The sequence below is a fragment of the Desmodus rotundus genome, chromosome 4 (genome assembly GCF_022682495.2).
Source record: "Desmodus rotundus isolate HL8 chromosome 4, HLdesRot8A.1, whole genome shotgun sequence".
NCBI classification, from domain to species: domain Eukaryota; kingdom Metazoa; phylum Chordata; class Mammalia; order Chiroptera; family Phyllostomidae; genus Desmodus; species Desmodus rotundus.
This window is the reverse complement of record NC_071390.1, coordinates 84,783,438-84,927,616: the sequence shown is the minus strand read 5'-3', so window position 1 is coordinate 84,927,616 and position 144,179 is coordinate 84,783,438. Positions and strand designations below refer to the sequence as shown.

The 144,179-nt window shown below is 39.7% G+C and overlaps 1 protein-coding gene across 2 annotated transcripts; it reads left to right on the top strand.

The window, feature by feature from the left end:
- Window positions 1-71,092: 71,092 nt before the first annotated feature.
- On the top strand, window positions 71,093-143,753 carry GPRIN3 (GPRIN family member 3). Of its 2 annotated transcripts, none has more exons than XM_045183740.3 (2): window positions 71,093-71,489; window positions 132,982-143,753. In XM_045183740.3, the coding sequence occupies exon 2, from the start codon at window positions 133,099-133,101 to the stop codon at window positions 135,430-135,432; it is 2,334 nt and encodes a 777-aa protein (XP_045039675.2). In that variant the 5' UTR covers window positions 71,093-71,489; window positions 132,982-133,098; the 3' UTR covers window positions 135,433-143,753. The 2 variants fall into 2 exon arrangements, with proteins under 2 accessions (XP_045039675.2, XP_053779032.1); XM_053923057.1 differs by lacking the exon at window positions 71,093-71,489 and adding an exon at window positions 122,874-122,957.
- Window positions 143,754-144,179: the final 426 nt, after the last annotated feature.

Below are 144,179 nucleotides of genomic sequence, written 5' to 3'. Positions count from 1 at the left end.
TATCTAATTGGCTCTGTTTCTCTGAAGAGCCCTGACTAATACAGTCATGCCCATAACTGAGATTAGAGAAGCTGTGTTCCTCACAGAAAAACTTGCACTCATTTACTTCTCTATTGAACACATATTTATTGAAATGCCTACTATGTGCTAGTCACTGTTCTGGAGCTGAGCATGAAGTAATTTATACATCTAACAAAGCTCTTCACATTCTGGAACTCTATTTCTAGTTGGGAAAGACAGATATTGAATAAAACTATATGTAAATAATATAATTTCAGACAATTCAAAAGCAGGGTAAAGAGTTGGAGCCAGAAGGGGAAGGCTTGGGTGCAGCCCAGACTGGCTAATATCATTTTGTGTTCCCTAGAAGCCTTGAGGTCTCCCACTTTGCTGTAGCACGGAATAGGCCCCACCTGATCTAACTGGTACATGAATTCTTGAATGTCTCCGAGAAACCTAATAAAATGCTGACACAAAGTAGCAGTAAGATTCAGGGCAAAACTGATTTTTGACAACATTGCAGGGAGAGGAAACTGCATGGTAAGGGACCAGAGAGTGAAAGTGGTGGTTGTATTCTAAGTAGGGGGTCAAGGAAGTCTTCTGAAACATCAGTACTTGTACAGAAGCCTCGTGGTGCAAAAATCTAGAGGAAAACTATTAGGAGCAGAGGGCAGAATCTGAAACCAGATAGCACTTTGGGTATTCAAGGAACCATAAGAAAGTCAGTGTGGCTAGAATATGGTAACAAGAGCAAACAGCCATCAGGGATGAAGACATAAGGGTGGCAGGAGTGGATCACATAGGACATTGTAGACCTAGGCAAAAGTTTGGAGGTTATTCTAAATGCAGTGGCATGCCATTAGAGGGCATTAAACTGGGAATAAGTGGATGCAATTTGAAATTGTTAAACTCTTCAGAGGAAGACAGCACAAAAGGAGGATGTAATCAGCAATCAGTCTGTTTCAGATTGACACAAGCCATAGAAGGCGAGAAAATTTAAACCGAGAGCAGGAGGGTTGTACAAAAACAATAGAAAAACTTCAAAGACTCTCTGAACCAGGTTAGGACAACATTGCGGAACAGACATGCTTATGTAAAACTGTGTCGTGCTCAGGGGAGATAACAGACCACCAACACGACAGAGCCTACTAAGTCTTGTGAAACCCTCTAACCATTACTCACTGTGGCTGCTTTATGTGAGAAGAAACAACACCTCCAGAAGAGACTAGAAAAACACCTTAGTAACTACGAGACCTTGGAGTCAGCAACTGAAATGTTTAAAGGAAAAGTGTTGATTCTCTTATTATCCTTTGTGGCAGCTGTGATGGTATTTCCTTGGATCTTCCTTCAACAGAGTCTGCTGCCAGTCTCTCTACTGACACTATGCCTTCAGGGTCCACGGCAGAGGCCACAGACTCCCAGGCAACTGCCAGCCAATGACACACACTGCAGGGTCACTGGGGCTTGGCAAATTCTACCCATGCGGAAGTCCTCCGGCAAGCAGTAGCCATTGGGATGGCCGAGTGTGCTTAGATGGGCCCCTCAGTCTGAACCTCTTTCTCCCCAATTCTCCTCCCTTCACCTCTCCTTTTACAGGCTGCAGTGGCAATCCAAAGTAACTGATCCTGCTCCCTGTCCTCTCTACCTTCTTCAAGGCATTGTCTCAAATAAATCTCTTGTATTTCTAACTGCATCTCGGCATCTACTTCCCAAAGGACCTGAACTGCCACATAAACTGACAGGCTTTTACTAACAGTTGGAAATGGAAAAGAGAAAAAACATGTTTTCTGTGAGCAGAAATGTTGCCTCGTGATGAAGAGTCCACAGGCCCTGTATTCAGCACCAGTATTTTGGTCTCTTTGACACAATTACGAACATGAGCAGGACGAAGGCACAAAATTACGTACTATGAGACATAGTGGCTTTCAGAAAACATGTGTGACACATTCAGGGGCTCTCGTGGAAAGAAGAAGGAATCTGTAGGGAGAGAAAGACTTAAAATTAAGACAATGATGAAAAAACTGGATAAAATGAGAGAATAATACAAAAATCTTCAAATAAAACAGAAAATCTTAAATCTGTGTTGGTAACAATCAGAAAACAATGTTAAATGAGGATAACAGAATAAACAATGCCAAGGACCAACCTAACAGAGAAAGTAAGAAGAGGAAAAATAGAGATATGAAAAGCCAACCTACAAATTCTGGGTGTTACGGGAGCACAGATATGAACAAATGGAAATAAAATAATAAATAAAGGACAATTTTGCTAAACTGAATTATGAAAGGTTTCATTGTGTTTCATGAAAGTTAATTTTCAAATGGATATATTATGTCAATTTTAATCATAAGGATACAGAAAAAAAGGTTAACAATCATCCGAACAAGGAGGAAAAGTGTTTATCTACTGAGGCACAAAAACCAGGCTTGCTTCAACCTGCTTATTTACAACACTGACTAGGACAAAGAAATGCCCATATTTGTCTTTATCATCCCACATTGTCCTTCTCAATCGCTTTCCTCAGCTGGTAGCTTGCTGGCCACATTGCACTGAGTATAATGCTCTAATCTACTACGGTCAGACCACTAACCAAGATCACCTGGATCCTCCCTTAATCTGCAGTGCTCCCTGGGATTCTCACTATGAAAACTACAGGACCACTCGGCCTTCCCAGGCCATCACATGACCCTGCAGCCCTGAGCAGGCACATTTCCACCCAAGGTCACTATTAGGTCGCCAACTGCTTTTTTTACCCCAAACATACCAGAATTAAAACAACAACAAGAAGAGAGTCTTCTTCTTCCTGTACAAGAAAAATAGTATTAATGTATTTAACAGACCCCCCAATTTAAAAGAATGACAAAGAAGGAAATACAGTAACTAAAATAATAAAATAAAGTCCATGCAGTGGCTAATTGTGATGTAAAATATAATTACTCCTACTAGTAATTATATAAACAAATAAAATTACATCAAGTGGAAATTGCATTTCTGTCATTTTTGATGATAAGAAGGAATATGTTATATATTCTGAAAGCTGCTCTTGAAAGTGGATTTTATGGCAAAATTTTTGGAATTAATTTGGTTTCACTCATCAACAACATTTCACTTAATATTTCTACTTCTAGCAATCTTATCTATTGAAATAATGTGAGATCAAGCCGATATTTAGACATAAATATGTTCACTGATGGGTTGTCACAGTAAAAATATAGAAGCAATGTCAACATCCAAAATAAAGAAAACTTTAAGTAAATGATCATCCATATCACAATGGAATAGAGTGCAGCCTTTAAAATACTATTCATATTAACTTAAATAATAAGTAAAATATTTTGATTTTAATCTGACGTTAAGAGAAACAGCAGGACACGCAGCTACCTAGCTACCCTGTATACGTAAGTGTGTGCTTTTGCACGTACACGCACACGCACATTTGTCAGTGATCACTGTTGGTCTTAACTCTGGAAGAAATACAGCAGAATGTCATCTAGTGTAGAAACACAGCAGGCTTTCTTGTTTCCAATTTTTATTTTCTGTACTCTCAAATTATTTTAAAAGAACAGTGTGCTCATTCCATAACTGAAATGCTATATTTCCATTTATTATTTCATAAGGTTATTGGCTATATCGAAAATGATAATACTGAGAGTGTATCTATAGACTGGAGTTTGCAGACTGGTTACCTATGGGTTCAATTTGGACTAGATCTATTTCTGTTTGGTCCATGGTATGTTTTTGTAGATTGATTTGTTGCCAGTATTGAAATGTATTGAATTTCACATAAAAATCCAAGTATCTGGCCTACTAGAAGTGTAGAAGATCTCGTAATGCAGAGTCCAAGTCTGCAGGGGCAGCAATGGTGAGGGGTGAGCAGCAAGTGGTCCTTTGAAGTGGGTAATGGACTTTCCTCACCCAGCCTGCTTCGCCCATTCATAATACTTGCGCTGATGCTTCATAAGCATTTGCCTTTGCCAGGAATACTTCGGACATGTAAAGTTTTATTAATACTAGAATACTCTATGTAGTCAATGCCACCTCCTGGCGCCAGAGCAGGGAGCTCATTTATTTGGCAGCCTGGGGTGGGAAACAATGCCCAGAGGTACTCTGCAGTGGAGCAGGCACGCTCTTCCCACTTCAAGACTTCCAAGCGGCACGGCTGTAGGGCTGTCCTTTCCTGAATCAATGTTTCTTTTGTATATATATATTTATTGATTATGCTATTACAGTTGTCCCATTTCCCCCCTTCACTCCACTCCATCCTGCCCACCCCTCCCTCCCACATTCCCCCCCTATAGTTCATGTCCATGGGTCATACTTATAAGTTCTTTGGCTTCTACATTTCCTATACTATTCTTACCCTCCCCCTGTCTACTTTCTACCTATCATTTATGCTACTTATTCTCTGCACCTTTCCCCCCTTTCTCCCCCTCCCACTCCCCTGTTGATAACCCTCCATGTGATCTCCATTTCTGTGGTTCTGTTCCTGTTCTAGTTGTTTGCTTACACATCATCAACATCGTGGGTTCTAAACTGTGCCTGAGTCACTGCCATCGCAGCAGGATTCCGTCACTCTGGGCTTCTGCCTCTTTACATTCTCTGAAATTTTTCATTTCATGAGCTTCTTTCTGAAATGCTTTTCGATTTTTATGTAGACTTTTATGTGTTTATATTTTACATATTTATATACATATTTATATTTTTATGTAAGCAAACTTTTACTATAGATCTCCCCAACCCATTAAAGCATTTTTTTCTTTTATTTTAGACTGTCCAACTATAGTTGATTTACTCATTCATTCTACAAATAACAACATTATAGTGTTAGGAAATACCCATGAACAGAGAAGCCCCTACCGCCCCCACCTCTGGTGCAGTCCTGTTTTAGTGAGAGAGATAACTAAGAGAGTGAACAAATAAGATCATTTCAGAGAGTGATACACACTATAAAAACAAATAAAACAATATGATAAGAACTAAAGCAATACATTGACTAGATAAGGATGATCTCTCTGAGACAGTGACCTTTGAGCTGAATGGTAAGAAGCAGTAAGTCAGAAGAACTGGGAGGAGGCTGCTATTGCAGGTGAGAGAAGAGCCCTTATGAAAGCAATAAACGGGAAGAAGTCTACGGGGCGGAGCAGAAGAAAGGCAAAGTGGGCAAGGCCAGTTCAGTGCAAGAAGATGGAGCCTACAAGCACTGATAAAGGATTTAGATTTTCTTCTAAAAGCAACAAGAAGATGTGGAGAGTTTGCAGAGAGACCATTAAGGGAGACCATTCGGGAGGTTGTTTGCAATCCTCCCGTGGAAGATGATGGTAGTTTGGACCAGGGTACTAGTAATAGGATTCATAAAGTTAGCTTTAGATTTTTCTCAACTATGGTCATTATTCCCTGGGTCCTCTGATGTTGTTTATTTGCTACCAAAGAGTGTATAATTAGCCTAGAAGTCAAGAAGTTATACAAGACTGGGTTTTTGAATGGAGTATGTTTCACTGTACTTGAGGGAATAAATTACTGCATTTCCCTGACTCTAACATGCCATATATTGAAGATGCACCATTATTTTATATGCTACTAAAAAACAAAGGTGCCCAATTGAAAAATTACACAAGGCTTCCTCATTACTTAGGAACTTTGTTTCACACTTATTGAAAGAAAGAGTCCTTTCAGTGTTATTTGGACATGAATATTTTTAAGAGTTTTTTAATTTTCTCTATATGCAATAGTATTTCATGTAGTTAAATTTTCATAAGCTAAAGCATATTTTATTCTATTTGAAGACATTTTAAACAGCAGTTAAGATCAATGAGTGTGATATCAATAATGCACATAACTGAAGCACATGACATTATATAAAGCTATTCCTCTATCCTGTATTTAAAGCCAATGACAACCTTGTCCTAACTGTCCCTGAGCCAACAGCAATCGGAAGACACTTTCATTTGTAAAACACACCCTAATTTTAGAGATGTTAAAATATAGCTAAATGTGCACTTTAAAACTGGCAATGTAAAATAGTAATAGGAAATTTTCTTAGTAGGCAAAAATGCAAATAGGTCTAGAGTTGAGTCTCTTTTATTACTGCTCTACTCTGCAATTTGTCTTTCCAGTAACAAGAAAGCTCAGAAAATTTTCATCTACCACAAATTTCACACACATATATACACACACAGGTTTATATGTATGTATGCCCATGTACACATATATTCATATTATAATTTAAAGGGTTCTGAAATTGTAAAGTTAGATTGAAAAGTCAATTTTCATTCTTCATCACTTGGTCCAGTATCCAGCTGAGCCCCTAACTCAGTGTTTCATCACTCTTTGCATACATCCTGTTTTAAAACAGTTCAGGCTCCTCAGCTAAGTCCCCCACTCTGCTATAGACTTCAGCATGGAGGACAGATGGCTCCAGGGCCGAGTTGTGATGTTGCTCGTCCTTCAGATACTCCCAAGTCTTGTTACAAATTATTTTAACTGGGCCAGAACTGACACGACTCTTCTCAGATCTCCATTTACTTTTGGAAAGCAAGCCTCCTTAACTGCTAAAGATTTCAGACTTCCCATGGGATTCAGGAGACCTGTGTCATAAAAGCACAACTCTATCCACCGCTAGAGAACAGACAGGACAGTAAGTCTGGTCTGTGAGTTCATGGAGAAGAAAGGTAGTACAGGAGAAACACAGGTGCTACTAAAAGAGAAAGCATCAAAAGTACAATGAAACATTAATGTTGTAGGATGGAAATTAAGAGGAAAAAACAATTTTGGGTGCTCAGGAAGCTTCATCACTCTCAACCTCTGCCTCCTGGGGTGTTTTCTCCCTGGGAAGAAAAGAATTATGGTTTAAAAAGTTATCACTAGTGGCCTAGGCAAGACTTCCTTTTTTTTGTTTGTTTGTTTGTCTTTTTATTTTGGGAGGGAGTTCCTCTAAAAGAGCTAGAGATAAAATAAGGGGGAACTTTGCCCTGCTTGTGAAGGAGAAGTTAGCTGAACAAAGGAGACCCATAGATGGTCAGCAAGAAGCTCTACAAGAGCTGACTCGGGGCGTCAGGGAACATTGGTGTGGGCCGTGCATCCAATTGGGTCCTCCCGGAATGTATGTTTAAGTCCTTACCCTCCACCAATGATTGTGACCTTATTTGGAAATAGTCTTTGAAATGTAATCAAGTTGAGATTATACTGGATTAGGGTGGGCTCTAATTTAATAACTGGTGTCCTTCTAAGAAAAGAACAATTTTGACACAGAAACAGGGAAAAACCATGTGACTAAAGAGGCCGAGATAAGAGTGATGCCTCTAGGAGCAGAAGAGGTCAACAATTTCCAGCAACACCCAGAAGCTAGTGCCTTCGAGAGAGCGTGGCTCCACTGACACACTGATTTTTAACTTCTAGCCTCCGGAACAGTGACACAATACATTTCTATTGTTTTAAGCCATCCAAGTTCCTGGTAATCTGTTATGGCAACCCTGGGTAACTGGTACAGAATGTAAGGAGAGCACTTTGCTCCAGAGTAGGAAGTCCAGTAGGAGCTGGGGCAGCACCGGCAAGCCTCACACCACACAAGATCAATCGCCTGAGCAAGGCAGCAGCCCTTCCAGCATGGGCCAGAGTTAGGGGGCAGCCGGTGTGGAGAGCCACCCTAAAGGGGCAAACCTACAGCAAACATGGAGCAGCAGAGTTGCAAAGTGACGGGGGAAGATTTAAATACATGATTAATGACTTTTAACTTCTTGCCTCCCCAGCGAGGCCTTTGTGGACCACCTAATTTAACTTACATTCCTCCCTTTACCACATTGTGTCTATTTTAGCACCTGACTTTTTACTTAGTAAGTCCCAAATTGTAATATTTTTTCTCTCTTTCTGCTTCTAGACTATAAATTATGTAGAGCAAATATCAGCTTTGTGTTGTACATTATTGTTCTCCAACATATAGGAAAATGCCTGAAAATTGGTGTGTATATGTGCTCAAAAGCTATTTCTTTACTTCTGTTATTTTTTAAAGAATTGGAGATGTATTTATTATGCCCTCCCAGCAGAATTGATGCCTGCTTGCCCAGGACCAGAATGTATTATGGACAGGCATTTTTGCAGCTGGCCGTGATGCAGTTATTTGGGTTCCAAATTAGTTGTAGACAAATTGGTCACATGGAGCTGTGCAAGCTGGGGACTGAGGGAGGGCACAGGCTGTGGGGACCAGGTCAAGTGGCACCCTGTCCTCCTTGGATCAGGACCCTGCACTCAGCAAGGGGAGCTTTCACCCTCTCCATGGTCCTTCCCGCTGGGATCCTGCCCTCCTGAATTCCTGAAGGGACACTGTCACAGGGAGCTTACTGTAACCTGCTTCCGGTGCATTACTGTTCAGAGATTGCTTCTTAGGATCTGTATCTTTCTTTCTCCCCTGCTCATTTTTCAAAAGATATTTCTTGAGTGAATGAGTAAATGAATGAAGACATCCATCCTCTTGGGAGATCTGAGAGAGACATATGAAAGGATAGCACTTCCATCCTATGTTATGGCAGAAAGATAGAATGATGCCATCAGATGGCATCACAATATAATGAAGCCTGGAGGACATAGGCTAATTCTGCTTAAGATCAGACTGATCCAACCATTCCTGGAGTCCGAGTTAATCTGACACCAGGCTTTCAGAAAAGGCATACAAAATGGGTCATGGTGAGCAATGACTACTAAGACAGAATGATGCCATCGGATGCCATAAAGAAAAGGGAAAATCTTTTGGGATATAAAGCATATAGGACTATGATAATTATCTTTAAACATTTGAAAAACACTAATGTAGAAGACAGAGTTGGTTTATTTTAGCTTGTATTTTTCCTGTTTCTTTAGTGTGCAAACCAGGTATCAAAGAGTAGAATGTATAAGGAAGCCAACTATGGAAGTATTTTCAAGCAGCTAAATGAGTTAGTGAAGTGTTTTTATTCTTAAAGGTATTTCGATTGAAACTGAATAATGTCTTGTCAAAGGAAACATGCAAAGGATTCAAGTACCCAATAAAAGTGAGATGGATATTGGTTTAAATAATTTCAGAAGTCCCTTCAAAACTTATGAATGTATGCTTCTGTGAAACTAGATGGATAAAGTCTCTGAGTATACCTAGATTATTTTATTGAAAACTACAAATAGAACCCAGAGTGTCTTTTTCTTTACATTTATCATATTTGTTTTCAAACAATTAGAGTTTCATATCAGCCAATAGCAATTTTTAGTACTTTTTTACCCCCACGCTTATAAAAATTTGATTATTTGCTTCTAGTAATGCAATTTTAATGGAGTTTTTTACACCGTGCTGTTTTATTGCCAAACATGTTATGAGGTACTTACAAAGCACAAAGTACTTCAGGTTTATTTTAGAGAGGACACATTGAGGTCAGGAAGTAACTCATTTAATAAATGAAGCTACACTGTAGTTTAATGGCTTAGCAAGTATTGAAGTGGGGCTGGGATTAGAATTTGTGTCTGCAGATCTACCACACAGCACAAGGATTCTCTGCTTGGAGAGGAGGGAGTTTGGCTTACTGATTTGCCAGTTTCAAGGGCTCACCAAAATGATAAAGTCTCAGGAAAGAATGGCAATACATTTTCATTTACCGATTTTAAGAGAGCTCATCTGGGGGATCCTGAAAGTAAACCTGTCTCTTGGTAAAAAGTGAAATCAAGATTTTCTGAGAAATGATGAAATTTCATCTAACGCAAACTAGAATAACAGAATAAAAATGATGAATGTCCTAATTATCTTGAAATAAGAAAAAACTAGTGCATTGTAGGAGTATAATAAATTTAAGATACATTCTTAGTTGATATCAGCATTTGATTATATGGGTGAAGTGTAGCTTATATAACCACACATTGCTTGGTGGAGAGACAATTATAAAAATAAGTGTAATGTTTCTTGGAAGTTTAGACATTTTAGGCAGGCTATAAATGTAAATCATTGTTGGGCTTTCTCTGCATGTTTCAGTTCCCATTTAATAGGGAATGGATTCAAATCCTCGCCACCAAGCCACGCTCGCAGTTGGTATATGCACAACTGTACGGCCCACAGCACTGCAGAGTGCCTCAGCGACCCAGGGGGAGGCAGGCACAGGTGGCAGGCAAAGGAGGCTGAGGGAAATAAAATATGTAAAAGCCATCCACAAAGTTCACACTTATCAAAAGTGTTAATTTATGAATCCCATCCTGGAGATCTTTTCTCTTTAAACAAAAGTCCCCCTGATTATTTACTGATTCTAATTTTTTTAAGTGTTGTCAATAGAGAGTCATTTCCCTAATACAGAAATCCCCTCAATGCTGCTTTTAACAGCCACCACAAAACAACTGTGATGTCACTCCTCCCTGTCAGTGAAGCTTCAGCATCCCTTACCTGATTAGTGCATTTCAAACAAGAAAAAACCTTAGTAATTCAGTCAAAATGAGGTATCTCGTAGAAACAATGCTGAACGTAAGTGAAGGGCCTGCCGCAGTTACTACTGGTAACTTTCTGGTTAAACTTTCTCGTAGTAACCAAGTAAAGCTCACGGCACTGGGACACAAAAGGTTATTGTGTTGTCGTCATTTCCTAAGTGAGTCCCTTAGCTACTTCTGATCCTCACAGGGCCACACAGTAAATCTTTGGGGTTGGAACGATAACTGATAAGACTGCTGAGTCATGTTTGTGTTTATTTCAAGAGCAATTATACTGATTTATGGTTAGGAAGGAAATGTAATAAAGGGAGAGTCTCCCAGCTCTCCATCCCTCACAACCATAAATTTTAATTGCTTGTTATTATTTTGATCAAAATTCAATGAAAGTAATTATGTATTTTCTCAAAGCTCAGTGTACATATCAAAATCTAGAATAACATGTTAAAATATTCTCTGAGCAAATCTTTGTTCTGAATACACAATTCAATAATGCAATTAGGTCAAGTTCATTAGTTAACCACCAGCTCAGAAACAAGACTTTTAGTTGTCAATAGTAGACATTATTCTTATGTGAATATTAACTGTTAAATCTTTTCAAAAATAAAAAGAAATAAAAAACAAAATCTATTTAAATTTTTGTTTGGACTCAAAATATTTTTTTTAAAACCCTCCCCTTCTCTTGAGCCATTATACTTGATGTAGCAGCAAAATATGTTTTTAAGAATATGATTTGTTCATTTAGAGAATATTATTGAGTAACTACTATTTCTCAGAAATTGCTCTACTTAGAGTATTAAGGATGAAATTAAGCAGCCTTGAGAGACTCAGAAATCTAAATAAAAGAGAAATGAGAAATTCTAGAAAACATGAATATATGTTGTCCTATAAGAGCACAAAACTGTAAGTAAAATAAGAGAATGTACTGAATATAGATGAAAATGGAACTGATTACCCCAAGTCCCCATTACATCTGAGGAGCTGCTATGGTCATATTATACCAGGAACTCTATATTCATTCACGTCTTGGTCAGCTTGGGCTGCCATAACAAAATACCATAGATTGGATGGCTTACACAACAGAAATTTATTTCTCACTGTTCTGGAGGCTTGGAAGTCTAACTTCAAGGTGCTGCAAAAGTTGGTTTTATTCTGAGGCCTCTTCTCAGCTTGTAGACAGCTGCCTTCTTGCTGTATCCTTTTATAGAGAGGAGAGGAAGTTCTGGTATCTTTTCCACATCCCATAATGTCATTAATCCCATTCTGGGGCATCTACACTCCTGACCTCATCTATACCTAATTACCTCCCAAAAACCCTATCCCCTAATGGCATCACATTGGGGATTAGGGCTTCCTTATATGAATTTGGAGGGGATATAAACACTCCATAACAATTGGTCTAACATATGGGTGTTAGAAGTTAAAAGATGATAACAAAAATATTACATTAATCCTGCCTGGTATGGCTTGGTGGATTGAGTGCCAGCCTGCGAACCAAAGGGTCTCAGGTTCAATTCCCAGTCAGGGCACATGCCTGGGTTGTGGGCCAGGACCCCAGTAGGGGATGCTCAAGAGGCAACCACACATAGATGTTTCTCTTCCTCTCTTTCTCCCTCCCTTCCCCTCTGTCTAAAAATAAATAAACAAAAAAAAATTTAAATACAAAAACTAAATTAAAAACATTACATTAAAATTAAAAGGCTGAAAATATTTTTTCAGTTTTTGGGAAATGGAAAGATAATATCTGGAGAATTTTTGGCAAAAAAAAAAGCACTATATCAGTAAATTTAAAAGAATAAGTGGAAATTTTGGGAGGATTTACCCAGATACTTTGGAGGGATAAATTTGATTTTGAGAAAAAGTAGACTTAATCATTCAACAGTAAAAATACTTATTGTTCTAAGTCCTATGCAAAATACAGTCAAACACAGGATACGGACAAACACAGGATACAGATTTTCAGTGCGGAGAACTTGCCTCATTTGCTTCTCATCCTAGCATACAAGACAACATAAATAATGGATCACTCAGTTCTAAATTGTTGCCTCAACATTTCTGCTTCAGGATGTCTGTCTTTATCTTTCCTCTTTCAAAAAAATTATATTGAAATGACATTTTTAAAAAATCCTCAGCAATTCTGTCAATCCAGGGACTGTGTCACCATTACAATAGAACAGAAAGGTGCTTCTAATGAGAATGAACTGATAAAAAAAAAAAAGGTAAAACAGCTGAATCATGAAATAACAGTAAGTTCAAATAATGAATCCTAGAAAAAGTGACTTATGGTTCTCCTTGTTGCTTATGCCAGTCTCCTTCCAGAAGCTGACTCTGAGCAACTGCTTTTCACAACAGAGCCCTTTAAAAATGGCAGTCTGGGGCTGGAGGAGCAGGACTCTGCTCCAGGTGACCTAACACAGCCCTAAAGGACGCACAGCCCCTGAACACTGAGGCTGGGCAGCAAGCACTCCGTAAAAGAAAGCTGACCTGGCCATGTTTTTGCTGCATGCACACACACACACACACACACAGTCAGGTCTCAATGTCTGCATCTGTATTCACTGCCACGACCACACAAACTTTCCTATGAATACTAAACTATTTTCCTCTTGCCAATGGCAATATAAAATACCAACCATAGATATAACAGACAGTGAATATTCAGCAACCATCTGAGGAAAATCAACAACATGAATGAAAGCTAGTAAAATCTATAAATAAAAGAACCAATGCCTCAAGTAACCAAGGAGGATTTGAAAATAAGAACAACTAGAAACTTCTAGAAGATATAAAATAATAAATCATCCATTAACAATGAGGCTGCTAAGAGAAAAATTGCTAACACAATCAATAAGTGGGAAAAACAGAAAATAAAATGCAGCTGAAAAGCAATCCTAGATATTACCTTCAAACACAGTGAAATTAGGTAAAGAAATAAAAGCTAAATGATCAAAAGTAGGAGAGAAGAGTTAAGAGACAGGCATAGTTATAGATCTAAGAATTCCAACAGCCATTGACCAAGTGCTTCGGTGCAGAAGCACAGAAAGCAGGGTTGGGGAGGAGGCAGAGAATAGAGAGAAATAAACAGAAAGAATCACACTAAAATGCCCTATTGTTCAAAAAATACTTCAGTTTATAGCCTCAACAATTCTTGTCAATAAAGCAAATCAAATGTATCCCAAAACTGGTATGAAAGAGTAAGGGACTAAGACAGTTTGACAGATGAACAAAATAAGAGGGCTTGCTATCTCAGATAGCAAGATATAATGAGCTGGAATAATTAAGGCAGTGTGGTGTTGGACAGGGAAAGAACAGTCGCGCAGTGGAACCTAGCAGAGAGCCCAGAAACAGAGCGATGCCCTTGGGAAAACTTGGTATATAACTAAAGTGGTAACAATCAGTGAAGAAGGAATGGACTGCTCAATAAATGGTGCTGGGACTACTGATTAGCCATGTGGGAATAGGATCCCTATCTTGTTTCCTAGATAACATAAAGATAAAATAATTACCTAGAATAAAGATAAAATCATTCCCACGGGGATGAAAAACTTAACTGTGAATATCAAAACTTTAAACTTGTACAAGTATATTCAAACTGTCTGGTAATGAGGATATGAAAAATGGAAGGTCATGGTGTGAGTGGAATTGGTTCCACCAATTTGGAGAACAATCTGGCCATATCTATCTAAGATGTATTAATTACAATTTATGTTGAAGGTACGCATATCCTAAATGCCAGCAATTCTATGTCTAGATATTTACCTTAGAAAAACCAACACATATTCTCAAAAAGACATCACGGGGTTATTTAAATAGCAAAAAGTAGAAAAAAATTAAAAATGGAATTTGACAACTTAAACATTAATCAATAGCATAATAAGTTATGATGTATTCATAAATTATGGAATAATAAATGAAATACTATTTAGTAAATATAAAAACAAACCAGAGCTACTTGTATCAACATAAACAAATCTCAGAAAAGCAAGTTGCAAAATTGTATATATAATATAATATAATATTATCTGCTTAAAGTATAAAAAGATACAGAACACTTACCTGTGTGTATATTCCAGATATGTAAAGTTGTGTGGGAGTACCGCGTAGCCCTTTGTGGTCGTGGTGACCATGAGGGAGGTGAGGGGTTAAGGTCAGGATGGGGCACACAGAAGGTGTCACCTGTGTCTGCAATTTTCTTTTTATATATGTAGAAAATAAGGCAAAATGTTAAGATTTGATAAAACTGGTATATGGTTAACCAAGTTTGTTTTTTATTTTTCTACATATTTTTCTGTATGTTTAAAATGTTTCATAATAGTGAAGCATTTTACAATTAATTCAACAAATATTAAGCATATTTTTTAAAAAAAAATGAACAATGAGGCTGCTAAATCAGTAAAATCAGCAAAATTTGTAATTAAGACTAAATAAGGATTAATGCGAGATATTGTAAAATTATTAGTAATCTGAAGAGGTCAAGTGCCTTTCCCAAGGCCTCACAGCTAACAAATGGCAGAGTGAACATTTAAACCGAGCCCTTCACTGAGCACCTCATTCCTCTGCTTAAAATATGAGAATAAAACATAGAAGCTAATTTTAAATATTGGGGTGGATAGGCCTTCTTAAGTAAGTTATAATATCCAAAAGTAATACAGGTGAACAATACTACAAATACAACCGAAACACAAATAAGTACTAGCAGAAAAGATTTGCAACATATGTTTTTTAAAAATAACTAATATTCAGAAGATAAAGAGCTTCAACTCTGAAAGAGGAAGATGACATAATAAAAAAAAAGTATATGAAGAGAGGCAATGCATGAAAAAACAAATACAGAGAGCCAAAAAATATATGAGAAAATGCTCCAAGATAAAATATTGGATAAAAAGAATTTAAACTGCTCGTCACATGCACTACTGGCCAGAGTCTGGAACAACCCTTTCCTATATCATTGTTGGGATTGAAAACTGCAATTTGGTAGGGTCTTTCACAGCTACAACTGTACATATCCTAAATAGTTCAAGAACAGTTTTCCCTCATAAATGCAAAGCTGTGTCTACACTGTTGTTTGAAATAATGAAAATTGGAAAATTGGGAAATTGTATCCAAAATAGGGAAATGATGAGACAGAGTATCTACACTACATAATATAGTGCAAATATATTATATATTGTGGATATTGGATAAATAACATAAATATGATATAGTATAGAAAAATAATGAGTTATGTACTTGTATACTAAAATGAAAAGGTCATCAAGAAAAAAGCAAGTAAAGTGAAAAAATGCACAGCAAAGAACAATTTCTTTAAGCTAATCTTATTAGCTTTCAAAAGAAAAATAACAAAATTCAATTATATTATATATTTATGTGTATATTTTATATATCGTATATGAGGTCTATCCAGAAAAAGTCCAGCTATTGTTAATATAATGAGAAAGGTTTGCACAACATCGATGTAACCTGGCAGCCAAGGAGATGGACTGGAATGAGCATGGGTGAACAATGATGACTTCACTGTACTAGTCAGTGGGGGAGGTAGATGCTGTTGAGTGAGCATGTGTACTGTGTAGCCATCACATTCAAAATGACTGAGCAAGTAGAGCAAGGAATCTGCATCAAATTTTGCATTAAGCTTGAACATTCCTCCAGGGAAACTATGTGCATGTTTCAGAAAGCCGTAGCTATGGGTAACTGGTGATTGGCAGCTTTGTCACAACACACTTGCTCATGCATCACATCTAGTGCAGAGTTTTTGGTGAAACATCGAATCACCCAGGTGACTTAGCCCCACTACAGCCCAGATTTGGTGCCCTGCAACTTCTGGCTTTTTCCCAAAACTAAAGTCACCTTTGAAAGGGAATAAATTTCAGACTGTCAATGAGATTGAGGAAAATATGATGGGGCAGCTGATGGTGATTGGGAGAACTGTGTGAGGTCCCACAGTGCCTACTTCGAAGGGGACTGAGGCGTCATTGTTCTACACACAACGTTGTTTTTTTAATTTTTAAGATTTTATTTATTTAGTTTTAGAGATGGGAAGGGAGGGAGAAAAAGAGGGAGAGAAACATCAATGTGTGGTTGCTTCTCATGCATCTCCCACTGGGGACCTGGCCCACAACCCAGGCACGTGTCCTGACTGGGAATCAAACCAGCGACCCTTCAGTTCTCTGTCTGGCATTCAATCCACTGAGCCAAACCAGCCAGGGCTGTACAATGTTTCTTGTATCTTGTATCTTCCTCAGTAAATGTCTCTATTTTTCATGGTGCATGGCTGGATACTTTATGGACAATACTTATATATTATATGTGTATATATTACACATGTAATACATAATAATAACATATTACATATCCATGTGGATATCTATAAAAGTTTTCTGGGGAAACATACCAAAGTATCACCACCAGAGATGTCCTGATTTAGAGGGGTGAAAGGGCAAATAGTAAGAGGAACTTTAACTTTTTACTCTGTGTGCTTCTATTTTTTTACAATGTGAATGAATGACTTTGAATTACTTTATAAAACAAAATTATGAAATATTCAAAATATAAACTTTATTTTTATCATTTGTAATATACAAATACATACTGTTATGGACTATATTTTGTTCTTCAAAATTAATATTTTGAAGTTCCAGCCCTCAGTATCTCAGAACATACTGTATTCAGAGATAAGGTATTTAAAGAGGTGATCAAGTTAAACCAAGGCCCTATCCAATATGACTAGTGTTCTTGTAAGAAAAGGGAGAGCAGGGAGAGCCCAGATGAAAGACCATATGAGCTCACAGCAGGAAGGCAGCCAACTACAACCCAGGGAGAGAGGCCTTAGAAGACATTAAACCTACTGACCCCTTGATCTTGAGCTTCTAGCCTCCAGAGCTAGGAGAAAAAAAATTTCTGTTGTTCAAGCCACCCTATCTGGGGAATTTTATTATGCCCTAGTATACTAATATACATGCTTAGGACTGCATTTGGCTTTGCCTCTGCAGACGTGAGCTTAGCAGAAGATTTGGTGGGAGGATAGTATGTGGGTTGCTCTGTGACTTATAAAATTCAGTTTTTATTTTCCTTTCCTTGGATATAGTTATGTAGGCAAATAAATGCCTTCCATGGCAATATTGATAATCTCTAAGCATTATTAAACACTTGAAATATACTATTTAAATGTATTCCATGAATTACGTCATTTATTACTCACAATAACCTTTTGTAATAGATGCTAATTTTATTCCCATTTTATAAACACAGATACTAAGCTTAGGGAGATACATGAAGCTGAACAGACTGATAGCTGTCAGGGGAGGGGAGTTGCTGCTGAGTGGGGAGGGTAAAGGGATTAAGCAAAGAAAAGAAAAGACTCATGGACACAAACAGTATGGTGATTATCAGAGGGAAAGGGAGGTAGGGGGAGTAGAAAAAGATAAAGGGGGGACAAGTGGTGACAGAAGGAGACTTGACTTGGAATGGCAAACACACAATACAATGTACAGATGATGTAAAAAAAAATGAAATTGGGATTCAAACCCAGACATCCTGGTTCTAGGGTTTGCTTTTGTAACCACTGCCCATTGAAGTTCCCAGACTCCAAAGTCACATCTATTTCTTCTCATCTCTTCTCTATTGTGTCTGCTGCCTCTGGAACAACGGGATATATTCAAGATTAAATCAGTGTGTTATCAAGTCACTTAAACCCTCAAGTTTAATAGACTCTAACAAAGTTCAAAATGAACAGGCCATGTGTGATATTACTAATTTACTCACTGTACCCGTAATAATTGTTCCTTCCAATAGACTACATGTTATGAGTTAAAGTACCCTGCCAATGTTATTTTGGCAATCCTTTCTTCTATTGACTACTCCTTTAGCCATGTGTCATTCAGAGCAACAGTAAATACTACCTTACTTATCTCTTTTGTTACAGAGCACGAATAGTGTTCCTTTTCCTAGCTCAACATTGTTAATGTGATTGAATACTTACTGCTAGCTTTGACTGAAAGCATAATAAATAAGATATAAAATTCTAGAAAGTCACAAATTTTGGAAAAGACAAAACATTTATTAGATTTAAAAGATATTATTTTGAGGGGTTTTTCTTTTCCTCCTTGGAACTATGATCCAAGCATCAGTTTTCTCTCTCTTCCATTGTTATTCTCTTCTACTTTAATTGGAGAAAAAAGAGGTTTATCCAGCAATTGTTCCTGAACTATTTTAAGGCCAGCTAGCTATTTATATATATCACATGCTCTGGTCACTTCTTTTATTTCTCTGGGGCAATAGTTCATTGATGGGCTTACATCAAAACCCAGACTACAATAGGCTTTTCTGCCTGGACATCAGTGGAGAGGTAAACATGAGATGTGCCTCATGTTCAATTACTGACACATCCCTTTATTGTCCACATATCATCAGATTTAATGGTATGTCAGAATTTACTGAAGGATTAAGACAAATAATTAACTATATATGTAAATTTTTTTAATAGTCCAAGAAATAAGTGGCAAAAAAACTAGGCCTTTTACATTTGGTCTTTACATTACCTAGTCGTGCTCCCCTAACCTCAGGTTCACAGCATTAGAAAGAATGTCAGTAACATCCAAGTTTCCAAACCATTGTGAGGAAACTCATGCCCTACCCCAAGGTGGTCTTGTTTTAAAACATGGCCCTATCATCTGAAAATTTATGGAAAATGGATATTCCCCAACAGCACATTTCCCAGCACCATGATTATTTAGTCCAGTTTAACCTCTGGGGTGGGGAGAGAAGGTTCTAAACCATCTAGAGGGCTTTGGTGCACTTTATGAAAAGTGAGTACTCAAAGATTGTCCTGCTCTTTTGGAAACATGAACTTAATCAGATACACAAAACTCTTCCAAAGATAAGCATTCACTCTTAAACAGAGTAGAGTCTAGATCCATGTTCAGGAAGAAAAGCAATTTGCCAAATATAACGTAATTTGCAAGGCCCCACACACAACAGAACTCTGCCTTTATGCTATTGAAAAAAATGTCAGTCCTGTCCACCCTCTCTTCCCAGCTTTTGGGCTGTTTATAAAGAGAGCACAACTCCAAACCATCCAGTCATTGGTTCCTGGAAAGAAAAGCATTGACACTTTCCACTTTTCTGTACCTTAGGCCTGCTCACACTGACTTGCTCCTCTTTGTAACAGAATGAGGGTTAAAGATTTATGTCTCCTGAGAACACCCAGGATGGAATAAAGCACATGGTCCTTTCTTCTAAATAGAGAAATAAAGATGGTGTATTGTGTCTTGCTGGTGTGTAAATGACATGTGTTTTTTTTTGGTTGTTTTAAAAACTGGTTTTATATGTTCTTGGATATATTGATAAAATTATTTAATAGTTTTTAAATCTTGAGATCCAAGATGTCAGAAGAGTAAGTAGAAGCTATGCTAATCACCTCCCAGGACCAATCTGGAATCACAACTAAATTGTAGAGAAATCATCTGGAATAAACAACTGAACAATAGTGGGAGAGAAGCCTTATAACCATGGACAGACAGAAGAAACTGCTTCACCACTATGTGACTGGTACTGAATGCAGAAGAGATGTGAGAGGGCTTCTTGGGCTCCCATGGGTGGCAGCTGAAGTTCCAAAGAAATATTTCAGTGACCAGAAAATTCCCCCCTGAGAAGTGTAAGGTCTAAACCCTAAGCTGGGCTCCCCAGCCTAGAGCACCAGAGCCCCCCCCAAATTCAAGTAACATCCAGCTGTGAAAAGTGGCAAGGTTTCTCTCTGCCAGAGACAGATGGCTGGAGGTACAGAGAGCTTTTTAAAGGGCAAACCCATAAAATTTCATTTGCAGCCAGTGACCCTCAGCTCCAGCAACGGGGTGGGGGGGTACATAGAGTGGACTAGAGATGCTTGAGGAGAGTCTGGTGATGGTGGCTTTGGGAAGAGAACTCAGGGAGCAGCCTCCAGATCCTGGTGCTGGGTCATCCCCCATACTGCAGGAGCCATCTTGATCAGACAAACCACTCCCTTCTCTGGGTGGCAGCAGCCTGAGGGGCCCCACATACAGGAATTACTCTGCCCTACCCTGTGGTGCTTACTGGACTGCTGATCACAGAATGACTACATTAACAACTGAGGGAGACAGCCACAGACTGTAGATCCTTGGAAGTCTTGAATAGACTGCCTAAGGCCAGAGTGGAGCACCATCTGATGTCATCAGAGGTGGTTCCAGAAAGAAAAAACAGGGGTAAATACTAGATGCTACCAAGACGAATTCCACCACAGACTTTGCCTTATTTGCGATATTTTCTCACCTGCATAGCTTTTTAACATTTATTTCTTGTCCTTCGAGTGTGTGCATATTAAACCACAAGATTTTATATTATAGTTTATTTCAAACCTCACATTTTGCTCCTCCCTTCTTTTACCCTTTTACCTTCTTCTTTCCTCTTCTTTTCATTTTAAATTTTGTTTTCTCTCTTGCTATGATTTGTTTTCATTCTGCACTATTATTTCTCACCCCTCCAGCCACTCAAAACCATTTTTCTTGTCATTGGTCATCTCACATTCTTTTTCCTGCTCTTAAAATACCCTTGTTCTCCTCCACCTTTACCAATCTTTGCTTGTTGGTTGTGGATAGGGCGGTTGTTGTTGCATTTCTTCAATTTTATCTCTAGATCTTCACTATTTTGGTATGTCAAATCTCTAATTTTACTGTTTCCCTCTCCTACTCTATTTTTCCTCCCTCCTCCTCTTTCTTTTTTTCATTTCAAATTAAAATAAAAATTTTCCCTGTCTTAGCCTTGTTTTTGTTCCTCTGTCTTAGTATTCCTTCTCCCTCTATCATCTCAAAATCACTTCCCTTTCCTCTAACCATCTCTTAAGCTTCTTTTTTCCCCTCTTATTCCATCCCCACCTATATAAATCTTAGCTCATTTGTTGTCGATAGTGCTGTGGTGGATCACTTTCTCCAGTTTGGTTCCTTTTTTATTTACTTATTTTTTTCTATTTCTTTCTCTCTCTCTCACTATATATTTTTTAAAATTTCTCTTTAAATCTAATACTATACACTTCTCTTCTCTGGCTCCATTCCACTCTCTTCATTCCCTTTTTTATTTATGATGTAAATTTTACTTTCTTTCTCTCTTTACCTTGCCCTGATTCCCTACTCTTATTATTGCTCCTCCTTCTATCCTCTCAAAATCATTTTTCCTTCCATTAGTCATCCCATATTTGTCTCTCCTTTCTTATAATAGTCTTATTAATACTGGCTCATTTGCTCTGATAGTGTGATTGAGGGTGGGGGTTAATTTTGCAGGTGTGGGTTTGTTTCTTGGGCTGGGTGGTTTTGTACTGGCACCACCTGAACAACAGCATTCAAGACATGGTGGGCAAAATGACTTCCAGTTAGCCAGCTGGAGGGAATGACCCACCAAAGAATGACCCACCAAAGAATGACCCAACAACAATTGAAACTCAGTTACAACCAGAGAGCCAACATAAATGGCATAAAGGACATCCCAAGAGCACCAAGTTCAAGAGATCAAGGAGATTGCACCACTGAATCCCACAGTTCTCTTACCATAGAAGGTCACACCGTGAAAACAAGGAGTCTAAGCAGAACAATCTAAGAAGCAGAAACAAAAAAGAAGAGTACTTAAATGGGGAGACAAACAACCCCCAATCGAAAGGAAAGGAGGATTCCCCAGAAAGAGTGTTAAAAGAAACAGAGATAAGTAAACTATCAGACACTGAGTTCAAAATAATGGTTACAAGGAAGCTCACTGAGCTCAGTGAGAACTACAAAGAACTACAGGGAAGCTACAAGGAACTTACTGTGAACTACATCAGCATGAAAAAGGACATAGAAACTATGAATAAGAGCCAGGAGGAAATGAAGAATACAACTTCTGAATTGAAGAACACAGTAGAAGGAATTACAAGCAGGCTAAATGAAGCAGAGGATTGAATCAGCAAGCTGGAGGACAAGATAAAAAATAAAATTCCAGTCAGAGCAACAAAATGAAAAAAGACTCAAAAGGAATGAAGAGGGTTTAAGAGAGCTGCAGGACAACATGAAAAGTAATAATATCCATATCATAGGAATAGAAGAAGAAGAAGAGGAGGAGGAGGAGGAGGAAGAACAAGCCATAGAAAACCTTTTTGAAAAGGTAATGACAGAAAACTTCCCTAACTTGATGAAAGAAAAAGTCATGCAAGATCAGAAAGCACAGAAGGTCCTAATCATGATGAATCAAAAGAGTCCCACTCCAAGACACATCAAAATAAAAATGGCAAAATTTGAGGACAAACAAAGAATATTAAAGGCAGCAAGGGAGAAACAGCCAGTAACATAAAAGAGAGTGCTAAAAGGGAAATCAGCTGATTGCTGAACAGAAACACTACTAGTCAGAAGAGAATGTCAAGAAATATTCCAAGTAATGAAAAGCAAAGGTTTATCACCAAGACTACTCTACCCAGCAAGACTCTCATTTAAATTGGAAGGCAAAATAAGGGGCTTCCCAGACCAAAAAAAAGATTAAAAGAACACATCTCCACCAAGCCCGCATTGGAAGAGATGCTATAGGGACTACTTTAAGAAAATGAAGAAAAAGAGCGAGAGAGAGGAGCATAAGTACAAAAGAAAAAATGTCAATGAATAAGTACCTATAAATAATAACCTTAAATATAAAAAGATTAAATCCTCAATCAAAAGACAGGGTAGTTGAATGGATAAGAAAGTGGAACCCACCTGTATGGTGTCTACAAGAGACCCACCTCAGACCAAAGATCTACACAGACTAAAAATGAAGGGATGGAAAAATATATTTCAAGCAAATGGACATGAAAAAAAGCTGGGGTAACAATACTTATATCAAAGTAGATTTCATAACAAAGGCCATAAAATGAGACAAAGGAGGACACTCACTATATAATACTTAAGGGAGTATTCCATCAAGAAGATATAACCCTTGTAAGCATATATTCATCAAACATAGGAGCACCAAAATATTTAAGGAATATCCTGGAGGACCTTAAGAAAGATATCGACAGCAATACACTCATAATAGGGGATTTTAACACCATTGTCTACAATGGATAGCTCTTCCAAGCAAAGAGTCAACAAGGATGTTATGGCATTGATCAACACTCTAGGTCAAATGGACTTAATTAATATATATACAAAAACATTCACCCCAAAGAAGAAAAATGCACATTCTTTTTAAATGTACATGGAACATTTCCAGAGACCACATAGTAGGCCACAAATGAAGCCTCAACAAACTCAAGAAAATTGAAATCATATCAAGAATCTTCTCAGATCACACTGGCTTGACTCTAGAAACCAACCACAAGGAAAAAACTCAAAAACATTCAAGTTCATAGAGGCTGAATAACATGCTATTAAATAATGAATGGGTTAGCAATGAGGTCAAGGAACAAATCGAAAAGTTTCTTGTAAAAAATGAAAATGAACACAAAACATCCCCAAACCTTTGGGACACAGCAAAGGCAGTCCCAAGAGGGAAGCTCATAGCCATACAGATCTACCTAAAAAAGATAGAAAAATTTCAAAAAAACAACCTAACCCTACATCTACAAGAACTGGAAGAACAAGAACAAAGACAGCTCAGAGCGAGTAGAAGGAATGAAATAATCAAAATCAGAGCAGACATAATTGACACAGAGACTAAAAGAACAATTCTAAGGATCAATAAATCCAGAAGCTGGTTCTTTGAAAAGATAAACAAAATTGACAAACCTTTAGGCAGACTCATCAAGAAAAAGAAGAAGGAGGACCAAATAAATAAAATCAGGAACAAAAGAGGAGAAAATACAACCAACATCATAGAAATATAAAGGCTTATAAGAAATTACTTTGAACACCTATATGCCAAGAAATTTGAAACCTGGGAAAAATGGACAAATTTCTAGAAACATATAATCTTCCATAACTGAATCAAAAAGAAACAAACAGCCTGAATAGACCAATAACAAGTAGTGAAATTGAAGCAGTAATCAGAAAACTCCTGGTACACAAAAGCCCTGGACTAATGGCTTCACAGGTGAATTTTACCAAACATTTAGGGAAGAGCTAACTCGTAGCCTTCTCAAACTATTCCAAAAAATTGAAAAAGAAGGAATACCTCCAAACTACTTTTTTAAACATTTTATTTATCTTATTTTTAGCCAGAGGGGAAGGGAGGGAGAAAGAGAGGGAGAGAAACATCAATGCATGGTTGCCTCTCACATGCCCCCCTCCCACAGGCATGTGCCCTGTCTGGCAATTGAACCAGCACCCCTGTGGTTCTCAGGCCAGCACTCAATCCACTCAGCCATACCAGCCAGCACAGACTTCTAAACTCTTTTAATGAGGCCAGTATTATACTAATCCAAAAAAACAGGTAAAGACACAACAAAGAAAGAAAACTACAGGCCAATTTCGCTGATGAACATTGTTGCTAAAATCCTCAACAAAATATTGGCAAACCAGATCCAGCAATACATTAAAAGATCATACACCATGATCAAGTGGGATTCATCCCAGGGATGCAAGGATGGTACAATATTTGCAAATCAATAAACATAATACACCACATAAACAAAACAAAAGACAAAAATCACATGATCATATAAATAGATGTGGAAAAAGCATTTGATAAGGTAGGGCACCCATTTATAATAAAAAAATGCTCGGCAAAGTGGGAATAGAGGGAATTCCTCAACATAATAAAGGCCATATATGAGACCTACAACCAACATCATACTCAATGCACAAAAACTAAAAGCTTTTCCCCTAAGATCAGGAACAGACAAGGATGCCTGCTTTCACCACTTCTATTCAACATAGTATTGAAAGTTCTAGCCCCAACTATCAGACAAGGGAAAAAAAAAGGCACACAAATTGGAAAGGATGAAGCAAAACTGTCATTGTTTGCAAACATGATAATGTACATAAAAACACTACAGGCTCCTCCAGAAAGCTACTCGAATTAGGCAAGATAAGTGAATTAGGCAAAATAGTGAGATACAAAATCAATATTCAGAAATCAAAGGCATTTTTGTACACCAACAATGAACTATCAGAAAGCGTAATTAGGAAAATATACCATTTACTACAGCAACAAGAAAAATAAAGTACCTAGGAATAAACTTAACCAAGGAGGTAAAAGGCCTGTACACAGAAAACTACAGAACACTAAAGAAACAAATTAAGGAAGATACAAACAAATGGAAGCATATACCATGTTCATGGATTGGAAGAATCAACTCCATTAAATGTCCGTATTACCCAAAGGAATCTATAGATTCAATGCAATCCCTATTCAAATACCAATGACATATTTCATAAATTCAGAACAAATATTTTAAAAATTTATGTGGAACCAAAAATGACCCCACACAGCCTCATCAATCTTGAGACAGAAGAACAAAGTTGGACAAATCACAATACCTGATATCAAACTGTATTACAAGGCCACTGTAATCAAAATAACTAGTATGGCATAAAAACAGATACATAAATCAAAGGCAAAGAATGGAGAAATAATTGATCTATTGTCAATATTTGACAAAGGGGGAATAGAAGCATAAAATGGAGTAAAAGTAGCTTCTTCAACAAATGTGCTGGGAAATCTGGAATGGTACATGCAAAAAAAAAAATGGAACTAGACCACCAAGTTACACCATACACCAGAATAAATTCAAAATGCTAAAAATGACTTAAACATAAGCCGTGACATCATAAAAGTCCAAGAGGAAAACATAGGCAGTAAAATTTTAGATATCCCATGCTGCAATACTTTCACCAATACATCCTCTAGCAAGTGCAACCAAACTTTTGCATCTCTGGGCCACACTGGAAGAAGACCAGTTCTCTGGGGCCACACAGTAAATACATTGCAACACATAATCACAAAAAAACCTCCTAATGTGAAATGATATCTCATTGTGATTTTAATTTGCATCTCTCTGATCCCTAGTGATGCTGAGCATCCTTTCATATGCCTATGGGCCCTCTGTATGTCCTCCTTGGAGAAGTGTCTGTTCAGCTCCTTTGCCCATTTTTTTTAATTGAGTTGTTTATCTTCTTGGATTGGAGTCCTCTGAGTTCTTTATATATTTTGGAGATCAAACCCTTGTCCGAAGTATCATTTTCCCACATGGCTGGTTCCCCTTTCATTTTGCTGATGTTTTCTTTAGCCATGCAGAAGCTTTTTATTTTGATGAAGTCCCATTTGTTTATTCCTTCCTTTATGTCCCTTGCTGTAGGGGGCATATCAGTGAAAATATTGCTGTGTGGAATATCTGAAATTTTCCTGCCTATGTTCTCCTCTAGGACTTCTATGGTGTTGCGAGGAGGGGAGGGGTAGTAAAGGACACATGGACAAAGCCAAAGGGGAGTTGGATCAAGGGTGGGAGGGTGGGATGGGTGGGGATGGGGGGAGTGGTGGGGAGAAAATGGAGACAACTATACTTTAACAACAATAAAAAAATAAAAATAAATCTTGTAATGTTTTAAGTAAATTTGCAATTTTGTGTTGGGTTGCATTCACAGCCATCCTGGAATGCAGCTGTAGTTTAGACACCCCTTCCTAGGGCAAGAGAAATAAAGGAAAGAATAAACAAATGGGACTACATCAAATTAGAAAGCTTCTGCACAGCTAAAGAAAACATCAGCAAAATGAAAAGACAACCAACCACATGGGAAAACATATTGGCCAACAATACTTCAGACAAGGATTTAATCTCCAAAATATATGAAGAACTCAAACAACTCAATGCCAGGAAGACAAACAATCCAATGTAAACATGGGCAAAGGAGATGAACAAACATTTTTCCAAGGAGGATGTGCAGAAGGTCCATAGGCATATGAAAGGATGCTCAACATCACTGGCCATCAGAGAGATGTAAACTGAAACCACTAGGAGATACCACCTCACACTGGTCAGAATGGCCATCAATTAACAAATCAATAAACAAGTGCTGGCAAGGTTGTGGAGAAAAGGGGAACCCCTAGTGCTCTGTTGGTGGGAATACAGAGTGGTGCAGCCACTGTAGAAAACAGTATGAAATATCCTCAGAAAACTAAAAATGGAACTGCTTTTTAACCCAGCAATTCCACTGCTGGGATTTTACCCTAAGAATCCTGAAACATCAATTCGAAAGAATCTATGCACCCCGATGTTCATAGCAACACAATTTACAATAGCCAAGTACTAGAAACAGCCTAAGTGTCCATCAGTAAATGAGTGGATCAAAAAAATGTGGCACATTTACCCAGTGGAATACCACACTGCAGAAAGAAAGAAGGAACTCCAACCCTTTGCGACAGCATGGATTGAACTACAGAGTATTACGTTAAGTGAATAAGCCAGGCAGCAAAAGACAAATATCATATGATCTCACCTGTAATAGGAACCTAATGAACAAAACAAACAAATGAGCAAAACAGAACTATGGAAAAATAGGAGGGATGGAAATAAGGAACATACTGACAGGGACCAGAGGAGAGATGGGAGGGAAAAAGGGAGGAGAGAAGAGGAAGGGTCTAGTTAAAGAACAAGTATATATGACCCATGGACATGGACAACAGGGTGGGGATTGAGTGTGTGAGCAGGGGGGTGGGAGGACCAGGGGAGAACAATGCGGTAGAACTGAGACAACTGTAATAGAACAATAAAAAATAATAATAATCTTTAAATCTAGAATGACCTCGAGATTTTTTTAATTAATTCCTCAGATTTACAAACATTTTAGAATTAAGATAAATTTTTAAAAGATAATTTTATATATGCAAATATCTCTCTATGGAATGTAAGTTAATTTATGAGTCTTGCTCAAGCAATGTTTTTTCTTACATTAATGTTGAGCAAGTTGATACTGTCAAAGAAAAATACAATAATGATCTCATAACTGAATTGTATCTCTTTCTAGAGAAAAAGATGTTTGTAGTTTTCTAACTGAATAATCTATCATCCACTCTTCCTTCTGATTCATCTACTCTCTTAGCTTTATTATTACACAGATTTCCTTGGAAATGGCATTGAAAGTTATTCAATTTATAATGTATAATAGTTTGGGAGATAATTAGAAATGTGTATTTCAGAAAAACTTGCATTTTTAAGAGAATTGAGGTTTCTAAGAATGTCACTATTATTTTACAAATAAAGAATAAGAAAATTCAGGATGGAGAAGTTCTCCACAATTCTCCTGATGGAACCAAATGACCTAGTTAGCAAATAAGTATGTGAGTAAGCTCCATAAGGGCAGGAATCACTCTTTTCCTCACTGATGTATTCCAAGTACCTAAGACAGGCCTGTGTTAGTTAACAATAAATACTTGTTGAATGATTTAATTAATTAATTAAAGGTCAATATTTTTCACTCATATGTAGAGAATGAAACTAAAATTATTTGCTCTTTAGTTTCCATACTAAGGAGTAAGGTTCCATTTGTAGAAGAATTCAAGTATATTATCTAGCCCCCCAGCCTTCCTCTGCCCTCATATGCAATTAGAGACAGATATCACAGTGCTAGAGGTAGTTACTTGGGTAGAAGAAGAAGCAATTAGAAGAATTGGGGTCATTGTGGGTTGAAGGATTGATTTGGGGGCTTTAAAATCCTTTACGTCTTGTACTTTTTATGTTCTTAACTCAATATTCACTAAATAATTATTGAGTACTGTGTACCAAGCACAGTTTTAGTCACTAAAAATAAAATAATGATTAACAAGGATGAAGATTCTTCTTCTATTCAATTGGGGTGGAAGGGACAGAGACAGAGAAGTAAAACTGAAGCAGAATATAAAGATTGATTCATTTATTGGTGATTTCAAATGGTGATAAATGTCAGAAACTAAGTTTTAAATGGAATAGACTGTTGTTCTAGAGAGTGGCAGGTGGGGTGTGCACATATATTAGAAAGGAAAGTCCAGGAGAGCTTCTTGGTACAGCAAGAACTGAGATCTGAATGATGAGGTGGAGTCAGGAGTGGGAAGATATGAAAAATGTTTTCCATGCCGAGAGAGAGAGTGACTACAAAATCTCCCGGACAGAAATAATCTTGGCCGGTTTGTAGATCAGATCTTATGCCAGCATAAGCAGAGGGGAGCAAGCCAAGAGGAATGAAGTGGTGGGGGATGAGATCAGAGAGGAAGAGCATGCAGACATGGAAATATTGCTTTTCTGGTTCACTATGAAGCCACTGAACATTGTAAAGCAGGAAAATAAAGCAGACTGACATTTCTAAGATCATATTAGTTGCTTTGTATTATTTTTCCTGTTGGTTCTTTATCTTTTGCCTAGAAAGTATCTTTAGCTCTAGAGACATAAAGAGATGAAGCCAAGGCCCAGGAGAAAAGAAGAGCTAAGAAAGGACACTTAGGAGAGTTCCTTACAAGTTTAGAAGATTGCCAGGAACACTTGTTTAAAATACAGATCCCTGTAACCTGCTTTTAGGAGGTGCTGATTCAAGGGTTCTTGAGTGAAACCAGGAGTTTGAAATTTGAACAATTACCTCAGATGATTCAGATCTAAGTAGCCTATGAATTACTTTGGTATAGTGATCCTTTCAAGTTAAAAAGAAAAGGGTTCAAAGTTTTTTTTTAGGTTGACCAACCCAGTTCACCTTTATAGGAACATAGCAGGATTTGGTCACGGTACTCTGTCCAGAGAACAACTCGATGAGAATTGGATCCCTGATGGCAGGGATCCTTTAAAACAGCAATTTTCAATCAGTGTGCCACAAGAATTTTTAAAACATGCACTACCTGACTGTTTAGTCAAGGACACTGACCTCTTTTCCCTTAGATTGTCAAATAAAAAAATCACAACAGCCAACACAACAATAGCTGTCTGGTGTGAATGAATCAAAATTATACCTATTTTTGTCAGATCAGCAAAAAATATAATATATTTTTGTGTGCTGCAGAACGTTAGTAATTGGTTTATGTGTAATTGGTTTGGCCATGAGATGAAAATCACTGCCTTAAAAGAAAGAGACAGACACAGAGAGACAGAGTATGTAATACACTCGATAGTAGTTGGGTTCAGCTGGCCTGATGCTTCAAGCAGTGTGTTACATTAAAGCAATGCATTTATTCAACGACTCAGTTTCCTAACCTGCCCCATGACTTTCATACTTCATCCTCGCCCCAGTTCTCTCCACAACTGTAGTGCAGTCATCACGGCTCACCGAGCCCTGGCTTCTCTTCCTTGAGTCACTGCGAGGCTTGCCTCTCAGGGTTACAGCTCTTTGATTCTGGCTTTTGTATCTCTCAGCAACACACACAAAAAGCTACAGTGGATAAAAAGCATTGAGACTCTCCTTAGTTATTCCTTCCCAGGAAATACACAAACTGACTTTTCTGATCTTTTCTATAATTGAGGAGAGACACACCAAAAGCCATTTTGCACATGTAATTAAGGGCCACTTTCCTTTATAACTCAGACCCATTTTATTCTGCAACAGTGGCGGCAGAAATTCAAACCCAGTTTTGTGTCCCTGAGAAAACAGAGAGAGCTGAGCACAGATTCACTGTGGAATTCCACACACTTTCACTAGATGTGGTCTAAAAACACGTTGCCTTGAACATATGGCTTTGAGAAGGGTTGGCAAGTTTCCTGTGTGACAACTAGACCTGGATGCCACAGGCAGACAGCCAGACCAAACTGTGGCATATTGTCTACACCTGTAGGACAGGCTGGGCAACAGTATATCTTAATAGCCTGGCCTGTAGGGTCAAGGGTCCAAGCTGCCCACCATCAAATTTAAAATGGAGCCAATGAAAACAGAGACAATCTGTTGCCCACAGACAGGAAAGTATGGCCTGAGAGGCAGGGTGGGATGGGGCAAGAGAAGCTATCATCCCCCTGTATCTACTGGGGGCCTGGACATATGCCAGGAGGCATCCTGCCTGCCTGGAAGAAAGGAATTGTTCACACCCATCACTTTCCTTCTTCACCCTTGAACTTGATTCTTTCATCCAAGAATGGGAGCTGGATGGCAGTCTGGAAATCCTGTCCTTGAAGAATAAACTCAGGCTACTGGTTCAACAGTGGGGCTGAAACATGTATCTACACATACTTTCCAACCTGACTGTTTCCACTCTTCTAGGTATAAATAGAAAGTTTCCTTTTTGTTCATGGGTCACCTAAGCTCTTTGCCCTAAGAGGACAAAGGAGAAATGACATAGAACTGGGTCATCCATAACTATTTAACAACTTAATATTTTTTGTTATGATTACCAAAGTCATATATGTTTTAATAGGGATTTTAACAGAATTATCTGTATGTTTACCATCTGAAAACTGGTTTCTCTTTTTCAAAAACATGCACCTAAGCCTGCTGCAGCATTTATTGACTGAAATCACAGACATTTTGTCTGAAACTACCTGCAGACAGGTCTGAGGGTGGCCCACCTATATGAGTGTTCCACACAATGCCTCACAGAGGAAGTTCTCAAATAGTTACTGAAGCCAAGTATTGGAAGCAACCTAAGTGCTCATCAGCAAATGAGTGGATCAAAAAACTATGGTACATATATACAATGGAATTCTACGCAGCAGAGAGAAAGAAGGAGCTTATACCCTTTGCAACAGCATGGATGGAACTGGAGAGCATTAGGCCAAGTGAAATAAGCCAGGCGGTGAGGGACAAATACCACATGATCTCACCTTTAACTGCAACATAATCAACAAAAGGAAAAAGCAAAAAAAAATATAACCAGAGACAATGAAATTAAGAACAATGTAACAATAGCCAGAGGGGAGTGGGGAGGGGATAGTGGGGAGAGGGGTCTACAGGAGCTACTATAAAGGACACAAGGACAAAATCAAGAGGGAGGGCAGAGGTGGAGGAGGAAGGTGGGATTGGCTGGGGAGAAAATGCAGACAATTGTAACTGAATAAAAATAAAAAATAAATTTTAAAAAAGTTAAAAAAATAGTTATTGAATAAATTTGAAGAAAAAACATTTCTTTACAATTTTGGAGAGAAAGATTTTCATTCTGAACAGGTTTTTAGAAAATATCCAAGAATACCCATCGTCTCACCTTCTTTCCCCCTCACTGTGACTAGCAGTGCTCCTAACTTAGACTGTGATTCTTTCCTCCAGTCCATGCTCCAGACTGTAAACAGGATGTTATTTCTAAAATGTAAATTTATTCATATAATTATGCTGCTTAAAATAGGTTCATCCTTATCAGGAATAAGGTTCAAATTCCTCTGTCTGTGCACAGGTTCTTGGGATCCTTCACTGACACTATTTTCTAGCCACACCAACCTACAGGCATTTTCAATTTCAAAGCCTCTTACCTTGGCACATGCTATTTGTTTTACACGGGACACCTCTTCTCTTGTGCTTGGACAACACCTACTCTTCCATTAAGCCTGCTCAGGCATCATCTGTCCCCAGAAGCTGCATATGAATTTCTCCACCCAGAAAAATTTATCCACTGAAAGCATGGTCTTTGGCTGATTCTTTTGATGTATTACACTGTGAATAGTAGTTCAGAAACCAGTTGGGAAGCCAAACTGGCTGCAGTGGAATTCCTAGTTACCACTTAATTTGTAAGCTCAGTGTCCCAATTTCCTTACTTATAGTGATAACACAATGCCTGCTATAGGAAATAGTTTGGGGAGGTGAAATAAACCAATACATGTAAAGTGTCTGAAAACTAATATGTTCAGCACATAATGGCTTTTATTATTACTAAGTAAACTTTATATTGAAGCATAACATACATAAGCTATGTAAGTCATAGCTGTACCACTTGGTGAAACATAGTGAAACACACCTGCATACCCACCCAGATCAAAAGTAAGAAACAGGGCACTCACCAGCACTCTATAAACCTTCTTCGTGGTCCTTCCCAGTACCCATCCCCCCAAAGTAACCCCAATTCAGACTTCTGTCAGCATAGGTTAGTTGTGTTCAATTTTAACTCCATACAAATAGTATGATACAATATGTAATTTTGTGTCTGGTTTCATCCACTCAGCACTGTGCTTGTGTAATTCATTTATCTTGAAGAATACCATGTAACAATCATGTATTTTTTCATTACTGTAGAGCAAAGTATAATATTCTGTTATCTGAACACACCCAATTTAATCATTTGCTCTACTGGGGGTGTTATTGTGGTTAAAAAATACAAACCGTGAGATCTGTCTCTCACTGTAAGCACAATGCTATAGAGCAGATCTCTAGAACTTTCTCATTTTGCACAACTGAAGTGTCACACACATTGAAAAGAAACTCCCCACTTCCTCCCAACCCCAGTCCCTGGCAACAATTCACTTTCTGTTTCTATGAGTTTGACTACTTTAGATAACTTACATAAGTGGAATAATGCAGAATTTGTCCTTCTGTGACTGACTTAGCATAACATCCTCAAGATTCATTCATGATATGAATGAACCTCATTCTCATTGCATGTGGCAGGATTTCCTTCTTTTATATGGTTGAACATTATTCTGTTGCATGTGTACACCACATTTTCTTTATCCATTCATCCGGTAATGAACATTTACCTTGCTTTCTCATCTTTGCTACTGCAAATAATACTGCAATAAACATGGGAGTATAAATATCTCTTCAAGATCCTGACTTCAGTTCCTTTCTATAAAGACACAAAAGTGGGATTGCTGAGTCATATGGTAGCTCTATTTTTAATTTTTTGAAAAACCTCCATACTATTTTCCATGGTAGCTGCACCATTTGACATTCTCACAAACTATGCACAAGGGTTCCACTTCCTCCACATCCTCTCCCACATTTGTAATTTTTTGTTTGTTTGATTGATTTTGGTGATGGTCATATAACAGGTGTGAGGTGATATGATGGTTTTGATTTACATTTCCTGATATTAGTGATTTTGAGCACCTTTTTATATGCCTATTGGCCATTTGAATGCCTTCTGTGGAAAATATCTATTTGTGTATTTTTAATTGGGGTATTTGTTCTTTGCTATTGAGTTATAGTAGTGCATTATGTATTGTAGATATTAACTCCATATCATATACGTAGTTTGCAAATATTTTCTCTGGTTCTGTGGGTTGCCTTTTTATTTTGTTGGTTGTTTCCTTTGTTATGCAGATTTTTAATTTGATGTAGTCCCAATGATCTATTTTTGTTTTTCTTGCCTGTGCTTTTGAAGTCATGTCCAAAAAGTCATTATTAAAACCAATGTTTTGAAGATTCACCATTATGTTTTCTTCCAATAGTTGGACAGTTTCAGGTCTTACATTTAATTCACTTTGAGTTGATTTTTGTGATGGCGTAAGATAAGGATCCAGTTTCATACTTCTGCATGTGAATGTCCAGTTTTCCCAGCAGCATTTATTCAGGAGACTTCTTGGACCACCGGTCAAGATGGTGGTATAAGTAAACACAGCTCACCTTCTCACACAACTGCATCAAAATTGCAATGAAACTACAAAACAACCACCACTCAGAATCATCAGAACTTGAACTCAGTAAATGTCTGACAACTATGTAACGAAAGAAACCACAACCATCCAGAAGGTAGGAAAGGCCAAGACATGGAACAGGCTGATCCCACATCCACAAGTGGTGGACAAAAATTTGGGAGGGATATCTGAGGAGTGAGGCATTGCAGCCCCACACCAAGCCCCCCAGCCCAGGGTTCCAGTGCTAGGCAAATAAGTCCACATAACTTCTGGCTGCAAAATTCAGTGGAGATTGAATTGATGGAAGAAATTTCTGGAGTCCCAAGTAGTTCCTCTTAAAGAACCCACACACAGACTTACTCAGACTCACTTCCTCTGAGCCCCAGCACCAGGGTAGCAGCTTGAAAGACACCAGTGGCATAAAGGGAGGAACTGAAGTGTTTGACATCAAGGCAAGAGCTGGGGGATAGCTTGGCCCCAGACTAGAGGTCACCTAACACTCCATCCCACCCAAATTATGGACCCACCCACCCAAGCTGTTAACAGAGACTTTTCCATGTGAATGGCAGGTCTTGACTCATGCTTCACAACTTCTTAAATCCTCTCAAACAGGCAACAGACAGCCTCAGTGAGCCCCAAGACCCTGTACCTCTTGCTAAGTGGCCCCAGGCTCGGAACTATAGCATCTAGGCTGGATTCACAGCTTGTTTTTGCCTGGAAATCTCCTAGCCCAGCACAAATAGCAGCCATCTCAGATTGCTGTATACCTCATGCAGCATGGCCCTGGAGCTGAACTTGGTGCACCACCCAGGAAACCCCAGAGCCTGCACACCCAGTGGACACCTACAGACTACAGTGGAGCACCACCATCCTGCTCCTGCACAGCTAGCTGATCCTCCACAGAGGGCAGAGGTGGTCAGTGGTCACAGCCAGTCCTTGCAGCTGACTGGCCTGGGTAAATCCCTCCTATTGACCTGCCAACAGAAATCAAAGCTCAACTATAAGAGGGTGTACTCAGCCCACAAGAAGGGCACATGATGAGTACTGAGCTTGGGTGAAAGGGGATGCTGTGTCATCGGAGCCTACAAGAGCCTACATGGCCTATATTAGGCCATGATATCACATCAGGGAGTCTTAGCAGCACTACATGATGCACAGAAACAAACACAGGGAGACAGCCAAAACAAGGAGACAAAGAAACATGACCCAAATGAAAGAAGAGATCAAAACTCCAGAAAAAGAACTAAACGAAATGGGGAATAGTAATCTATCAGATGCAGAGTTCAAAACACTGGTTGTGAGGATGCTCAAGGAACTTAGTGAGGACCTCAACAGCATAAAAAGAATCCAGTCAGAAATGAAGGATACACTAATCAAAGTAAAGAATAATTTACAGGGAATCAATAGTAGAGTGGATGAAGCTGAGGATCACATCAATGATTTGGAACATAAGAAACCAAAACACAATCCATCATAAAAACAAGAAGAAAAAAGAATACAAAAAAATCAAAGATAGTGTAAGCAGCCTCTGGGACAACTTCAACAGGTTCAACATGTGCAACATAGGGGTGCCAGAAGGAGAAGAGAAAGAGCAAGAAATCAGAAATCTATTTGAAAAAACAATGAAAGAAAACTTCCCTAATTTGGTGAAGGAAATAGATATGCAATCCAGGAAACATAGAGTCCCAAACAAGATGAACCCAAAGAGACCCACTCCAAGACATATCATAATTAAAATGCCAAAGGTTAAAGATAAAGAGGGAATCTTAAAAGGGCAAGAGAAAAGCAGTTATGTACAGGGCAGTTCCCATAAGATTGTCAGCTGTTTCTCAAAAGAAATTTTTTGGGCTAGAAAAGATTAGCAAAAAATATTCAGTCATGAAAATCAGGAACCTACATCCAAGATTGCTCTACCCAGCAAAGATATCATTTAGAATCAAAGGGCAGATGAAGAGCTTCCCCAGATAAGAAAAAATTAAAGGAATTCATCATCACCAAATCATTATTATATGGAATGTTAAAGGAACTTGTTTAAGAAAAAGAAGATCAAAACTATAAATAATAAAATGGCAGTACGTACATACCTATCAACAATTGAATCTAAAAAAACAAACTAAGCAAATAAGAAGTACTGAAACAGAATCATGGATATGGAGAGCATTTTAATGGTTTACAGATAGGAGGGGTGTGTGGGCAAATGGGTGAAAAGGTGAGGGGATTAAGAAGTACAAATAGGTAGTTATAGAGTAGCCATGGGGATGTAAAGTATAGTACAGGAAATGGAGTAACGAAGGAACTTATATACATGGCCGATGGACATGATCAATGGTGTGGGGATTGCCTGAGGGAGTGGGGGGGGGGTCCTGGGTGTAGGGGAGCAATGGGGGGAAATTGGGACAACTGTAATAGTATAATCAATAAAATATAATTTCTAAAAAAGAGACTACTCTTTTCCCATGGTGTATTCTTATTCTATTGTTGATAGACAATTGGCTCATTTCCAGTTGTTTTCGGGGTTATTTCTGTAGTTGTTATTGCTGGTTTGTGCTATTATAAAGAGTGCTTCTATTAACATACCTGCTCAAGTCTTTTGGTAAATGTACACATTTTTCTTGTCTAGGAGTAGAACTATAGTATTTGAGTATTGTGTCTTCAGCTTTAGTACTGCCAGTTTTCCAAACTGGTGGTGTTATATCTTCACCAACACTTGCTATTGCCAGTTTTTTGTTTTTACTTTCTTTGTATTGGTGTCTTATGGTTATTTTAATTTGCATTTCCATGATGACTAATAATGTTGATCACCTATACAAATGTGCACTGTTCATTTGGATTTCTTCTAATGTAAGTGCTTATCTAAATGTTTTGCCCACTTCTAAATATATTTCCTAGAGTATTTTCTTAAATATGTGTGACTAGAATATAGTTCTTTACTAGATATACCTATTACACATATTTCTCCTACTCAGTGATTTGCTCCCTTACTAGTATCTTTTAGTGAATAAAAGTTCTTTCTTTTATTAAAGTATAATTTTCAATTTTTTTCCTTTAGGTTAATGCTTTTTTGTCTATGAAAGATTTTCCTACCCAATGTAATGAATATATTTTCTGTGGTATTTTCTAAAAGTTATTGTTTTAATTTTTGCACTTAAATCTATAATCCATCTGGAAATGATGTTTTAATATGGTGCACAACCAGAAGTGACAGAAAATCGAATGGCAAGGAAGTCCCACACCAAGTAGATAAAAAAGAAACATTCATCCACACCGGTAGGAGGGGTGGAGACAGCCCGGTCGGAGAGGACTCAAACAGCAGTGGCGGGACCGAGACTGGCAGAGTGTGGGACAAACGGGGTAGGCAGTGTGACCACCAGCAGACCCCGTGGCCCCACATCCGCACACAGATAAACCAGGATGAATGGCGGGAGAGCAAAGCAGACTGCGTAATCCAGGGCTCCAGCACAGGGAAATAAAGCCTTAAACCTCTGATTGAAAACACCCGTGGGGGTTGGGGCGGCAGCAGGAGAAACTCCCAGCCTCACAGGCGAGGGCATTGGAGAGACCCACAGGGGCCTAGAGCATGCACAAGCCCACCCACTCGGGAACCAGCACCAGAGGGGCCCAATTTGACTATGGGTAGCAGAGGGAGTGACTGAAATCTGGTGGAGAGTGCAGCAAGCGCCATTGCTCCCTCTTGGCCCCTCCTCCACGTACAGGGTCACAGCGCAGAGAACAGCATTACCCCACCCCGGGGAACACCTAAAGCTCTGCCCCTTTAAGTAACAGAAGCACCAAGACCAAAAAAAAATGGCCCAAATGACAGAACACTTCAAAGCTCCAGAAATAATTCAACTAAGCAGCGAACAGATAGCCAACCTATCAGATGCACAGTTCAAAACACTGGTAATCAAAAGCTCACAGAATTGGTTGAATTTGGTCGAAAACTAGATGAAAAAATGAAGGCTATGCTAAGAAAGACAAAGGAAAATGTACAGGGAACCAATAGTGATGCGAAGGAAACTGGGACTCAAATCAATGGTGTGGACCAGAAGGAAGAAAGAAACATCCAACCAGAAAAGAATGAAGAAACAAGAATTTGGAAAAATGAGGAGAGGCTTAGGAACCTCCAGGACATCTTGAAACGTTCCAACATCCGAATTATAGGGGTGCCAGAAGGAGAAGAGGAAGAACAAAAATTTGAAAACTTCTTTGAACAAATAATGAAGGAGAACTTCCCCAGTCTGGCAAAGGAAATAGACTTCCAGGAAGTCCAGGAAGCTCAGAGAGTCCCAAAGAAGCTGGACCCAAGGAGGAACACACCAAGGCACATCATAATTACATTAGCCAAGATTAAAGATAAGGAGACAATCTTAGAAGCAGCAAGAGAAAAGGACACAGTTACCTACAAAGGAGTTCCCATAAGACTGTCAGATGATTTCTCAAAAGAGACCTTACAGGCAAGAAGGGACTGGCAAGAAGTATTCAAAGTCATGAAAGGCAAGGACCTACATCCAAGATTACTGTATCCAGCAAAGCTATCATTTAGAATGGAAGGGCAGAGAAAGTGCTTCCCAGATAAGGTCAAGTTAAAGGAGTTCATCATCGCCAAGCCCTTATTCTATGAAATGTTAAAGGGACTTATCTAAGAAAAAGAAGATAAAAAATATGAATAGTAAAAATGACAGCAAACTCACAGTTATTAACGACCACACATAAAACAAAAACAAGAGCAAACTAGGCAAACAACTAGAACAGGAACAGAACCGCAGAAATGGAGATCACATGGAGGGCTATCAATAAGGAAGTAGGAGGGGGAGAGAAGGGGAGAAGGTACAGAGAATAAATAGCATAAATGATAGGTGGAAAATAGACAGGGGGAGGGTAAGAATAGTGTAGGAAATGTGGAAGCCAAAGAACTTATAAGTATGACCCATGGACATGAACTATAGGGGCGGAATGTGGGAGGGAGGGGGTGAGCAGGATGGAGTTTAGTGAAGGGGGGAAATGGGACAACTGTAATAGCATAATCAATAAATATATTTAAAAAAGAGTTTATCTTCAATAAATGTTTATTTAATAATTATGCCCTGTTGTTTGATAATATGAGTAGAGATATTGTTTGAAGTCACAGGATTATGTTCACAGGTCAGACATCCTATCTTAGTATATTATGTGGAAAGGTTTTAACAGAATGTTGAGGGCAGCGAATAACTATGTCAGACCTGCAGAAAACAAGAGAACTGCTAAATACTGGTGAAAACCTAATGTTGTTTTTGTTTTTGCACTGCATTCCAGTGAGTTTGGATGTGGATTGTCAGAGATACTATTCAATGGATTTTAAGGACATGAAAAAATGGAGAAAAGAGTTAGTTCTAAGAGAGAACATCAGTTAATTAAGAACAAGTCATAATTAAATTTAATTGCTCTTCTGTAGCATATTCAGCTTGATACAGTATGGACATGTTTATATATTTTAGAAACACTTTTGGTAAGCCCTTTTATGATATCCTAGTAAGTAAGAGCCCTAGACAATAAGTTTCTTTGAGAATTTTTAAGAACGTACTATGACTTTTTACAATGTACTATGCCTAGAACAGAGTGATGTAATAAGTCACTGTTAATAAGTGATGTGTAACAGAGTTAGGAGGGTTTTGATACAGTACAGCAGAGTGCCCTTGCTGAGCGTGAACTTGCACTCAGAATCCGACTGTTTGGTGACCTGGTAGCCTAGTGTGTTTGTGTAATTTGACAGTGCACAGGATTTGTCTTGGGCTAAGAAGAAAGATGAGGAGGACAAGGTTGACTAAGATAGGGATGGCTTGGATTTCTCTCTGTCATGAGGTACTAGGTTTTAGTTCTGATGATGAGAGTGATAAAGGTCCCAAGGTTTAGAGAATGTGCTCATAAAGGAGGGAGGCTGTGGACACAAACGTCACCACTCTGGGTCTAGGTGAACATTCCCCCAACTTTGTCACAGACTACAGCAGGCCTTCGGCAGCCAGCCTGTGGGCTCTAAAGGGCCACCTTGGGTGATTCTCATCGAGGACACTGGCAGCAGGGGTCGTGGTGATGTGACTCATGAAGAACAGGAGCCAGCTTGTTTCTGGGTACAAGTGGCACACTCTGACACCCAGAAATAAATAAGGGAGGCTCTGACTCAGGACCAAAGAAGTCCTTCAGTATTAAAGACAGAGGCTAAGTCACTATAACTTGGAAATTAATGTTAATGAGACTTCATTTTAGTAGGCTGGTGACACATGGGGAAATTTTAGAACACATAAGTAAGTTCTAACTATGCATAAAACTGCAATTTATTGAAATTTTAATCAATCCCTAAATCATTGCATACAATATTTTATTTTAACTTTTTTATAATCCTACTAAATAAGCTTTATTAGCAATAATTCAGTTATTCTTGCCTACTTATTTTTTCCAGATAAACCTTGGAAACATTTGTAAAATTATTTATTTTAATACTGTTTAAATTTTAATTAGAATTTCTTGCATATGTATATATGTAAAAAGTATTATTGCAATTTTAGTTTTTTCATAATTAGAACAGAGCTACATTGTCAAATATTCTATTTATTTTTAAAACTTTTTTACTTTATATAATACCTGCAATTTTTAAATTTAATCTTTATTATATTTTTTCCATTATCATTTATTTTTTGATAAATCATTTCTACCTTGTTTTGTGTATTTGGCTAATACAAGTTTCCCTCACTATTGAAAAGCAGAGGATTCCCATGAGAACTTTCATAAGCCGGAGTGGCAGGAAGCAAAGGGTATCCCCTGCTTTCCAAAAGTTCACTTAGGCCACTTCACTTTAAAAAAGACCTACATTAGTATCAGTTTTCACTAAACAAATGAAATCCAATGAGCATTTTCACTTTTATGTAAAACAAAAACAAAAAAAACTCTTTATCACTAATGTAAGTCTTTTGGAAAAGTGAAGAGGCCTACCACCAGCCAGCTCCTGGAAAGCAGGGGATTCCTGTAGCATGAGTGAGCCCTCCTCTCATTACGTTTTCCAAATGGGAATTGCTGGAATTAGCACAGTTACTGTTAAACATTTTTCACATATGTCATTTTACCAAATTTTATTTATGACCTATATATTTTCCAGGTATATCTTCACATCTGCAAGTAATAACGTTGCCTTCACTTTTCCAAAACGTGTGTATAACTTATTTGTTTTAGTCTTATTACATTAACCAGAACTTGAAGAACACTGTCAAATGATGTCATTGTCAGCAGAAATATCTATTTTTAAACCCGTCCATGTGACAAAATGGAAAGAATGTAAATGCTTCCTAGCTCACTTACAATTAAATTGAAACTCAGAGGAGACGCCGTCCTCGGGGAAAGGTGGGCGTGGGAGGGAGACAAGCACAAGCCCGCACGCGGAAAACGGGGAAGGAGCTCACCGGCGGCAAACCCGGGTCTGATCGGATGTGGCCCCTGTGTGGATTATTGGCTCCAGTCTGTGCTCGTGACTACTGTGCAGACCCTTCCCTGAAACCAGATCTTGAGAGAGAGAAGCAAAGAATGAATAAGAATCTTAACCACAGTATTGTGGGTGAAATATAAAGGCAAGGTGGCAGGTGCTAAAGAAAAGAGAGAGTGGATCATAAAAAATAATTTTTGTATTCCTCGTGATTTCACTTGGGATCCATCTTGAAAATGCATATGACATATTGTATGGCGCTAATTTTCAATATTAGATTAATGAGTTCACACACTTGATCTCTGTGTTCCTATTTTGAAGTAAAAGCAAGATTTTGTTGCCACTCTCTTAGGCATGATCAGTTTAATTCATTATGGGAATTTCAGAGGAATTTGTGATAAGAATAAACATGAGGTTTAGAGTCAAAGCCACAAACAATCAAGAGAGATGGAATGAAGCATTTCCACAAGGACAGCTCGAATTTTTTAAACGGATTCAATGTATTGGCAGAGTTTCCTGGAAGAGGAGAGGTAATTAGAATCGACTACACAGTCTCACCGAGATACACCTTCGTAACATATGACAACCTTGCAGATAGAACCTATACCCCTAGATTTTTTAACTTGAAGTTATTCTTCTGGCAGAGGAAAAACTCCAAAGATTCAGGAGGATGCTCCCTATAATCAACAATTGTGAGCCTCTTCTTTATAGAAAATTGCTCTTTTCCAGTCTGCTGCTTTTCTTTCTGAGAATTTCATCTTAGGGAGCAGGCTTAGGGCAGCAAGAGTGATGAATGGAGAGAACTTGCCTTTTGGAAACACAATGTCGGCTTGAATCACGGTCAGCCCGTATCTCACTTAATTGATTGGTTGGGCAAGTAACTTGAAACTCTGCAAAGCTGTTTATTCATCAGGAAAGTAGACATAAAACTATTCACACAATAGGATAGTGTAAAGATTAAGCAAAATATATAAATTTTATGACCTGATGATACCTGGCACAGTTAAAGTAAATTGAAAGTGTAGGTTCTCCTTTACTGTTTTTTACATAGCATTTTGAAATATGTTACTACTTAAATATTTGTACTTTTTAAATCTTTGCTCAAGGTCTTCTCCTTAGCAGCCAGAAGTGTCGATTGCCTCAAAGACATTTAGTGTCTTTATTGCTGGGATGCAAGCACACGGAAGACCCAAAAAACCTTGAATTTATTTGTTAAAAAGTGTGAATTTATTCTTACATGTTTAAACTTCAGTCACCTTAAAAGTGCTCTCCCTTTGATGTAACATACATCCACTGAAACATTTTTTCCTCTGTTCAAACCAGTTTTTGGACTTATCAATTTTGATACCTTTTAGTGCTTCTGCCGTTTTTTGTTTCACCTCTTCCACATCAGCAAAATGTTTCCCTTTGAGGACATTTTTCACCTGGGGAAACAAAAAAAAAAGATTGCTTAGGGTGAGATCAGGTGAATGTGGAGGGTGGGGCATGGAGGGCAAGCCGGTTTTGGTCAAAACCTTCTGAACACTCAATGCTGTGGGTAGATGTGCTCATAAATCTCTCATTACGAAATGGGCAATTGCATTGAGTCTTTATAACGAATTCACTGAAGCCGAGCATAGCCCCTCACAACAACTCCAGCTGGTACACTGATACAGATGGGTTCTTAGAGCACTAACCTAGTGGGGGAAGCCTATATTACAAGGGGCCCACCTTCCAGAAGATAATTTCAGTTTCTGGAGGGGTCATCACTCATAAACAAAAAATTTATGTTTATTTCTAGACTTTCAAAATAGATATTTGAAGTCCACTTTTAAAAGCAATAGTCCTGAAATCTTGGCTTTTGATTTTAACTTCTGAGCACTTGTGATTTAAAAAAAAGAAAGAAAAAAAGTGTTCTGAATCCCAAAAGCTTCTCTTTAAACATCAGGGAACAAAGCCTGGAGGTCAGAACATAGTGAGTTTACTACAAGCCATGCAACAGGAGAGTGCAGGATGTGGCACAAGCGCATGCCCTATAGCCAGGGGATTGTAAACGCTGGAACATACGCATTTTGTATTCCAAATACTTTAGATACGTTAAGTCATTCATCTTCGTGGCAACCTTTTTTATAGATAAGGAAACTGATGCTCAGTGACGTTAAGAAACTTATCCAAATGTACACAGCTTATAATTGATGTTTCTGGTATTTGATCCCATGTGAACTGGCTTCAGTCTGTGCTCTTAACTATTACACCATGGTGCTCTGAAAGCTGGCCCTGGGCTTGGGAGGGGGTGCTTGGAGAGTACTGGCAGGAGCAATCTAAAATCCAAGCACTTGGAGGGGGTGGATTTAAAAAAATCTCCAGTCATGTAAAGAAATTCTAAAGCAGAGGAGGCTATGTAACGATGGCCCATCCCCCACCTCCGCCTCACCCATGCCAACACAGAAGCAGTAGACGTGGTGACACAGGACACTTGTTCAGAAGGAGGACTTGCAGCAGCATGCTCTGTGATTCCCATGTCCTACATGACCCTGATGTCACTGGGGTCACAGGTGCTCCTGCAATTCAGAAGTAGGGGAAGTATGCGGGAATGTGCCTGCTCGGGAACACTGGTCTGGAAGGTGGGTGGGATCTGGACAAGGAGAATTCGGAGGTGCAGCCTTGGGGCTGGAGCCCACACCCCCACCACATCGGCCCACAGTGCTCACCAGTCACATGGCATAAGGAGGGTAGGATAGGGTTCAGGTGCTTGTAGGGCTCGGTGCTTGTAGGATTGGGGGAGCCCACTGAGGAAAGGGAACATAACATGATAAATACAGTGCTATGAATGCAAGTAGCCCTGGCTGGTGTAGCTCAGTGGATTGAGCAGGGGCCTGCGAACCAAAGGGTCATGGTTTGATTCCCAGGCAGGGCATATGCCTGGGTCGTGGGCCAGTTCCCAGCAGGGGGCGCACAAGAAGCAACCACACATTGATGTTTCTCTCACTCTCTCCTTCCCTTTCTCTCTCTCTCTTCTTCCCTTCCCTTCCCCTCTAAAGATAAGTAAATAAAATCTTTAAAAAGAGAGAAACTTTAAAAAAAAGAATGCAAGTATATGTTTCTTTAAATAGAGGAAAGAAAACAAATATATAAAAGCTAATAAATACAACTATCATTAAATCTAGATAATACCTACAGTTTTATAAATTAATTATTTGTTTATATAGCAATAACACATTTTTCCTACATTTTTGGCTGCAGACTCTTTGATCACCTCTTGGTAGGGTAATTATTTTGTAGAATATTCTATAAAGAAAATAAAAAGGTAGATAATTTTCTCAAGGACAGTTGATTGACATTTACTTTTTATAACTGATAGCTGGAAAACACAAATTGTGTGGCCTCACACAGATGTGCCAGCGTTTTTGCCTGTGCCTTACAAACACAAGAATTCCAAGTTCTACTTTGTATAATTTCCATCAGAAAGAAAATATGTGTAACATTTATAATTGTGTATGCTGCATTACTGAGTACTCCTGGCCTGAAAAGTCTCTGTATCAAGTTGTCAATGAGAACTAAATCCTCTGCTTACAACGTTACCCTCTGGTAACAGGCTCTTTCCCAAGGCTTTTTCTCCTATACTCCCACACACTCTAGGGCCAGGCACTATAGGCACTGTGTCCTAACACCACGCCAGCCCTGCCCGTTGCTGAGGTGATACAGCAGGTGACAGGTGTGTTTCTAGAAGCCATTTCTACCCAAGGTTGACCAGCAAATAACTTCACTATTCACAAAAGTGACTATAAAGTAAATACCTCACTAAATATAAATTGAATGTATCCTCCTGTCAATTTCCCCTAAATCAGAGCCCCAAAATTACTACAGCTGCTCCAAAGCCACCACACAAGGGACAGTTCTGATGGAGTAAAAATCAAGTGGCAAGCCACAGTGTTCTTAACTAATTGCTGTTAAAATCTTTTACTTGGGGAATATTATGAAATTTGATCATATGAATCCATCACTGCAGCCCCTTCCAAGGGCTCGGAAGAAGCACGGCAAATGAGCAGCTCTGAAGTTTAAGCTTGATTAACTGTAAATTCAGCTCTGGGTATGAGACAGCTCAGGAAGACCAAGGAGAAGACAGACAAGGGCCAGTGGCATTTTCCTAGGCATCTACTTCTCATTCTGGGGCCAGGAAAGGGAGCGGAAACACTGACTTACCCTGGAGAAAATGAAGATTCATTGAAAGTGACTAAGAAAACTTGAATCAGCAGCTTCAAGTTCGTTCCCATTCCTGACCATGGGAGCTCACGGGCAAGTCGAGTTCAGTTACAGAAAATAGAATTACATTTCTGCATTTCTAAGCAATGGCTTTAAATATAAACCCCACTACCTAGGAAAAGGAAATGAGGGAAACAGAGAAAAGCCAAGGAATCTAACCCTCTGTCCCAAAAGGACTGTGAGTTAATATAAAATGCTAAAAAAAAAAAAAAAAAAAGGAGGAGATAATAGCTTGGATATCTATCTTTAAATAACTCTCCATGGTATCGTCTAAATTCCCAGGGTTCTAGGTCATTCTGACAGAGACATGGGCCCAGAATGGGTTTAGTTCATCTTAGTTTGGACGTGACACTAGCTGCTGATGGTGCCATGTTGGGGAGCACCACCTGGTGACGGGCAGGGGCGCGTACCCCCATTTTTACCCTCCTCTCACCAGAAAGAGTGATGGACACAGCTGTAACAAAGCAAGCCAACAAAAGACGATGTAAAAAAATGAATTTCACTGGTCCTTCTATGGGCCGATTGGCATCTCCCCCACCCCTAAATTCATATGTTGAAGCCCTAACCACCAGTACCACACAAGGTGAGTATTTAGAGACAGGGCCTTTGAAGAAGTAATTAAGTTAAAATGAAGGAATATGGATGGGTCCTAAACCAAAATGACCTGTGTCCTTATTAAAAGAGGAAATTCAGATACAGACGACATAGACAGAGGGAAGGCTGTGTGAGGACACAGTGAGAAGACAGCTGTCTTTGAGCCAGGAAGGGAATCCTCAGAAGAAACCAACCCTGCCAATACTGTGAAATTGATCTAGCTTCCAGAGCTGAGAGGATATCAATTTCTGCTGGGTAAGCCACCTGACCTGGGGTACTTTGTTGTAGCAGCGCTGCCAAACTAATACAATCCCTCACTGGCCCTGGGTAGAATGGAAGTTTCCCTTTGTGTTCGTAACTGACCATGATACTCATGAAAAATTTTTAAATACTTTCACACCTTTATCTATCATCTTTACCAATTTTCTCCCCCATATCTACTAATTCCCTCTTGGCACTGCTAGACCATTTTAAGGGGAAATGTCCTAAAAATTGATGTTGCGGTAGGACCTACACCCCTGCTGTTGGGTGTCTAGGGCACACAATGTGTGAATCCCGGGGAATAGTGACAATTTCCATGTAAAAATCATTCTTTCTCTGTGATTTCTCTTGCTTTCTCTGGCAATTTAACATTTCTCTGGGAATTTAATATTTTTACCTTTGAGGTAAATTGCTGAACCTGTATCTGAGATGGGTTTTTCCTTCTATCGTTTTTGTAAAATATACGTGTGCGTGCATGTTTGTTTGTTTTGCACACAAAATACCAACACTTCATTTTAGCTCCAAAAAGATTGTCAGCATTTGAGGATGGACATCTGTTTTATATATGAAATAATGGGAACAGTGTTAATTCATGTTCTGTTTTACCAGCTTATGTGTAAAGTGAAGTCTCCTTTTCCGGTAGAGAGGCCACTGCGGCTCCCTGTTGAGGGTCTGCGAGTGCCAGGGCAATGAGGAAGATTCTCCCTGGAAAACACCTAGAAGGCCAATGTGTCTGGCCTCTTGTGTTTCCCCTGCTTGAGCTTCTGTTCCACATAGCAGGGTGTTGTAGGCTGAAGAACAGCCTCCCAAAGAAGTCCACATCCTAACCCCCAGAACCTGGGAATATGTCGCTAAAATGGTAAAAAGGACCTTGCAGATGTGATTACGGATCTTGAGATGGGGAAATTATCCTGATCACCAGGAGGTATGATGTGATCACAAGGGTTCTTATAAGTAAAAGAGGAGGCAGGAGACTCTGAGTAGGTGTGGCCATGGGAGCCAAGGTCAAAGAGAGAGAGCATTAGAGAGATTTGAAAATGCTACACTTTGGAGATGAAGGAAAGGACCACAAGCCAAAACTACAGCTGCAAAAGGCAAGAAAATGGATTTTCCCCTAGAGCTTCCAGAAAGAACACAGCCTTGCCAACCCATTTTAGACTTGTGACCTCCTGAACTGCAAAAGAAAGAAAAATTATGTTGTTTTAAGCTACTAAATTCATGGCGATTTGATACATCAGTTATAAGAAACATACTCAGTGTTGACTGCTGTGCGTTCCTGAAAACCCAGGCCCTTTCCTGGTCCTGAAAACACAATGAGAGACCCTCGGTTCCATTCACTATTAGAGCATAAATGACTTCGTGCCATCAGTAGCTCAATAAATAGCTCACTGGAGAGAAATGTGGTGATTTTGTAGCCCTTGATTTCACAGCACTTCCCCTCTACTCCTCCTTCCCCGATCTCTGTGGGCCTCTTCCAGACACTGAGCTCCTATCTTGACCAAGACCCCTGGCTTTCAGAACCATGGCCAAATAATTCATATAAATCCATCCACAGAGCACATTGGGAAGGAGGATCCCCTACTGACATAGAGCAGGGTCTTCACAAAGCAGAGCAGTGAAGGTGAACTCCTTTAGGGAAGAACCAACATCCTAAGCCACAAGGCTGAGAACACCTTTTTAAGGTCTAGTGCAGCTGAAGGACATAGATTATAGCTAACATTTCTCGGTGTGCCAGGAAGTTTACTCTGTATATACATTGTTTTTTTAATCCTCATGGCAATGCCAGTGAGGGTGTATTTTATTTTATTATCCCTGTCCCCCCCACCCCACCCCCCACCCCCACCATTTTACAAAAGAGGAAACTGCGGATTCAGGAAGAAAATGAGTTTGCCTAAAGTTGCACAGCTGGGATTTGAGCCTGGGTTGTCCAACTCGAATATCTGCAGAGACCTCTAGGCAGCCCTGCCTTGAGGTCATGGGCGGATGTATTTCAAGACTACCCAGTAGAGAACCAAGATGGTGGCGTAGGTAGACACACTGCGCCTCCTCGCACAACCAGAACTGACCGATAATCGAACAGCAAGGGGGACCAACACCAAGGAAATAGAAAATAAACATTCATCCAGACTGGTAGGAGGGGCGGAGATGGGCACCGGGGTGGAGAGGACTCACGTGGCTGTGGCGGGACCGGGACTGGCGGAGTGTGGGACAAATGGCGCAGGCAGTCCGAGCACTAGCAGACCCTGCGGCCCCACATTTGCACAGATAAACCCAGAGGGCTGGACTCAGAGTGGCGGAGAGCGGGGCAGGCAGAGTGGCGGGTAGCACCCTGCAGCACCACATTCGCCCACAGATAAACCTGACGAACGGCGGGCAGCGAAGCAGACCGCAACCCAGGGCTCCAGCTCGGGGAAATAAAGCCTCAAACCTCTGATTGAGAGTGCCCCTGGGGGTTGGGGCGGCAGCAGGAGAGACTCCCAGCCTCACAGGAGAGGTTGTTGGAGAGACCCACAGGGGCCTAGAGTGTGCACAGGCCCACTTACTCGGGAGCCAGCACCGGAGTGGCCCAGTTTGATTGTGGGTATTGGAGTGAAGGATTGAAATCCGGAGGAGAGTGAGGTGGGTGCCATTGCTCCCACTCGGCCCCTCCCCCACATACAGCCCCACAGCACCGCTACCAGCGTTACCCCGCCCCTGTGAACACCTAAGGCTCCGCCCCTTAAAGTAACAGAAGCGCCAAGACCAAAAAAAAAAAAAAAAAAAAATGGCCCAAATGACAGAACACTTCAAAGCTCCAGAAAAAATACAACTAAGCGACGAAGAGATAGCCAACCTATCGGATGCACAGTTCAAAGCACTGGTTATCAATATGCTCACAGAATTGGTTGAATCTGTTCGAAAAGTAGATGAAAAAATGAAGCCTATGCAAATAGAAACAAAGGAAAATGTACAGGGAACCAATAGTGATGCGAAGGAAACTGGGACTCAAATCAACGGTATGGACCAGAAGGAAGAAACAAACATCCAACCAGAAAAGAATGAAGAAGCAAGAACTCGGAAAAATGAGGAGAGGCATAGGAACCTCCAGGACATCTTGAAACGTTCCAACATCCAAATTATAGGGGTGCCAGAAGGAGAAGAGGAAGAACAAAAAATTGAAAACTTATTTGAACAAATAGTGAAGGAGAACTTCCCTAATATGGCAAAGGAAATAGACTTCCAGGAAGTCCAGGAAGCTCAGAGAGTCCCAAAGAAGCTGGACCCAAGGAGGAACACACCAAGGCACATCATAATTATATTACCCAAGATTAAACGCAAGGACCTACATTCAAGATTACTGTATCCAGCAAAGCTATCATTTAGAATGGAAGGGAAGATAAAGTGCTTCTCAGATAAGGTCAAGTTAAAGAAGCTCATCATCACCAAGCCTTTATTATATGAAATGTTAAAGGGAGTTACCTAAGAAAAAGAAGATCAAAAATAGGAACAGTAAAAATGACAGCAAACTCACAGTTATTAACGACCACACATAAAACAAAAACGAAAGCAAACTAGGCAAACAATTAGAACATGAGGATTGTCAATACGGGAGTGGGAGGGGGAGAGGGGGGTAAAGGTACAGAGAATAAGTAGCATAGATGATAGGTGGAAAATAGACAGGGGGAGGGTAAAAATAGTGTAGGAAATGTAGAAGCCAAAGAACTTATAAGTATGACCCATGGACATGAACTATGGGGGGGGGAATGTGGGAGGGAGTGGGGTGGGCAGGATGGAGTGGAGTGGGGGGGAAATGGGACAACTGTAATAGCATAATCAAATATATTAAAAAAAAAAAAAGACTACCCAGTAATACTGTCAGCACTTATCACCTCCTAGGTGAAGGAAGCATTAAAAAGCTAAGTGAGAATTCTAGGGCCCCAGATAACGGGGATGGAGTTCAGGACAGGTCCCCAGTCCCAGAGAAGGGAAGAACAAAGGCAGAAGAGGAAACAGCAGAAAGGTCATCCACAGTAGGACCTGGAGCACAGTGAAGCTGCCGCCATCCGCGGGCCAAGGTAACCAGGTAAACTGAGAGCGTTGCAGGGGCAGGAAGAGCAGCGAACTTTTTCAGACTTCGCTGGCAACAAAGAAGGAATTTCCACTATATTTTCAGTGCTGGTTTTCATTGACTTGGGACACACAAGGGGCTGCAGCTTTGGGTGTATGGCCACTTTTACTGGCCACAGGCAAGGGCTGGAGTAGCGCGAGGTGGATAAGGAGGTATGTGGTAGGGTGGTGGTGGGGATGGGCAATGGAGCCCTTCTGCCTGGGCTCCCATCTGACCCCCATGCTTAGTAGTTGTAAAACCTTGAGCAAGTTACTTAATCTCTCTGGCCTCGGTTTCCTGAACCTCAAAATAGGGATAATAATAGGATCTACCTGATAATGCTTTGGGAGACTTAAATGAGAAAATACATGTACTGTAAAATGTTCACAACTGTGTATGTCATAATAAACTTTCATTAAATATTAGCTATCATTTTTACATGCCCTTTGGAACATTTCTTCTTCCCTGCCCACCCCTCATTTACATGCGGAATTTCCCTTACAAACAATGTCGTCCTACCAACATATAGGATCAGGTTCATTTTCTCCCTCTTACCCAGCCTCAGGTTCTCGCTCAGCTTGGCCAGGCCCAGTTCCCTCCTATTCCAAACGCCTATGTTCACTGCCTACAGGCTGCTCACGCATCTTATTTAGGGAGCACTCTTCTCCTGGCTCCTCATTAACCAAGGCTGGTGGATAACAGAACCAATCTGAGCTCTCAGATTTGGGGAACTTGAGCCAAGGATTTTTTTTTTTTTTTTTTTAGCCTCACCAGAGAACACGCTTATTGATTTTAGAGAGTGGGTGCAAGGGAGGAAGGGAGGGAGACAAACACCCATATGAGAGAAAAACAACAATCAGTTACCTTGTATTTACCCAAACCAGGGACGGAACCCGCAACCCAGGCATGTGCCCTGACTGGGAATCGAACCCTCAACCTTTAGTTTTTCGGGACAATGCTCCAACAAACTAAGCCACATGGGCCAGTTTTTGAGCCAAGGATTGACCATAAAAGTGCAGAACTTTGACTGCCTCACATGTCACGATTGTAGCATGTGCTACGACATCCCAACAAGCCTCGGGGAACCAGGGTTTACCTCTGAGCTCAGGAATCCTTGGGGGAGGGCAGTTCACATGCAGAAGAATTTTCCCTGTTTTTCGGCCTTAAAAAAAAATTCCGAATGACAATACAAATTATCTCAAGTGTGCTTGCTAAAATGATTGTGGGACATACAATCCCTGCGCTCCGCCCAGTAACACTGGAAAAATAAAACTTCCCCAGCAGCTTAGGTGCTCATGAATATCTCTCCCAGAAAACATACACACAGGCATGTGCTTGAAATTTTGCCCAGAACCTCAGAAAGTTCACAGCACCCCAGAAGCTTGTTGTGGAACCCAAGTTAATTCCTAATTGTCAGTTATAAAGCATTTTCCTTTTTATTATTATTCTCTAATTTTTCCTTTATTTTTCTTATACCCCGACTCATTCACACTTAACCCCCAGTTTTAACAACCAAACCACATACAAACAGATACATGTGCATTCTGCATCTGGATTTCTAAACAAACATCAATCAAGAAATTCGTAGAGAGCAGCTAATTATAGGCTCAGCACAGGATTACTGCACGTATAGAACAGTAGGAAGTATTCCCTGCCATTAAGAAGCTTACAGACAAGCCTCTTTATCAGTAGAAGACATCCCTCTATAAAAAGGGATTTAGAAGAGAGATACAGGTTCAGAATCACATCGATCATAGCTGATAAAATAAAACTGGACTTAATGGGGAGCGTAAGGGAAAGAACATCTCGGAAGGGCACAGATTTCATGTTGGCAACATTGCCAGTCTGACCTCACTTTGCTGTTGGTTTACGTTAAATTAAAATTAATTTCAACCGGCATCAATATACTTAAAGCTGTTGGGGTCTTCCTTAGAGGTAAATCGATGAAAAAGCCTAATGGATTCAGAACAAATTGATCAAAATTTCATTTCAAGTCTGACATTTAAAGCAGAGAGTTACAAGTAGCTTACTGGCCCTTAAGGAAAACTTTGATATAGAAGCTCTGTAACTTAACAGTGGGAAATGCTGAGATTTATTAAAATGACGATGATGTTGATAATGATGTCTGCCATTCATTGAGCATAAACTATATCCTAGGTGCTGGTAGGTTTTTCACATGCATTGTTTCTAGTCCTTTCAACAACTCTGAAAAATAGGAGTGTTTATTTAACATAGGAGAAACTTGAGTAATTAGCTTAAAATCGCACAGATAGTGTATGGAATGGCGCATATATAGGTGCAACATTTACATGAAACACAAAAGTCAATTTGCTTTAGCCCTGGCCAGGTGGTTCAGTTGGTTGGAGCCTCTTTCTGTACACCAAAATGCTGCAGGTTCGATTCTCGGTCAGGGCACACACCTAGGGTGTGGGTTTGATCCAGTCAGGGTGCACCCAGGAGGCAATCTGTTCATGTCTCTATCTCTCCCTCTCTCCCTCCCTCCCTCCCTCCCTTTCTTCCTCTCCCTCCCTTCTTCTCTCCCTAAAATCAATAAACATATCTTTGAGTGAAGATTTTAAAAAGTCACTTTGCTTTATTTACATGAATATTTTATAACGTGAATTATTTAAAGAACACCTACTTTGTTTTCTCCTATTCCTGCAATTTATCTGTCTTTAGGTAGTGTCTTCCCCAAGTACTGAGAAACAACAGTAGACATGTTCCGTTTTTGCCTGCCAACCATTCACACCCATTATGAGTAATACCACCCCTATTCACTCTCAGTGCCTGTGATTGAGGTGGGCCTGACCCCATCTCCTGGCTTCAGAGCTGGGCCTTTGAGTTACGCCTGGCCAATGAAAGAACTGCCTTACCCTAACTACTGAGTAACTAGTTCCAAGCTGGACATATAGCCAAACAGGGCAAATGAGAATTCTCCCTTCAAATTTTTGTTGGAACTCTTAAGAAAGAAAACCTTCCTTTCACTGCAGTTGCCAGCATGATAAGGCACAAGCCTAGAGACAAAGAAATGACCTCCTATTGGAGGTGGGGAGGACTTCGGGCCTAACCTGCAGGCCCATGATGTTAACTGACCCACACAGAAAGGGTGGGTAGGGGGAGGGGCCTCACACTACAACAGAAGGAAAAGATCAGATCTTAGGCTGCTAAAACATGTGTCTCATTTTGTGTCACTGAGCAATCCTTGATGAGGCATATATTTGCTGTGTTACCCTTGGGTTTTGGCGATCATGTTCAGAATTCCTAATATAGCATCAGTAAGGAAAAGTAGCAAGGCTAAGCCCTGGAGAAACCTCTCTCCCTCACTGTTATTACAAATGGCAGAGGTTTTGACGGCAAGAAAAAAGCGACATGAAGAGAGCAACAAGTGTACTGAATGAGAGCAACAGCAGGAGCAACACTTAGGCCTGGACTGAGTGAACTAGGCTTCTGTAGCAGCTGAGTTACAGCAGCCACTGAGAAAGAACATGAAGTCCTAGAACCCTCCAACTGAGGCAGGAAAGAGAGTGCCAAGGTCTTCGTGAGAATTCTGGGGAGGGGGTAGAGGAATCAGAAAAATACTATTGCAGCCATGGTGGCTGCAGCCATGATACAGGTCCTGCGTGCCCGCCGTCTGGCAACGTAAGGGTCACCCCACACACTGCTTTACATTTACAGCAGCTCCTCAGAACATTCTAAATGAGCTCGTGTCCATTTTTCCAAGAATGTTGCTGCCTTCAAGAGAGCACCTTGGAGGCCTTCTCAAGGTCCATTATTCAAGGCTGACGAGTGTATTCATAACTGTTTTGTGCTGAGATGGCTCGACACCAAGGTTGCAAACTTATGACTCACTTGTGCTGATTTAGCTCAAGGAAGAGGTCTCGGTGCTTGTCGTGGGTTGTTCCTTCCATCCTCAGTTTACCTGGCTTCAGCTGTCTTCTGAGAAGAATGAATCAGGGAGTTATTTATCCATAAATTCCTCAAGATAGTGCTTGAGAGAAAGAAATGAAGCTTATAAAGTAGAAATCTTAAGAAATATTTTCTTCATTCAAGGAAAGTGGCATTTATTACTAAAACAGCCAAGCCCCCTTTCTCTCTTGAGTAAATTGCTATTTTCTTTTTTTTTGTCCTTTTGTAACATGCTAGGATTATACTCTTAGAATGAAAGATTATCCTATATTTGAAAAATCCTAAGAATATTTGAATTATTCGTTTAACTATTTAAAAACACCAGGGCCCTATCCAAAGACACTTCTACTATTTGGACTTTGATATTACATGGGTGAAAAAGGAAATCACAATAACAATAAAAGCCAGAGTTCATTAAGGGCCATGCTCACTGTGTGCTGAGGAATCACAAGGAATTTATAAGGGATAAACACCATATTTTTAAAAGTCATATAGCTTCTAAATCTTTCCATGTATGCTTTCACTATTTATTCATACATAGCTACAATGTCTTTTGACTCAGTTGACCTGATCCCAGATAAGCTGTAAAATGGGGGTAGTGGCCTCTCAATATTCACTACTTGGAGGAGTCTTCTAGTTCACATTTCTTACAGTAGTCTGAGCTTGGGAAATTTAAGGGAAGACAACTGGAAATAGTTTTTTTTTCTGTAGAGCTATATTTAGTTTAATTTGTTTATCTTCCTTGCTGCTTAATTGAAAGGTAAACATAAAATAATATGATTTCTGGTTCTACCCATCTACATCTGCTAACCAGAAAACAATGAGATGTCCTTTCTAACCTCCAGGGTTCTCCGTGCTGGGAAGAGAAGGTCACCGCACTGCGGTGACCCTGTGGTGAGGGCACCGACGCTGTCCTTTGATCACTAAGATCAATTGCTTTTTGTGATTCCCAGAAACAGTGGTCTGTAAGGTTAACAATATAGGTGATACAACGTGGGCTTTTCTGCCCTTTGCTTTTCTTAACAAATAAGGGCAAGAGTTTAAAGACATAGGAAGCAAGTGTTGCTTGTTAAACTCATATACTCGACACACTCAGAAAAGAAAATGTGTGGTTATGTGCAGTTTTGCCGTGAACTGTTTTGATTCCTGGGTTCAGAAGGAGTCCTTCTATATATCAGGAGACTGGGTGCTTAAAATATTTTTAGAAACTGTGTTCTTCTCCTTACTCGTCAGTCATTCTCTCTACTTGCCCAAAATAAAAAATAAAAAAATGAAAACCTAACAGAACAAAAAATAAAAGGAATTTAGATTCCATGAAATCCTCTCACTTTATCTTTGCTTGAGTAATGGTAGACAAAGTATCCAAGGTGACTCAGAGAACTGAGAGGAGGAAAGAACCTTGATAGTATCTGCTCCATGCTTTCTCCCCCACACCCCACAGCCCTGCTCTCTGGCCCAGGAATTGCCTGGTTTCCTCTCCACTGAACCCTATTCAGGACAGAAAGTCGAAGCCCAGAGAACAGTGACCATTATCACTCCATTAGGGCTCCTAACTTCCCGTCCAATTCTTATTTCCTGCATCCACGATCCCTGGAGGATGTGAAAGGTCAAAACGATAATTCAAATAATGATGTTGATGTGATGTTAAGACTAGAAGGAATGTAGTCATCTCATCAAACTCCAGCATTTTCAAGGTGAAAAATATGAGACCCCGGTAGATTTTGATGTGTGTGAAGTCATTTGTATTGCATGAGGAATAGTTGAACTCGGTGCTGCTGCTCCTCCCCACTCCCCACCCCCACCACAATCAGAAGTCAACGAGCTGCCTGTAGTGGCCCCTGGAGAACTGAAGCCAAATACTGGGACCTAACTAGCTCTTTCATCTCTGTCTCTCATGGAGGAGTTCTGTGTGGGTGACTTTCTCCAAAAGGAGTGAGTTAAACTAGTTCAAAGGCCCAAATAATGAAGTTGCTCAAAACATTCCTAAATCCCTTGCGTTAATGATGCCAGACAATTGGCCTTGGAAAGGAACACATTCATCTGCCTCTCACTTCTTCCTCCTTGTTATACATCAAGGAGAGAACCATCTTTTGTCCTAACTTAGGACTGAACATGATCATTACAATACACTCTGGATACTCCAATAAACAATTGAGATTATCAGGTGCCATCGGTGCTCCAATGTGTCATTTTATAGCTAAACAAGAAAACAAGTCCTGGAGGAGAAGTAATGCTTAATGGATCAAAAGAAGACTTGCTTTTAATTGTATTTTTTACTGAACTTACTGCGATGGACTGAATATTTGTTTCCTCCCAAAATTCATGTACTGAAATCCTAATCACCAATTGGTGGTATAAAGAAATGGCCATGAGGGTGGATCCCTCACAAATGGGACTAGTTCCCTCATACAAGGGACCCCAGAGGGCTCTCTCGCCCTCTCTCCTCCTGTGAGACTGCAGCAAGAAGGTAGCTGTCTATGACTGAGGGAGTGGGCCTTCACCAGACATTGAATCTCCCAGAGTCTTGATCTTGGTTGGACTCCCCAGCTTGAAGAACTGTGAGAAGTAAATATTTATTGTTTAAGCCACCTAGTCTATGGTATTTCTGTTATACCTGTCCAAACAAACTAAGACATTTGTAGTCTGCATTTTCAGTAGGAAGAACAACACAGTTCACATTACTAGACTCTCAAATTGTGCAGGACATTTGGGGACCCTGGTGAGATAAGCATTTGAGTGGGTTAAAGATGTTTGAGCAAAGGAAAACTTGGAGATGGAAGCTTGACAATTCTTAATCAGAATAATACTCAAACCCAAAAAGTGGAGCACAAATAAGTACTAACTATGGGATTGAGTGGGAGAAGGAAACAATAAGATTAAAAACGTTTTAGAAGTACTAAGTAAGATAGAAGGAATGTAGGAGGTGATGAGGGTGATAGTGTGGTTGGCAGGGGTGGAGTTTTGGCATAATTTTGAGTGTATAAGATCTAATAAGATTTAAACACGAGCTGTCAGAGGAGTAGTTTCTAGGTTAGAGCAAGGTATATGCAGACACTCTATAGGATCAGAAATTCATTGCTGTCTCTTCTTGTAAAGAATTTCATAATTGTGTTGACTCCCCCAGAAGTAAAACTTGACCTACCCTTCACATTAACATGGAAGTTAAATCTTGTCCAGGGTTATTCAACAATCTTGTAACACTGAGATATTAACCAAGAAGACTTAGGCTTTGTGTTTTTAGTGAGATTAATGGTTGAGTTGGTTTATATATTCAATATGTGTGAAAATAGTGCTTCTGAATCCAGTGTCTTTCTCCCATTCTAATGACAAATTTAATTCTCTCCTAATCCTAGTAGAAGTGGTATATTTTTTCTAAAAGACAATAATGGACTAGAATGGACTAAAGATAAAGAATACATACATTGTAAGCCATAAGTAAAAATTGTGTTATATCTGTTTCCTAGGACTCAGCTGTAAAGCAATAAATAAAAAGGGAAACCTTATTACTATTCACCCTAAACTTTATAGGCCTCATTACTATTGCAATTATATTGGTAACAACTGCTCTGAAAATTCCCATTTGCCATAGATGGATAGGTAGGTAGATGATGGATGGATGGATAGATAGATAGATTGATAAGCAGGTGAACGTATGCATTTGTCCATGTCTGTGTGATGTTTGTATACTTTATTATTTTGATCAAGTTTTTGTTAATTGAAGTATTTCTAGACTTGAGAATTTTATTTTTTACTTTATTTCTTAAGATTTTATTTATTTATTTTTAGACAGAGGGGAAGGGAGGGAGAAAGAGAGGGAAAGAAACATCAATGTGTGGTTGCCTCTCTTGCATCCCCCACCAGGGACTTGGCCCATAACCCAGGCACGTGCCCTGACTGGGAATCAAACCAGTGACCCTTTGGTTCACAGGCCCGTGTTCAATCCACTGAGCCACACCAGCCAGGGCTAGACTTGAGAATTTTAAAATACCCATCACCAGGCTCATATATATGACTATTTGTAGTCTTTGAGTTTTTTGGTATTAAAATATCTTGAAATTACAAAATTATTCTATGTTGCTAGGATCGGAGGAAAAATACAAAAAGAAAGAGAGAGAGAGAGAAGAAAACAAATACACTTGCCCCATCTCCCTTTATTCCCACGGACTATTCCTACCCTGAGGTAACCTTCATTGTCTTTTCACCTTTGTGTGGTATTCAAATTGGGTCTAGGATGAGGGGCTTTTCTTTTTTTAATCTTGATGCACCCAATAGTTTTTTATGCTATTTTGTAACCACTGGGTGATAGAGATGTATGCCACATGCCCCAAGCCTTATGTTCAGAAATTTACCATCAAAGAAGTGTCTTTATATTTCCAGAAGCCCTGTGAAAGCTTAGATTTCTCTGGCATCGATCAGTAGAATATTTGAAGAAAAAAGTTCACAAGTTTTAAGTTTTGCTTTAAGGACAAGATAGAGGATGAGGAGACTGAACCCTTCCCATGACTTGAACTTAGGGAGGGTCCTAAAAGAGAAATGTTTTTAAAACATTTGATCTCATCTACCTTAACCTTTGTGGTTAGTAATGTTACTCAACCAGCCCAGAATAATACGTGTCTCTCTTATCATTACTAAGTACAGTTGTTCTGTGCTCATTTTTATATTAACAGTTTTTATCTATTTTTATTTTTTAGATAAAACATGAAACAAATTATCACTCCATGCTGCATAATTTTCCTTTTCTTATTATTATTGATTATTTTGTTGCTAAATAATACATTCTAAAGTCATTAAAAGTGCTATAGGAAATCAATGAGTGTTTTATTTTCCCTTGCATAATTTTCTGTGTTTTACATAATGCTTTTCTGGGCTTTTTGCCCCCTACGGAAACGCTCCCTTAATGAGCCTGGAAGCATTTATCTACTTGTGAAGAAGCTGCAGTAAGATGCGGGTACCATTTTTTTGCCATGTATAATGCACACTTTTTTGCCCAAATTTTTTAGGGGAAAATAAGGATGTGCATTATACATGCGTATGATGATTACAAACCATGGGCATAATAATCCCCATGTATAATGTGCACAAAAATGTGGGTGCACATTATACACAGCAAAATATGGTAAGTGACTTTTAAAGAACGTTATGCTGTACATGAAATACCTATAGAGAGGAACACAAACAGTAAGCTATTTGATCAGGTATTTGGAGAAGAACATATGTCACACAAGCAAGTCACTGAGTTCAGTTGAAGATGCAAGATAAATATGATACAATTCCTGCCCTCCGTGGGTCAGGTTTATTATTCTTAACTTATGAAGAGTTCAACAATAAGATGGTACTTGGTATAAGTAGAGATTAAGGATGAATTGGGGAAGAATCAGTGAGAAGAGTCTTATTTAAAGAAGCAATATGGCCCTGATTGGCGTGGCTCAGTTGGTTGGGCATTGTCCTGCAAAGTGGAGGGTCTCCAGTTCGAATACTGGTCATGGCACATGCCTGGGTTGCAGCTTTAGTTCTCAGCCACGACCCCAGTTGGGGTCCCTGGTTAGGATGCACATGAGAGGCAACCGGTGGATGTTTCTGTCTTACATCGATGTTTCTCTCCCTCTCTTTCTCCCTCCCTTCCCTTCTCTCTAAAATTAAATAAATTTTAAAAAAGCAATATGGACAAGTCTTCTCTATCCCACAAGATAACTTTGCTGGGTCTCACCACATAAGTCAGCAGTAGGCAAGCATTTTCTGTAAAGAGCAGCATAGCAGATATTTCAGGCTTTCCATCCACACAATCTCTGTCACAACTGTTCACCTCTGCCATGTTCCAATTAAACTTAATGCACAGAAACATGTGGCAGCCAGATTTAGCTCAAGGGCCAAAGTTTGCTGACCCCTGATATAAATTATTATGGTTTCAAACTGATACCATTAATAGAGAAGGAACTGGGGGGGAGGTAGATTTTATTAGAAAAATTAAAAGTTTGGTATTAATAAATATTTCATTAACATGACAAATATTTTCTAAGCATGTACTATGTGGCATTAGGTGTGAGGGATAAGGAAATGTACAATGTATGAGCTCTGCTCTCAAGGAACTCACAGTCTATCACACAACATGATATTATCACACCGTGGAGTCACAGCTTTAGGGAAATGTTATGTCCTGGAATAAGCAAGCCGTGCTCATGGGCTCCATAAAGTGCCTCCATTCAAGTCACTTTAGTCTATAAAACACACTCATGGTTCAGTGAGCTAGGCTGAGATGGCAAGCTGAAAAATTGCCAGTGAGTGTCGGCAAAGTGAAGATAGCAGCGCTTGATGAGTTTTGAATCGTGTGGATGGAAATGTAATTTAAAAGCCCAGACAGATCAAGGCTAAATTGTTACTGGCAGCTGAAAGCACACTTATTCCTCTAAGAGGAACAATGGAGGTTGGACTGGGACATGAAACTTTAAATGCAGAAATATCATAAGGATATGGACATCTTAGGTAGCATATCACCTACTTTAAACAGGACGTGTTCTGTGTACCCAAAACCACCATTATAGAAAAAGAAAAAGATGTGCCACTGATGTTACCTGGGGGTTTGCCTACATGTCACATTGGTTTTAATTATGGAAGAGGTGTACCAATCCCATTCCTGATAAAGTTGAAAGAGAAATATCACTGTGATTTATCTAATTAAATTATTTTTTAGTATTGAACAAGTTTATAAACTTTTAGAAAACATAATGAAAAATAGAGATAATATTCCTCCCAAAATGAGTATTTATACAGACAACAAAGATTTGTATGCAAATATTAGAGGGTCAGCGATTCACTGTCTCCTATATATGGATTCCCTGGAAGACTGCGCACCAAAAGTGGAGAAATCCTGCCTATAATAAGCCAAATTCTTTTCAGAGTTATCTCAGTTGGTCCTCAGACAACTGAGTACAACAGTTGACTAAGGTCCTATTTCCATTTTAGAGAAATGAAGAAACTAAGGATCAGGGAGGCTGAGGAATTGCTCCAGATCACAGGCCAGAAAGTGGCGGAGGAGAGTCCCTGAACACACATGTGCCTTCATGTTGCAGCAGCTCACCTGCAAAGTTTGATAAAGAAAATGAAATTGTTCTTTTATAAACAACTTCTATGACACCCCAACTAAAGCTTTCCCAAAAAGATGTTAATTTCTTTAATTCTAAATGTTGAAAAAGTGTGGAAGGCTGAAAAATGGGCCCTTCTCCCCAAAGATGTCTACAGCCGACTCTTCCGAACCTATGCATATGTTACTTTACATAGTCAAAGGGACTTTGCAGATGTGACTAAGTTAATAATCTTGTAATGGTGATGTCATCCTGGATTATCCTGGTGGGCCCAATCAAATCACAAGGGTCTTTAAAAGAGGGACAGGGAGGTCAGGCAAAGGAGAGGGAACTACAATGATAAAAGCAGTGATCAGAGTGATTTGGCCATAAGCCAAGGAGTGCTGGCGATCTCTAGGAGCTGGAAGAAACGAAGGAGAGATTCTCCTCCTCCAAAGCCTCCAGAAGGAACTAACCTGCCTGTGCCTTGATTTTAGTCCCATAGACTTCTGACCTCAAGAACTCTAAGAGAATAAATTTGTGTGGTTTTAAGTCACTAAATTTGTGGTAATTTCTTATCATGGCAACAACAAACACACATAAAGTAAAACCAAGCTAAGTAATATTTTTTTTTAAATTCTTTTTTATCTTTCTGAGCTCCATGAGAGCCAGGAGTTTTATATTCCCAGAATCTAGAACAGTGCAAGAAACAGAGCATATGCCCAAAAATAATAATAATAAGCAATGAAGTAATGAATGTTCATTTAATACCATGACAGTTGAGAAAGATAGGAGAATTAAAAACGAAGTTAGAGGACCATTCCTGTGAGGAGAAAATAATGTTTAAAAATGCTGTTGGAAACTATAAAAATAACTGTATTTTGGCCATGTGCTTACACTCAAAAATGCAGATGTGGGAGATATATATATATATATATATATATATATATATATGTATATATATATATATATATATATACATATATATATATAAAGGTGATTTATTAATTATTCAACCAAATTCTTCAATAATCAAGTCTTTTTCTCATATGATCTTTTGTTATTTATGAGGTAGTCAACACTTCAGTTCTACTTAATAAATAACTACATTTTTTTCCTTCCACACTTCATATCACTCCTGCTATTCCTCTTGGAACTGGACAGGGAAAGAGGGAATCAGGGGCTTGTTGTGGGGAAAAGCTGAAGCTTATCATTTCTACAAGCCACTTTCTACTTCAAGTTCATGTCCACACCACTCAGTGTCACTAAGACAAAGCAGGATGACTATCCTCCTTCTCTATAAAACAAGAGCCTTCAGACAGATAACCTATGGCCACTTTGCTTCTTTAAGGTTTTCCTAATTTGGGGGCATAGGAAGGCAGATATAGGATAAGTAATTTTAAAAATGAATTTAAATATGATATTCAATAGACGGCTCTTTTCAAACTTTACCTACTATAAAGCTTTATTAATCAGAGTCACTGGCTGCTGTAACACACCCCGAAATCTTGGTGGCTTAGCCTAGTTTACTGCATTTTGTGTCTTTACAATGTCCAAAGTTAACGTTCCTAGTCAACAATCAGTCTTCTATATGCTTGGTTGGTCAGAGAATAGGCTTTGGAGTCTCCATGAGATAGAAAAGCAGAGAGGCAAAAGATTCCTACAGAAGACTTATGTGAATGAGTCTGGAAGTCATCTGCAGCATTTTCACCACATTCTAGTTGGCAGAAGTCTTTCATGTGGTCACATATCCCTATCTGCAAGGAATTTTGGGAAATACATGATAGCTATGGAAATAGGAACAGAAGAAACAGGTTTTGTAAATAAAAAGCTTTATGTAGGCTAGCCTCTGCCTACTTCTACCAACCCATTCCCTGTTATTCTTCCTCTCATTTTAGGGTGCTCTAGCCATTTTGGCCTCCTTGCTGCACTTTAAACATACCAAGCCAAGGTCCTGCCTCAGGGCCTTTGCACAAGCTGTTCTTAGTATCTGAAATGCTGTTCCCCACTTCATATTCATATGGCCTTTCACCTAACTTTTTTCTATTCAAAACTGCCTCTTGAGAGAGAATTTCCCTGACTACTGCCCCACCCCCACATCTAAAATAGCGCCCTGTCACTCTCTAGACCCTTAACTTTTTCTTCCTTTACGACATTCATCATATCTGACATTGTAGCATATATATATTTTTGTTCATTCAATTTTTATCTGTTTCCCCCATTAGAATAGAAAGATCAGGGACTTTTGTGTCTGTTAATCATTGTATTTGTAGCACCTAGGACATTGCCCAATACATAATAAAACACTCAGTAAGCATTTATTGAATGAACTATGTTTCTTAATAAGTACTTCCAGTATGTAAATACTGCAAAAGCTCTATTTTCAAATGACCCAATCTTAAGCACAGCCCAGGTTAGCCTCTCTAAAATGTCTCCTGTTCCTTTTACTTCTTCATCCCACTAACTCCTATACATCTTTAAGATTCATTTCCAGGTTTTTCGTTTTTCCCACACTCCAGCTCCCCTGTGCTCTATGGTGCCTCACGCGCTGCTCATGCCTATGTGGAAATCTGCTGCGTATGCATCTGTCTCCCCCACAGGACTGTGAGCTCCTCCTGGGCAGGGCTATGTATATTCAACTTTGTGTCCTCATTGCCTGGTATGGTGTCTGGCATATGGTAGAATCATAACAAAAGTCTGCTAGTCAAAGCTGTTCATGATTTTGAAGATGACTTCTTGCAGCAGGAAAATTTACCAAGAAAAAAATGTGTAATCCATTCAAACTTACTAAGAAGCTGTAGTAAGAATTCGGCAAAACATTATTTCTCCCAACTCCTTCTGCGTCATAAGAATGCAAACAAAATTATTCCTTCAGCCATGTATAATTAATGCAATGGTTATTAGAGCTGGATTATTTGTTTGAAATAAGTCATTATGAAACAGTACAGTTATAATGTTAAGTGTTATGTATACATCTGTTGTGCTGCACTGAGCTTCCTCAAGTAACTGATATACACATTGATATCACTTTGTAGACTTGACTCATTGTATGGAATTTAGAACAAGATCTTATTTTAAAGGACTGTGGAGATTTTAGTATTTGTTAGTTTTGAATTCTGAATCATTTTTCCATTGAATTCATGATCTGGGAAGCCAGGCCTGTGGTAACATTATTGCCATAGGGAAAAGACCCACTTCACACTGATATGCTTCATTATGTAACTTCTAGGAATGTCTTACAGAGATTCCTTATTGTAAATGTACAGTTTGGAAGACAAGTTACTCCTGGAAATAAAAACACCAACTTGATTAAGAAATGAAGTATTTTTTTTTAACTACAGAAGTCTTTTCTTGCATTCATCCTTCATGTGTATAAAAGGTTTCCATAAAATCAACATCTAGACAGATATAATCTTGTCAGTGACACCTTCAATCTACAAAAAATAAAATATATTATCCATGTGTCTATATTTTAGGGATCCCCTATGTACATGACATGCTTTCTTTGATATATATATGCATAACACATTATATATAAAATAAACATATATGCATATAAATTTTTCTGATATATATATTATGTATGAAAATATGATAATCTATGTATGTAAAATAGTAATGTCTAGCACACTTAAAACCATGTCTCCCAGGGCAGGGAATCATGTCTTTAAGAAGTTCTGTTCCACCATGGGTCTTGCACTTTACGGTCTGATGGTTGGTTCTGCCTTCACCCACGTCAAGAAAGGAGGCTTAATACATGGCAGACAAACTAGGTGTGAGTCCACATAATGTATTTGGCCAATTTCTATTCAGATTCCAACATGAAAATCTGTAATGTCTCAGCTACCACATCATAGTGAATACCAGCCATAGAAAAACTGAGCCAAGTGGATAGCATAATCTTAATATGGTCATTAATGAATATGAGTCTATTAGTCAAAGAAAAGAAAGAAAAAGAAAGAAAGGGAGAAAGAAAGAAGAAAGAAAAGCAAGGGAGGGAGGGAAGGAAGAGAAAGGAAGAGGAAGGAAGGAAGTGAGAAGGGGAAGGGAGGAGAAAAATACTTACAAATCTGACTTATATGGCTTGCCATGTGCCTCCAGGAATCTAAATGCAGTCAGGTAACATCAAAATGGACTTCAATGTGAGTCTTCACTGTTTCTATACTGATTCTCCATGAAAAATGATGATCCTAGAGCCTACCTTTCTTCTCTCTTACTAATAGAATCCCAGTTTTTTACTGGGGCACCAAGATGTCTGGCCTACAAAAATCAAGGCAAGCCCATTTCTTCTTGCAAGGCAAGCTCACTTTCATATCCTGCCTTAATGATTTGGTGACCAGATTCTGGTCAATGACTTGGAAGTAAGCAAGTAGATTCTGGGAAATGCTGGGGTTTTTTTCATGAAAAAAATAATAGAGGTTCCCTTTTCCACCAGAATTTTTTTCTTCCTGTTATAAAGGAGAAACAAACAAACAAAGACCTTTTTCTTCTACCCTCCTAGGTTACTGGTCATGGCCTGACAAATGAGACAAAACACAGAATAACAAGAGAAAAAGAAACAGAGTTTATTAACATGTGCAGAAGAAACTCAGTGATGAGTAACTCAAAGGGATGGTCAGAACTTGGGCTTATAGAGCATCTTAACAAAGAAAAATAAATTTGTAGAGAAAGTGATAAAATGAAGGAAATGAGGTATAGACTTTAAAGGGTGGCAAATTGTGGGAAGAGGAACCTAACGGAAGACATGGGCTATTTTAATAAGATTTATTTCCAGATCCCTTTTGGTGCTTACTTTCTGTCTTCTTCATGGCCATAAAACTTCCCCTGAAGAGAGGACGTACGGCCATCCTCATTTCTCGGAAGTTTCTGCTTTTAGTCAGATAAGGGAAGCTCCAGGAAGGCTTCAGTTTGTATCTGTTGATTCCCATTTGCCTCCAGCTCAAAACGATCCTTACGCCAAGGTGGCATATTTTGTGGTGGCATGTTCAGATTCCCTACACTGTCTTGAATGCACTTCATAAGGGTATGAAATTTGGAGAGATGGCCTCCGTCTTGTAACCATGCCGTGGTAAGTCTATCTAGAGCCCAGTATTGGGCAGAATACAGGGATATAAAAGAAATAGAAGTTGTGGTTTCTGAGTCCCAAAATCCCATAACACAGAGAGTCAAGACAGGCAGACGTGAATTAACTGGAGGACGATTACGAAACACGTAGAGTAGTCCTCAGTGCCGACTACCGTGGGACTGAGGTCAGCCCTCCAAATCTACTATCTCCTCCACCCTGCCAGTGCTTCTGGCCAATCCAGCTAAATGGATGGAGTTTTCAGAAAAGATGTGACATTTCGAGAAGATTCTAGTCTCAAATTCTTATCTTTTAAAAAATACATTCCTGCCCGTATTTAAACACCACTAACAAGCTTTCACTCAGAGAGAGAACATGGTATCAAAAAGCACTGGGCTGGACGTTGGGCTTCAGTCTTGGTAAAGGCATTTAACAGCTGCGGGACAGAGTGGTAGTCATTTAGACACCTGGCATTTGGGTTCCTGATTTGTAAATTGGGGATAATGATTCATTCAACAAGTACTGAGTACTTAATAAGTGTTGGGCACTGCTTCAGACAATAGGGATAGAAAAGTGAACAAAAGAGACAAAGTCCCTGCTCTCGTGGACAGCAGACATATAATAAACGTTCTCTATCGAGAGGTCGTAGTAAGGCTAGTGGAAAAACACAAAGCAGGGTAAGGAAGATAGAGGAACAGCAGGTAGGTGGAAAGGAGAGCTGCTATTCTACACAGACTGGTCAAGAAAATCTCTTTGAGAGGTGGCTTGCACTTCCTTCCCCATGTGGTGTATACTGTGTGTGTGCACTTGCCTGCTTCTCTGAGGGGCAGAAGGAAGTCAAATGACTGAAAATATGCAGAAAGCACTTGTTAAATTACTTGGCACTGAGTGAACATAAGGTATCATCACTATTATTATTGAGGATTAAGTCTAAATTCCTTAGTTCGACATTAAGTTCCTTCACAACACAACTATCCAACCTACTTTTCTAGTTTTTTCCCCATTCCCTTGTATAAATCTAACTTCCCAATAAGATTTTCACTTTCTATAATACACTTGGCAATTAATCGTGTGCCATCCCATGTTGCTTCTTTTACTGTTTCTTCTATTTCAGCCCTTTATTATTTCATTTTTCACAAATTCTGTGTCCCCAATGAAATTTTTTAAAAAATTGAAACGTCTATATGTCAGAGTCTGTAAGTGCCTTGAGCATAAAAGATGTTTAATAATATTTATTGATTTTGTTGGCATACTGGTTTAGCTTCATCATCACTTTGAAAACTCTCACTCTGTTTGGAATTTGGTGTTATACTCAATTTTGCAAGAATTTTGGATCATCTTATTTATCATGGAACAGAGTAACTTTGAGAAGCAGAATTTTGAAAATTATGTATTGCTAACAAATGCCTTTAACTGTGTTTAGGGCTTCCCCTAGGATGACCTCGGTGTCACTCAGACGAACCAGCAGCTCCCAACACTACATGCAGGTTTCGTGACCACAGTCCTGTGCGTCCTGGTGGCTTTTTCACGACGTTGAGGGTATTTCTTGTCCGTGTACATTTATTATTGTCTCTTGAATGACTTTCAAGTAAATTTTTTCATTGAAATAACTTCCCAGCAGTCTGAGAAATCAAGAAACGAATGAAAAGGCATAGTAGGAACTACAGGACAAGTACTAAGTGAGGTTTGGGGAAGCATAATAATGACCCTGAAAAACATCCGCATCCTCCTCACTAGGACTTATATGAATGCCACCTTACTTACAAGGCAAAAGGACCTTAGCTGGTGTAATTATGGTAAGGACCTTGACATGGAGATATTATTCTAGATGAATCCAGATTGACCCAAGGTAATCACAAGAGTCTTTATACGGGGAATGCAGGAGGGTTGGAGTCAGAGGAGATGAGACAATAGAAACAAAGGCCAGAGACATGCAATCAGAAGCCAAAGAAGGCAGGCTGCCTAAAGAAGCTGGAAAAAAAAACAAGGAAGGAAAAGATTCTCCCCACAGGGCCTCCAGAAAGGAATGCATGGCCTTGCTGACTCTCAGATTTTAGTCCTATAAGACCTATTTTCAGGCTTTGAGCCTCCAGAACTGTAAGATAATAAATCTGTGTTGTAGTAAGCCACTGAACTTGTGGTAACTTGTTACAGCATCAGTAGGAAACTAATACAGTGGTACAGTAAAAACAGCCCTCAGCTAGAGAGCTGTCACAATCTGGCCTCCACGACAAACATCCTAACTGGGCCACCTCAGGAAAATCTCTCTACTTCAGTTTCCTTTCCTATAACATGAAATTATACCTGCCTTGTGGTGTTGTTACGATGATAGACACACTTATTCGTGTGAGCACTTTGTAAAGTGTTCTGTGTTCTACAAATGTTAGGTGTAAAACTTTGATTTAAGGTTTCTTACTGAGGGCGAGAACTGGAATGGAGACTTCTTTCCTCCTGCGCCAGTACCTGAACAGGTACACTGTGACGCTCCTGTATCAAACATGCTGTTCTAGACATGGCCGCCTGCGGGGATGGCCATCCAGCACACTTGTCACCACCTTCCCTCCATCAACCAGATTGAAAGGGAATAATCTGTTGCAGAATCCTTTGTTCAAGAGCCAAAACACAGCCTTTGAATCCTTCTTAACCTACCTTCAGGAGGTTGCTATCAATCAACTACAGCTGGCAGGAAAGGAGAAACTTAGACAGTTTGGTCCCTTTGCCAGCAGCATGGGCATCATCTGTGAGCTGATGGGAAATGCAGATCCTCGGGTCCACCTGAGATCGACTGAATTAGAACCTGCATTTGACAAGATCCTTGGGTGCATGCTGTGCACTAAATGAGAGAATCCATTTGGAGTAGTTTGAATTCCGGCTGTGCAAGTTACTATTTTGTGACCTCAAGCAGTGTCTAAATCATCAATGCCTGTTGTCTCATCAATAAATTGGAGAATACCCGCCACATTGGTTTGTTACAAAAATCAGAGAGACTGAACATACAAGGCATTTTGCACAGTGCCTGCCAACAAATACTCAGTTAATAATTCTTTTCGTTGTATCATTTTGCACCATCTACAGTTGCTAGACAGACTACACCCTCATTCAGTATTGCTGGAGCCTCTCAACAGGGCAATTCCCCAAGCCATACACACCCATGGAGGTGGGAGAGGTGTGAGGAAGGGCACTGGGAAGGGGACAGGAACACTGTCAGCAACGCTCTCTCCAAATACCCAGGATACTGTACATTCTGCAACACGCATTAAACGTCATGTGGTCGCCTAGCTTTCAGACCTTTGCTGCACATGGCTTTATAAGAAACCGTCTGCCAAAGTCTAGACACAGCCATGGAGAGGTGACCTGTGGCAGCGAGCAAGGGCCAAAATTCCTGCTGAGTCGCTCTCAGCTCCAGCTCTCTAACTAAATTCCTTTCCTAACCTCCCACCTGCCTCTGGTTTCCGTGCAGCAGAACCATAACCTGCCTGCCCCTGCCCAGCTACCCGCTGGCACGCAGTAGCCGCCACCGCTGCAACCCCTTTCCCCCAACGGAGAAGGCTGGGCGGGGGTACAGCGGGGGCGGAGCTCGGCGTCCTGCAGCTGCTGCTCTTGCCTCCCTGGCTACCACCGCCTGCAAAGCCGCCACCCCTAGCTCCGATACTCAGGCCTCGCTGCGCTGCCCTGCGAGAACAGACGGGTGCACCCCGGGCCTAACGGATGAGCAGCCCGGCACCTGAACGCCCACCTCCAATTTGGTTTGTTCCCCGAGGCCGCGACCGCAGCCCAGTGGTGGGGGCGGCCCCAGCGGTCTCCGCCCGGCTTTTGCGCGCCGCCTCTGTTCTTTGCACGGTAATTTCAGTTCCTGCAAGCACCCAGCTCGCTCCCGGAACAGGTCTGAAGAGAACCGCAGCTCCCAAGCACACCGGAGCCATCAGTTTGGCGCCGAGAGCCGCTGGCTGGGATATGCGACGGGAAGCCCCTGCCACAGTGAAAGCGGTGGCCCCGTCGCACCGGGGAGAGCCTGGCAAGAGCAGGTAGGAGACGCCCCCTGTACCACCTCTACCCAGCGTCCAACCCCGGGGACCGAGCAAAGGTGTGCTTGGTGCTTGATGGGGGGTGAATTGGGTCCCACATCTTGCCTGGTGATCCTTTGCCTGTTGCTCTTGCTCCCATCCCAACCTGCGCTCCAGGAGGGTCTGTCTTTCTCGCAGGTGATGAATTTCTCTGCAAGGTCATTGCTCCCTTAGGCTCTGGCGTTGAAGGTAAATGGGAGAAGACGGTGCTGTTCTTGTTCTTGGGCAGGGGGATTTATAATCAATGCGGTCTGCACACTGGATATCCCAGTAGGGGTGTGCGTGTGCGTGTGTTTGGCAATACTACACCGGAATGTTTCTTATTCCTAAGCTTATTCCCTTTAAGGTCAAAACACTATAGTTATATATAAAATGTGTGCGTGTGTGTGTGTATAACACACACACACACACACAAAACCAAGTACACATATATAGTCTTTCTTGAGATAGTCTGAGAGAGAAGAAGGGCAGGCAGAGGTGGATAAAAGGAAATCACTGTAGAGACCTGTTCAGTATCTAGAGGTGAACTTTGGAACCAGATTAAATCAGGGTAGAGACTAGAAGCTATAAATGGCTCTTTGGAGATGAATTTTCGAAAGAGCTAAAGAACACTGTCAACCAATACACACAACATCTTCATGCTATCCAGGCAGATCTAAATGATACGGGCAACGTTTCAGATGCAACGATGGACAGTGGAAAGGGAAGGGAAAGAGGAGTATTTAGATACTGGAAAGTGAATTTTGGGTGTTGGGAAGGCAGCAAGTCCCTGTCCAGGTTAAAGGCCTTCTAGAGGATCATTGGGAGAAGTCTCTGCTTGGAGTATAGGCAGGTCAAGGTTAAGATGCTGTGAGTGTCCAGAAAGCAGGAGAGGTAGTGGAGAAAAGGCAAGGGGTTGGAGGAGGAGGGGAGAACCAAAACCCTGAGAGTCACCAAGAAGCAACCACCTCTCATTAAGGTGTCTTTTCCTTCCTATTAAATCAATACCTTGGATATTCTCCATCTAAAATTTTTTCACAACACACTTGTTAAAGATCCACTGGTCCATGTTTGCATTTTGTTTTTGCAAGGAATCTGGGTCATGGTGGAACTGGAAGAGACTGAAGTGTTTACAGCACCAGCAAGATTTGGAGAGAGAGTTGATTAAGGCTTAGCTTCATGAAATATTTACACATCTCTTGCGTGGGCTTTTGTTTGCTCTTGTGGGTGCTACTGCATATTTTACTTTGATAATGATTTGAATGTACTTCTCCCAAATGTGCTGATTTTCCATTTAGAAACTATTGTTTCTTTTCCATTGTTTTCCCCATTGGCCTGCCCTGAGTAACAACTGTGGGCATAAAGATATATGAGTCACAGTATAAAATCTTTTCTGTTGCTCTCTGCAAACGGCAGAGGTTTGAATTATAGAATGTTTTTTTAAACTAGAATCACGAAGAACATTTTTTAAGTCTTTGTGTATGTTTAGCAGAGGAAATAGGTTGTTAATTCATAAACATAAAAGTAAGTAGCAATTGCCATTGCAAGTCTAGGTGTTACACCATGGGAGTTCGTTTTGGAAACAGTGCCGAGGAAGTCACAGAGAGCCGTGTAAAGTGTCGTGGTGTGATGAGGCTTTACCCGATCTCTAACTGGACTTTCCTGAAAATGACAAGGGCAAAAATCTTAAGTGCATAGCTTTGGGTCAGTCTTAATTAGAGGGTGGGGTGAGTTCCAACAAGCTGTTTTTGAAATTTGAATTTTTTAAAATGGCCTCAATACACTTGCCCATTGTACTTAATTATTTGTCTCTGCAACACCTCTTTGTGCCTCAAATATACTTTAAAGGATATATTAGATACATCTATCCTTCACTGTATGAATTTTTCAGCCACAAAACCTGCATCTTACAGGGAATATTGGTTATGGAATCACAAAACCATAAAAACAATTGGGTTCAGAGAGTCAAGATATACAATTCCAGTCCCACCTTACACTTGAGCTCTGTCAGTGGCAACTGTTTCTACCCTTTATACACTCATTCATTGATTCATTCATGCATTCAAAATATATTTACCCTGAACTAAACATGGTCCTAGACTGTGGAATTGAAAAGTGAACAAGACACAGTCTCAGCATGCAAGCCGTGGGAGAGAGGGGGCAGCAGCCGGTTAAGTGCTGTGGCACAGCGAGCACAGGGTGCTGTGGAAGCCAGGCTGTGGAGGTGGAGAGGGCGAGGGGGCAAGGACAGTTCCCAGGCACATAGGAAGAAGAGGAATTAGTCTGATAAAGAGGAGAGAAAAGGGCAGTCCTGGTACAGTGACCAAACCTGCAGAGCCCCAGGAAGAACAAGTAGCTCTAGGTGGTCGAAAATCTGTGAGCAGGTAAAGATGGGAAGATGGAGATAGAGAAGGAGGCAGATCCATCCTCAGGCTGAAGTTCAGAAGAGCCACTAACTCATCTGCTTAGTCAACCATTTGATCCAAAGACGTTAGGTAAATGTATTCATATCAAGCCTCTGTGTTGTTCACATTACCCAAACCTATGTGCTTCAAATACGTATCTAGAAACTGTAGCTACCTTTATTTACAATAGACTGGTTAAAAGGGAGAAGTGTCCTTGAGAAAATCTTAATTCTCTGTGCCTCGATTTCTTCATCCACAGAATGTCTACCACCTACTTTGCATATTGTGAAAATAAAAAAGAATGAGGGAATGGAGATTTGATTTTTATAGAAATGCAGGGAATCTTATTTTTGTGACAACAGTGTTCAGGGAGAAAGGATGAAACACACTGTATATTCCAAGCATGTCATTGTCCCAGGTGACTCCGAAAGAGAAACTGAATGAACAAAAGCATGACTGAGGAACAGAAAGCCCAAAAGCCACATACAATTTATAATTACGTTTTTAAGTGAGGGGAACATATACAGCAATCCCACAGTAATTGATAAGTGCCCTTCTAGAACTAGGCACAGCCCATTGTGAACTTAGTTTATTGGCTATGATAGCATTTTATTTTCAAAAAATAAAATAAAGTAAAATAGAAAGATAAGTTTTGTTCATTGAACTTTTAAATTAAATATTTGTTTATATGTATGTACACACTAGACTATGATATAAAAATATGTATTTTAGTATGCATCATGTTCCAAAAAATCTGAAAGTGACTGCTTTCAGTGAATCAAAAAACAGATGCTTCCAGTTTGCAAGACCCCCAAGGGCCGACTAGGAGATTGGGTATGTAAGCACTTGTGTAAAATTCTGAATAGCAGAACTGCCTGGAGAAAGGTAAGACATTATGACGTACCAGTAAATTCATGGCAGTAAAGTTAGAGGAGACAGAGGTCCTTGGGGACTAAATCAGTCTAGGAAGCTTCAGGAAGGAAGTGGAACTTCAGCTAGTTTATGAAAGACGGGCAGATCTGTGTGGGCAGTGAAAAAGAGCCGATGATATGTAAGAAGGATGTAATGAATGAGGTGGCATAATGTGAAGTTTATTAAGAATCATTCAGAAAAGAAAAAATGAGCATCAAGTTGTGGGGAGAGAATTGTAGCAGAATTTCTGTTTGGGCTAAAATATTACTCAAGAGTTGCTATTTATTTTATATCTAAGAGACCTTTTCCTAATAGAGCTACTTTAAGAAGACTGGAGCGAATAGCCATAACATCATAAATCTGTCATTTCCTGCCATCTTTTTATTTCTTTTGCAATAATTTCCAGGCTAGGCCTTGTTTCAATTGAATTTCATGATTGAACTATCGAAATTACGTGATACACCACATTGTAGCATGATTATGTCATTTCTCAGAGCACAAGTACAACCTTTAGCACAGGGGGCAAGGGTGATCAAATCATACATTGTACAAATCCTTCTATTCTCTTCAACAAGTCTCCTTTTTTGAGTGCCTCAGAGGTGCAAGGCCCAGCGCTCGGCACTGACTGCCCTGGGAAGATGAACTGGACCGTTTGGAACCCATTACCCAAGGATGGGCAGAATCTGTTGGATTTCGTTTTTCAGGTTCTCTGTGACTTATCCATCATTTTAGTTAAATACAAGGTCCCCAACTTACAACAATTTGACTTAACAATTTTTCTACTTTAAAATGGTGCAAAAGCCAGACACATTCAGTAGAAACCATACTTCAAATTTGGTCATTTCTTAGACTCCTGGTACGCAGTGTGATACTCTCTCATGATGCTGGGCAGTGGCAGCAAGCTCAGCTCCATCAGCCACACAATCATGAGTGTAAATGATGGATACTCATTGGACAGTCTCCAGTGTATTCATTGTATCAGAGGATTTTGCCTAACTGTAGGCTAATGTAAGTGTTCTGAGCACACTTAGGGCAGGCTGGGCTAAGCTGTGATGTTTTGCTGGTTAGGTGTATTAAATCCATTTTCAATCTGTGATATTTTCAACTTACTATGGGTTTATCTGGACGTATCACCATCTTAAATCGTGCAACATGTGTACTTAGTATGCGTTTTTAGAAATTAACATCAGTGTTTTGCGGTAGCCTAATAGTTATTTTAAGAAGATGAAATCAGAGAAAAAAGGCTTTACTTGTATTTCTGAAAAACTTTGTTGAGATTCTTCAACTCTTCTTTCTGCCTTTCCTATGAAATAAAATAATGTTATGATTCTGATACCCTTTTGACTAAAGCTATACCTTTAACCAGAGGAACAATGCCAGTTAACATAGAGACTCATGAGCTTAACTTAGTTGGAGTGCCATCAAAGAGGGAAATTGACTTTCTTATGAAGATGTCTTCGACTCCTCTTTCATCCCCCTTCTCCACATCCAAATGTTTGGGTTAGTGATAATCTAAACGTTTTACAGAAGAATCAAGACTGAAATAATAAAACATCTAGAGGCTGCATTTTAATTGAAAAGACCCTTAATAAATTTCATGGGGAGTATGTATATGCTTTACAATTTAGGTTACTTACTGTCTTGTTTGCCAGTAAGAAAATTTTTCACCATTTTAGTTGGGCACATCAGAGATGGCAACACGGTAACAGATTTCTAATATTTTTTCTGTCTGTAACTAGATTTTCAGCTTTATTTTGAAACTAGAAGCATAATTTGGGGCCTGAATTATTATCCCCAAGCAATCATAACTGATCTTTCCTGGAAAGTTAAATGCTATGACCTATTGAGTCTGAGTCCAAAGCCATAAAGTGGGGTTCCTAATATCCAGGTGTGGATATCACAACTTAGCCCTACCTTTATGAACAAGGAAAGGAAAAGGTTACAGAAGAGTCCCAGACAAGTTAACTAACTTGTCCTGAATCACCATTAGAGCTGGGACTAAAATCTAAATCACTTAGCTGCTTGTGGCTGAGAGGAGGGAGAGCAGGACTGAAAAGAAAGAGGTCTGAGCATCTCCTGAGTGACAGGGGAAAGGAAATCAAAATGCTCTCGCAGCCCTTCCCAAACGGAGAGTAAGTGCAGTGAGACTTTCTAAATGACAATGCCGTGACCTCTGACCCCAGGGTCTGGTGCAGCAGAAACCGTGGGGATCAGCTGTGTGATCGGAGGTGAGGCACTTGCTTGGCCTCAGAAGCCAATTTCAATTTTAAAATGGTGATTCTTGGACCTGAAACCCAGTGGATACCCAGGCCACCCCCGGGAAGTTTGCTTTAGTAAGTGCTCGCAGCCCGCAACACTTGCAGAACTGAACCAACCCCGAGAAAACTCGAGGTTATAGAGTAAAAATCTACAGTCACAGGTACCTCCAGGGGCCTGAGCATCCTGATTCAGTGGACAGCTGGACAGAGCGCTCCAGAGCTCCTTGAAAAATCACATTTGCATCTACTAATTTCTGGAGGGAAAGGAATTGCAGAGAATTTTTTATAAGCCTGAATTACGAATGATTCCGCAAAGTGGGAAATCAGGTTTAGGGGAAATCATCAACATGTTTTATGTGGATAGATTCTTCATCATTTTTTTCAGGATATTGATTTCTAAATAGCCTAAAATTAAAATAACCATTATTGTGCCTATGAGACACAGTTCTCTGACTTTACAACGTGCAGCTTTGCATAAATGAAATGCTTGAGGGAGTCCTGTGTGTGTGTTTGCTATATTTTCTGAGTAATCAGAACATCTCTTTTGTTTCCATTGCAGCCAACAATTTTTCTAAAATGTCATAGCCTGTGCCTATGCGTCTGCCTTCCGAAGTACGATACGGCACATGTCATCAGGCTCAGAATTTTTCATTACCTCTGAGTTTCTCTTCTGAATTATGACTGTGTGGGACATATAATGTCCTACGGAATATAATATAGGAATTTTTAAATATTTTTCTTTTTTACTGTGATATGGATATGCTTTATTATGATGCACTTTTTAAGAAATATGTTTTTCAAAATGCAAAAGATATTTGATTCCCTGTGGGTTCCACTTTGTTGACTTTGGTCACTGCCTTTGCCACCACGTCATTTCGGAATGCTCGTGTCTTCCTCCTACTTTTCAAGCCCCTCTGAACATGGTTTAAAGCTCAATTACTTTAGTAAAGCTTCATTACTTTAGTAATGATTACAAGCTGTTTCTAACTGCTATTTTATACATAGCATGAATTTTTAATTTATATTTAGTTATATTGTTCTCTAACCATGCCTTTCTTCAAATCCTATAAATTATTTCTCCTTGAAAAATGCAGGTAAAAATGAAGCAACTAGAATTTTGATGCTAATAAGAATTTTAATCAGAGCTGAGGTTAATAAATGTATGTGCATTTTCCCTGCATCATTGAATGAGTAAAAATTACGCATGACAAACAGGTATGGAAAGTTGGTCTTGTTTTCATGTTGAACGTGTTCTGAAAGCAGTCGGAGGGCAGAGATCTGTCAGTGTCAGGTCTGGGGCTAAGCCCTGAGTGAGTGAAAGATGCCTGGGCAACCTCCTTGCACATTGGGGATGATTTCTTGTCTACCATACAGATTCTCGGAGCAGAAGAATGCTTTGCCATGAGCATCTTGGAGACCTGGTGCACTTCACTTAACCTGCCAGCACTTCAAGTTTGAGGGTGTAGGTGTAAGATCAGAAATTGGAAACTGGCAGTACGTGAGCCCAGCAGGAAGATTGTGTTTTATTTGGCCTGCAGATATTTATTTTTAATTAAGTTAATAGTTAAAAATCAGAATATGTATTATAAAAAAAACCACCCCACATTCTGTAGGCTGGAGCCGAATAGTGGGGTGTGCTACCTCTTCATTACACTACAGTCTCCACTACTCCCTACTGTTTCTCTGACACCGAGGCTTCATAGAAGTCATTTGTTCTCAACAGCTTCGCTTACTTGTGCTAGCTACCTAGAAACCATAGGTATTGTGTTCGTGAAGTCTGGACTAGGTATTTTCTCAGTTCCATTGAGCTCTACGTTCTTCTGCCTGTACTCATGAAATCGATGCAACTGTACAAAGTAGAGAGATCATTGTACTGAATGCAGTCAACTCCCATAAACTATGGTGAGAGTCTGCACATCTCCACCATCAAAATATGTAGATTCTGTGAAAGGTTAATGAATACAAACTGAGTTGACCTGGTCTATTAGTAGGAGAACAGTGGAATTTTTTTGTTGGTTTGCGTGCTTGGTTTTTACTGTACCATGTGTGGCGCAAACACAGACACACACACATGCACACAGCAGCAGCAGCAACAGAAGAAAAACAGTTTGTGCAATAATTTATTTATTCTTCAATTTGACCAATTACTATGATTTTACATTGCATTGCTTTATGAATTTTTAAATGCACCAGGTCTGTATTTCATGTACAACTGTTTAGGCATACACCAAACTTACAGTAGCCTCCTGAGAGCCCAAAGCGTACCTCAGCCTTCGGAGTAATGACGCCTTCTATTCGATAGGCCTGGCCATTGAGAGGAAACTGTCAGAAGTAGTATTGATTCATATTCCAGCTTGTGGCTGGGTCTGAACAGCTGAGAAACGCGCATTAATGATGGCAGTTGGCTGTGCCTTCAACCCATTGCTGGAGCAGGTCAGATCACTACACAGCACAGTCTGGTCACTTCATTGTGTGGAAGCATTTAAATGGCTCAAAATGAGGTGATTGGGCCAGGGCTCATTTATTCATGTTGTCAATCAAGGCAAACGCCCCTTCAAGATAACGTGATGAAAAACAGGCATATCTCTAAAGTAGAGAAAAGTCTTAGTTAATAGCTCCGTGAACCCTCTCATTCTTTCTCAACTTCTGCTGCCACTTTCCTTTCCATAAACCCTTCACTGCATGCCACCCCCACATCGTACCGCCTACTGCACTTCTAAAAACATCCTCACATCTAATGATTAATCCCAAGGTGTCGGTGCTTCAGCAGCTTCACTCCAAGAAGTCAGTACTGAGAACAGTGTCAGCGGAGGCCAACAGAGGACACAGTGCTCCATCACAAACTGTGCTCTTTTGAGAGAGAGCACATTTCCTTGTAGCAAGATATCCAAGTCTTTAAATCCTTAGATGTCCTGTCACCTAAAGTGTATTGATAATATATAAAATGCCATTGGTGTTTAACAATTATTTAGGGATAAAGTAAGTTTTGCTTTAGTGGTTTTAAATAGCATAAATTTAGTTACACTGAAACTTTTATGCTCCCTTATGGAGAAACTGTTTTCCTATTCCCCCGGTGGTTATTTTGATGTTTAAAAATGTAATCATGAGCTTTTAAAAGACCATCCCTCTGGGATTTGTGGATTTTGAGTGGTGAGTCTAAGTCTCGGGAAGGGATAATAACTGTTTAATAACCTGAGGTAGATTGAGACTACTTCTGCTTTGCAAATCAAGGAAGAGCATTTCTCAAAATAGAAATAGAAATTTATGTAGGAGATGAAGTACAGAATGTGAAAGGTGCTTGGCAGAAGGCTCTGGTTTAGGGAAGATGGGTGCTTGGATCATTTAATAAATGCATACTTAAATATTTGTTATTTATGTTAGACACTGTGTTATGTGGCAGGGATTTAAAGTTGCAAAAAATTATTTGAGAGTCTGAACTCTCACATAATCCCGAGACACTGGACTAGATACACATATTAATAAATATGGCTCAGCAAAGTTAGAGTGGGCTATTTAACTGGTCAGGATCTTTGGGAAATTCCCCTAGCTGCCTAATGAACGAGGCTCCCTTCTCTGTCCCAGCCAGGCACCCCCTGTACCTCTCTCTTCCTTCCTGTAGTCTTTACCAATTGAACTTAATTTCTGTTTCTCTTTGCAGCTTAACCATCTGCTCACCACACCTGAGTTCCTCTCTTCCCAGCCAGGCCAACTTGAAAATGGGAGGAGTCTTTCCCACACTACACTTCCTTGCTGTCACTGAAAATAAAAACATGGACACATGTATTTTCTACTTTATTCTGATAAAAACAACTAAGAACCAGAGGGTAACAAAAATGACCAAGATGAGGCGATTTAAGATTAAGAAATCTTCTAAATTTCTGCTGGTGGCTAGTGCATATACCCTAGGAAATTTCCTCCCCAGGCGTGTACCAGAGCCGTAGTGTAACTTAACTTCTCCCTCCTTTTCTTTATTCAAGAAAATATCTACAAATGCAAGTGAAATGAATGAGGGTAACATTATTATAAAAATTACTTTATTATCATGATTAACATGACTGACAGAGAAAACTGCTCTAAATTATTCTTTTAATAAATCATTTGTCACTTGATCATTGCTCATAAATGGTTTGCGATACACTAGTGTGCTTTAAGATGGTTTAAAGGCTACTTTTAGATTATTGCTTAGATTCTCAGGGATCACCTCTACCCTTGAGAGATAATCTTGAATCAGATCATTATTGAGTAATGTGCCCATTTCGAAGTACCGAAAATACCCAGCTGTTTTCATAGCTGCTCTGTGAAATACCCAATGCCCTCATGCTATCTTTTCTAAGGTGGTTCTCATCACTCTTTCCTGGTCTTCGCCTCCAGGGTTAGGACCCTGGAAGTTCAGGTGGTAGTTCATGTCTCTGGAATGCCTGGTGAATGATTGTATCTCTGTGTATTTGTTCCAGCTGAGAGGTGAACTTCCTTGCCTTGCTGCCCGGAAGGTGGTGGCACAGGGGAAATAAGAGAAGACAAAGGTGCCTAGGTTAGGGAACTAATGGTGATGAGTAGAAAAGAACAAATGACCAACCAAACACATGGGGGAAGAGGAGGTAAAATGGGGTAAAAGGAGGGAAAAGTGACTAAAGGAGCCAATCAGCGCATTTCGCCATCTTGGTTCTAGAGCATAAAAGAGCTCAAATGCATTTTTCTTCACCCATCTCCTTTCCACAGTAAGGACATGGGTAATGGATCTGTAGAGTTAATGAGCTCCTCTTTCAAAACTTCATTCTTTAGGCTTCCCTATTAATGGCATCCTATTAAAACCATGTCCCTGTAAACAAATCTATGCAGTTTGTGCTACTACATTTCCCGTATTAGAGATCAGGAAACATATTAAATAACTTGCCCCAGGTCCCAAAGATAGTAATTGTCTGAGCTATGTGAAATTCGGAGTCGGCCAACTTCAAAGGCCACGTGCTTCACCGTTGTGCTGTACCACGATGTAATTAATATGCATATTAACACTATGAACACTGGGTCAAAATATGAGGAATAGGCAGTATTTTATAAACTGATTTTTCTTATCTTGGATTTTATATTGTGTTGCTTAAAAACCAAATGTGAAACCTTCTAATTTAGTGGGAAGTCATTTTTTAAACAAGCAGATTGAGCTCAAGGACAATTTAGGTTAAAACTGTATAAATCATTGTACAGGCAGTACCATGGGATAACAGAAGTTTTTATCAAAATTTCCAGATGACACACATATTCAGCAAAAAAATTTTTCTTTCTCAAAAGAAAAACCAAATGCATATCACAAGGTTAAGTGTACATACACACCCACGTACACACATACAACAAGAAAAACCAGGCATGTGTCTGTGTTTAGCCCTCCCTGTGGACTTTGGACTTAGAAACTATTTATAGAACTAGTGTTTCCATGATTGATGTTTTAATCATTGACATTCATTTACTTATGAAAGTTGAGCAATTCCTTATTATAGATTGTAGCTCCGTGTCTTAGTTACAAATTGAAGGCTGAAAAAAAAAAAAGGTAATCTGTGAATAGGAGGCCCATTTGAACCACGTTCCTTCTAAAATTATATTTCTAATAAACTAATAGTACTTGACAGGAGGATGAATATGCATATCTCTGTCCATTTGGAAAATGAAAATCCACTTTAAACTGTTTTTAAAGCCATGACTTCTGCCTTGATTTCTTTTTTAGTTCCTTAATAAGCAATGGATTTTATTCTAGTCAAAAAAATTGACAGATGTCACCTATGGGCATTATAGTCGTATTACTGGACTCTTGTCATCAACCTAGTCTGTGCCTCTTTGTCTTATTTGAAAATGCGAATTCTGTGTGCCGGGGGCAGCACAGTAGAATGCACTGCTTTTCAAAACTGCAGAAGACTTTCCTCAGTGACGTGTGAGATGATCTTAATATAAAGATTTATTTTTATTGTAATACTTATGACTTCACTTTATTAAAACATTACAAATACATTTCAAAATATATTTTTAAAACATTCTTTATGGAAAATATATTACTGGTCATCAAACCTGATTTTACAAATACCATTTCTTAAGACTAGGCTAATATTTCAACTAGTGCACCAGTTACAATCAATTGAATGAAAAACATTCAGTAAAAAGAGTTGAGATAAGAAGCACATAAGGCAAAAATCATGAAAGAGGTACACCAATGTCACAATCTGTGCAAGTGGCACATGAAATTATGTCATTGCCCCAAGCACCTCAGGTTCTCTAGAAATGAGAAGGTTAGTCCAAAAATCCCTGAGATCAATTCTAGCTCTAATGCTCAATTTTTTTTAAACAGTCTTGCATTTTTCCTTCTGTCTTAAGCTTGTTTTCTGAATTGTAGGTCTCTTCAGCATTTTCTGGAACTCAGAGGTACCCTTCTTATCTGCCCCTCTTCAACACTGCCAGGCATTTCTGTGTTCATTCATTTACGCATGTACTCATGAAATAAACATCCTGTGGTGAACTTATATATGTACGAGGTCATGTGGGCATGCAGGACAGAGTTGCGTTCTGTACCTCTGACTTCTGTGTTAAGTGACTACATGTCTCTGATTCCCATTGAAGTTCAAGCCTTTGAAAGCCCTGGACTTCTGCCATAATCTTTTCTTTGTACTTCCTGAATGACTAAGAGATCTTCAATGGAAAGTCCCTTCATTGATAAAAACACACTCAAGGCTCATATTACAAATTTAAAACATGTGTCGTGCGAACCCTGAATGGGGATTATACATGAGAATGGACAAAGGAGTTTCTATGTTTCATAGCTAGAAATGTCTCGTTCTTGGGCCTTTTTGAATACAAAAGGGAAAAAATAGTACTTTCATGATTTTTGAGTAGAAGGCAATGCACCTGTAGTCATTTACAAATTTTAGCAGTTCTGAGTCAAATGGAGACTTTTGACACGTCAGGTTTTTAAAACGAATTACATTGAGGGAGGAATTACATTTCAGTGGCATTTATTGTTTTTCTGTATAATATACCTCCAAGTGGTTAAGGTATAACTATTATTATGACTAATTTTCCTTGGGAATTTGTCCTTGAAGAACATTGCTAACATTCTGTAGAACACCTGACTGCAGTGAGTGTAAATTGTCATAAGCATCTATATAAGGTCAATAGTGTGTTCTGTTCTTGCCGGCAATTTGTAAGCTTTTCTATGCTGATAAAAAGGAGATAGCTGTGGTTTCCTGCTGGAGTTTCCATATAATAGTGAGAAAAGCATCAGAGGATGTGATTGGCTGTGGTTGTTTGCTCATACACTACTGCTCTTTCCTTTGTTGTAAAAAACAGGAAGCAGAAATTTGTTCTTTACTTAGTTCAACTGATGTTTAATAAGGACTTAGCTGTGTGCCACTATGGGAGGATGTAGAGATGAAAAGACATATCCTTCCCTTTAAAGACCATAAAATCTTAATATTAAAAAACATTAAAGAGCTTTAAGCACTTGTGGCGGTATTTACCTACTTTCAATACACAGACATTGTGGTAAAAGTTGATTAACTGAAATTGTTTTCAAATTATTCATGTCTATGTTTTTCCATGAACAGATATAACTTTCACAACTGTCACATTAAAACATATTTTGAAAAAACAGCTAGTTAGCTCAGTTTATAACCCTAGTAATTGTACCAAAGTTCAAATTAGTTTGTTAGTTTTTCTCTGTTCTTTTATTGTAGACCAAACTTCCAATTCCACAGCCCAGTAGTTTTGAGGAGAACTGGGCAAAAGAGCATATTCCAAGTCCCTTTCTGAACAACAAGGTAAAATAAAGTGATATAGGCTTAATAAATCACTACTATCACATTTGATGCTATCATAATTTTTTTAAAAAGGAAGCCATGCACGAAAAGAATATTTGTAACCAAGTACATATTCTGAATACAGAAAAGTTAATGTGAGCCATATCGGTTTGAAAAATAAAACCACTGTCATGATTTATTATAAGTTTTAAACCTCTCAGAATTGTGGGAGCTCATAAAGAAGTCTGTGGGAAGCAGTTGCTTTTGCATCTGATGTTGGGCCTGAAATCATCGTAGGTTAGCAGAGCTGTGAATTGGGAAGAAAAGCTGGATGTGAACTGGAGCTAAGCAGGGTCAGACTGGAAACTGCAAGACAAACCAGAACCTGTGTTGAACTCCTACCTCCTCCAACCCCAGTGAGCTGGGAGAACTGTATCAGGAGCAGGCACTCGTAACTGGAAAGCTACTCATGCACCGGCCCTGAAGCTGGCGATGGGGATCTGGTGGGAGAGGAAGGCCTGACTGCCATCTGACATCACCAAGGTGAGCTGGGAGGTCAGCACACAGCACCTGTTGCACTGCACTGCCCCTGTGAGTCTAATACCACTGTTGCTCCTTCCGCCTTCCAAACCTCACATAATGTTCCCTTGTAGCCAACTATAGTAAAGAACTATCCAGGGAAGGAAATTCTGGGAATGGACTTCCGCCTGCGCTAAGTTGGCACCTGGCACAAAACCACCACAGAAACTAACCAATAGAAAGAGAAATGTCTAAGGTCAGAAAGTCTCTGGTTTCAGAATACGCAAGATTCCTTTCTGCTGCAGGACTCAGAATCCAGTCTGCCTGTTAATCATGTTTAAGGCATTTTCTTCTATCGATTTATACAGATTTTTTTTCCTGTGCACAACTTTAAGTTGTTGGTTTACTTCAATTCAAAAACTAAAGTTTCAGAAGGAACATCTATTTTAAAACATTCCAAGATTCATGTCGTTTAAACCACCCAGTTCATCTCTTCAAAATATATATCATCTTGCAATATAAAAGTTAATGAGATTAACTAGGCACATAGCTGGGTGATGTAACGATGAATATATTTTTTGCCACAATAGATTCCAAATTCCACTTTTAGATTTCCGTAGGTGCTACAGGAGGTTCGTATAACATAATGTTAGAGAAAAGCAAAAGCTCAGTTAGAAAGAAGCTGCCTTCCCAGTGTTTCATTTATTTATTTATTCACTCATTCATTCATTCATTCTTTTGTTTTGAGACTCCTTTGTTTATAAGGATGATGCAGTGGTACTGTATGAATCAGTGAGCTTCCACTGGTGGAAGTATTCCACCAGCTGTTATAAGCAGAAGTTCTGCAGTGACTGGGAGATTGACTGGCAAAATTTCCAGGACCCATTCCGTTTTCAAGATTCTTTGACTCCTTATCAGTGACTCTCAACCTCTTTTTTGGCCGCAGCTCACCTGGTAAATGATGTTTACAGGAGGGTCTCCCTCATAATTCCAACTTTTTCTCTCTCACCTAAAAAAGCATATTGAAATGCCAGTAAGGGGCAAACAAACAAACCGATTACAAAATGGTCAGAAGTACTGAATAGACATTTTTACAATAAGGACACACAGGTGGCCAATAGTACATGAAAAAAGTGCTCAATGTCACTAGTCATAAGGGAAATGCTAATCAAAACCACAATGAGCTATCACCCACCTCACAGCTGTTAGAATGGCTATTATCAAAAAATGGAAGAACAAGTATTGGCAGGGATGTGAAGAAAAGGGACCCCTGGTGCACTGTTGGTGGAAATATAAACCACTCATCTACTATTGAAACAGTATGGAGGTTCCTCAAAAACCTTCAAATAGAAATACTGTATGATTGAGTAATTCCACTTCTGGAGACAAAAATACTCACTCAAAAATGTACCTGCACTCCCATGTTCACTACAGCATTATTTACAAGCATCCTAATTGTCCATCGATGTATGAATGAATAAAGAAAATACAGAATATTATTCAGCCACAAAAAAGGAAGTCTTATCATTTGTAAAAACAGGGATGGACCGTGAGGACATTGTGCCAAGTGAAATAAGTCAATAAAGAAAGACAAATATTTCACAACCTCACTCATGTGTGAAATCTTAAAAAAAAAAAAAAAAAGAGTGCATAGAGACAGAGAACCAGCTTGGTGGTTACCAGAGGGTCAGGGCGCAAAATGGGTGAAGGGATCTAAAGGAAGGTACACACTTCCAGATATAAAATAAATAAGTCCTGGAAATGTAATGTGCAGCATGGTGACTATAGTTAATAATACTGTATTGCGGGAGAACCAAGATGGTGGCGTAGGTAGACACACTGCGCCTCCTCACACAACCAGAACTGACAGAGAATCGAACAGCAAGGGGGTCCTACACCAAGGAAATAAAAAATAAACATTCATCCAGACCGGTAGGAGGGGCGGAAATGGGCACCGGGGTGGAGAGAACTCGCGTGGCTGTGGCGGGACCGAGACTGGCAGAGTGTGGGATGAATGGCGCAGGCAGTCCAGGCACTAGCAGACCCCGCGCGCCAGTCCGAGCACTAGCAGACCCCGCGGCCCCACATTCGTGCACAGATAAACCAGACAAACGGCGGTGATCAAAGCAGACCTCTCAACCCAGGGCTCCAGCCTGGGTGGGAGGCGGGGGGGAGGGGAGGGGAATAAAGCCTCAAACCTTTGATTGAAAACGCCCGTGGGGGTTGGGGCAGCAGCAGGAGAGATTCCCAGCCTCACAGGAGAGGTTGTTGGAGAGACCCACAGGGGCCCAGAGTGTGCACAGGCCCACCCACTCAGGAACCAGCATCAGAGGGGCCCAGTTTGATTGTGGGTAGCAGAGTGAAAGATTGAGGTCCAGTGGAGAGTGAAGCGGGCGCCATTGCTCCCTCTCAGCCCCTCCCCCACGTACAGCGTCACAGCGCAGCGACCAGCATTATCCTGCCCCAGTGAACACCTAAGGCTCCTCCCCGTAAAGTAACAGACGCCCCAAGACCAAAAAAAAAAAAATGGCCCAAATGACAGAACACTTCAAAGCTCCAGAAAAAATACAACTAAGCGAGGAAGAGATAGCCAACCTATCGGAAGCACAGTTATCAAGATGCTCACAGAATTGGTTGAATCTGTTCGAAAAACAGATGAAAAAATGAAGCCTATGCTAAGAGAAACAAAGGAAAATGTACAGGGAACCAATAGTGATGCGAAGGAAACTGGGACTCAAATCAACACTGTGGACCAGAAGGAAGAAAGAAACATCCAACCAGAAAAGAATGAAGAAACAAGAATTCAGAAAAATGAGGAGAGGCTTAGGAACCTCCAGGACATCTTGAAATGTTCCAACATCCAAATTATAGGGGTGCCAGAAGGAGAAGAGGAAGAACAAAAAATTGAAAACTTCTTTGAACAAATAATGAAGGAGAACTTCCCTAATCTGGCAAAGGAAATAGACTTCCAGGAAGTCCAGGAAGCTCAGAGAGTCCCAAAGAAGCTGGACCCAAGGAGGAACACACCAAGGCACACCATCATTACATTACCCAAGATTAAACGCAAGGACCTACATCCAAGATTACTGTATCCAGCAAAGCTATCATTTAGAATGGAAGGGCAGATAAAGTGCTTCACAGATAAGGTCAAGTTAAAGAAGTTCATCATCACCAAGCCCTTATTATATGAAATGTTAAAGGGACTTACCTAAGAAAAAGAAGATCAAAAATAGGAGCAGTAAAAATGACAGCAAACTCACAGTTATTAATGACCACACCTAAAACAAAAACAAGAGCAAACTAGGCAAACAACTAGAACAGGAACAGAACCATAGAGATGGAGATCACATGGATGGTTGTCAATAGGGGAGTGGGGGGGGGGGAGGGGGGAAGGTACAGAGAATAAGTAGCATAGATGATAGGTGGAAAATAGACAGGGGAAGGGTAAGAGTAGTGTAGGAAATGTAGAAGCCAAAGAACTTATAAGTATGACCCATGGACATGAACTATAGGGGGGGAATGTGGGAGGGAGGGAGTGGGCAGGATGGAGTGGAGCGAGGGGGGGAAATGGGACAACTGTAATAGCATAATCAATAAATATATTTTTAAAAAGTTGCATAATAAAAAAATAATAATACTTTATTGCATATTTGAAATCTGCTAAAAATGTTGATCTTAAAAGTTCTCATCATACACAGAAAATTTTCTAACTATGTGTTGTGACAGGTGTCAACTGGACTTACTGCTGTGATCACTTTGCAGTATATTATAACTGCCAAGTCATTATGTTGTACACCCGAAACTAATATAATTTTATATGTCAATTATGGCTTAATAAAAAATATGTTAGTAACTTAATTTATAAAATAAGTATATGTTATAATCTCTTAAGTATTTATAAGAAAAATCTTACTTTTCATATAAGCACAAGAAACCTGTTACTCAAATATTTCACCATCCAAACCGTATTTTATAATTCACTTCTTGGTAAAGCAAGACACCAAAATCTACAATTCAGATAAATAGCCACAAAAGCATACAAAAATGGAAATGTCCCTGAAAAGGAGGAAAGGACATAATTTTATTAAAATTCCTTTGGTATACAACAAGTGATAAAATTAGGCAATACTGTATTACATTTTGGGTGCGTTAGTGTCACTGTGTGTTGATCTAATGTTATTATGCAGAAGTATTTATTTACATAGCATGTACTATTTGCCTGCTGTTGCAAATTTCTGCATCATCACAGATGCAAAGATGGCCAAGGTTTTTTCCTTATCATGGATGACTGCACAAACTACTGGGAGAGATAATAAAAAGATCCAAGTGAAAAAATGGGAGGAGGAAGTGTCAAGTGTGGGCTTAATATGGAAATGGAAATATTATGGTTTAAAAAGATGAAGTTTCAAAATCCTGCCCCACACTACACATCTAGAATGTCAAAGACAAAATAAATAAGAAGTTCTTAAAATCCTTGACAATACCAAGTGTTGACAAGGGTGTGGTGCAACTGGAGCTCTCCGATGTTATTAGTGAGGATACAAAATGGAACGGCCATTGTGGAAAATATTTTGGTCATATCTTATAAAGTTAAAAATTCACTTACCATATGTCCTGGAAATTCCACTCCTATTTGCCTAAGTAAAATAGAAACCTATGGCAACACAAAAAACGTATGTGTAGCAGCTTTATTCATAATTGCCCAAAACAGGAAATACTCCAGATGTTCCTCAACAAGGGAATGGATAAACAATGGCACATTTGTGCTTGGAACACTACCCAGCAATAAAAAGGAATAGACTGTTGATACATACAACATGGATGAATCTCAAATACATTATACTAAATAAAGAAGCCAGACTGAAACGACTGTGTACTTTTACATTTATATGTAATTCTGGAAAAAGCAAAACTAGGGGTGAAAAATGGATGGCTGGTTAAGAGTGGGGGAGGGTATGACTGCAAACAGGTGGTCAAAGGGAATTTGTTTCAGGGGTGATGGGATTGTTCTGTATCTTGACTGTAGTTATACAACTGTGCATTTGTCAAAACTCATACAACTACATATCAAAAAGAGTAAATATAACTGTAGATAAATTTTCTTAATTTTAAATAAAGAATTCAGCCTAGCCTAGACTCATAGTCCCGAGTTCAGCGTTCTCCTGGTTCTAGGGTCAGAAAAGCAGGCCGTGTGGAGAAGATGATAAGTCTATTCCCTGTTTGTTGACACAGAAAAAAATGTGCAGACTGAACAGATCTGTGCTCTGATGTCCAGAGATCTTGGGTTAGTTTTAATTTCAAAACTTTCTTTAGATGGGTGGAGGCAAGTATCAGGGGACCCTGGATATCAGCTGACAATTCTGTTGCCTAGAATAACGTTATGTTAACCATCTGGCAGGTGTGTGTGAGAGTAGCTCGTGCCCTGTGTCCTCCACCGTCTGTGTGTGAATGGGCCATGTCTCTCTCTCCAGCCTCATATTCACAGACTCTAAGAGAAATTGTTTATTTCAATATTATTTACTGAGGTTTCATTATATGAGAAGTACAGTACTATGCACCATGAGGGCTAAATATTGAGATAGAGTGTCTATCAGAAATGGAGCTCACAACCTAGGGTGAGAGAGAAGGCATGACTCAATAACTGTAATCCAATCAGGTTGTGATAAAACCTACAATAATGGTTTTCTCACTATACCGTGACTGTTGAGAGAAAGAAGTCATCACTTTCTACGAGGAGTGCCAGGAAAGGCTTATTTCGCAGAGTGTGGCATTTGTACTGACCTTTAAGAATCCAGTAGATCCTAAGCTCTTTGAGAGGTGGCTCTTCTCTATCTTACTAATTTTCCCCAGATCTAGCACAGTTCCCGTCACACTGTTGATACATTAATGTTTTGGAATTAATGAAAGAAAGATAAGACAGATGGCATTTTAAAGACAGAAAACACATTCCAGGGCCCGTGGCCTGAGCAGAGGAACGCAGGCAAGTGTTCGAGAAACACCCGCGGACACCGCACTTTGGCGGGAGTATGGGGGTGTTGTGGGAAGCAAAGATCCAACGTTGCTGAAATTCAACTGTAAGGGGTCTTCAGTGCCCGGTTAAGTAATATGAATGTTTTCATTATAGGAAGGGAGCCACCGAAGGATTTTGAGCTGATAGTGACGGGATCAGATCTGTGTTTTAAAACATGCCAATTTGACAGTGATTATGAGGCAGTGACTGTCAGCGACGTTTTAAGTAGTATCGGGGCAAAGTCCACAGACCGTGCCTGAAGCTCTGCGCCGGTTCGCACATGGCTTGGAGAAGGCGGTTGTTGGAATACTGCTCCTGGAAAACAGGAGTCAGAAGCCCTAGGATCGAGTCCTAATTCTGCTTCTAAACTGTGGGATATATCACTAAGTTTCCAAAGCTTCGGTCTTTGTATCTATGAGGTTAATGTGGAAATTATAGGAATTAATATTTGTGGGAGCTTTGTATGTTTGGAGAGCTATATAAGTGTAAGAGATAGTATTATTTGAGTCCCAGCTATTGGAAAGAAAGTTGCAAATATTTCCAGCAGAGATGTGGCAGGAACTGGTGACCACTTGATTATAAGGGTAAGGGAGCCGAAGGTGTCAAAATGACTCCAGCATTTTCAGTCAGATCTGACTGGAAGAACGTAGGTGCCGTGAACAGAAATGGAGATTTCACGAGAGAAAGTTCCTTTTGGCAGAATGATGTCGAATCCTGGGTTGGACGGTGAGTTTGACAGGGCCTGCAGTTACGAGGTGGAGGAGGACAGGCACGGGACGGGGTGGGGTGGGGGGAGGTGAGGCCGGACTTGCAGCTGTTAGATCAGCAGCATTCCGCAGACCAAGCGTGAGAAAGACCGGCAAACACGGGAAAGGAGAGGACCGAGGAGGAGAATTCCTGGTAAAAGCAATATGTAGGGGTCAGAAAAGAAATAAGCTTGATCTAAGGCTACAAAAGGACCGTCCAAAAGCAGAAAGAAAAATCAACAGGAGAGGAGAGAGGATTAATGGGGAAAACAATGCCAAGTGTTCAAGCTGAGTGAGGAATAAAATTCAATTTCCTCATTTTAAAATTGAGAAAATTATACGTCCTTGCTGGCTTGTTGTGGAGAGTAAATAAGAGACAGCACTTAGTGCACTGCTTTGTACATAGGAGGTTAAAAATGAGAGCCATTATTAATATTGTTATTGGAAATTAATTCTCATTTTAAGTATCTATCCCAGAGGAATTTTTATAAATGTAACCCAGACCTTGTAAGTTTTGTATGCATGTGATGTTGCCTTTTTAAAAGATAAATCATGGCTAAATTTGCTGCATAACATCTCCTGACCTTTAAAGGGTAAAATGTATTTCCACCCCAGTTTTAGAAGATCTCCATACTGTTCTGACAGGAGCTATTATTTTTCAGTAACTCTCATGAGGGTTCCCTGCACAGGAAAACAAATTTCTCCCATCTAGGCCAAAGTTGGATCATAGCAGGGTATACAGGGTAAGAACTTGTCATCTGCTTCCCTCTGCCCTGATGTGGCATGTATCATTTACGTGGAATTTCAGTCCTGATGGTGGCAATGAAGGCTTAGTTGACCCAGATAATCATTAGTTAAGAGAAAAAAATTAAAAGAATTTTAATTTCTTTTATGCACACTTTTGTATGCACACTTTTTCAATATCTTATGACTAAGTGACCAAGACAGCACAGAACAATCATCAAATCTATTTGTCATGTTGATTATTTAAAACTTTTTTGTCTAAGAGGCTGAGAGCATCTCTGCTTTGATTCGTATAACAGCCAGTTTGCTTTTCAAAGAGGAAAAAATAAAAAATAAAAAACTCCCTTCCAGGATCATATCTCATGTATCATCTCAAATCAGCCACCTTGAAAATGTTTGCAACTAAGGGAGCAGTGAGAAAGCGGAAGAAGCTCACAGACACCTGCAGGCGCTCTGGGAACCCTCCAAAGCGAGGAGCGGTTTCCGAGGTCTTTCAGAACCCTTGCAGCTCTGCCAGTTCATGGCACGTTATTCCATGTGTGTAAATGGTCGACCAAAAATTGTGGGAACTCCCAAAGAAATTGGTAAATTATTTTTTGATAAAACGTTTTGTCATCATTTGATATAAGCTTACTGACTCAACATTGAAATCAGAGCAAATTTTTATCTATATTCGTAATAGTCAACAAAAATCAAAATTATCATGGAAGCAGCCCAGTAATCTTTCTTAAGTTTAGAATTTGTTATGAGTTTCTTAATATTCAAAACCACTTCAAAACATACATTTGTTCTCTTTCATCCCACATTTCAATTATAGAGTCATTCATTTGTCACTTCAGGGTATAAAACTGAAATAATTCCTGCAAAAAACCCAATTTCTCCACGTGACACTGAAATGTATTCATAATATATGGGGCCGTGTTTCCCAATGAGTATCCCAACCCATGCCCTATTCACACCCACTCCCAGCTCTCTTCCTTTAAATAATTCCCTGTCTTTGAGTCTTCGCTTGGGCTCTCCCCTCTGCCCCAAAGGCTCGTCTTTTAAAACCCAACTCAAATCTTTACCCTGTGCTAGGAAATAGCACACCGCCTAATTTGGTCACATTGGATGTATTAACCACAGTATACTAACCTCTAATAATCTATAACTCCAAAATGTCAATGCTTATAGTAATAAAATGATATGTATATATTTTTAAAACCTTTACCAATACCCCTAAAAAGCCATTTAAGGTCACCCTAGTATTAATTGAATAGTTGCCCTCTTGTACTCCCATAGCATGTTCCTCTATATGTCTGGCACAAGAGTAGTTTTTAGCGGTGTATCTTCCCTAAAGTGTTCAGTTTTGGAGTGCATCAACCAGCTTTTATTTATCTGTCTATGCCTTTGAATAGCCCTTACAAAACCTAGCACAATGCCCAATACATAGGAATCCTTAATAAATCTTTTTTGATTTAGTTCAATTTTCCATTAAGAAATTGAAACTAGAAAATTTTTTAAAATTTGTTTTGTAAGTATTTTTGTGGTATGACCTTCCAAATCTTTGGGAGATGAACAGTTGTGTGTGCGTGTGTCTGTATTGTACCTAAGCTACTTACTGCCTTTAACATGAGAGAAACCGCATTATCTTCCCTCACATACTTGGCGATTCTTCTTCTTTGAGAGTTTTGTTTTCTAATCACTCCAAAAGTTGAGAAGTTTCTGTAACTAATGGCAAGGAATAAAAGAAAAATATGAAGTTAATGTTTAAAAGGAGATGTACATAGGAAATACATTGAAAATGGAGTCTCACTTTAAAACATGAAAAAAGAAAAGAAAAGAACTATAGTATTTTTAGTAAGCTTTTTGAATAGAGGGTTGCTCCTAGGATAAGAAGAAAGTGTATCTGGTGTGGTGAGGACAGAAGATAGGAAAGCACCTCTGAAAGGGGAATTGGGCTGAAAGGGAAGCATCGGAGCTGTCCTGATGCAAGGCCCAGGCAGACAGTAAGGAAATCAAAGAGTTGAGGTCAAGATTTGGGGGATCATCATTGCACGGTGGTCACAGTGAGCGTCACCCGCCTGACGCTCCCATCTGTGCAGCTTTAACAAGGTGACCAGCAAAATCATAGTTCTGTGGAAGCAAGTTGTGCTTTTGAAATGAACATTTTCATATTTTGTAAATGAGTGCTCCTTCTGACTTCTACTTCCTCTCAGTGCTCTTGTTAAAACATTCAGAGAATATGACAACTACTTAAGTATCATGCCCTCTTAATTTTTACATGCACCAGGTCTGTCCAGAATGTATCCAGCCATCTAATATGAAAAAGAGGCATTTATTGAAGAAGATATAAGAAACATTGTGCATAGGACAATGATGCCTTAGTCCCCTTCAAAGTAGGCACCTAGGGACCTCACATAGTTCTCCCAATCGCCATCAGCTGGTCTCATCAACGGTCTGAAATCTCTTCCCTTTCAAAAGTGATTTTAGTTTTGGGAAAGGCCAAAAGTCGCAGAGCACCAAATCTGGCTTGTAGGGGCGGTGAGTCACCTGAGTGATTTGATATTTTGCTAAAAACTCTGCAGGTGCGTTGCATGATGAAGCTGCCAATCACCAGTTACCCATGGCTGCAGCCTTCTGAATCATCTGAATAGTTTCCACAGAGGAATGTTCAAGCTTAACACAAAATTTGATGCAGATTTGCTGATCTACTCACTCAGTCATTTTTAATGCTACAGCCACACAATACACATGCTCACTCAATGGTGTCTACTACCCCCACTGACAAGGAGAGTGAAGTTGTCATTGTTCACACATGCGCAGTCCAGCCCACTCTCCTTGGCTGCCAGGTTACATCATGGTCATGCAAACAGTTCTTGTTATTTTAACAATGGTTGTACTTTTTCTCAACAGACCTCACACATACATAAGGAAAACATACTCCTTCTATTGAAAAAAAAGGTGTGATTGAACAACCTCTACAGAAAAGAAAATGTCAAAAAGTTAAGGAAAAAGATGTGTTCTGCAAAAGAAAAAGGGAGATAGCTGAGGTTCTAAGCAATTGATGAAGTCAAGATAGAAAGCGATTAAGTGAAAAATTAGTGTTACTTCTTTTTCCACTGAGGATAAATTAAACAATGGGAGCAGCAGACTACAGATTTAGGCAAAGACTGGACATTCTGACAAGCTGCTTGTTCATGGCGATTCACTCCCAAACACCAGTTCATCCACCATTCTTCTTGGATCCACTAATTTACTTTTTTTAATTTTTTTATTTTTCAATTACAGTTGACATTCAATATTGCATCAGTTTCAGCTGTACATCATAGCGCTTAGACTTTTATGTAATCTACACAGTGACCCCCTGTGAGTCTAGCACCCACCTGGCACTGCACACAGTCATCACAATGCTACTGACTCTGCTCCCTGTGCTGTACTTTACAGATTGTGACCATTCTGTAACCAACCCCTTAATCTTCTTCTTAATCCCTTCATGTTTTTCACCCGATTCCCCACACCTCTCCCCTCTGGCAACCATCAGTGTGTTCTCTGTGTCTATGAATTTGTTTCTGTTTTGTTTTATTTCTTTTTTTACATTCCACATATAAGTAAAGTCATATGGCATTTGTCTTTCTCTGTCTGACTTATTTCTCTTAGCCTAATTATACTGACTTACCTTATATGCCTTTTCCCTATCAGTGCCAATTTCAGTTTACATACAGGTGAATCATTAGCAATTTCTTTTAGGAATAATTATGAAGAAAAGACATAGTAAGAAACATAAGACAATTGTGAAAAGTAAAAAGAAGTGATGGATGACAGTAGAAAACTGAGATAATTTTTTTGCAATACAGCTGAGATTTCCAACACATTTTCAGAATTTAAATGTCAAGTTATAGACCAGGATCCTCTGTTTGTTCTGTAATTAGGGAGTGGATGGGTGAAGACAAGGAGCTAGGGAAGGGGCAGTATACTTGAGTAGAAGATACATCAAGTGGTGAGTTTGTATCAGTAAGAAAGCCCAAGTAATTCTACTACCACTATCACTAATAGTGCTGCTGCTGCTCACTCTGTGTGCCAAGCTGCCTTCCAAGAGCTCACGGCAACCGTTGGAGATAGACACTATGTTCACCTGTGTTATGAGTGTTATATTGAGAAATTAAGTAATTTACCCAAGGCCACACAGCTCTAAGTGACAAGCTGACTTGAGTCCAAATCTCATCCCAGAATGCACACTCCTACCACCATGCTAATACAGCATGTCACACAAAGAAATGTTTCCAGAAGGTAAGGCACATAGTCCTTCCGAATGGCTAGTAGTTCTCGAATGTGTTGTTTTCAGCATACTGCCTCTGCTCACTGTTTCCCTTGTCTTGAATGGTCTCATCCTCCACGGCTAACTCTTCGTCCTTCAGGTCTCAGCTCAGGAGTCATCCTGCTCTGCAAAGCTTTCCAGAACCCTCCTCAAGGAGCAGGGTCTCTTGCCTCACGGACTTAGGTGGTACTCTATGAATACATCCATCAAAGGCAGCTTTGCTGTTACTTCCCCTCGGAGGCCCTGGGTGGACCCCTTAGATGCACCAAGAATGTGCTCTCATAATGCTTTGCACCTCACTCTCTCAGACAACTCACTACCTTGTATTCTAATAATTCCTTTATGATTCTCCTTCACTCCCTAGATAGGAATTTCCTGAAGCTGAGGGCTGGTATATTCACCATGATATTTTCAGTGTCTCAGACATAGCAACTATTCAATAAGTGTTTGATGAATGAATTAATGAATTAATATACAAGTTAGAATGTCACACATATAGATACATATCAATAACATTATTTCTACCTTCCAGGCTTGATGCTTTACTGTCTCTCCTATCCCATCACTCCTCGTTAAACGTGGAGCTGTTCCCAAAGAGCACCGCGTACGCACCGTGACCTGCGTGATTACTCACACTTTCTGATGCGTTTTCCTTCCTGCTGTTGCACCGGATCTCCACTGGTTCGGCAGGAAGGCTTCCCAGGCTGCACAGACCGGGATGAGTCATCTCCTGTGTTACTCTTGAAATCTCTGGCACTGAAATTGTCTTTCTCCCCAAAAGAGGCCGGTGGCAGGAATTGAGACGTGCTCACCTTTATGGCTCTCTAGAAACTACCATAGGCTTGGCACTAGTATATGTTCAACAACTTGGGATAGCCAAAAATAAGTAATATGTTTCATGTTTGGTATGTCAGGTCCTTTGTTTAGCTGTCTAAGGGTTGAGTGAATAAGAAAAATAATTACTGTGAAGGCCCTGCTTTAATCTCATCTCACAGCCTTCATTTAAGCACAAGGTTTTATAAACAAAACACTGAAGTCCTTGGCGAGCTTTGTTGATTTAATAACAAGTGGTCTTCTTAGGCCTGAACATATGCAGATGATGTTCTTATCATTATTAGAAAAAAAATCCTCCATTATCATCTGAGGGTCATATAATTATAGCTGTGGCAAATAATCAGATTAATTAATTCTTAAAAGTAAACAAGTCCAGCTTGTTATATCTTTATTAGGTGAACTGCCAAAGGTTTGTGAGGTCTTCAGTGTAAACTCGGAGGCTGATCTGTAATTCCCTCGATAACAACGTGGCAATAGCCCAGTAAGCCACTTCAGGCCATGAGGAGATCATGTTTAGTGAGTGAAGTGCCGATACTTGTGACAAGTGACTTCTCAGGCTACCATTCCACACTTAGGATTGATCCTTTTGTAATGAACCCTTATGTTCCTGTGGGCGTACCCCAATAAAGGACGCAGGCCACCAAAGCAAGCGAGAAGTCACAATGGTCAGGCTAACGAGACCTGATGTAAACTTCCCTGACTTCCATTTATCTTGTTGTTTATGAAATATATTTTATTACTTAGAGTTTCATATAATATTTACTTTTGTTATAAAATGCTAGTCAAAGCAGTAAAAAGATGCAAAGCAAACAAGTCATGATTTGAAAGAGCACGAACACAATTCTCATCATTGCTAGTGAATAAATGAACTTCAGTAATAAAAACCGCTCTTCTTTCATATTAAAGTAATTTTGTTGGCAATGCATTGCACATTATTGGTCTAATGTGAGAGCTTATTTTTCCTATTAACTTATAGCCACTCTACTTGATGATTTGCAATATTCCATTTGAAGGAAATAAAAATCACACTTTTGTTGAGTCATGTTAACATTCACCAAATGTTAACTATACACCCTCTTTTTTTTTCCTTGCTGTTTTCGTGCAGGACATTGGGGCTGCTGGGTAGGCACCCTGTCTACTCTCTTGGAGCTTACCATCTAAGAGAAAAAAATCCAATGGCGACAGCACAGCGATGCACTATAATAGAGACAGGCGTACATACAGTGGCATCTGAAACAAGGGCTGGGGAAGGTGTGGGGTGGGAAAGCACATGGAAAATCCCGGGAGAGGAGATGCTGAACTAAACTAAGGTTAGCAAGGAAATAAAGAAAGGAAGGGTATATTAGTTTCCTAGATCTGCCATAAGAAAATAACCACAAACTGGGTGGATTGATACAACAGTAATTTATTTTCTCATTAGGCTGGAAGTCCAAGATCAAGTTGTTGGCAGGGCTGGTTCCTTCCAGTGGCTCTGGGGAGAATCTGGTTCATGTCCTTCTCCTAGCTTTGGATGGTTGCCTACAACCTGGTGCTGCTTGGTTTGTAAATGCACCACTTCAGTCCCTGCTTCTAACCAAACAGGGCCTTTCCCCCTGTGTCTGTATCTATGTCCAAGTTTCCCTCTTCTTATAACACCAGCCGTAGTAAATTTAGGGCCCACCCTAACCCAGTGTGACCTCATCTTCATGTGATTATGTCTACAAAGACCCTATTTGCAGGTAAGGTCACACACTCACAGGGTCTGGATGGGCCTGAATTTGAAGGAACAGTGTGTAACCCAGTACAGAAGGCATTCAAGAAACAGAAAATATCATGGATGAAGGGAGAGAGGTTTTGACATGTTTGATCAACTATGGATCCTTCTCAATGGTTGAACTGAAAAGCTCTGGGCATCCAAACAAGTTAGGAGGCTTAAGAGGTAAGAGGATCACAAAGAGCCTGTGTGCCAAGCTCAGGAATTTGAGCTTCCTCAGGAAATCTGTGGGTGTTACTGAAGGATTTTAATTCTGGGAGTTACATGATCATATTTGCATTTTAGAAAACTCTCCAACAGCAGTGTGGAGAATTGAAGATGGTACAGACTGGAAGCAAAGAGATTATATAGAAGTTTTTGAAATAATTCTGGCAAGAGATAAATGCCCGTATTACATCAGCAATGGGGAAACTAGAGAGGAGGTGGTAGATAGAGAAGGTATTGAAAAGAAAAGATCGGTGAGACCTGGTGGTTAGTTAGACATTAGGGATTAGACAAGAGAGGAAAGATTGGCTTTGTAGTTTCTGAGTTATGTGAGGACATGGAGGTGACATTCCCTGAGATAACTAAGGAAGAACATGTTTAGCGGTAAAGTGCATGAGTTTTGGGACATATCTAATTGGAGGTATTAATAACACATAAGTGGAAAGAACTCTTTTGGAGATTGATAGACAGCTCTGACTGCAGATGGATTTGAAATTCGTGACAGAAGAAATCGTGTTCCCCAGGGGAGCGTATAAAGTGAGAAGAGCAGAAGGTCTCTCACTTTAATGTCGGAAGTGATGAAAAGGGAACCAAAGTATGGTGTTAAGCAGGAGACTTCTGTCGAGAAAAGAGGAAAACCAGGTGAGAGCATATCAGAGATAAAGTAACTTCCACAAGGACAGAGTGCTTAGAATGTCAAGTGCTGTAGAAAAGTCAACAAACGCAAGAAAAGCAAAGTGTTTACAGCAGTCATGTATCACTTAACGATGGGGACGTGTTCTGAGAAATGCATCGCTAGGTGATCTCATTGTTATATGAACATTACAGAGCGCACTTACACAAATCTCTGGTACAGCCTACCACACACCGGGGCTACGTGGTGTAGCCTGTTGTTCCTAGGCTGCAGCATGCTACTGTCCTGAATTCTGTAGATAACTATAACACAATAGTAAGTATTTGTTTACCTACGCATATCTAAACATAGAAAACATACAGTAACAATAGAACATAAAAGATAGGGCACTTACTATGAATAGAGCTCCCAGCACTCGAAGTTGCCCTGGGTGAGTCAGTGAATGAGTGGTGAGTAAATGTGAAGGCCTACGACATTACTGTACACAAATGTAGACTTTATTAACATTGTACACTAAATTTATAAATATTTTTTCTTTTTTAATGAGAAATCAACCTAAACTTACTGTAAGTTTTTACTTTATAAACTTTTTATAATTTTTATAAACTTTTTATAATTTTTTAAACTTTTTAACTCATAATAAACTTAAAACACAAGCACACTTTACAGCTATACAAAACTATTTTCTTCTTTATATCCTTATGCTATAACCTTTTTTCTATATAATTTCCTTTTTACTTTTTAAACATTTTTGTTAAAAACTAAGATGCACACATACACATTAGCCCACACAGGGTCAGAATGATCAGTATCTCTGTCTTCCGCCTCCACGTCTTGTCCCACGGGGGGTCCTGCAGGGCAACGACCTGCGTGGAGCTGTGTTCTCCCGCAGCACCAGTGCCTCCTTCGGAAACACCTCCTGTCGGACCTGCCTGAGCTCTTGAGGAGGTGTCACCCTTCAGAAATGTGTCCCTGGTAGCTTGCTTGGTTTGTTTCTGTTTTCATTATATATTTGTTTCTAAGCAGATAATAAACTATGAACATTCTTTTCTATCAATGAGAACCTTTTAGTGTCAGAGTTTATATTTTCAAACTTTTCAAGGAGTGGTTGAGGTCTGCGAAAGCTTCTGCTAATCCTTCACTGTGAATTTTCTTGGGGATTCTTCTTCATCTTCTCCTGCAGTTTTCTTTTCTCTTGCCTCTTCTGCACTTATGCCTTCTTATTCCAGTTCCAACAACTTCTCATCAGTCACTTCCGCAGGAATCACCTCTTGGAGCTCATCACCATCATCCTCATCCACATGCAGGTTAAAGTTGTTTGCCAACTTAAACACAGCCTGTTAATTTTTGCAACTTCCTCATTCTTGGCACATCCTTTGAAATTATGGACAGACCTTCTTTCAGTTGCTATTTTTACACTCTTTGGTGACATCACCCCAAGCCCAAGCAAGATTCTTTTTTTAATTTTTTTTCTTTTATTGATTCCAGAGAGAGGGGAGGGGAGGTAGAAAGGGAGAGAAACATCAATCAGCGGCCTCCTGCACACACCCCGACTGGGGACTGAACCCACAACCCAGGCATGTGCCCTGACCAGGAATCGAACTTGCAACATTTTGGTTTGCAGGATGATGCCCAACCAAATAAGCCACACCAGCCAGGGCCCAAACAAGATTCTTATTGCAGTCATAGATGTCGTAATCCTTTCCAAATTGCATCAGTGTCTTCCCGGATGCAGCCATAGCCTTGGTAAAGGTCCTCCTCAGGTACTAGGCCGTTTAAAGTTTTTATATAACTGCTGACCCATTGGTTGGATCCAAAAGGTGGTGTTTGGAGGTAGAAATGCCACTTTGATATTGGGATAAAGATCACCAATAAAAGGAGGATGTCCAGGAGTATTATCAACAATAAGCAAAATCTTGAAAGATGTTATTCTGTAAACAATACTTCTCCATTTTGCTGGCATAGCGATTCCAGGGGGCATCTTGGAGGAGGAGCTGCGTCGTCCATGACTTGGCACCGTGTGCTTATTAAAATGTTTGAAGGCCCTGGGGTTCTCACTGTGCCAGATCATGGGGCTTTCAATTTGTAGCTTACAACAACATCCTGCTCTTAAAAGCCTTGATATCTAGCATTGACTTGGCCTCATTATGGGTAAAAGTCCTTACAGGCATCCATTTCCAGAATAGGATGATTTCATCCATATTGAAAATTTGCTCTGGCAACTAGTTTTTCTCCACAATCAGCTTATCTAGAGTTTCCTGAAATTCTTCAGCTGCCTTCACATCAGCACTTGCAGACTCACCACTCACTTTCACATTATATAATGAATGACAATTCTTGAATTATTTAAACCACCCAGAGCTAGCAGTAAATTTGGTATTATAGTCTAGCACAGCCTTTTCTTCTAACATCTCAAACAAACTTTCTGCTTTCTGTGATCGTCATGGTGACAAGTGGGATACACTTCTGTGTCTGGCCTTCAATCCAGGCCATTAGAAGTTTCTCCATGTCTGATATAGGGCCTTCCCAGATTGTCGTTATTCTCATTGCTTTCGATGGAGTAGATCCTTGAACAGTTTCTCTCATTGTGTTCTCATTCTACGAGACTATAACTATGATGAAAAAAGATGCGCCTGACTGGTGAGCAATAACTATCACTGATTTTCTGCCTTCTAGTCCTTAATCACTGTTAATTTTGTTTCCAGGTTAATTACTCAATGTGGCCTCTTAATGGCAGCATTAGGAGTGGATTTTGTATGCTTGGGGGCCGGTATGAACAAAACAGCATGAGTTTAAATCAAGCACAAGAGAAAATGATGCAATCAAGAGGCACCGTAAACTCGAGATGTATTAGGCTACTGCCAGCATAACAAAGCATACTGATTTACAGCAAACCTTTTTTATAAAGAATACACTCTAAAGTAACTATTAAAAGCATAGTATAGTAAGTACATAAAACATTGAGATAGTCATTTACTATCATTGTAAATAGTATGTACGATACATAATTGATGTTATCCTTTTATACGACTGGCAGCGCAGTAGGTTTGTTTATACCTTCACCACAAACACTCGAGCCATGCGTTGTGCTATGACACTGTGACAGCCACAGCATCCCTAGGCGATAGGAACTTCTCATCTCCATTATAATCTTCCGGGGGACTACTATCACATGCGTGGTTCATTGTTGACTGAAATGTCATTATGCAATGCATTACTTTATTTGTTTTGGCAAAATCCAGTCATTGGTGACTTTAGCAAGGGCAGTTTTAGTAGAAGGGCAGAAAGGACAGAGGAAGAAACAAGATGGTAATAGATTTGGAATTGACCATGCAGGAAGGGAAGGGTGTAGGAATTGTAGACTACCTTTCCAAGAAGTTGTATTGTAAAGGAAATGAGAGCTATATAGGAATCAATAGCTACCTGGGGTTAAGAAAGAGTTCTTCCCTGATGATAGAGACTTGAGCATGCTGTGATCCAACTCAGGGGGGAAACATGGGCTCTACAGAGTGGCCTGGGGGTAGCAGATAGGAGGGGAAGGAATAGGGACACTTCTTCCAAATAAAAGAGTCTACTGAGGACATATTCTTTCTTTTCTCAGTCAGAACATGGAGGTTTTATTTTTTTTATTGTTGTTCAACTACAGTTGTCCCCATTTTCCCCTCACCACTCTCCCCTGTCCCACCCACCCCCACCTCCCACATTCAATCCTCCCCCCACCCTGTTGTCTTTGTCCATGGGTCCTTTACACATGTTCTTTGACAGACATATTCTTAAAGCAGTTGAGGGGTTTCTCACACAGTTGCCATTGTGAACTTTTCATTAATATGAATAAAAATAATTTCTTCAATGTTGATGTAATGGGCATTTTTTTGTTACCCACCCTTCCCATTTTCATTCTTTTTCCTTTTATAGCAGCACTTTTATTTCTTCTTGGGAAATTGATTCTTCACCTCTGTGGGCAGCCTTAGTAGAACTATCAGTCAAGGTGCTATGCCCTCACCTAGGCAAGGGCCAACTGAGCCTCTCTGCCAAGATTTTGAACCTGGAGTCTTTAACTGATATTGGAGTTTTGGGGTGGGATGGTATGACTACAGTTAATTTATCCCAGTGAGAGTTCTCTTCGACAGCCTAGCCCTCAATTCTGTGACAACTGTATCCTTGGATAGGCTGTGGTGTCTAAGACTCTAGAACCATAAAACTCGGGTTCACATTCAGGTTTGAGGACATTCTAACTGTGTGATCTACAGCCAACTTACTTAACTTGTGTTCCTTGGTTTCCATATTTGTGAAGTAGGACTTATAACAGTGCCTACATACAGGCATATGCCATATGACAACATTTTGGTCAATGACAGACCACATCAAAAAAACTAAATAAATGGAGAAGTATTCCATGTTCATGGATAGAAAGACTCAGTATTGTCAAGATGTCAGTTCATCCCAACTTTATCTATAGATTCAATGCAATCCCAATCAAAATCCCAGCAAGTTATTTTGTGGATATCAACAAACTGATTCTAAAGTTTATGTGGGAAAGCAAAAGACCTAGAATAGCCAACACAATATTGAAGGAGAACAAAGTTGGAGGACTGATGCCGCCCAAGTTCAAGACTTATTATACAGCTGTAGTACTCCAGGCAGTCTGATATCAGTGAAGGAATATTCAAACAGATCAATGAAAAATGTGTCTGTCATCAGAGTCTGGAAATAGGCCCACATATGTATAGTCAACTCATCTTTGACAAAAGAGCAAAAGCAATACAATGGAGAAAAGGTAGACCTTTCAAACAATGGTGCTGAAACAACTGGCCGTCCACATACAAAAAAAAATGAATCTACACACAGGCCTTACACATTTCACAAAAATTAATTCAAAATGGGTCATAGACCTAAATGTAAAAATATAAGACTCCCAGAAGATACGATAGGAGAAAACCTAGATGACCCTTCAGTATGACAAGGACCTTTTAGATACAACACTGAAGGCATAACCCATTAAAGAAAGAATCGCTAAGCTCAACTTCATTAAAATTAAAAACTTCTGTTCTGCAAAAGACACTGTAAAGAGAATTTGAAGACAAGCCAAAGACTGGGAGAAACTATTTGCAAAAGACACATCTGATAAAAGACTGTTATTCATAATATACAAAAAAAAAACCCTCTTAAAAGTCAACACTGAAAACAAATGAACCAGTTTTTTGAAAATGGCCAAAGATCTTAACAGATACATCACCAAACTAAGCCTATGAGAAGATGTTTCACATCATATCTCATAAGGGAAATGCAAATTAAGACAATGAGGCACCAGTATATAGCAATCAGAATGGCTAAAATCCCAAACAGTCACAACACCAAATACTGGCGAATGTGGAGCCACAGGAACTGTAATTTATCGCTGGTAGTAATGCAAAGTGATACAGCCACTTTGAAAGACCATTTGGCAGACTCTTACCATATGATTGAACAGTTGTGTTTACGCAAAGAAGTTAAAAACTTATATCCACACAAAATTCTGCACATAGATATTTATAGCAACTTCATTCATATTGCCAAAACATGGAAGGAATCAATACCCTTTAGTAGGTAAATGGTTAAATAAACTATGGCACACCCAGACAGTAAAGTATTATTCAGTGCTAAGAAGAAATGGAAACCCATGAAAAGACATGGAGGAACCTTAAATGCATATTACTAAGTGAAAGGAGCCAATCTGAAAAGGCTACATACTATTTGATACCAAATATATGACATTCTGGGAAAGTCAAAACTATGGAGACAGTAAAAAGGCCCGTGTTTTCCAGGAGTTAGAGGCGGGGTGGGGAGAGGGGTGAATAGGCGAAGCACAGAGGATTGCTGGGGCATTTGTATGGTACTGTCATGATGGCTACAAGTCATTATACTTCCGTCCACACCCAGAGAGGCGTGACACTGAGAGTGAAGCCTACCGTAAACTATGGGGGTGGGATGTTGACGGGGGGGTAGGGAGAGGCCATGGGTATATGAGGAGAGGGATATATGGGAACTCTGTACCTTCCCCTCAATTTTGCTGTGATACTTAAACTGATCTAAAAAACTTCTTAATTTTTAAACAAAGATTAGTAATGTTTTTGGATGGTGAGATTAGGGATTTTAAATTTTCTTTAAATGTTGTGTATTCAAGTTTAGTTATACTTATTAGTAGTGGTTGAATTGATCATACTTCTCAACTGATTTTAGTTTATGAGCGCTGGTCTGTAAAAGACCCTGTCTTGTTCAGTTAACTCAATAATAATTAGTTTCTCTTCATCCTTCTACCTCACTTCAGTCCCTCCTCACAGGCCACCAGGGCCCATCCATCCTTGTTTATATTTTCTTATAAAAAGGGTACCATATCAAACATATCTATTTCTATTGTATAAATTTTTAAAAGAGACCAACTGCTGGTTTTCTTTTTGAGCTTGTCTTTCTTCATATATTAACAATTAAGAAAAGGAAAATCAAAATTCTAGGTAATAATAGAAGCAACTCATGCAATAATAATGAAAGGGATCTATAATTAAGAATAGATTGCATTAAAATATGAATTAGAATATTATTGGCAAAAACTATAATAATCTAATTAAGATAAATATTCTGAAAGAATATCTAAATAATCTTTAGATAATACTCTAAAGATTAGTGTGTAGACCATTGGTAGAATAAATTTAAAAAGGAGTAAAGTTGTATAAAATACAGTTATTCTTGATCATGCCTGGTGCATAGAAGGTGAACAATAAATACTTGTGAAAGAATGATTGATGTATTCCAAGACTGTTTTTAGTATGTAAAAATGCCTTATGTTATTTGTTATGAGGCAGAAAGGTCTGAGCTCCAAGACAGGTCATAGTGTTTACTCTTTTTCTACTAATTTAAGAAGGAATTTCCTGAAATTCAATTCTCTTTAGGCAGGTTAGACTCACAAATCTGCCTTTAAAATTGTCTGCCCAGCCTAGGTCTTATCAATTAAGGAAGAGAGCATTCCGCGTAAAAGTGACCCACTGTCAAGATCAGTTAGGCAGATAGGGGGTTTGTTTTTCTTTTTTCTTTATGAAATGTCAGCAAATATTAACCAGTCTGATTAGGATCCCAGATTGCATTGCAGTGACGATGTTACAATTCGTCATTACCGGTGACGTGGCCAAGGAGGCACAAGAAGGTCTGTTTCACAAAGGAAGGAATAAATAACAACCGAGAAAGGAGTTGCACAATCATTTTTCTTGCAGCTCTTTGCAGGGCCGGTAGGAAATGAGTGAGGAGGAAGGAGGGCGACATTCTGCTCCTCCTCCAAGAATGGATGCAATTTGTTATTGTGTTACTTGGGGCCCAGACCTGCCAGAGCGAATCTTAGCCACTGTCAGGGAGTCATTCTGAAGAAGGAAGAGGGAAACTATCCTTTTTGTCTTTTATCTCTGTCTTGATTCCTCTTTTTCCTATTGACTCCAGAATACTCAACTACAACCTAAAGTCAAAGAATGCATTAATTCCATCTAGAATTGCGTGGCTGCTGGCTCTAGGCAAGGTGTTATTATTGTATTGTTGATTAGACTATCTTGAACAGCAAAATGTGTACATATTGGTAAAATAATTTAAAATTAGATATTCAGCTTTTATTCTGTTACTCAAATCACAGGGCCAAAGCTGCCTTGTATTTGATCTCTCTTCTCAGACAAAAGCATTGCTTTCCTTCTAGGTTAGTTACCTTCTACCCCCACCCCCACGTGAGGATGCACACACCCAATACTGCGCACACACACACGTTTGCCTGGCCTCTTATTGGCAAATGTGGAAGTCACCAGGACATGGTACTTGCCCAAAGGCTGAAGCTCCTCTGGCCACACCTATAGCTCCTATGCCTATCTTGCTTCACTGGTCATATTTTATGCTAAACCCCCGCTATCCATACCTACTTCATTTATCAGTCAGTAAGTGACCGCTGCCAGGTCAGGTTCACCCCCACCCCCATCTCAATGCTGATCTAAATAGTGGTGAAAGGGTATCAGGAAGAAGGGTAGTATGGGAGAGACAAGGAATTGAGGGACAAAAACTGCTCACAGAGCAGCCCCTTTTTACTCGTCCCCACCCATAGCATCAACTGAGGAGGTCCCAGTCCCTGCCTCACCTTGATTCTTTATGAGCTGCTGCCCACCCGAGCTCCTTACACTTCCCTGGCCCAATGCCCACTCTCCAATTTCCATCCAGGCAACGAATTGTGCCGGTGATTGGGGATTGAGGAGTACTGGTCTGGACGGCTTGGCAGGTGGGAGAGAGAGGCAGCCCTCAAGAAACGTGTTCCTTCAAGGTCACTCTACTACAGGAAGCCAACTCACTAAGTTACTGGGGCTGTGCTCACCAACTAGCTACCTGAGACTAGATTTTCCATGTGTGTTTTATTGAGATGGTACCTGCAGTGGGTGTTTGGTAATGTCCACCTAAAAAAATTTTATAGCCAAGCTTTATGATCTAGAACATTTTGGAGCAGACCCAGAATAGTTCTCTCAAGAAAATTTGGACCATATGGATGGAAATCCCTTTGGCAGATAAGATGGCCTGCCACCCAGGCAAAAGGCTCATCAAGGCCTTCTGATATTTCATAATAGGAAGTGAACACCCCTCCATCTTGGGTGGCTTTTATATGGAGCTGTTCCTAATTAATACACAGATTGATTCTGTAGAACTAAGCGGAGCACGACAAGCTGTAATTTCTTTAAAGCTTTCCAGATAATTCCAGTGCCCAGTTAGGTTTGGGATCCACTAATCTAAGCCAACCCTCTCATTTCCTATATGATAATACTGAGGCTCTAAAAGAAAAAAAATCATTTCTTGTATCTTCTAAATAACAGTGTTCTTTCTAGCGCCCTATGACACATTCCTCCAAATTTCCTTTAGGAAATGTCTTCAAAGACACTACGAAATTCAACATAGTTACTATCAAATAATCATCCTTTTGTGCAATAAGTACAAATATCAGCATAGCCAGAAAGGCAAGTAACTTCTTAGTGCTGTTGTGGCATCGGCACCTCACAGATCCTTAGAGAGAGACTCCCACAGACTATCCTTGGAGAACCTCTGAGGTAGACAATCAGCTTCCTAACTGCTATCCCACACCTTAGTGAAAATAGCACCAACAGCAAAACTAGACATGCTTCATTGTAATATGCAAAAAGAAGGGGGGAGGGTGTGGAAAAGTGCTTCCATAATCACTAGGCACATTTTTTAGTTACTATATATTCTAGCAATTATAGCTCTGTTGCTATACATCTATTTTATTCTGAATTAATTTTTCTTGTAGCTTGTTAAAGTTCTCTAAAACACTGTAATATTCTGATTAGATATTAACATGACCTTCTGAAGATCTGAAGCCCAATTTACAGTGATTACTGGAATAATACTATAATTTGGATTATCCATTAACTTGAATTTGGGACTTGGGAACAAATTTACTACGTTGGTGAAAATTCACCAACGTAGTAAATTTACTAGATGGTGAAAACTCAGTGTGATTGCCACATAATAATTTTACTGAATTGGTCTTCAATTAAGAAAAATAAATGATCTACCAAAAGATGTGATTTCCTCCTTCTTTCTTGTTTGCAACATTTCCCAAGCTCTATGTGCTACATTCTGGGCACCAGAGGGCCCAAGGTGAACACATGATTACCTCATATACAGAGCTACAAGATAAGCTCCCTGTTTTTCAATCTGTGGGTCACTATGGATATCAGTTTGGTGTGTTTTAGTCAGCATTTTTAAATGGAATGGAATTCAATAAAAAATATCAGAAGTATTGTTTTTAGTAACATTTTATTTTAGTGGGCTAGATAAACTGTTGGATATGAATGTGTATACTGGCTTACAACTTTTGGACACTAAATTGTGTCCAAAAATCTTGAAATTCACTGGTATAGCTGATATATTGACATTGAAAACTTGTCATATCCTAAACATTCCATTGAAGCAAAATCCCATTAATGATAATTATTTTAAAACAATTAGAAACAGGACATCAGAGAAGTAACAAACAAAATTTGGGGTCATGGAAGTTTGAGTTGAATACCCAAAGAGTAGTTGAGAATGTGAAAAGAAAATTTTATTTTCATAAGTCTTAAAAGAGGAAGTTCTACAATAATCGTAGCTACCTTAATGATATGAGTGACCACGAGACTCCAAACGGAAATTGTGTATGGAATAAGCCAAGATGTGTGCGGTATGCTACGTCGAGACCCATCTCAATAACCAAAATCAGCAGTTGTCGCCTTGTGGCTACTGCGTCCCCCTTGTCCCCTCCTCCTGCAGGCTTTTATTAAAGACCTGATTTTCACAGCCTTTCCACCAAGACACAGTCCTTGATTTCCCCATTGGCCTCTCTAGCCAGTCAGAACCCAAGTCCTGGCGATTCTTTTTAAAAAGATATATTGCATCCATGTCTTTCTCTTTCTACCGCCCCTGTTACAGCTTGTCCAGGCGGTTGTTTTAAACATCTGCTATCTCTGTAACTCTGTATATCGCACGTGTCTCATGTACTACCTGCGAACTGGTTTTTGATGCTGCCATCCCACCCTGTGCACTTCATTCCTACCCTAGCCCTTCACGAGCTGAAAGAGTTTGAGCTCTGAAGTCAACAGCATTGCTTATTAGCTATTGACTTCGGGCAATTTAATTAAATTTTCTGAGCTCCAGTTTTATCACCATAAAATGTAAGTTAAATGAGTACAACTTCATAGGGTTATTGTGGGTTTTAAAAGACATCATGCTCATGGAGTCTTCAGGACATAAGAACATCTAGAGCATAGTAAGTGCTCAATAAAATATGTTTCTACATCATAACACATCACTAACCTATATGATGGGGTGTACATTCTTCAAGATATTACTCAATTTTTCTTAGTCTGAAATACTATATTCGTAATATTAGTCAAAGCCTCCTGATTCACAGCCTGACCGCTGTCCCCATCCCTACTTGGTCTAGCCTCTGAAATGTTTGTCCCTTTCCTCAGTTGCTACCTCCATAATGCATACTCATCTTTCATGGCTGTACCAACTTCCAAATTCTACATTGTACTTCTTGTTTTCTTTCATTCACTTGGCGCTTAATAATATATGTGATTATTTTTTCTCTTATGTGCCTTTGATGCATTAAATTTATAGGAGAGATTCCAGAGCAAGTAAAAAAGTACATATGCCAAATATGGTACAATATATATAGGAAAAATATGTTTGAAGGAAGAAGAGATAGATGATCCATTTGTTTCTAAAGCCAGTGAGCTACTACATTCATCTGACAACTTTCACAAGTTAATTTGATTCTAGTTAACTGACCTTTGTTTTCTTAGCATAAAAGCAAATTGCTGGGAAACACTTAGTAACTGGATTTTATGCAGACCTCAGAGTCATCGATGCCAATCCACCTTCTTCATTCCTGGGGAGCCGTACGACCCCACCAGATAAACAGGAGCCCTTTTATCTTTATTTTTCTCACTCCTTTTCTCCATTTTAAGGTAAATAAATTGACCACATCTCTTTCCTTACTTCCTGTATACTTTTTTCTCACTACATATTCCATTTTACACATGGAAGACATGTGTAAATATTTCCACATAAATGAAAATTAAAGTTACTCATACTAGAAGAATAAATACTCATTTACATGCTATTGATTAAATTAATCCAACATTTCTAAAAACATTTCAAGTGAAAGGACATGTATTCCCTTGGTTCCTCAAATATCTGATTTAAAACTGAGTGCAATTTTTAAACTACTGCTACAGAAACATATTCCTGTATTTCTACAAATATTTTTGAGTACCAATTATGTACCAAACTACAGAGTGAGAGATTGGATTCTTCTGTAATGCCTAATAATTTTCTTGAGAATAATATGAGAATCCCTGTGCCCTGCCTGGTGTGACTCAGTGGTTGAGTGCCAGCCTCTAAATCAAAGGGTCACCGGTTCTATTCCCAGTCAGGGCACATGCCTGGGTTGCAGGACCAGGTCCCCAGTAGTGGGTATGTGAGAGGCAACCACACATTGATGTTTCCCTCTCTCCCTTCCTTCCCCTCTCTAAAAAATAAATAAATAAATCTTCTTTTAAAAATGAGAATCCCTGTTAAACAACTCATAGTGTTTGTTTTCAATACTTGAGTAAGCTTGAAGAACTGCATTTTGTTCTCTATGGGAGAATATGGTTCTAAATAATGGGTATCTTAACCTTAATGCAACTAAATTGTCATTAAAGCATAATCATCTCTTGTATCCTTGCTGCTCTGGTTAACAATTTCTGTAAAATATTTCACAGTTGAGAGATTAAGCCCTAGAAATGATTCATTATGAAAAAAATGAATACAAACCACCCTAGCCTTTAGGAGAAGGAAGAAGAAAGACCAGGCAGATGGGTTGTAGTGGGGTGGGGTGGACATTTAAACACAGACCTAGTTCTAGAAATGTGCCCCAAAATAGAGGTTCAGTAATGTACTACTGAGGTGTTTCCATCTCTTTAATAACTACCTCACACACTAAGTCACGCTGGCCTGCTGGAGAAAATCACTTCAGCGGAAGTGCTCATCTGCTTTGTAGAGGAAACCCTGTGGACTTATCATAATAGGGGAATGAGAAACAGGAACCTCCTATAATAGTCGTCTTTGAAAAACATAATTTGTACCAGAGTAACCAATATTGTTTTCAAAATCAGAAAAAAAATGTTTCCCTCAAGGAACCAATGACTAACCTAGGAATGTTCAGGCATCCCTGCTGGGTGGGGATAAATCCTGTGGTTACACTCTCCGGGAACCCCGATGGCCACGTGTGTCAAGCCCGCCTCAAAATTGTACGTGCTCCTTCCAGCTGATAGTCTTAATGTTTATCTTAATCATTTAAGGGCTTATACAACTTCTCTATTTTTCTTACATTATAGTCAATTTTTCAAGAGAGGTATAAATGTTTAACAACCGATGCTCTGGGAGAACATCTGAGTGTGCCAATTTCTGTGCTATAAGTAGTCCCACCCTGGCCAGTTGCAAGTTACCTATATGATGTTTCTGATCACAGAGATGGAAAGAACATACTCAGCTGTGTGAGCCAGCTCCAGCAAACTACGGGTTATAGGCATACTATTCCCTGTCTCTCACCATGTATGTTCCTTAATAGTGGCTCCAGAATTTTTATATAAGAGGGAATTTCAGGACCAACCTAATTGGAAATGAAGGCTACCTGTTGACTGCACTGTTTTATTTGATTATGTTTATTTGGAGTGAATTAGGGGGCATGGACAGAGACAGCAGTGGTAAGAGTAGCTGAACTCCCCCATCCGTGGCAGTCAGTCACCCTGGCGTAACCGCCCATTAGAAATCTTCTAGTCCCTCCTTGTTCCCTGTTCTTGAGTCATTTTGGCCATTTCCCCAACATTCTCTGAATTACTCTGATTTGAAATCTTGAGGTCATCCTCAGTTCCTTCCCTAGCCTTAGTTCCTGCACGTCACCAGTCATTAAAAATTGCCAGTGCCACCAAGGCCATGGTTTTCATACGTCTTTTCTCTTCATATTCTTTTTTTTAAAGATTTTATTTATTTATTTTTAGAAAAAGAGGAAGGGGAAGAGAGGGAGAAAGAAAAGGATCAATGTGTAGTTGCCTCTGGCATGCCCCCAACCGGGGACCAAGCCTACAATCCAGGCATGTGCCCTGACTAGGAATCCAACCAGTGACCTTTGGTCCACAGACCAGTGCTCAATCCACTGAGTCACACCAGCCAGGGCTCTCTTTATATGCTTTATGCTAACAACATTGAAGGATTCCTCCCTACCTCTTATGTGGCAATGGCCTTGTAGTTGATCTCCCCACCTGTGCATTCTTCCCTCATAGTCAGTGATACTTGAAATCTACTTCTTTTGTACAATGAGCTTCCTAATTACTTTATTGGCTTATTGGCAACCCTCTAGTAGCTTCTTACTGACTACCAAAAAGGCCCAAATTTGTTAACAAAGTCATTAAGGCTTTCCAGCATCACTCGATCTAACACCTCAGCTTGTAGCTCCCAAGAGCCACTTTTATGTAACTACATGCCAATATCAATTATTATACAAATGGCATCTAATCTGAAAAGTCTGGCACATCCAGATGTGTACTAGCTGATAATTGTTGCTAATGATTTAATTTTAAACTATTTTTAATGCTGATGAGTACACTATGTTTAAATTTTTAGGACAATCCACCTTCCCTGAATAGATGCTGTGTTCCACACACATCCCCTGCCCCGTGTCTGCACCATTCTCTTTGTGGATTCCATTGAATTCCTCCTCCTGTATGTTTGAAACCACTCCTATCATTCGAAGTTGGACTCAAATGCATGTAGTATTTACAGATATTGAAAGAAATAGAAAGAGGATATAATGCTTCTTAACACCAGAAGTAAAAGAGAAATAACCGGCATTTAAATGGCTCAAACCAAAAGCTAGAGACTGACTGTAGGGAAAAATGTCCAGGACCAATGAGGAGCAATGACAAGAAACTCCTAGAAAAGTATGTGAAGGCTGTTGAATCAGAGCCATCGTGCACCTCAAACTCAAGGGGGTAATAAGCCTCCTAAAGCTTGTTAAGTGCTCCAGAGCAGCAATATATAAGAGTACCTTGGCTGGGCAGGATTAACCCCAGATTTCTTCCCAGATATCTAGTGGAGTCTAATTATATGCTTGGGACTCATGTGCAGAACCGGTTTAGACAAAGTAAAAAGCTAATATAATATCCGAAAACCCAGAATGTGTATCAAGACGAAACATGATCTAAAGTGCGACTTTAGGGAGGAACACCCTTCCCATTTTTGCAGCATGAATATTCTTAGCAGTGGGAAACTCAAGGTTTTAACATAGATTATAAAATGAGAAACTTTGGGGCTCTAAGGTTCAATTTTGTAGGAATCGTTTCTCCATTCTTATTCTTCTTTACATTTTTTTGTTGCAATTTACACAGTTGAAATAAAACTGTGTTTACTGGGTTTTAAAAATAAAAAAGAATAAAAAACCAAGTTTTAAAAATCACTCATAATTCCACCATATATTAACCCACTAATATTTTAGTATATTCCCTTCTAATATTTATTCTAAATATATATTTTCTCTACATACTGTATGAGATATATATTTCTTGCAGCCCATGGCATCACAACTCATTGATACAATTGATCAAAACCTAGGAAAAAAATGAGAAATTATAAAAGTAATACCTATACTCCTAAGATTCTTCTTTCAACTTAAAATATTTGCATTCACATTATTCACTAGACTTTTAATACAGGAAAGATGTTTCCTTGAGAAAAAAACCATTCATCAAAGTTTTACAGCCTCTTTCTTTCATAAACTCATAATGGACTCTCAGTATTTTTGTACTTATTTTATTCCAGTGAAACAAAGCTTTCCTAATTAAGAATTCAACTGTTGAGTGTTTATAATTATTTTCCTCGTCTACCACTGTCTCACTCCTAATTCAATAGCTACATTTTTTAGTAACCCACCTTGGTCAAGTCTTACTGAAGCATTCAACTTAGTTTCAAGAAACAAAATCACTTCTCCCTTGTTTCACCCTTTTTATGTAACATAGTTGTCAAATTATATGGTAACGAGAATAAGGACAACTGGCATGGACAAGTCCAGGAAGAGCCACTGACTTGTGTTCTCCATACAATGTACGTGAGAGGGGCAGACCTGGGCAGGACCACCTGGGAGGGGTCTCCGAGCTGCCAAGTCCTGGGCTTCATCAGTAAGTCTTTTATCTGGAATGGAAAGCTCATCAGCTAGGTTATTTATGGTAGAGCTTCTACTATATAGCCCTACAATGAACTTCATTGTTCATAAACTACCAGTTATTTATTTACTTCCTTAGGCTCAATTCCCAGAAGTAGAATTATTGGTTCAAAGACTACAGATGTTTATAACATTCTGGAAATGTTCATCAATTTTTGTTCCCATAAGCAAGACTGAGAATGCCATATTCACCCACCCATGTAACCACTAAACATTATTTTTAATTTTTGCCAATTAAATAAGCAAAATATGATGGCTTGTGTTGATTTACCTGAATATGGTATTATATAATACAGTGGTTCTCAACTCCACAGGCTTGTCAGCTTCATCTGGGAAGATTCTTAAAAATGTTTGCATCTTATAATTTTAGCTACAAAGTAGATTACATTACTACAATATAAGTAATAAAAATAGTATTGATTTATATTCTTGCTTTATAATCTATTATAAAATGTGACTAAATAAATTATATTAGGCCCATACCAACAATAATAAGTGAGGGGGAGAGAGTAGAAGGAAAGAAGGAAAAGAGGAAAAGAAGAAAGCAAAGTATGTCCAACCATAGTATAGAAAATAAGCATTATCAAAAAGGTTATTAGAAATCAAACATTTTCATGCTTTGCCTTATACAAAATCATAGTATGCTGGAATTATAGTCTCAACACAAGTTCCTAGCCAGTATTACCTTCAGTAATTCATCACAAACTTTTAAATGTTACAAAAAAGATACTAGGATCAAATATAGATATAAGTATTCCCTAGGTTGGAAAAACAAATCTGAAAGGATCTTGTTTAATTTTTGTTTTTTTCTATAAAATTATTTAGATAATTAAATTTTTCCTAAGTATTTTAAGCAAAAAAAAAAAAAAGGCATTATAATTAGTTACTTACAAGCCTCCAAATAAGACATATCGCATCTAAGGATGGATTAGAAATGATCCATCTCCATATATAGCAGATGTCTTTAGAGGAATAGAATTTATTTTCTAAATTAGCCCAGTGAAAAAAAGAACAGTGAAAAATATATACATATGTGTGGGTATATGTATATATATATATCCACACACATATATATTCTTAAGACCATATCTTAAATTGAAGAAAATATAAAACTACTTATGGTATTCTTAGTGGCAATATAACTTAGTATTTTGAACTATAATTATAACTATCCTCAAAATAGCCATGTGGTTACCTAGATAAGTCCTCATGTAAAAAAAACCTATCCTTAAATGCAATCGGGGGGAGAGAAACAAGATGGCAGCGTAGGTAGACACACTGCGCCTCCTCGCACAACCAGAACTGACAGAAAATCGAACGACAAGGAAGTCCGACACCAAGGAAATAAAAAATAAACATTCATCCAGACCGCTAGGAGGGGTGGAGACGGGCAGCCGGGGCAGAGAGGACTCGAGTTGCCGTGGCGGGACCAAGACTGGCGGAGTGTGGGAGGAACAGGGCAAGCAGTCTGACCACTAGCAGACCCTGCGACCCCACATTCGCGCACAGATTAACAGAGAGAGCGGGACTCAGAGTGGCGGAGAACAGGGCAGGCAGAGCGGCAGATAGTACTCCGCGGCCCCACACTCGCCCACAGATAAACGAGACGAACGTCTTGGAGCGAAGCAGACCATGTAACCCAGGGCTCCAGCTCAGGGGAAATAAAGCCTCAGACCTCTGATTGAAAACGCCCATGGGGGTTGGGGCGGCAGCAGGAGAGACTCCCAGCCTCACAGGAGAGGTTGTTGGAGAGACCCACAGGGGCCTGGAGTGTGCACAAGCCCACCCACTCCAGAGTCAGCACCAGAGGGGCCCAATTTGATTGTGAGTAGCTGAGTGAAAGACTGAAATCTGGTGAACAGGGGAGTGGGCGCCATTGCTCCCTCTTGGCCCCTCCCCCATGTATAGTGTCACAGCACAGCGACCAGCGTTACCCCGCCCCAAGAACACCTAAGCCTCTGCCCCTTTAAGTAACAGCTGCGCCAAGACAAAAAAAAAAAAAAAAATGGCCCAAATGACAGAACACTTCAAAGCTCCAGAAAAAATACAACTAAGCGAGGAAGAGATAGCCAACCTATCAGAAGCACAGTTCAAAACACTGGTTATTAAGACGCTCACAGAATTGGTTGAATTTGTTCAAAAACTAGATGAAGAAATGAAGCCTATGCTAAAAGAAACAAAGGAAAATGTACAGGGAACCAATAGTGATGCGAAGGAAACTGGGACTCAAATCAATGGTGTGGACCAGAAGGAAGAAAGAAACATCCAACCAGAAAAGAATGAAGAAACAAGAATTCGGAAAAATGAGGAGAGGCTTAGGAACCTCCAGGACATCTTGAAACGTTCCAACATCCGAATTATAGGGGTGCCAGAAGGAGAAGAGGAAGAACAAAAAATTGAAAACTTATTTGAACAAGTAATGAAGGAGAACTTCCCCAGTCTGGCAAAGGAAATAGACTTCCAGGAAGTCCAGGAAGCTCAGAGAGTCCCAAAGAAGCTGGACCCAAGGAGGAACACACCAAGGCACATCATCATTACATTACCCAAGATTAAACGCAAGGACCTACATCCAAGATTACTGTATCCAGCAAAGCTATCATTTAGAATGGAAGGGAAGATAAAGTGCTTCTCAGATAAGGTCAAGTTAAAGAAGTTCATCATCACCAAGCCCTTATTATATGAAATGTTAAAGGGAGTTACCTAAGAAAAAGAAGATCAAAAATAGGAACAGTAAAAATGACAGCAAACTCACAGTTATTAATGGCCACACCTAAAACAAAAAAAAGAGCAAACTAGGCAAATAACCAGAACAGGAACAGAACCATAGAGATGGAGATCACATGGAGGGGTGTCAATAGGGGAGTGGGAGGGGGAGAGGGGGGGAAAGGTAGAGAGAATAAGTAGCATAGATGGTAGGTAGAAAATAGACAGGGGGAGGGTAAGAATAGTGTAGGAAATGTAGAAGCCAAAGAACTTATAAGTATGACCCATGGACATGAACTATAGGGGGGGAATGTGGGAGGGAGGGGGTGGGCAGGATGGAGTGGAGTGAAGGGGCAGAAATGGGACAACTGTAATAGCATAATCAATATATATATATATAAATGCAATCAGTAAAAGCTAAATAAAATACTAGAAACCATGGCATGCTATGAAGGCAGGCTAAAATGAATAAGGCAATATTCAGCACATACCAGCTGAGAGCTTGTGAACCCTTCACTGATCTAGGCCCTTCGGGTACATCCATGAGCAAAAGTAGACAAATGTTGCCTCTTGGAGCCTGCATTCCAGCAGGGGATGACCATCAATATGCAATAGTCACAGTAAGTGGGTAACTGGTTTCTGTATCTTAGAAGGTGATTAGTGGTATGGGAAAAAATATGTAATAAGTGAGCACAGTAAGGCTTCAGAAGTGATAGAGAGTGAAGTCAGAGGACTTGCAACTTAGTACTAGCCTGACCAGGAGGGACCTCATTGAGAGAGTGACACAGGAGCAAAGATCTGAAGGAGCCTTGTGTGAGCCCTCCGCCTTGTTTCTCTGCGGTCCCCTGTTGTTCAGCTCCTGCTGCTGTGCTGAACACTGCACTCTTTTTCAAAAATTTCTCTTTCTTTTTTACCGATTCCAGAGAGAGGGGGAGGGAGAGAGGAAGAAAGGTAGGGAAGAAACATTGATGTGGGAGAGAAGCATTGATAGGCTGCCTCCTGCAGGTACCCCAACTGGGGACCAAACCTGCAACCCAGGCACAGACCCCGCCCTGGAATCGAACCCACAATCATTCAGTTTGTGGGACGATGCCCAACCAATGGAGCCACACCAGTCGGGGCTGAACTCAGTGCTCTCGCCCACAAGTTCCTGCCTTTGCTCTAGCTGTGCCCTCTGCCTGGAGAACAAAGGATAAGGCAAAATGTGGAAGTGCCCTGAGGTTGGGAAAACAATAAACAAACTGCTACAGGAGATAAGAGATGGGACAATTACGTTTGGTTGATGTAATCAGAAAAGGTCTAGGGAGAAATTATCTTTCAAAAGTGCTTCTCAAGTTTACCCCACTTGCTGTTTTTCTCTTTTATCTGTGTGTACCATGAGTTCATTTCTACCTCCCATTTTGTCCTCTTGGAGGCAGTCGAGGTGGGGAATCAGACCCACCTGGTTTTGAATTTCAACTCTGCCACTTACTAAATGTGCACTTTTGGCACGCTGGATTTCTTTGAGACAGACTTCTCATCTGTAAAACAAGACAGTGATTCGTCTTTGAAGCTTGTTGTAAGAAAAATAAGTAACATACAAGGTCTGGCAAATGATAATGAGAGAGGATATCAGTCTTCAAAGACAAATGGGTCAGATATAGTGTAGGAGGTTTTTTAGATCATGCTAAGGAGAATGTACCTTATTTTGCAGGTAATGGAAAACTATTGGAATGATTTTGCACAGAGAAGGGACATAATTGTGTGTTTTAGAAAAGTAACATTAGCAGCAAGTCTTCAGAATCGGCAGCGCGAGACAAGAGGCATGATATTGCAGTGTTGGGAGATGCGGTCCATTCCGTTAAGCCCGATATGGACAGGAACTGTGGATTTGATAGCTGGCACTTAAAATGTTTTCTAAACTTTATATCTAGACATTTAGTCAATTCTCAAAATATAGACAAAATAAATAAATTATTCTTCATCATTTTTATTGATGTTTTGACCCAATTTCATAGAGTTGGGCTTTTCCTTAGATTTACTGCTTGAGAGATATATGATTTGAGGAACAACTGCTTGCTGGAGCTACCAAGAATAGAAAAGGGGGTGGGGGAAGAAATCAACTGATAAATAGGAGCCAGAGAGTCTGGGAAAAGAAACTTAAGTAAACTTTATTTTGCAGCCCAACAGACATCACTTTAAAAAGAATTTCTCAGCTGTTGACTTTGAAAAATAATTGCATTGCCTAGCTTTTAGCTTGTAGATAACCTCGATGGATAAGGAAATTATGGCTTCCGTTTACTAGTTGAATGGCTAGGCTGGCCACCTTGCAGAGCGAAGAGCAGATGGAAAGAGTGTGGAAGGAGAGACCAGAATGAAATACATCGTCACTAACAGAAAAGCTGCAGGGTGCATGCATGTTCAATTTTGCCTCAGTAACGACCACCGCTTTTAAATTTTTTATTATTTTTGAGTAGGTGATAGATTCATATTGTTTAAAATTCAGAAAGTACCTAAAGATATAGAGCGAAAAGACTTCCATGTACCCTATCCTCCACGCACCCAGTTCCCCTCCTCTGACAGCAAGTTCTTAGGTACCCTTCCAGAGATAGTTTATGTATATACAAGAAAAAGATATTCATTTTCCCTTTTTAATACAAATGGTAGCATATTAAACATACTGATTTGTATCTTTGGGTTTTTTATTATTATCATTAGGTTTTTGTTTTGTGTTAGTTGCTGTTTTCCTTAATATATTTTGGAGACTGTTCCATATCAATACATAAAGAGTTGCCTCATCATTAAATATGGTTGCTCAGTATACCATTATATAAAAGTAATACCATAATTTTTGTAACTAACCCCTTCCCTATACCTATTAATAGACATTTAGGTTGCTTCTAATCTTTTATTATTTCATACAATGTATACCTGGTACATATATCAATTAGCACATTTATTTTACTTACAAGGTTTGTACCTAAAGCAGAATTGCTGGGTCAAAGTGTATGTGACTATAAAACTTTGACAGATGTTGCCAAATTGTTCTCTGTGCAACTCCCCATTCTCCGGGCTGCGGACTGGTGCCTGTCTGGGCCTATTAGGAACCAGACCCCACGGCAGGGGGTGAGCTTAAGTGTAATGTGCTCGAACCATCCTGAAACCGTCCCCTCCACCCCTGTCCATGGAAAAATAGTCTTCCACAAAACCAGTCCCTGGTGCCAAAAAGATTGGGGACCGCTGCTAGAAGCTATACTAATCAGCATCCTCACATGCGGAGTAGGCAGAGCACTGTCTTTGACTTGAAAGAAAACCATACCCTTAATTCCTATGTAGGTGGAGTGAGTTCAAACTCTCTTACATCAACTCAACGGGTTGTCATTATCAGGGCTTTTCTTTCTATCAGAGGTGAATATCCTCATCTCCTAGATCAGTGGTCCTCAACTGGGGGTGGGTTTGTCTCCCAGGAGATACTTAGCAATGTCTGCAGACAGTTTTCATTGTCAGAGCTGGGGTGTGGAGGCGCTGCGGGCACCTAGTGCAAAGGAGCCATGAGTGAAAAGTCTTGCCACGCACAGGACAGTGCCCCCCCCAACTTTTCCCTCCCCAAAAGAATTATCTGGTGCAAAATGTTAGTAGTGTGGAGGTGAGCAAATCTGTTCTAGATAAACATCTGCCTCTTCTCATCACATTAAATAACACATTACAAAGCTTAAAATCCTCCGCCCTCACTAACCTAAAGTCTATGCGGAGGGAAATAACATGTCCTGTCTCTGTGTTTCCATAGGACATCTGTGCTTTGTTTCCTTTACGACACTTACATTGTGTTGAAATTCGGGTGTTGCAGGAGCTGTGAGCTCCTCAGAAACGTGGGTGCATCTTATTTGTATGTGTGTCCTGAATGTCCGGCACAAAGAAGGCTCTCAGTCAGTGAATGAATGGATGTTAGCGTCCCTCCTAATTGTCTTAGTGTGGCTTAACGGATTTTTTTTAATCAAGGACCATTCTTTTTATGCTTCTTGCTCTTCTTTTCTCTTAATTTAAAATGTCCATTTTCATTTAGACTCACACAGGCAATTTTTTCTTGCCAAAAACAGAATTGTACCGGGAAATCCCAACTGAATAAGAAATATTTGGACTTCTGTAAAGTGTAGTTTATTATGCAGCATCAGTCACTTAATTATCTACTATATTGCTCATGCGTCACTTTTGATTGAATTTGCCTAGTCTCCTCAAATGGATTGAAATCTCCTTAAGGGCAAAAATCAAAACTTTTAAGTACTTTCCGATGCCAGACTTAGCGATTCACAGACTACGAAGCAAGGAGAGCGACAGGTTGTTTGGTTCTCTTTCTTCTTTTTTTATTTAAATCACAGCCCAGAGACCAAACCCGAAGGAGATCTGGACTTCTACATGGAAACCATTCATGGTCAAGAGCAGAGCACCTCGCTCCCACGGTTTCTCTCAGACACTTAGGTCCTCCTTACGAAAAGCAATAGGTCAACCCTGCAGAGGTCACCTTCTCTCCTTTTCCCTGAGTTCTCTCAGAGTAGAAAAGCCACAACTGACCAGCTCCCTGCACAGCTCCCATTCACATCCATATCCATCGCTGCAAGCACTACCACCAGACACTTTCCCATCATTCAACATGATTAAGGACCCAAGTGTGGGAACAGAAGACACTCTCGGCTGGTGTCTGACATGAGCTAAAAGCAGAAATCACTAACAAGCTTTCAGCCTGAGGCCCGGTAGCAGGGTCTCTGCTTAGGTGCCACCCTCTGCACTTGGAAGCCACCTTTTCCAGAAAGAAGGCAGGTGGAGTGGAGGCCTGGGTTTAATGAGGACCCCATGGTGTGGGGGCAAGTGGGGCAGCCGGGGAAAAGGGCAGCAGATTAGCAAGGTCAGGGAGGAAAGAAGCAAGGTCAAGAATACTTTTTGTAAGGCTGAGTGGTGCTAAATATATCCTGCAGAAAATTGGGCTACAGGGCAGCTTTCATCATAGTTAACATAATATTTTAAAATGCAAATGCAAAAAATATGCAAATGCAGAACTGCTTGGTTTATTGCTAACGGCTTATGTAACTGCAGGTTAACCCTGAGATCCTTGTGCATTTCTTTGCAATTAGAATAAGCTTGCAGTTGAAGTCCTTCAAAGCTGAGTTGCAAAAGAAGGAAAACATTGTAATATCTGTCAGGCAAACCAAATAAATGATAAGAGCCAGCTTGATTAGAGAAGGTTGAAAATAACAAAACAACTATGTATTTTAAGCATTTCTTTTCTAGAAGAGTTCAATTTTAAAAAAATAACCTATAGAGGCACTTTTAAACAGCAACTTTGATATTTAGCTATGAATTATCTCCACAGATAGGCAAATGGAGCTACTGAGGGGTTAACTTTTATGATTATTAAAACATGTGTCTTGATTTTGCTGAGAAACAAAAACAGTTTCCCACGTGATCTAAGATACATAGAGCTTATTATTGTGTTAATGTTCAAATTAGCTACAAGATTCTCCTTCTACCAGGGGTGTCCAAATTTTGGTGTATCTGGGCCACACTGGAAGAAGAAGAGTCGTCTTGGGCCACACATTAAATACATTGCGACCGGTAATCACAAAACAATCTCATAATGTTTTAAGTAAATTTACAATTTTGTGTTGGGCCTCATTCACAGCCATTCTGGGCCACATACAGTCCCGAGGCGCAGGTTGGACACCCCTGTGTCTCAATAATAGTCTTCAGGTGGGTGTGAGAGAACATAAACTTATTTAAGTGTTGGGCCATTTAAAGTGGGCTGCCTATAAAACAGGTGCATAGGTCCTGCCTTCTTAGGTAAGCGATGACAAAATAATAACAATAATTCATGACTGTGTATTTGTTATCTTCCAAAAACCATGCTACAATCGAACTTATTTCATTTAAGCTTTATAACAACATTTTAAGGCAGGCACATTTAAGTCTACCTAGATTACCTCTGTTAGTTTGAATTAGTAAAGGCAAGGCTATGTTCTTTGAGCTTTCTATTGTTTTCCTATTGTCTGATTGGGCTTCTTGCCCAGGGCATTGAGCTTGCCTCCCTCCCAAAACACCCCTCTCTCTCCCTCAGGTAAAGCGGGCTAACTGTGTGGACCCTGGAGCCAGAGAATCTAGATTTAAATCTGGTCTCTACCACTTACTGCTGTGTGAGCTTTCCGTGGTGTCCAAATCTGCAAAGTGGAACTTGTATTAGGAATCTCCTCATAGAGTTAATCTGAGGATAAAATATGTTCACATAGTGAACAGTGTCTGGAATAGAGGAAGCGATAAACAAGTGCTCACTGTCCCCCAGGATGCCAATCTGTTGTGAATTTAGAAGCCATGTTTTCAAATCATATTTGACAAAAGAGGGAGGAAATATTTGGGGTCTTCATGCTTGTTAAAGCCCCTTTTTACTTCTTTGTGTTTTTCCAGTCCTGCTTCCAATGGAATTCAATGAGATAACAAGCCATGCATCCGTTTTTCTAGAATAGTGTTGAACCAAAGAAGAACTGGCTAAGAAGGGATGCCTCTCATTGCTTATGAGCCTTTGTTAAAGTAGCCATTATAAGTGAAAGTCCACAAGACGCTGTTAGTGGCACAAAGCAAAGCAGGCTTCTTTTCTCTTCAGCCAGTCTGATTTGCTTTAGACATAGTTGGAAGGGAAGAACCAATTTTTCTGCTAATATCTTCGAAAAGTGCATTTGAGGCAGCTGTTAGTGAGAGGGTGTGACTTTTTCAAAGAAAGGTGGAACTGCTTTTCGTAGCCTGTGGGTGTTTCCTGGGATTGAATCACGTCTCCTTAAAACTGTGCACTGGCGGGGCCTGCTGGGCTCAGAATGCAAGCAATCTAGAAAAAGGGAGCAAATCAAACACAATAGCATAAGACAGAAGACGACATCTTTAAAAAGATTTTATTTATTTTTAGAGAGGGGGAGGGGAGGGAGAAAGGGAAGGAAAGAAGTATCAGTGTGAGAGAGAAACATCAATCAGTCGCCTCTATTATGTGCCCCATCCAGGACAAACCTGCAACCAGGCATGTGCCCTGATCAGGAATCAAACCCGCGACCTTTCGATTTGCAGACGATGCCCAACCACTGAGCCACACCCACCAGGGCAACAGATGACATTTTTCCATTGCCTGTTACCCCTCCTTGCCTCGCTGTTCTCTAAGTGTCTTTGCACCATCCATCTGCAGGCTGAAAGCTGCAGCCAGATGGCTGGAGACAGGGGTACGCACCTAGGTCCCCATAACACTTGTGCGATGTCACTGAAGAGGTGCAGTGACACCCTGCAGCCCTTGTTCCAGGAAGGCAGCAGTCCGGAAGTGAACAAAGGTAATTGCTGCCCAGCGGGTTGGCGCCATGACCAGCAGGAGGTCAGCCCCCCGTGTGTCCAGGACTGCCGAGCCTCTCTAGTCCTTCTGTCTAATGCTCTTCCTACCAGAGAAGTTTGGGTACAAGTCACAAAGGAATGAGATTCCCTGCTGCCTTTCTTATTAAGTGTGGGTGTCTGTTATGAAAATAGGCAGCGTGGCACAGTAGTAGAACCCACTGCTTTCAGAAAGAGCCATGGTGGTGTCAGCCTTCAGCAAACCAGGCCTTTTCATAAAGTGGCCCGTTGTGAATGTCACTGTAGTCAGTGTTAATGCCTTCCAGGCTGCCCCCAAGTTGCAACCCCTTGCCAAAAGAAGGCTCCCTCTCCTCCGGTGACACCTATATTTCCAGGGTGGGCAAAAGTAGGTTTACAGTTGTTCTTATGGAAAATAACACAATAATTAATAAATAATATAAACTGTTTTGCATACTCACAGATGTAAACCTACTTTGCCAACACCTGTATTTTTAAATTTTTTATTCTTTTCCATTTTCTTTCCAGATAAAAAGAAATAATCACAGAGTCAGTCATTAGCATTCATTAGAATTCAGTTCAATGGGAATTATAAGTATTCAGCCTTGAGTAGGTTAGTTGACATCTGGGCTTCAGTTTCCTTCCTGCAAAAGGTGCATGTTGTTTACCCTGAAGGGTTGCTGCATTGCCAGAACAAGACTGGAAATCTTTGCTCATGATGTTAAGGGAAGAGGCACCAAAGGGACCTGCTATCCAGAGTCCAGTTGCCACCAACTTAAGGACAAACTCCCTTTGTGACCAATTCAGAAAGAATTCATAATGCTATAGCCAGTCATATAAGGAAATCCCTCTTCACTAGTGCAGATGACAGACTCCCATTTGATAAAAATTTAGTCAGGCTCTTCTGAGCTGTCGTCTGCACTAGACTGCAATCTGGGGCTTCCCTGTCTGTCCTTGCAGTGTCCAGTTTTGGCAAGAATCCTGCTAAGCCAGTGAGAGAGAATCCTCCCACACTTGATATCTAATCATTGTCAATAGGCCATTAAATTCCCCCACCAAACCCCAGGTGACAGCTATCACCTGGCCAGCCTTTAGGAAGAGACCTGTTAGGTGGTTCAGCAAGAATTCCCTACCCCTGAGGTCTCCTCTTAGTAGACCATTGATCCCCACCCTGAACCTGCTCCTTGGTTGTAAAGCCCCAGTGGTTCTTGTTGTATTTGGAGTTAAGCCTGGTCTTTGTCCCTTCCTGTGATAGTCTTTTTTTTTTTCAATTTTTTATTGAAATATATTTGACATGTAACATTGTATAAATTTAGGGTATACAGCATATTAATTTGGTATATTGTAATACAATTTCCATTGTAGCTATAGCTAGCACCTCTATAACATCACATAATTATCATTTCTTTTTAGTGGTTGGAAGAATTAAGTTCTAGTCTCTTAGCGATTTTGATGATTATAATACAATATCGTTGTCTAATTTTACTACACTGCGTTAGATATCCAGGACTTCCTGTTGCAAGTAAACATCATCTGTTCTGTCTCCCCGTGCACCCATCCCCCTGTGGCTACTATTTCACTGTTTTTATGAGTTTGGCTTTTTTAGATTCCACATGTAAGTGATATTATACAGTATTAGTAATTGTTTGGCTTATTTCACTTAGTATAATGTCCTCAGGGTCCACCAAGCTGTCACAAATGGCAGTATTTCCTTCCTTCCCATGGCTGAATAACATTCTATTGTATGTATTTATAACATTTTTTATCCATTCATCTGTTGATGGGCACTTAGGTTGGTTCTATATCTTGGCTACTGTGAATAATGCTGCAATGAACATGGGTGTTTATCGATCTCTTTGACATACTATTCAAAATGGTTTAAATATCTGATAAATTTCTCATCGAAAAGAAATAAATATGCCTTAGTACAACAGTTGATTATGAGAATATAAAGTCATGAAAATTTAACAATAACCTAAATGCCAAAATGGAGGATTAGTTAAAAAATACAGTCTGCCACAAAATGAAATACTAAACATATTCACCTCCTGAGGTCGTCTTGACACCTGACATAAGTGTTCCTTACCATTTTAACAAATGTCAGAATAATTTTTTCTTTAACAAAGATCAATGCTTAAATATTGAAGTTTTTAAAGAAGCTAACATGAGGTGCTTAAAATATGCTAAGACACTGTTTGTTCTAAATGCTAAATCTGTTCCTTACAGCATCCCACTGAGGCAGTCCTGTTACTATTATCCTCAATTTATAGATTCAGCTGGCGCTCTGAGAGGTTATCTGCCCAAGTACATAGAGCTAGGATACTCTAATCCAGGATTCTGGCCCCTGCTTCCATGGACTTAAACACAATGCCAAATTGCCTTCAGAGGACCAAAAATTACGTTGGGAATTCTACTCTGTCAGTGTTTTTAGAGCAAAGCTCTCAAACTCAGCTGCCCGCAGGAGGCCAGATAAGTCATGTGAAGTAGTAAAACAGAGCAGGTGGGACGTGGGCCACCTGGAGGGTCCACGCCATCATGGGAAAGAGTCCTTATCTGCGCCATCTAGTGTTGCTTCCTGGAAATGCATACCTTCCAAGTTTTTAAAGAGAAACAAGAGAGAAATCTGGATTTTTATGAAAGTTCTCTTCTATTCGGAAAGGCAAAGAAAGAAAAGAAAGGGGAAGAGAGGATATGGAAGGGAAACCATGCAGGACACATTCATACACACACACACACCCCACCTGGAGGAGGGATTCAGTCTGGATGTGGACCACCTGTTTGCAACCTCTAAAAACTTAGAGGTTAAATCTTATAATGGCTCCTGGTTGACACTTTTTACTTTGCTTGACTTTAAAGACATATTCTCATTCTAAACCACCAAGTAATTATACTTTTTAAATATTTTATGTGTCTAACCTATTGGAGGTTAAAGATTTCTGTTACTCAGTTGGTGAGGGGAGGGAAAAGTCTCAGGGTGGGGGCGAGGAGGGGGAGGGTTATGGAGGGACTACTGTCTCAGGACTTAGGCAGTCTGCTGGGCGCATGGAGATGCTGTGACAACTACATTAGCGTCTATGTTATCCAGTGGTGTGGACTTCCTATCTATTCATAAGTCAAGAGATTTTTAATTACAGGTATTAGCCAAGCAATCTGGGCTTTTCTTTTTGATTCTTCAGTTGGTGGATAATGTAACCTCTATTAACAAAGCAAACAAAGGAGAATGCCATTTCAAAGTTAAATAGTGCAATTAGCTCTCTGTGGGAAATGGACGTGCATGCAGGGACTGAGAACCCCTCATCTTTTTCTAAGTCTTTCAATTTCCAGTTGCTGAACTTTGAGCTATTCAAAACTTACAGCCCTCTTGGCAAACAAGGTTTCTTGGCTCCAGGCGCATGGCACAGGAGGCATTCTGTATTCCTGGCTTTATGAGACCTTCCGGCTTTTGGTAGCAGGTGTCCAGTATACTTATTTTTAATTGTCTGAACCTCAGGCGGCAAACACAAGGCCCTTGGGCGGGATCCGGCCCTCCACCTTGTTTTATGCAGCCTGGCACCTTGTTTCTACCTGGCAGCAGGGCCGAGCTCCTTTCCCCTAGTTAAGGAGTAGTTACATTTATACAGTCCTGAAATTACATTCAGCCCTTTGAAGGCAACTGCAAGGCTGATGTGGCCCCCCCTGAAAATGAGTTTAACACCCAGGTCTAAACCCAATTACAGATACATAAAGTTTAATAATTAAGATACAACAATTTCATACTTCCAAACATAGCACTCTTTTTTATTGTGTTTTCATTTATATTTTATGCCATAGGTTTAAATTTCCTATTATCTTGAAGTTTGGTAAGGCATTAATGGTGGCCATTTTGGAGGGAAAATGGACTAATTAATACCTTTTCATGCACAAGATCCTTCACTGTGTCCTGTAAACAGAAAAGAATCAAAAACTTGTCGCCTTCCCTCCTAGGGCTTGAAGTAGTTTGGGATAAATGAGCCATTTATACAAGTAACAACAATACAAATACTGCATAAAAAGCATAACACAAAGAATACAGATGACCATAACTGAAGGATTTTTAAGAGAGAGAGAGAGAGAGATTTTATGACTTGAAGTTTTCAGAGGCCTTCAGAAAGTAAATGGAGTTTAAGTGGGACCATGAAGAGTGAATAAAATTTTTCAGGATGAGGAGGGCAGAGAGTGAGAGGAAAGGTATTATAAAGACAGATATAAAAGAAGGAGAGGGAAAGATGGGGTGAGGCACAGCAAGTGAATACAACAGAGAATTCCAGTTAGGAAGAAAAGGAATGCAAACCTGGGGAAGTGGTCTGAATGAGTGGAAAGTAGTCAAAACCAAAGATGGGAAACTATTCAAACCAATTATCATTAATAATGAAATTAGAGGGAAAAGCTGACTTAGGGGAGAAAATAAGTTGGATTCATTGTGATATTTCATGTAACTGTAAACCAGCCAAATAACATTGAACCAAAAGATCAAACTATTTTCAAAATCTGGGCCCAACCAAATTTGCCTTTGCCTTATTTTGACCCTTTATTGCCTGAGTTAAGACTGTGCTATTTGATTTATTATCCATCACATACAAATACATAAGATCCTTACATTTTGGAACAAGAAGGGTCCTTTGAAATTATATATTTCATTTTGCCAGTAAGTTAATTAAGGGTCCAGAAAGATTAAGTGATTAGCATGAAGTCACAGAGTCTATGAAAAATAGAGGTAATACCAAAACACAGTCGTTCACTGATTTTTTCTCTTAAAAATGTTTATACATAAAGGCACAGAAATAAATTTTTAGATACGCCTTTTTAAAGTCAGAATTTTCCCAACTTTGGGTCCCTCCGTCCCGCTTTCCCTGTCTCCAACTCATCACACTCCCTCCATTTAGTACCTAACATGTCTTCTTCCAAATATTTTTAGTATTTACATAATCATATACAAACATGTCTGAACACACACACAACATATACATATGTAATGTTTTGAGTCATTGCTTTCCAAAAATAAAAACATATATACTCTTTTCTGTACCTTACTTTTCACATTTAACCACTCCTTGGGGAAATCTCTCTCAAGTGAAAAGTTACATCCTAATTAATGGTTTCCTTTAACAGTTGCATAATGTTCTACAGTAGAGATATGTCATGATTTTTTCTACCATTTCCCTATTCATGGAGATCAGTTTGTTTTTGGTTTGTGCCTCTACAAATAGTATCTCAATAAACATAGATATATACATATATGTTTACATACCATATATATGAGTGTGTGTGTGTATATATATTTGCTGGTATGTTTTTTTTCTATTTGGGATCACTGGGTCAAAAACCTGTGTATTTTTAGTCTTAAAAACTGAACTGCTTCACTAAGAAAGCTGTAACAACACATATTTATACCTACAACTTATAAAAATGCTTTCTTTAGCTAGGTCTCCCCAGGCTACAGTGTTATGACTCTTTAAAAAGTCTTTCCAAGTGCAATCATTGTAAAGTAAAATCTAATTGTTACATGTTTGCATTTTTTGACTACAAATGAATTTGAACATCTTTTATAAGCTTATAGAGTGTGTTGGAATCCTATCTTGCAGATTGCATTTTCATATTCTTTATCCGTTTTTGCAGTGAGACATCTTGTCTCCTTGTACATTTTTAAGAGTTTCTGCCATGTTATAGCTATTTTTGCTTGTCTCCTAAAGTTGCAAACTTTTTCCCCACACCTATTGTTTTTGTATATAGTATCCTTTGCCATGCAAAATTTTGAATTTTATTTACACACCCATGGTTATGTTTTTCTTACAGTTTCTCTATCTTCTGCCTTTCCAAAGGAAGCGTACCCTCCCTGTCCCTAGATTATATTTAGGGTTCCTAGGTTCTCCTACAGAATATTAATTAATTTATTTATTTATCTTTTTGTTTTCTATTTATTTATATTTTAATCTTTAATCCATCTAAATCCGTCTAGGGTTCATATTTGGAATTAGTATAAGATAAAAACCTAGTTTTCTTCCAGATGAATAAACAGTTTGCCAGATGAGTAAACAGTCCTTTACATTAAGTAATCCATCCTTTTGCCACTAAATTGAAGTGCCTTTCTTGTTATGTATCAAATACTCATTTACATATGGGTCTATTTCTTAATATTCTATTTCACATGTCTATTTAGGTCTATTTTTTTTAATGCTTATTGATTTGATCACAGTAGCTTTACAGGATTTTCTGAATCTGGTTAATCAGATTACACAAATGACTTGTAAGGTAGTTATGAATGCTTAGGTAAACAATTAAAAACCTATTTGCTAGACAGCAGTGAGATGCAAAAAGAAGCTGATTATCAGAATAATACCTGTATACTTAAAATATTTTTCCAAAACTTTACTTTCCAAGATCTATATATTTTTAAATGAACAAATTTGGGGAGAAAAGATTCAATGAATTTATGAGATCTACAAATGACAGGTGTGTTTTCAATTGCTAAATGCTGTGCCGTATTAATGCTGCTGTTTCCCTGATTCGCAGATCTGTCCTTTGGAGGAATCATCCATCCCTGACTGTGTCTTTGCTCTGAGCTACGACAGCTTCCCAGTGGGAGCGCTGCTCAGGGGAGAGCTCTGAGGTTCCGTGAAGAGAAATTCCATGGGGACTGTACCTGACCCTCTAAGATCAGCTAAAACTTCCCTGATCACAGCTTCTGGAAAAGAAGAGGGTCTAGGAGAGGTACAGGCTTCCTCACCTCAACCGCAACCAGCCCTCCTGTGTAAGAACACCAATGGCCTTCCCAGCAAGCCTACAGAACCAGACCTCAGTCCCAGAGCAGCATCTGGGGCCCTGATGCAGGCCTGTGAGCATGAGACCACCCAGACAGACATGTCTTCTCCTGGCATTTTCAATGAGGTAGAGAAAGCACCTCCCACACTCAACTCCCCTGGCAATACGCAGCTGCCAGGAAATAGCAAGCCCACAGCGCCAGCCCAGTATTCTACAGAAGTTAAGGATCTTATACACGCAGCATTTACAATGCCAGCCAGTCAGCACACGCACCAGGTCATCCCAGGTGACCAGCCCAATGCCAGCGCCTCGTCAGGATCTGAAGATACACTGGGGAAATCACAGAGAGCCTCAGATGGGGAGCAATCTGAGAAGTCAAGCTGCCCTGTGGGAGGCGCCTGTAGCAGCAGCAGAGATCAAGTGCCCTGTGATTTTCCCTCTCAAGAACCAATCCAGAGAATGGTACAAACTGCAAACCCAGAAGCCAGGGTGTTCCGTCATGCCTCCTCTCCTGTGGGCAGACCTAAAGGGGAAAGTCAGGGAGCCATTTTCGACTCAAAGACAAGGTCCTGTGAATCTCCAGCAGGAGAAGATGGACGTTCAGGGAACAAACAACCCTCTGCCACCACCTCAGACACCCAGGCCTTGACCTCTGTGACACCTCCACCATCCCACCTCACTAGCAAAGATTCAACATTTCCTCCAGGTTCAGAGAAGACACCTCCACCAGCACAGCATCAGGTGACAAGGTTCAAAGAAGCAAGTACAATGACCAACCAAGCTGAAGATGAGATCAAGGAAGTTCCCAACAGGGCTCAGCAAGATGCTGAGGTGCAGGCAGTGGTGAGTGTTGAGAGCAGATCCGTCTCCACCAGCCCCAGCATCCTCCCTGCATTCTTAAAGGAAATCCCTGCTCCTGAGTGTTTGGAACAAGAGCAGCTGCAGGTCATTTGCCACAGCAGCGGGAGCAACACATTGGAGCTGTCAGTCAACACCCTGGGCCCCCAGGAGTCCAGACAGCACCTTGGCATCATGCCAGAGGTGCACATCCAGGCAGCCACAGCTGTTTCCATGGCTTTCCAAAAGGGTAGTAAATTGGTGAGCCTACCAGGTGAGGTCTGCAATACCTCAGCAATCAATGTGGCATCCAGTAATGCTCAGGATACCTGCATAGAAGATGGGAGGCCAGCGAGGGCGGAGCCCACCTCTAAACAGCTTTCAGGTACTAATTCTAGCTCCCGGAGAGCTAGCCTCATTGACCAGATTTCTATCTGTGCAGGAAGTCAAGATGAAACCAGTCATGGATTTGGGAAATTTGAAACTAAGCCATCTGAGCTTGCCAGGAAAACCACAAATAACCACAAAACAACCCCAGATTGCAAACTCTCCGACTCCTGCGGCCCTGCCATCAAAACTGAGCAGTTAGGGAGCTCGGATCCCACTAATAAAGGAGATGCAGGAGAGAAGAAGCCTGCGTCTCTTCAGATAGCAAAAGAACCAGAATCTAGGGGCACGGATATTTTAGATGGGAGGGCAGAGACAGAGAACAAAAGCCTACTGCTCAATCCTAAATCTCAAGAAAGTGGAGGCACAGAGTCAGCTGCGCACCCCACACCCTCCCCAGTTAGAAATAGCCAGGAGGGCCCCCTGGAAGAAAATAGACAGACCAAGACAGCCACCAGCCTGAGCCTGCCGTCTGATTCCATGGGTGACTCTAGTCCTAGTTCGGGCAAGAGGACCCCTTCCCGCTCGGTCAAAGCCAGCCCACGCCGGGGCAGCCGGGTCAGCGAGTTTCTCAAGGAGCAAAAGTTAAACGTGACAGCGGCTGCCGCGCAGGTGGGCCTCACTCCGGGAGAGAAGAAGAAGCAGCTTAGCGCAGACTCCAAGCTGCTGCTGAAACAGTCCAAGCGGGTCAGGGACGTGGTGTGGGACGAGCAGGGCATGACCTGGGAAGTGTACGGCGCTTCCCTGGACCCGGAGTCCCTGGGCGTCGCCATCCAGAACCATTTACAGAGACAGATCCGGGAACACGAGAAATCAGCCAAAGCGCAAAGCAGCCAGACCCGGAGATCCATTTCCTCAGATACTTCTTCAAACAAAAAGCTCAAAGGCAGGCAGCACAGCGTTCTCCAGTCAATGCTGCAGAACTTCCGACGCCCCAACTGCTGCGTGCGTCCTGCCCCTTCCTCGGTGTTGGACTGAAAGGGAACGAGTGTGGGAACCCTTGAGTGCATTTGGGGTCGTCGTACGTGTCCGTCTAGGTCAAGGCTTCTTACCTTTTTCCTGAGAGACCTGGAAGAGAAAGCAAGTATTAACTGTAGGAAATTACTATTAAGAATTGTTGGGCCCTTTGATTAGAGATTCATAAATTAAAATATCATTTTCATATGACAGAAAGAACAAGAGGAAAGCAAGCTTCACTGAAATTTTATGACCTTTATTAAGAGGAAATAGATTCACTGGATTTTTTTAATATGCTGTTGCTTATAAAATCAGCATTATCATTATACATGTGTCATTTTGCATTCCTGACTCAATTTATCACACTATGGTATTTCCATTACAATCCTTGCTTTGTGTTAAAAATACCAAAAACACTATTAGCAAAACCACTGGCTGTCCTTTCTAGTCCTATTGCAGTAAGAATGCTGTCACTACACTAAATTTAAGTAGCTGATAAGAACTATGATGTAAAAAATTGAAACAAATTTGACTCATTCCTAGGCCAGACGACATTAAGTAAAAGCATTTAAATTCGTAAAATACCAAATATGAATTTATATTTGTAAGCATCTACAGATAATCAATTTTGTAAACCTTGTTATTCCTCTAAACAAATTTAAGGAAGTTCTATTAGGGAAATTAGCTATGCTGTTGAATATTAATAATGCCCACATAAAATATGAATTTATAGAGAGAGGTTTTCCAGCACTGAAGGCACGGTGCATCTTTGCGATTCTGACTAGATTAAATTCATGGTTCCTTACCCTAGAGGAAGTACATGTCACCAAATTCTTGAAAAGAATCGTCAAGTTATTGGTAATACTAAATTTTATGTTGTACAGGTGTTCTCCAAAGACATTCTACTGGCAATATTAACTGACAAATGCTCTTCCTTCTGTATTAAAGAAAAGGAAAGCTTCCTGAGTAACAAAAACAGTGTGTTTAACTGTAAACAGGATGCAGTTTGTGTTTTTCTTTTGATTTGTTTCAGTGGCTTCTAATAGAAAATGTAGTTAACAGCAAATAGAACACAAGCTTCCTTACAGTTTTTGTAAGTTAGATTAATATCATGTAAATGTTTTGGTTTTTAACCTTTAGCAAAAAGGTAACCTCTGCAAACTTACTGATTTTAAGAGAAATACTACCATATCTCATTCTTCAACCCCAATAAAAGAGAGGCCTTTACTAAAACACAGATGGAGCTTTGGTGCTTGAGAACATAGGCACCTGTCTGAGCTCAGCCCTCATGTGTCTGCAGAAATCGACCCTCTCTGTAGGACCCACAAGGGTCCTGCAAGGACAGCGCGGTAGGACGACCTGCAGTGGCTTGAGAATTGGCGTAGTGTGGAAGAGGGGAATGAGCTAGGGCTCCCGGATTCGTTGTAGGGACAACACTGCTCACCACCTTGCACTTAGAAAATCAGATTGCCTTCTCTAAACTCATTCCCCTGGATGAGACAGATGGCCATGTGGCCTCTCTCCGGAGACTCATAAATGCCACTTTTACATGAAAATGGAAAATCTCTGTTTTGGCTTTTTTTTTTCATTTTTTCTTTTGCAGATGCTGAATATATGGGGGAAATCTGAACTTTAACACCACAAGCTACATGGGGCGAACCTAAATAAATTAGTAATAATCTTGATTTCCTTCAAAACGATTGGACTATATATGAGAGCTGCCTGACTTGGCCATGGCCCCAGCATTCTCAGGGCCTGGGAAGGGTGCTTAGCAGTGGTTGTACTTGGAACTCATAATGAATTTTCCAGTGATACATTTTTCAGTTTCTCACCAATCGGCCTCCGTTAAGAATACTGTCTAAAGTAGAAATTACCATCAAATTAGAAATCAAATTTCTATTAATGATTAGAGATTTGGTCTAAACCCCTCTTTTGGCCTTAAATATCCATTTACAGTAATGTTCATTTCACTTCCTTTGGAAATGCCCTTTCCAGGATGTAATCTCACTCACTGGCTGTGTTCCCTCACACGTTGGCACACGTGCTGTTTGTACACAGAGAAACACCCTGTGTACACAGTGGCAGCTGTCAACAGCACCCACTCCAGCTGGGTGGGCCCCAGGTGATCCTCTGCTGCGAAGTAGCTAGAACAGGCTGTTCCTGCATTAAAATAAGAGAAAAGGAAGAATTTAGCATCTGGTAATAATATTTATTTTCATGAGTTACTTGTAGTAACCACATGATTTATAAATAGTTAAATGAGGCAAAGGCCTAAAAGAGTCGTAGGCATTTGTTGCACATTAAATAAATTTAAAATTAAATTAATTAAAACTAAATTTGGTGTTTTAGTTTTGCCTCTCATAGTAAAATTTAATGTTTGATGTGGTAACTTTAAATGGGGTTTGTTTTTCATTTTTGGTGCTGGAACTGACCTTTACCTCTTAATCTTTATTTTCTTAATTTTTTAATTTTTACTTCTGCCACGCTCTAGAGATTGTCAAAAAATACTACAAAAGCTTTCTTGTTTTGTTTCTTATCGGATCTCATAGAAGGAAGACTTTTAAAAACAGTAACAGAAGTAGATTCTCAAATAGACAAATTAGACAGGAGCCTGTTCAAGACACCCATGGGTTACATCATGACTCCCTAAGTACGCTCATAAAACACCTGGATTGGAAAATCCGCCTCCACGTTGCTCCGCGACACAGCGCAGACATTCAGGACAGGGTGTCCTTAGGCTCACTCAGACGGGGCTGCAGGGCAGTTTCAGCGACGGACTCTTTGAACTTGTTCTGCTTCCTTACCTGCACGGCGCACATTGGGTTGAAAGTTGTCTGTTTTTGTCCTTGAATTATTTGGGGTGTGTTTTAGTTCTTTTCAATGCATTTTAGTTGTTGAAATAAATGAAGGAAATGTTTTATTAATTAAATAAGTATTAAATATTAACTAAAAAATGGAGAAGGGTTAGAACATAGTGTCTGGAAGATAATAAAACATTCAAAATGTTAAGATGCTGTCCAGCTTACCCAGTGAATACTAGAATTTCTAGTTTACATATTGATTTTTCTATTTTTATGATGACAAGAAAACGTCATCCCTTCAGCTGCCATGTGTTTATCTCCAGTGCTTTTCTAATTATGTCTTTCTGGATTACTGGTTTTAGTGCAAACACCCGCTACTTTACATGTAGTAAGATCCTAAGTAACCTCTGTGTGTTTTGGACCAGTGGCATAAGCTGAACATTTTGTTAGGTCAAAGTTAACTAGAAACCTTTTTGTTTGCATCTAAAATGAAATAGTTATAAAATATATGAGTATGATTTCTGACCTTGAAAGTTCAGCCATATTGAATATTATTTTATTTTTTGTGGTGTTTAATCTTTAGGATTATATGATACTCATCATTTCAGATACCAGTGTTCTCCATGTTATAGGTTAAATATCAAAATTTGAATAAATTGGAATGAATATGCATGTGAAACATATACCCGAGAGCTTGAATTTTGGCACCAAATCCTTAATAGGATTAAGCTTGACGTCTTAAAATAGAAAGCTGAAGAGGAATTCCTGTCATTCTGGGAATACTTGTACATACCACATGAAGGATATACTATGATGTGACTTTAAAATTTGTTTACAGAGGATACATGTGAGTATGCTGTTAATGTAATTTGTTTGGCCTTTGCTATATCCACTCTGTTACTGTTTTACTGCCTAAATGTGAGAAATTGTCTTCACTTCTTCCAACATATTGTGCAAGTATTAAAAAATTTGTCCATTTCTAGTACCATATAATTCACCATATCCTCTGTCTACTTTTTAAGAATCAGTATAAAGAAAAACAATGCATTAGAATAAGGTTTGCATATATGTAAATGTGTTTTACCGGAAATTGATCACTTGTAGTCTTCTGTAGGCCTCTGCCTGTCTGATTTACTAATCATCTACAATGCTGCCACGGAGAAGATGCTGCTTTCTCTCTCCTGCTTTGTCCTAAATGGTATTTGAGAGATGAGGCCTGTGAATTTCCCTTCGTGATAAAAATACAGTGAACTCAGCAACGTATTGGATACATGAGTAGACCATCTTGGCCCCACCCTTGTTTGTCTACACAGGAAATCAGAAGTCTTTTTCGTGTTTACTATGTTATACTCATTTCTGAGCATTTGTTTCCTATTAGCAACATTCCTTGTGCCTGGCCCTTTCAGTTGAATCTCTCCAACTGTCGGTCAGCTGCTGCCACTTGGCATATAACAAGTGATATGCTGAATCTCCTGTCCATCCTTCCGAAACTGGCCGAGTAATTATAAGTGTCATCTGTGTGGACACATGGGCTTAAGGATGTCTACAAAATTTCAGACATTTTTGCAAAAGGGGAAAAAATAGTCTTGTAAATATTGAAACAGATTTCCATGAACTTTATCCCAGTCCCAGAAAAAAATTCTCCTTGGCTACAGAAATCAAATAAACTTGATTTGCAGTGACCAAGGACAGAAATGAAATGGATGAAGGTGGAAAAATTCTGTCTCACAAGTAATCAGTGACATCTGCCAGAGGTCATTACAACTACTTTTAACTGTGAACATTCACCAGCTAACCTACTCACTTGCCACAACCAGATAACCTCTCTGAGTAATCCAATACATCTGTATATGTATGTCAGTAGAAATAACAAACTACCCTGAAAAATTACTGTTGGGTCTTAGGTAATCCAGGTGATGATAATTTTAAAGGACATTTAAATAACCATGGGCCTTGGTGAAATGACTGTGGAGGCCAGAATGGTGCAACAAGATGTTATTTACAAATCGTTTGGGTTTTTTTGTTTTGTTTTGTTTTGTTTAAGTTCCAGCTATCTCAGATAGTAATCACCAGAATAAAGACTGTTGAATATGAAATCAAAGCCAAGCAATAATGTGCCAAAAGAGGCAGTTATACCAGCAAGTGCACCTACTATGGGCACGCCACTGCATAATTATGGCCACTCCATAAATACTGACTGGAACCCACAGGTTAAAATAAGTAAAGGCATCATTTCTCCTTTCTTGTTGGAAAAGCTTGTTACAAGTTTCATAAAGACGCTCAGCACTAGTGAGCATTATTAGGGGTGTGGCTAACAGCCAAGAGAGAAAAGGAGTCCAAAGTCTCGCTAGCTTAACACTCAAGACAGCTCCAGCCGAAAACTTTGTTGAAGTGGAGAAGTTAAACACATGGCAATTACTCTTCCTGGATGCTTGCATGTAGAAAAGCAATGAACTCTGCCTGGAGGATTACCAGCCTCAGCTATGAAAAAATGGATTCCCAAATGTCAAATAACTAAAACATGAGTACTCGTATCAAAAGGGGCCCCATATAATGCCCTACAGAAAGAAAATGATGGTCTAGATGGGCGTTTCTAAATACTCACTCTTCATCAAGTATCTTTTGGGGTTCAAGCTCAAAGTCTACTGGCTGCAAAACAGTAGGAATAAAAGTCACATGATCTCGACTTTAGAAAAAGGTACTGATGATCATCCAGCATGCTAATTATTACGAAGAGAGATACACAAATGATGTAAATGTGTTAAAGAGAATTAAATGGGAGAGAAATGCCAACTTCTTTTTTGATTTCTTAAGATGTGGGAATGTCATCCACTTATTTCTGGGGTAAAAATTATAGCTTGCTTTTTGACGTTGCTGTTAGCATTACTATTTGTTACTTTAAAAATTAAATTGTCTATTCTTTAGAAAAACTTTTAAGCAGTTACACAATTTTTTTCTGATTCATATCATTGCTTTTAATATTACATAAAGGCTATGTAGAGAGCAAACTATATTGAATGCATAGAAAGAGCTTGCCCAGGTTTATCAGTGTCTTTTAATGATTTTAGATTAGATTCCTTAGCATTTATTTTAACTGCATCTTTGAGGAAATTATTTTTTTACATTGTTTTCCATCATATCTTAAAATGATGTTGGTAAACCAGGAGATTGCAGTATTGTAGTCATGCTCCTGAATCCCTACAGGAGAGGATAGACTAATTCTTGTTTTAAGGGCATCTTGAGATATCTTTACTGAGGTTAAGAAAGGTCAATGGGGCCTGAAAACTCAAGAAAGAAATATACTAACAATTACTAAATTTCTAAATGTATTTATCTCTGCTGTAGTAATATTTGTAAACAACATGTTGTGCATAATACTGTAGCTGGTTGTGGTATGTCAATACATTCTGTGGTGTGTACGGTCTGTGAGTGGTTGTTTTTCTATTTTTATGTGTAGAAAAAATAACATGCTGTATTCCACTTTAAGGCCAAGTTCTGTCATAAGGTAGCCACATGTACAAAAGTGAATAAAGCCAGCAAAAGTGTGCATGTGTATTCAGTAACAGTCCTTTTCTTTTTGAAGGTCAGAAAGGGCTGTTGGGTTTTTTTAATCCTCTTCAAGAGTAGATAACTTAATTATCACAAAGGCTGAATATAGTAATCAGTACCTTGGCATGTTACTAAATATGCCAGGGCTAATTAACCATGCCATTAGTCACAGGTAAGGTCAGTTCTTTGACCACTGGGATGATTTACATTCCTCACACATCTTCTCTGTGTTAAGTGTGTGACTAGGATGTACATACTCTGGGTGTGATTGTGTACATACCTCGTATGAATTTTCTCAATCCTCAAAGCAGCTATAGGAAAACAGGAAGAAGAAACAGTTGTTCAAAAGCCTCAAAAGGGCTAATCAATGTGTATCTTCATTTTCTACACATAAAAATGTATACATAACATACTGTAAATAGCTTATCCACATGTACATGCACACAAATGCATTTTATTCATACTGGTATATTTATGTAAATCACCAAACGACTAATTGAAAACTGCATTTTTCTATGACTGTTCTGCTTCACACATATTAGTATTGGGTCAGAGGCTCTCTGTTAAATGGTGTTATTCCCTGGTAGCCGATTTGGAAAATTAGGAAGGCTCAGCAGGGCCGCAAAGATCATAGTTAGCATCTTCCTGGAGCACATACTATACCCAAAGGGTTAATGTTTCTTTAAGCACCTAATTTTATATGTGCAAGTGACAAACACTGGGGAAACCAATTATGTTTTGTAGATCCTATTTGTACATTTATTAATGTTTATTTGCACAGGCTGATAAAAGCCCTATATTTTTTAGAGGTATATCCCTAGATTTCAAGAGCATTTAATCACATGAAATGAAAAATGATTGTCTCTTGAGATCAGCAAAACAGTGTTTAGCCATACCAAAGAGAAGTCCAGAGTAAAAAATTTGTTTTAATTACAGACGATGTTGGTAGGATAATGAAATATAAGCAAATATGGGTTTCTTAAGGCTGACTCAAATTAACTACTATTATTGACAACAGGTGATACTGTATGGACTCAATGACAAGATTGGAGTCATTAACCAGCAAAGGTTCAACACTGGACAACATTTTTCAACTTACCATGATTTCAATCTGTGAATGGATGTTGTTTGAGTTTCTCTCATTTCTTCTGAAAGGAAATACACTATTAGGATCAAGTCTGACCTGGTTCCTAACCTAATATGATTTGACCCCAATTCCTTGACACAAATGTATGTTGGCTGGGTATAAGGTTGAAGATATGAATGGAAATACCAGAAATTCCCATTAATAGGGAATTCTGTATGGCAAAGTGCAAATATAACCACTTCTCAGTAGAAAGTTAATGATACCATTTAATATATATTCATGTTTTAGAGAATGATGTGCCATCTTTATGTCTTAGATAAAAATGAAAGGTTAACCAACCATAAGAACACTACGGTTAACAATTATAGCTGACTGTGTTTTTTAACTACTAAACGCATTCTTGTTTATAAGAGCAGCATACCTGAAATCTTGATGTTTGTCATTATTTACTGTTGCTTACAAGATAAATTTATATAATTATTTTGGACAATGTATATTAACTTAAGTGCCCCCCCCAAAGTTATAGCTGTCAATGTGAGAGTCGCTTATATTTGTAAATACTCAGCAAAGACAAAAAGTGTAGTGGAAGTTAAATTACTGAAGAAATAGTAATACCACAAGGAAGTTCCATTTATGAATATATCAATATTAGAATCTAAAATTATGTCTTCACGATGTCTACATACAAAGGTCATAAAATGGTTTACTCAAGAAAGTCCCCAATCTTCCAGAAATTGACCTACCAATTAAATTTTATTTCCTAGGAAAAAGAAATGTTATGATTTACATAAGGATAGATCAAGACTTTGGAATTATATAGATGAATGAACAAAATTCAATTATGGTTTACCCTTGAGAAAATTTTAAATATGATTTTTGCATTTCATTTTCATAATAAACATAATATAGATTAAAACTTTCTGTCTTTGTTTTTTTGGTGTTATTGTTATTGCTTTTGCCATTGTCGTTGTAATTCTTCTTTTAGCTCTAGACGTTTAGAATCAGTTGATTTTCGGGGTGGCACACTTCTGCTAGGAATCTGCAGTGGAGCTGAAAGTATTTTACAATGAAAGTAGAACTTCCAAAGAAGTAACAATACCTGTAGGTCATCAGAAACAATGGTTTTTCCTGCTCTTGATGGCAGAGCAGTGTGCGTGTGTGTTTGTATACATACTTCTGCTCTGCTTGGTGAGAGTGATGAGGGCTTGGTGTGCATGAAAATGCAAGACGGGATAAGGGGATGGGGCCATCAGCTCTTGTGATGGCATGGACCACCTGTATTCAAGCTTACATTGTCCCATGTCTGGGCTTAGCTGCCTCTTTTCCAGGAA

What these genes read in the sequence shown, in the direction of transcription:
- GPRIN3 (XM_045183740.3), top strand. Translation starts at nt 133,099, where the DNA reads ATGGGGACTGTACCTGACCCTCTAAGATCAGCTAAAACTTCCCTGATC.